At 45.1% G+C, this 121,896-nt stretch overlaps 2 protein-coding genes across 2 annotated transcripts; both read right to left on the minus strand.

Moving 5' to 3' along the window:
• Window positions 1–32,587: 32,587 nt before the first annotated feature.
• LOC142564906 (uncharacterized) lies at window positions 32,588–74,669 on the minus strand. The gene is made up of 7 exons (XM_075676107.1): window positions 74,617–74,669; window positions 73,878–74,026; window positions 62,281–62,393; window positions 52,541–52,609; window positions 50,559–50,594; window positions 38,825–38,890; window positions 32,588–32,762 (listed from the first exon to the last, which is right to left on the minus strand). The coding sequence occupies exons 2-7, from the start codon at window positions 73,975–73,977 to the stop codon at window positions 32,658–32,660; spliced, it is 489 nt and encodes a 162-aa protein (XP_075532222.1). The 5' UTR covers window positions 73,978–74,026; window positions 74,617–74,669; the 3' UTR covers window positions 32,588–32,657.
• Window positions 74,670–80,011: 5,342 nt separating this feature from the next.
• LOC142564907 (uncharacterized) lies at window positions 80,012–120,956 on the minus strand. Its single transcript, XM_075676108.1, has 6 exons — window positions 120,813–120,956; window positions 113,906–114,018; window positions 95,309–95,377; window positions 93,285–93,320; window positions 91,487–91,552; window positions 80,012–80,230 (listed from the first exon to the last, which is right to left on the minus strand). Exons 1-6 carry the CDS (start codon window positions 120,910–120,912, stop codon window positions 80,126–80,128), a joined length of 489 nt encoding a protein of 162 aa, XP_075532223.1. The 5' UTR covers window positions 120,913–120,956; the 3' UTR covers window positions 80,012–80,125.
• Window positions 120,957–121,896: the final 940 nt, after the last annotated feature.

The raw sequence follows: 121,896 nt of genomic DNA on the forward strand, positions 1-121,896 counted from the left end.
TAGGACATGCACTCCCGACATTGCAAGTTGCCGTTGCCGCAGCTGCTTGTGCAACAGTAATTTGTACGGTGAAATGTATGATCTGTATCTGAAATGATCTGATATGAAATGTATGAAATGTATCTGTGTGTGTAATTTAGAGGTTGGAACAAGCTATACGGTAGTGGGCAATGATTACATTTTGTGCCTGTCATAGAAATGATTCTCGACAAGGTGGCGGTGCGTTCTCGTGGAATTATTTGAAGTGATAGTTATTAACTAACATCGGCGGCACAAAGGAGGTTTACATAACAACGATAGCGAGAAACTTCAACATATCACATACCGACAATAGCGCTTCGGCCGAGAATAAGGTCGCTGGTGGAAAGCAACGTCGAAATCATTGAAAACATCAGTGCCGACATCAACGTCACAGCGACAACTCCACTCAGTTTACACAGTAGCTCCCAATATACAGAGGCGCTAAACGCCATTATTACTAGTATTGCAAAGGTATAAAAAAAATGAAATCCCTGCAAACCGACTGCTAGCCCAGCCTCATTTTGCTCGACAAATTGGTTGTAGCAAATCTTTTGGCCTCAGAGCCTATTGAAAGTACCAAGTGGGACCAGCAAAACGAAGCATCCAGCCTTAAAACCATGAAGCCTTTAACACAGTAACCGCCTCCTCACTTGCGGCTAAAATATTCATTTACCGAAAAAAAACGATTTATATGATGTTGTAAGGAGACATAACACGCGATGGTCCACTCGAATGACATGCTGCGGTCACGTCGGCCGGATATGTTACTGGACGATCTCGTACTGAGCGATCGGAAACAAATCGTTAAGGCTGTTTGACACAAAACAAAAAAGCAAACACGATGCGTCAAGAACATTTGAATGGAATCTAATGCAGTCATAAAATATTGAAACACTGGAAATAAAAAGAAACCACGGACATAAATATCCCTTTGGCCAAGCAACTGAGCGTAAAAGGTCGTATTATGCTTTGCATGTTACCTAAATAAAACCTATTTAGACTGGGTGCGCCTGAGGGAGATAAAATGTGTGCCACGTATGATGTTCGAATTCCACAAGAGGCACTGCATGTTATAAAAAAGAAAGTAGCGTACATCACAACGAAACAGATGACGATTTACCAAAACACACTACCTTTCGTGCACTATGACGCAACCTTGTTTTCAGCAAATAAGTTATTATTTTAATGCCGACTGCAAAATAGGTTTTTATAGAAAGCACGCTTTCCCGTTAAAGATCGCTCTATAACAGCGGCGTTCTTGGCCTAAGTTTCCTATTGTAGCTGAACACAACCAATTTAGCAAAAAGTGGGCAACCAACGAACAAACAATAAAATGCCGCTTTTTACTTCAGTAGATCAAACAAGGAAATAAAGAACATACGCACACACAATCACAATGAAGTTCACTTTGGGCCAGCGCGCTTATATTGATGAGCATGTCCTTGCGCTTCTGATGTTCTATGTTTGCACGTACTCCTTCCATCATTGAAACAAGTGAAGGTGTATCAACAGGACTCTTCGTGGACACCGAAAAGAACGCAGATAAAGGAAATAATGAGCCCTGGCAGCTATATGCACGCTATATTTGAGATAAATGAACTGCAACTTGTATGAAACAGAAGTGACCTGCAGCGAATAATAATATTTCATCCGACTTTTTTTTTTTTTGCCGGCACGGGGCAATTCTTTGGTTACTTGACTCAGTCTGCAGCATCTTTGTCTGTATCTAACCTCATTCAGGCACCTTCAGTCGCTGCGTATATGCCACTAAGTATAAGTCGCAATTCAATGAAGCTTTTTCACAACGACTTGCCTAACTGGTTATGTGCCGCTCTTGAATGTAGACTAAATTCCTCAACATTTCTCTGGTGCTGGGCACCACAGAACCCGCACTCTTGAGTAACAGCATCGCCATGATTTAGCGAGCAGCAGCACGAAGGCTTTTATGCGCATGTGCCGATGCGCCGTCGGTGAAATCGACGAAATTATGTTTGTCGCCGCGAGAGAACCGAACGTCGCAGCAGGAAGGCGTGTCGACGTGGAGACAAGAATAGCCGTGGTGGCGTCCTTTGCGATTGTGCTAGGATGTCGCGGTGCTCGCTGTGCATGCTCGCAGGGTCTCTTCTTTGTATGTGTAGCAATATTCGCATTTCACCTGGCCCACCATGCGCGGCACCATAGAGATCAATGTAGTGACCACGTTCACGCCTTTTCCATTTGCGCGTTCTTTCTTTCTTTCTTTCTTTCTTTCTTTCTTTCTTTCTTTCTTTCTTTCTTTCTTTCTTTCTTTCTTTCTTTCTTTCTTCCTTTCTTTCTTTAGTTGTTTCCATTGCGAGGTGCATACTCTGCATGTCCACGGCAACTATACGTTTTCGCATAACCAGGTTTCATGGAGTGAAACATCACTGCAGCTTTTTAGAGCCCTGCTCTTAGGCGCTAGTTCCTGCGTAGAGCGTTGGCCTCGGCGCATTTGTAACTGGCAGAACTATCGAGCGGAGCGCAGCGGAGCGCAGCGGTGGATGAAAGACAGCGATAGCGCATAAAGCGCGAGGAGGAAAGCAGAGGATGAGGGAACAGCAGAAGCATGCAGAGGAAAGCAGAGTCCCGCACGAGATGTGCTCCACGGAGGCGACCCGCTACGAGATGAAGCTGCAGTAGCGCGTGCCGAAAACTGATAAATCAAAGGGTAGCTCACTACTTTTCGAAGCGAGATCACGATGCCTTAGAACTTGCACTTAAAAGAAAGATACAACAAGGAAGGAGAACCATGTGCTTGCTGCGGCTAACCTACGAAAGCGATGGAACATGTTTTATTAGAGTATGAAGATATCAGACCAAAAGTTGGCTTAGGCAACTCTGGCTTCCTTGAAACCCTTGGGTTCAACAAGAGCAGGAGGAAAGTCAACATGCCAGCATTGGAGATTAGTAAGAAGTCTTCGCATGATTGGTGGAAGAAATGTAGGCAAACGGAAACAACGGAAGCGTACAAAAAGAAAGTTCCCAATAGATGTTGAAAAAGTTTGGTGATTGTAATTAATGTCTTTTGTTCGCTTTCGTTTTTTTTCTCTTTTTCTAACATAGATATGATATGATGCAACATAAAAATAAGAGCTTGGTGGCAAAAGCCACCGCCTCCTTGCAAAGGGGACGCTCATAGCACCCACCGTCACCCGGTCGCCTATATATCTTTACTAAGGCTTTCGGCAAGCACGTTCACCGATGCCATATATGGAAGCAAAGCGCTGGCGTTTGCTTCGGGCCTACTTCACATGCGTTATTTACGCTGTGCCACCGGGGCTACAGAATGCACTCCGCACGAGCCACGAGTTCCGGCGCCCCCGCTTTCTTGATGAGCACTGAACGGCACAACCGGTGTATTCAGAAAACCTAGAGCTGCCCTCGAATTTCGCATGAGGGAGCGTCGTAATCGTTAGTGCCATGTTTATTTTTCACTGCAGCTCACTGCAAGCCATGCCGGATTACGTAAGCACATTGTTAATACTTCGGGAAGCCCATGCATGCGCGTAACAAAACCATTCATTCGGGCAGAGCCCTCTTATGCCGCGTACACACTTCATACATAGGCCAGTGCCCCCCCCCCCCCCCCCCCCCGTAAAGCAATTTTGTTAATCGTCGGTTTAGAGATACCTATTGAACATCCTGCTTTCCCAGACTCTACATAGGACAATTAGAACGAACATGTCATGTGGGCAATGTTTGAAATTTTTGAAAGGCAGTAACAGAGGTGAGACATCAACATACGTTTTCACAGTTCTTTCTAGAACGTTCCAGAAAAAGATACGATCCTGCGGTCTATGAAACAATATTTTGCAGTATCACGTGGAGATAAGCCTCACTTTCTTGGCCTTCGTCCATACAAACTTTTAGCGTGCAACCATCTCCTAACTAGTAAAGTGGATACATGTAATTTAAAAAGAAATGTCACTTGATTGCAAGTACTATAAGCGTATGCGTTTGAACACGCGTTCGTTAGCCAATTTGAAGCAGTCAACGCAATGAAGGTGTGCGGGGCACTGCGCATTGACTATTGCGGTAGAGTGTGCTTTTCTAGAAACCTGAAAAAATACCCCGTGCCTAAGCGAACATATTTAAAAGGAATTTCTGAGCAACCTCTTTATCAAAACCTCAGGTGGTATCCGTGCGCGCAAAGGTAGATATCACATGTTCGAAGAGAAAGCATTGGACAAAACGAAGCTGAAACATCTGCCCCAATAACGGACACCCAACATTGAGCAGGCAAAATAAAGCAGCCACCCGACAAAAATATGAGCACACTTTTGCCACCTTGCAGAAAAAAATTCAAATTTCCAGTGAAGCTTTATCGTTCAAGCAGTTTTAAGAGGAACCTACGTAGCCTCTAATTAGAACACATAGATTAAATTGTTGCACGTACATGAATGCTTCGCTTGAAACTACGTGAGAAATTTTGCGGCGATCGTTAAGCAGAATCTTGTACCCTCGGGCGCGCTTGAATAAGTGATTCATTGAAGAGGCCATAATTAACGCAAACGGATTAAATTTTGCCGGCCACATCACATTGCACATCGTCCCTTTTCTTTGCCGTCAAGGATGTACCTAATGTAACGTATAATTCTTTCGGAATACTGGCTAACACAGCGTAAATTTCTATATTGCGATCTGATCTGCATCAAATTCCGAAAACACCCGTGTACTTACATATAGGTGCACGTTAAAGAACCCTAGGTGATCAAAATTTCCGGATTCCTCCACTGCGGCGTGCCTCATAATCAGAAAATGGTTCTGGCACGTAAAACCCCTTAATTAAATTTTTTAACGATCTGAAGCACTTGGTAAAGAACTTTTGTGTCGAAAGCTGTATTTGATCCAAGTGCAATTAGGTTTGCTCATGTACTGGCAATATGCATCTCTATTATTTTGCCAAATTTGTTCGTGGCGTCATTTTTTGTTCTGCCAGGGAAACAGGGTAAACTATGCCTACACCTTAGTACACCGTGAGTAATTTTGGTGTTGTCATGTATAGTTACACCATTTCATTGAAGGCGATAATCACTTTCTTTGTACGCTCGGTGAACGGCATCATCAGGTTGCAGTGGTAAATTGTCACATCGATTCGCTTACCAGGAGTGCTCAACAAGTAATTGTTGCCGAATAGCTTACGCCTAACCCTTACAGGGCCATGCCATGCTACCTACTTCAAGCTTATTCAACTTTGAAGCCTTAAAATGAGAGTTAGTCTCCCTTTAGCCTCCGCGTGTGTGCTGTCTTCGTGTGGTAAGTTTCCGTCTGCTTCATCACGTTTACATAAAAATCCGTGCTATGTCCTGCGATTCCCGTAGGGTGTTCAAGAACTTCTTTCTTCAAGAAGGAAAAATATACCCGACAACACTTTTGTGTGCAATTGTTCTTCCAGTTTGGGGCACTGATCGAGATCGCAGTGTCCTTCTATGACATAGTTCCGCCGCATTAAACCTTGACCGTGTTTTGTATTGTTGGAAGTATTGTTGGAAGCGCCAAGTCCTTGTCTTTGCCTTCGTAAAAGAGCGTGCGCTCAACTCGGTCAATGACTAAGAGTTCCTTCTCAACCGAATTATACACCCTGGGGTGGCTTAGTGGATACGGTTTTGTGCTACTAAGCACGAGGTCGCGGGATCTATTCGTGGCCGCGGCCGCCACATTTTGTGCGAGCCAGATGCAAAGTGTCCTTGTCCCTGGTGCATTGTGGGCTTGTTAAAGATCGCCTGGTGGTCAAAATTAATCCGGGGTCCCCCAGTACGGCGTGCATCATGATAAAATCGTGGTTTTGGCACCCTAAACCTCCGGATTAAACTCAAAATTTTCAACTGAATTACTCGGTCGGTGATACACAGAGCTGTCATGAATAGCTTTACCGCATTTTTATTAGAATGTTAGTGTGGTAGCACCAGATAAGACAGAGCATGAACACGTTTTATTTCACAAAAAATTCATAATATGTTAAAAAGACATTGAGGCACTGCTTTTAGTGGAAGGGAACCCACCCCGTCTACAACTCTACTTCGCAAACGTTCTCCAATGATGGACACAGAAACTTTAGCGCCGCATTCACTTTCCTAATTTTGTCCCCTTTTCCTGGGGAAACGATGCAAGATTGCGAAAGTGCATGAATTTCCAGCCCATTGTCCAGTTGTAGTCGCTCAGTGACCTACTTTTTGTTGGATTGATGGCGGGATATGGTCAGCGCAGCTCTTGCTATGAACCGGAAATAAAAGGGTTCTGCAATACTTTTGTGGCACTGCGAGATGCTCAATTGACAGGCCTTTTTTCTTTCAAAGTTCTCTCTAAAGGAGTTCATTTTTTAGCATAATGAATGATGGTTGGGCGATGTAACAAGCTGCTTCTTTGTCTCGCTAGACTTTTGCAGCTGTTGCCGTTTAAGGTAAATTGCAGTTTTAATGCAGCCTTAAATTGCGTTCCTGTGTTAGCTCATCAACATATTCAGTTATTTGCCTGCATACTATCGCCATATTGCCACGGTGCTATAATCCGAAAAAGATGAGCAGTAATTTCTCTTAAAACTTGGATACATTCGGCTCGGCTTTATTTACCGTTGTTGCCTACGCCACAACATTTTATGCTTTCATCTTATCTTTTTCGAGCATTTCTGGAAACTTTCTGAACGGCCAGTGAGGTTTCTTTCCTAATGTTTAGAAACTTACAAGCCTATGCTCGCAGTACGCGCCAGCTAAAGTGGTTACCTGTTGAAACGTCTGTAAAATCCCTTTGTCCGGAATCCATAGGCGTATTTCATCCCGAATTCATTTGTAGAAGTGCTCTAGCAAGATTTGATCCTTGTCGCTTTCCTTGTAATCGCACGCGTAAGCGCTCTTTAGCCATTCTTCCGAGTAGCATTCTTCCGAGTACTCCGAGTACCAATCGACGTATTTACGCTTCGTTTTTTCTAAACTTCAACAGTAAGTCCTCTGTAAACAATCCTTGCCCCTGAGCTGATGTTTCACCTTCTCGTAGACACGGCCATCCTCAGTAGTTATACACATGGCCATGTCGTATAGCTCGTGCAGTACAATGTCTAGGTGCGCTGGGACCAGGGGACAAATAACGTAAAACTATTCTAGTCTGCTGATGTATACACTGTTTTGCTGCAAGGGTAAAATAATTAGGTGGTTTTACGTGCCAAAAATACGATTTCATTATGAAGCATGCCGTAGTGGGAGACTCTGGCATATCTTGGAGAGCCAGGAGCTCTTTAACGTGCGCCTAAATCTGAGTACGCGACTGTTTTGCATATCGCCCACACCAAAGAGCGCCCGCCCTGGCCGAGATTAACTCCCGCGATCTCATCGCATACTGACGCCCTGGCTGAAGAAAAAAACAGAAAGACGCTGGTGCCCGGTGTCCAAAAATTATGTATTTAGCCGAGCCCACTCTATCAGGTGGACGCCTGACTCTGACGATTCCACGGCTCGCGCACCGTCAGCGCACTGGTCGCATCGTGGTCATTTTTTGTGACCAGTCGGTTGTGGCACGTAGTAGTGCGCAGCAGGGTCGTGCGAAAGTCTTGAGCTGGACGAATTGCGAAGCGGGGATGGCGGAGGTGGGAAATGCACGCGGCGAGAAGGAGTGACCCGGCAGGGAGGGAATGTGACAGCGTCAGCGTCCAAGTAGGCAGGCTGCAGACGGTCCACCGAGACCGCATCTTCGCGGCCCTTAATGAGAAATAGCAAGACTTAAGGTGCGCAGCCCGAGTACTTGGAACGCAGCATCATAAGGGGAGGAGGCACAGTGCCGTGGCGTACAAAAAATGTGCGTACAGTTCTCAAGGCCAGGGTTGACCTATACACGCAGGGAAGCACGTCGTTGTCGGAAGGGGGGGGGGGAGACGACAGTAAGCATAACGATGCGATATGGTAGGCGTAGACGGAAACGTCAGCAGATACGGTGGAAAAGTCGTCGAAGAATTCGGCAGATACTCGTAGAGTGGTGCCAAATGCAAGCTCGGCGGCCCCGCTGGAAGAGTCACTGCGAAGAACGGTGCGAATGCAGAGCATACGGAAAGAAAGGCACTTGATCTATGATGAAGGAAAAGTCGAAGCTATGAATACCTTCAGTTGGCAGTGAAAACGTTGAATGATCCTATGGGATATCGGGTGGTAACAGGTAATCTTGATGGAATCGATACCGAGTAACCAAGATAGATGGGTTAATAGTGTTGTGTAAGGAACGAACATGGTCAGTCGTAATGGTGGAAGGACACCCTAGCTGCTTAGCCAATGTATGATGAGTGCTTGAGCGATCGACTCCGCCATTATATCTCGGAAAGACATCGCTTCAGGCCATCTAGTGAACCTGCCAATGCAGGTTAACAGAGAGACATCGTTGGCGCAGGAAGGAAGAGACCCAACAATATCGACGTGTAGATGGTTGAAACGGGCGCCTGGGGGCGGGAATGTGCCTAAAACCCCTCAATTTTCTAAAAGTAGCGCCATTATTAGATCTTTCCGCCACCCCGCTCTCCTCGGCGTTTCCTCCTCCATGCCTTCTGTCACCCCAACCTCCTCAGCTTCCCCATTAGCCAATCTGTGTGACGTGGAAGCAGGTGACGCGCTTTCGTATATTTTTTCTATGCAGCGCGCTCCGACCGCCATTGTTGGCCTTGTGCGACGAAAGCACGCGCAAACGGAGGGGCCGAGTGCGTTAGCGGAAAAAATCGAGTGTGTTAGGGACGAGAACTTCGTTGTGATGTGAACCTACGATGCCACGTACACATACTTTCAAGCTGCCAAAACCTGAAATTGGTAATTACGCGCGTGTTTGAGCACACTGCGTGCATGTGTCGTGTTTAAGCAACACGAACTCTGAACGTGCGCGTGCTTTACGCTTTAAATAATTGTCCTTTTCTCTATTTTTCCGCGATTCCAACACGACATTCTTAAGGCCATTTACCGACTGACGAATCAAGATCTTGATTGAAGGAACTACTCCGCTGGGCTCGAACAAACTTTTCCGCGGATTTACCACGCTAGCGTATTAGCCGTCGTCTGCTGCGGCAGGGCCAGCATCGGCGGCGCCACCGTCGAGGCCGCGCCGAGTGGAAGAAAAGGGAAGTGGTTGGCACTCCTTTTGGAGATTGGGGCGCTTTAGAATATGCCAAGAGGAGTCGAAATTTGGGCATGCACTTTAAACTAGACTGTAGACGAACGTCTACGCTGACACTGTGCCAGTGTCAACGTTCAGTGTCAGTGCGAGAGTGCCACAGTGACAGTGTGCCAGTGTCAGTGCCAGTGTCAAGTGGCGATCTCACTGTGTTGCGCGAACACCAGGATGTGTCAAAGAATGGAGGGCATCAAAGACGGCCCGGTGGTATGGGCGAAGCAGATAAGGTCGCGGATGTCCAGTCGACGCATCACAAATCAGCGCCATGTCGCACCGAAGAAGCATGATATCATCAGACGCCAGAGAGGTACAGCGTGTGCGAAGCAGTAGCAGCTTTCATCGACACTCTGGGCGGTAGCCATAGCGGTGAAGTCGATGACCAGTGAGCCGCGGTCCGTTGCATGGATGGCGACGCGAGAAAGGGTGTCGGAAACGGCGTTGGATTTTCCGCTGGCATGACTAATGTCGCTGGTGAATTGGGAAATGTAGGCGAGCTGTCTGATTTCGCGGGCAGCGCAGGTGGTGCCGCTGGACGGTAGGCTGGAAGTCAGGGGTCTATGGTCAGTAAAGAGATAAAAGGAGTGTCCATCGAGAATATGTCGAAATCACTTCTCAGCCAAATACATGGCGAGTAGCTCTCGGCCGACCATACTGACCAAACAAACCTCAGGGGCGTAAGCTTCTTGGAAAACCAGCAACTACCTGCCGCAAGACTACGCCGACAGCTGTGTCCGATGCTTCAATCATGATGGATATTGGGCGTCACATTTGGGGTAGACGAGGGGCGCCGTGCTGTAATGGTTTCTTTGATGCTTATAAAGGCGCGGTCAGCGGTGTCATAACAGGCCACAGGAGTATTCGGTCCCTTGAGACACGAGAGAAGGTCGTGTAGAGGCTGCAGTAGAATGGCACAGCAAGGAATGAAGCGACTGTAATAGTTTGCGAGACCGATAAATTCGCGCAGTTGTCTGGTGGCGGATGGCTGAGGAACCTCACGGATGGTTGCGATAACGGTCGAATGGGGCCGAATACAGCGTCCGTTGACGCGGTAACTCTCTCTTCTGACCGTTAACAAGACGAAACTTGCAAAGTCTTGGGAACAGTTGACATAGATGGAGATTGTGAGCTTCGGCGGTGGCACTGTGAACGAGGAAAAATGTTGAAGGCTATGAAAATGCCATTGGTCAACGTCACAAATTGGCATTGAAAGCACATTGCGGCTGAATCATTGAGGAATTTGTTGACAATTGTTGATAGTTGGCCCGCGATATTATGTCGAAACATCATTGGGGTTTTCAAATGAAAGATCATTGGCATATTGTTGAAACTACGATGCATTTCAGTATTGATAGCATGTTGAAGCATTGTTAAATACGTGTTGAATCTCAGAATTGAAAGCCCAGTGAAGTATGCTTGAAAGGTGGTGTTTGCCAATATTGAAAGTCATTTGAAGAATGGTTGCAGATGTTTTGAGTTTCAGCATTGAACGTGCATTGAAATATTTTTGAAACATGTTGGATGTCAGTATTGAATTCGTATTGAAAAATGTTTGAGCTCTGTTGAACGTCAAAGCAAATTATGTTGAAAGAACTTTGTGCCGCCAGTGCATATTTAGCAGTGTTTAGAAGTGCACTTTTTCCAATGCTGCCAAGCTATGTTTTGTTGCGAATAATTATCTTTGATGTCACGCTAACATGTTTGACGTGAGTGGATAGGGGCAAATTTCAATACAGGCGCTTCTGTGTTGCAGGCCTTGGTCAGCCTAGGCTGAAAAGCGTGCTCCTAGATTACCGGCAATAAACCATATTGTAACACTGCTAGCAGTACCGTTATTACAATATTGGCAAATTGGCAAATCAACAGCCCTTCGAAATCAAGAGTGCTGAACCGATGAAGCCAAAAAACAATTTTTCTTGGTGAAGTGTTTATTTTTAAACAAACATTTGTGTAAGTGTACAACTATTTGTAGCTTAAAAACATCAGAAACTTTTTAAAAACTATTACAAAGTAGAAACTTCCTACAGCTTGACACAATAACAAAATTCAATACTGACAGATGTGGTCTGTGTGGCCCAGAAATAAAACATTTTACCCAAAAGAAACAAATCTTTAAAAATAAATAAATGAACAAGCATAATGACATGACAGAAAATAAGAACACTCCAACATGATACTTGATTTCTTGATCAGCTAGCCAGTGGGACTATAACCGTTGCACGACTCGCTTAAGCCAACAGTAGACACCGAGACACTGATATGTAGGGTGGGAATTTATTAAAGAATGTCTGTTGCAGCTAATATTATTCTAGACAGAGTGGCAGATATACCTTCCATACGAAATCAAGACACATATTCAGCTAATTCACAAAAACTCACTTGACTTCCTGAATAATAATTTACGAATTGTGGCCAGTAATTATACAAAGTGTATGCACTTAGAATGAATTACCAGAATGACACCAGTGATGCGATACCTGCCACAAAATGCATTGTTGTTCCACTTACTTTTTTAACAAAGCACACTGTTACGCATTGAAGCGCAAAAGCAACTTGAATGCCCATGTATTTCGTGCTATATTTACGGAAAAATTTCGAAACTGGTGTCATCCTGGAAATTAATTTCAAGTGAATATATCTTTGAAACTCGCTGGCTACAATTTGTCGAATGCAATATGTGCCACAATGTTATCAGTGAATTAGTAAATTTCTGGTAATCATTCGAATGTGTTTCCATTTCTTGTGTTAGTGATGTCCACCTCTGAATAATCCAGATCACGAACAAGAATTTTGCTACCTGGCCCAGGCAATTAAAAATTAAACTGAACAAGGATCACTGTGTACAATCCTTATTTGTTGGTTGAATGGTGCGTGCCAATTTAACCAAATATTATCCACTTTTCAAACACGGCAATAGCAATAGGTGGTGCCGTGGGAGCAGTTTGTGTTGCATTATTTGTTGCATGATCCAGTTGTGCTTCCGGCAATAACAAGATTCCTGCGCAGGTCATTCCATATCAAGCTACTTATTCATAGTGACTACTTCAGATTTTTATATCAAATATAAGCTATAAGTGACGTGCTGGAAGACATTAAAAAATTATTCTTCGTGCGAGTTCCATTTCAATTTTGTTCAGTGCCACAAAAAATAACGAAAGAATTCACAAATTATTCTGGTTCACTGTAAACATGAAAGGCACATGATTACCATCATAGCAGAGCTATTGTTACACTTTACATTTAAGCCAAGCTATACGTATAATTCTTACTCATGTATTTTAGATAGCAAAATAAACCATTTTTGCGAACCTATGTCAAAAGCAGTTTTTACTGAACAGAACCACTCAGACAATCGCACAGATGCACTTGCAAGGTGTGTCATTCCATGCAGAATTGATTAGCGTTTTTTTCGGCACCACAGATATAGCTGAAATCAATGCTACATTTTACTGGAGTTCAAAACTCCTTCCCCACTTTTATTCACTTTTGCGAAAAATTTTATAGCATTTTTGTGACCCTTTTTGGCACAGCTGAGCTAGAGGACGTATATCAACATAATATTTACGCGCCAACACCTTCCCTAATCCATTCGGTCTGAAACGTATAGTCCCAGATAAGCATGAGGACGACGCGTGCAAATTGTGCCAGGAAGGGTCAGCAACAATCAAACACATGCTGTGGGAGTGCAATGTAGTTATAGGAGGGATGGCTGTTACTCCGGAGACCCTGTAGTCGAGGTTGGCCGCCACTCCGCGCAGCTCAGACCTCGGAATCCAGACGTGGGCAGTCCAGCAAGCCCCTGAGGCGGCGTTGAGGCCGGGCCCTGACGTTCCCCCGTGGGAGACCTGAGGCCGCGTCGCATTAAACCTTGCCGGACGTACAAAAAAGTTGTATCCATCCATCCATCTATCCATCCATAGCTCTTCATGTCTGCTATGCATGTGTGAAGCTAAACAAGAAAGCTATATTTTATGAATTTTTAATTATTTTTCAGCAGTGGATTTTTCTCCGACGTACGCAGAAGCTTGCCGGCCGGGAATGAAGACGAAATAGCTGGCTTTGTCTGCAACACAGTTGAGAGAGAAGAAATGTTGGGGTCTCCGTTTTATTGCCAAGAGAGGCACGGTCTAACGCAACGAGGCTTGTGCTTTGTGTGGGCCGGGTAAACCATACAGCCATTGCACGCAAAATATAAACACGTGTTAAATTGGTGAAGGAGTCCTTCAGTGCTAAATGATAGGTTTCATGCAGCTGGCAAAAAGAAATATTTGCTGTTCGTAGCCAAAAAAACATGCTGAATGAGCTCTCATATTGTTCACACAAAGCATATTATAGGACATGTCGTAGTGCAATGGAAAAAGAAATATGATTTGGCCTGTATTATAGAAAGAGCAGACATTAAAACGCATTAACACGCAAGGTGAAGGACATGTGAGCCAGAAATAATTGGCATTGTTGAAATTGAAAATAAATTTTCTACGGGAGTATTAGGTTCGTTAGTTTTGTGAAGCTGTATCCATTAGGAGTTCATCTTTTACGACTGAAGATGACGACGTCGCTGTGATGTGTGTGCGGAACGTATATGTACGCTCTGTTCCAGCCATCTCTCTTTGATGTAAATTAGCGCTGTGCGTTTTTGTCTTGTCCTTCTCTGCCTCCATGTATGAATGAATGAATGTTTATTTTGACAGAAATAAAATACAAAGAATCTCTGTCAAAGAGGCTGACAAAAAGGCACGAATGCCTGAATAAGTGTCAGTCCCCTTCCCCGACCCATTCCCAGTGCACAAAACACTCAAGCATACAGGGCAAGCATGGTACATAAAGTGGATACATACACAAAAAATCAAAAGTACATGAAATACCTAAACGAAATACTGAATTTGATTTGTGTACAAAAGAATGAACAGTCATACCTGAAGCGACAGCAAATACATGATCACTTTTTTGAAATTGTTTAGGGACGGTGATTCAATTATTATAGTGAGTAAGCCAGGGGGATGATTAAAAAATCTGCAACTATGAATGCCTGCTTTTCCATGCCGTAATTGGTATGTATCTTGCCCTTGTTGTAAGTTAATTGCCTTGTGTTGTATCTATGTTCATTCAGGTGGTATGCTTTAAAAAAGGCGCTTTCGTTGAGTCTTACCTGTTTAAATATTGCAATGGCTGTTTTTTGTTAATAAGGTTTTCTAATGTTAAAATACAATTCTTCGTGAAAAGCGGACGGAGTGGCTTCTATAAGGCGCATTCTCAATTACCCGAATCATGCGTTTCTGCAAGGATAGTAAACTATGGATGTTGGTTTACGTCGTGGTACACCACACAGATAAACAATATTGCAGGCGCGAATGCACTAGGCTATATACTAATGGTTTTTTTTAATATAGAAGGTAATACCCGTTTTAATTTATTAATAATACCGATGGATCTTGCAATGCTGGTTTTAACGTTGCCGACATGACTGGACCAGTTTAAGTTTTCTTCAAACGTAACACCAAGGAACCTCTAGTACGTAGAGCGTATAATGACTTCATGACGGAATTGTAATGCTAAGCTATCATAATACCTTTGTTACGAGGCCGAAAAATAATGTATTTTGTCTTTTTAGTGATTAATTCCAATTTATTTGCTCTAAGCCAGTCTGAAAGATTGCTGAGCCAAATATTTGCTTCCTCGAGAGTAAGCAAGTTACCACCAGAAAAGAAGATATTAGTGTGATCAGCGTACATGATTATGTCAGGTGTTAGAGGCACGTTTGTGATGTGATTAATGTATAATACAAAAAGAAGTGGCCCTGGGATGGACCCCTGCGGAACACCGTATTTGATTTCACCCATTGCTGATTTGGAATGACAAATGTATGTGTACTGTAGTCGGTTGGTTAAATAATTTTAATTAGGTTAAGAGCAGTTTCCCTAATGCCGTACTCACTTTACTTTTGTAACGAGATATCGTGTTTAATGGAATCGAATGCCTTTTTAAAGTCAAGAAATATTCCTCTTGTGTACAGCTTGTCCTCAAAGTTACTTATTTTTTCTTTGATCTTTAGCAGCGCTACTTCAGTACATTGGTGTTTTCGGAAACCGTATTGCTTTTCTGTTATAATATTATTTTGAGTACAGAAATTTAAAATTCTTTCGTTAATGACCTGCTCTACCATTTTGGAAAAGATTGGGAGAACTGAAATCGGTCTGTAGTTGTTCACGTCATTCCTGTCTCCCCCTTTAAAAATTGCCGATACCCGTGCAAACTTTAATTCATCGGGGATTGCGCCAGTGCACAAAATTAAATTGCATATGTGTGACATCAATTTACAAATATGCAACGCCACAGCTTTTATTGGTTCTGTCTTTATGTCATCCACACCCCCCCCCCCCCATGCTGTGGAATTATTTAACTTTAGAAATAAGCTACTTATTTCAGCCTCATCTGTTGGCGCAAGAAATAGCGATGTGCTCATACTACATGAATATAGGACCTGTAACTTGGGCTATCAGCATCAAACGCATCAGACGCGCCACATTGTAAGAAATGCTGGTTAAACTTATCGGCCAGCGCAGTCCCTGTGAAAGATACGCCTTTGTCCATAACTTCAAAAACAGGATTACGGTCACTGTTCGGAAGCAGATCATTCAATGTTTGCCAAACTTTTTTTTGGATCACTAAGAATGTGAGTCAACTTATTCTCATAGTACCTCTCTCCTGCCAGCTTTATATCACGGCCCAGTTTATTCCTGATCTTTTTGTAGTTCATTAAGTACTCTGGTTGCCTTGTCTTTATAAAAGTAGCGAATAGTCTATCACGTTCCTTTATACGTTTTAGAAGGGCGGTGTCAACCCCCGGTTTCCTGCATATTTTGCTTCTTGTAGCTTCTCTTAGAGGGAAAGCTTTGTGATAAAGGTCTTTGATTACGCCGAGAGAGTGAATGCCTTGACAGGATCCGTCAATGCGTATATTTCGGACCATTCCACTTTGCTGACTGACTCTGCAAAATCAGCAATCGTGTTCTTGGTTATCCATCTGTACTTTGAGCGTGTGTCATTTTTGCGCTGTCGGTACACTTTCGTCTCACGTGTAAAAAACAGGAAAATAGGCATGTGATCGCTTACATCAGAGATTATGACACCCGACACTAACCCAATTAATCGCGTTGTAAAACATAAGTCAAGTAGGCTTTCGGAATTGTTCGTCACCCTGGTTGGAACATTAATAACATTTTCGTAACCAAACGAAAAAAAAAAACACCCAGAAACGCTTGTTTGGATCGGTCCATTGGCAGCACGTTAATATTAAAATCACCCGTTACAATGAGGGGAGTGCCAAGCTGTGTAAGAAAATCCAAAATACATTCAATGAAATCTAATAACATGGATACAACACCGGCTGGAGGCCTGTAAATAACCACAAATATAGTATTCGCACACTTGATCATGAGGGATTCATAGTGCTCGTGTATTACAGAAAACTCAGAAATTACATCAAAGCATAGATCGTGTTGTACATAAATAGCGACACAACCCCCTTTCTTGTGTTTTCGGGACAGCGAAGAGCACTTATAGCCTGAGCCGTGCAGCGTCGTATTCGTCGCGGAACCAAGTCTCAGAGAACGCTAAAGTATCAAATTCATGCTGTATTTCATGTAGAAGCATGCAGACAAATTCGTGTTTGCTTTTTAAGCTTTGTGCGTTCAAATGAAACAAAGACATGTGTTTTCTATCACGTAACTCTCTGCTCTATCTGAAGGAAAGCTTGTCGTAGTACTTGCTTTCCTGAAAAGGGATTGCCATCTTGAAGAATGCGCATAAAAAGCCATACTTCTAGATTATCTTATTCTGTCAAGGCCATCCATTGTGATAACCCTAATGACTCGATCACGAGGACCACGACGCACGAAGAATTTTCCATTCTTGTGCCAGGCGAACTTGTACTCTTTTTCAGCCGCCCGCGTCTTCATATGCCAGAAAAGCTTTTTGTTTCGTGCTGTGAGGTTCTTATTCAGGTAAATTTTTTGTTTTGATTTTCTCAGTTGCGTTTTTTTCCCGAGCCAAGCATCTCTGGTCGCGCAAGTTGTGAAGCGAACCAGTATAGGTGCGACTTTTTCTGGTTTTTCTGTACCGATTGTTTCATTTTCATCGTCAATTGAGTCAGCCCTGACTTTCAACGGAATGCGGTGGACGGCTTCAATGTCCTGTTTCGAAAGCTTTGGAAGCTCGAGATCATCCGCTAAGCAGTTCAACTTTTCTAGCAAGTTTTCATTGACATGATGCGGCAGACCATCTACTTCCAAATTCAGGCGTCTCCCTTACTGATCGATGTCATTGAAGTCTTTCCTAAGTTTGTCGATTTCTTGCTCTTTTACCGTGATCTCAAGTTTTTCCACACGCTTTCGAAGGCCTGCAATGTCTGAACTTTGCTGCTTCATCTCAAGGATGACCTCATCGTATTTTGTAGCCATTTCCTGTATTACTTGTTCAACGCTTGTCACAGTTTCTTTTATTTCTTCCAAGCGTCTATCTTGACTTTCATTTCAAGCAGCACAGCAAGCTTGCTGCTTATTTCTCACATTTCGTTTTTTAGGTTCAATTCTGGTCCTTCGTCGTCATTTGCTGTGCTCGGACTGCTTCAGGTCCTGCCTGTTTTGCAAGTAACGCATTTCCAAGATTTCAAGGCGGTTTCAGATTTTTTTCGGTACACGCTTAATGTTACTCCCGAGCATGTGCCCGCATGATAATTAAAATCACATTCACGGCATGATAAGTATAGCTCATCGTCGTGAAGCGGTTTGTAGCAAATAAGACACTCCGACATGATTTAGTTGTCACGTCGAAAAACACGATCACTCTGCAGCAGTGGTAGCATCAGACCGTACGAGTACAAGTTGAAAAACAACCAAGCTGTGAAGAAAGATGATGCTTGCTCAGAATCAGAGCAGCAAGACCGAGTGAAGCCACTGCTGCCGAGTGTGTGCGGGCGCCTGCAGGATGTCAGCGTCCTTTTGTAGAGGCCTACGCTGACGTAAGGAGCTGGTTCTTTCTTGGAGCCAATGGCAGTCTTCTAGGTCACGTGATGCGCCGGGCTCTTACCTGGTATGTGACGCGTCAGTTCCCGCGAAGAAAGATGAAGCTTGCTCAGAATCAGAGGAGCAAGACCGAGTGAAGCCACTGCTGCCGAGTGTGTGCGGGTGCCTGCAGGATGTCAGCGTCCTATTGTAGAAGCTCGCGCTGACGTAAGGAGCTGGTTCTTTCTTAGAGTCAATGGAAGTCTTCTAGGTCACGGGATGCGCCGGGCTCTTGCCTGGTATGTGACGCGTCAGTTCCTGTGAACAAAGATGATGCTTGCTCAGAATCAGAGCAGCAAGACCGAGTGAAGCCACTGCTGCCGAGTGTGTGCATATCATAATAGTTGGGCTACAGCAAAAAGCATTCAAAATGACACAAAAAGTTCAAAACTTCACACTCAACTCTTAGGACGCTTGAATAATACATGGGTGGTCATACAAGACAAATAAAATTTGACTCGTCCTCCCGACCCTGTGAAAGCGGATGTCCAGCGAAGCTGGTGAAAACGACCACATACAGATGCTGTGGGGGATACGCAATCCCTTAATGCTTTAATGTAATGGTAACGTAAATGACTGATTGAAAACAATAAAGTGTGGCTGCTCTTGCTAATGGCAGGGCGAGATCGTCAATTTGTTTTTAATTCCTCTACTTACTTTAAAAATTATTTATGCTCATCTACTTAACTGTTGTGGCCGCATCTCAAAGGCAGCTTCTTCATATAAAACCACAGTGTTGCATTTCCTTACTTACTGTCTACCTGCTGCTAATGAAGTTTTGCTTACTTTCAAAGAAAGTGTTTCATAGAACTGCTCCACCGACAAGCATTGTTCTAAGGTTGTGGCAAAGCGTCATTTAGTTCTCAAGGATGCACCGACAAAGCTTTGTTCCAAGCTTGTGGCATAGAGTCCTATAGATCACAAGGATGCGCTCCCCTCTCAATCTGTTCTCTTTGTAGTGCTAGAATTCAAAGCAAAAATACCTTTTTTCATAACTAGCTAATTCTATGGTCACAAGAAAATTTGCTAATTTTGATGTTTATGTTGTCAATAACGCGTGCGTGCCACTTCAAAGCACAGTGGGACGTCACGGCAGACATGCCCAGGCACCTCGTTCCTTTATTGATTTTGGGACTCTCGTAAATCAATCAATTACTGAAGTGCGATAAGCTGAAATTCCACGCTATTACATTGTTTTGAAAGTTCTATAGCAGTAAAATAGGACCTAGACTGCCATGGAATCTGCATTTTCTGCGGATGCAAAGAGCGCCTACGCGAAGCACTCGATGGCGTCGAGCCGAGAACATGAAAAAATAAAGATGAATGCAAGCGAACTGGTGGAAAAGGTTTGAAGGTTTGAAGGTTTATTTCCGCAACTGGTGTTGCGAGGACAGCCAGGGAAAAAGCTGTATAGACAGCTTGAGAGGTCCTGGCTTCCTCTTACAGTGCAGCATTGACGGCGGCGGAGTACAACAACAAACAAAACGTGAGGAGAAAACAAAAAAAACAAAAAAAAAACACGTACGTTCGGTACAGAGAATGAGACATGCACGTTCAGTACGCAGTACATTGTACTTGTACAGTACAAAACTGCACGAACATTTGGGGCAATTCTTTCAGAGAAATATTAGATAAATCAATATTCTCGTAGCAGTACAAATGGTTCAGAAGTGTCGGTAAGGTATGCTGCAACATTTGTTTGCCATAGTTTGTGCGGCATTTCTTAACATTCCAAGGTTCTGCTGTGCAGGTATCATACACAGTTCTGCTCTGCTCTAACCCAGCAAGTCTAAGCAAGGAGTCATCATTTTTCATCATGGCGAGTTTATATTTATAGCACAGTCTGTAGTTATACATGCACTTCATCTGTATAATGTTGTGTTGATGGAAAAGGCCGGCAGTGTGGAAGAAATACGGCACTTTACATGCAATGCGTATAATACGTTTTTGTAAGACAGTGAGTTTGTTAATGTTTCCAGCTGTTGTTGTTGCCCACACCATACATCCGTAGTTGGCTATGGAAGAGAACAAAGAGTGGTAAAGTAACAAGTTAACTGATGTAGGAAAATTAAAGCAATTGCGGCGCATGATACCAACTGTTCTGGAAAGTTTCTGAACTACGTAATTAATATGATCATTCCACGACATATCTGCTGCAAAGTAAACGCCCAGAGTTTTCACAGACTGCACAAATTCTATTCTGGTAATGTTTAATTCAATTAGAGGAGGTTCAAAGTGTTTGTGACGTGGGTGAAACATGACTGCTGCAGTTTTGCTAACGTTAATTCTTAAGTGATTATCAACCGCCCAAGTATTTATTTCTTTTAAGGTTTTATTAGCTCGATTTGCGAGATCAGCAGTTGAAGTACCCGAAAAAAACAAGCTGGTGTCATCTGCGTAAATTATGTACTTAGCAGTGCTGTCGATGTGGACAATATCATTGACATAAAGAACAAAATGAAACGGACCCAAAATGCTCCCTTGCGGAACGCCGGAAGCTACCGCTTTCAATTGGGAGCATTCACCGGCAATACTAACAAACTGAGACCTATGTCGCAAGTATGAGGCAATCAGCATATGGGCTATGCCTCTAATACCGTAATGATCCAATTTTTTAAGCAGCACAGAGGGATTAACAAGGTCGAACGCCTTTGAAAAATCTAGAAATAATCCTAGTACCATGTTTCTTGATTCAAAATTTTTTAGTATGAATTCTTTTTGAGCAAGGAGAGCTAACTCAGTAGATCTGTTTTTACGAAAGCCATATTGAGCTGTAGTGATAATGTTATATCTTTCAATAAAACAAGATAGCCGTTTAAGAACACCTTTTTCGAGGCCTTTTGAAAACACAGGTAAGATGGATATCGGGCGATAGTTTCCCACTACATTTTTGTTCCCTTTTTTATATATTGCTATAACTTTTACCCTTTGCATAAGACGCGGGAAAACGCCGGAAACAAAAGATAAGTTGAAGATATGGGCAAGGCAAGGTGCAAGAATGTCGATAGTAAATTTTATGGGCTGTATCTGGAAACCTGACGCATCTGTAGCTTTACTATTATTGAGTGATAAAAATTCTGTAATTACTTCATTTACTGTAACCGGCATTAGAAATATTGTTTCGCTATTTCGGGCACTCATATTAGACAGATTTACATCGCTGTTTGATGTGTCCGCAAAAGAAAGAAAGTAGTCATTAAAGGCATCTGCTAGGTCAGCACCTTTTAATTCAATCCCTTCATGAATAATTTTTGCGGTCAGTTCGGAAGAATTACCAAAGATAGATTTTAAAACCTTCCAAACTTTTTCGGACTGTCCACCAGTTGAATTGAATCGCTTATAAATATATTGCTTTTTAGCGATGCGAAGTTTCTTTGTAACGAAGTTCCTAAATTTTTTGAACGTTTTCAGCGCTTCAGGACACCTACTTTTTAAAAACGGTCTGTAAAGTTTATCTGGTTTTCTTATCAATTGCAACATATCTTTGTCGACCCATGGTTTTCTACTTTTCTTTGATTGGGAGAATTTCTTCAGTCGAAAGGAAGCATTATAAATGTCAGTAAATATCTCTAAAAATTTTTCGTATGCTTCATCAGGGTCGGTTTCCTCAAAAACATGTTCCCAGTTAAGAATAGATAAGCGTTCCTTGAACTCGCATAACGTCTGATCATTTATAACTCGATAAAATGACGTTTGGTCCGGTTGTCGTTGGGAATTCGGAGTGAGATTGACAGATATGAAAATTGGCATGTGATCACTCAGAGCATAAGCGATGGTGCCAGATTTCAAGCTATCTGTTTTGAAATTTGTTATGAAGAGATCTAAAAGTGTTTCTGATTCTGTCGTATTCCGTGTAGGTGACATGACATTTTCACAGGAGTGAACGTTAAGTAAAGTATTGAACTCGATTGTTGTGTTATTATTGGCCAGCATGTCAATGTTAAAATCGCCACCTAAAATTAACTGATATTGGTTCGTGTTAACAAACTCTAGGAATGAATCAAGGAATAAAAAAGCTCAGCAGAACTGCTACCCGGTGGACGATAGCAGACGCAAAATATCCTTGTGCCAGACTTGACTGCCAAGACTTCGTAATGGGGCGTGATACAAGAAAATTCAGGCAGCATTTCCGATTCCATAAGATTCGAAACCAACATTGCAACACCACCTCCCCTTCTTATGGATCGGTTCATATAGAAACACTTATACGTCGTTACAACATAAACGTCACCTTCACAAGTAAACCACGTTTCCGAAAACATAACATTGAAACGAGTTTCCACTTCGCCGAAAAAACAGTCGAGTTCTTCTTGCTTATTTTGGCCAGATCTGAGATTAACGTGAATACAAGAGCAGCAATGAGGATCATCAAGCTTAATGGAACTATGGAGGTCAGAAAGAGGAACTAATTCAGTAAAAAGAGACATTGAAGAAAGAGTGCCGCGTACTACCGCACATTACTGGCCTCACAACTGGTCTAAATCTGCTGCACAACGAATGACAATCGCAGGATCGTATTGTTTCCTTCTAATGAACACTTTTCCATTCCGGCGCCAAGCATACTGGTACTCATTCTCACCTGCCCAAGCCTTTGCATAGCGCAACAGCTCACGACTTTGACGCGTCATGTTTTCAGTGACTGAAACATCCGATTGAGCATCTCTTAAGGCTGTCCGCTTTTGAAACCACACGTCACGAGTTAAGAGCTTCCAAAACCGTACAATATTCCCGGGCACCTTTCCTGGCTTTGAAGGAAGTCTGTGCACAACATCGACGTCGTTCGAAGTGAGCTCTGGTAAATTCACAGATTTTGCTACATCATTTATCTTTTCCATCAGATTCTCGTCATTGGTCACAGGTATGCCATGCACCTCAAGATTCAGCTTCCTATTTCGCCACTCGAGGTCGTTCACAGTCATTTTCAACGACTCCACATCGTCAGCGTCGACTCTGGTCTCAAGGGCACTGACACGTTTCTTTAAGGAACAAATTTCTTTATCATGTTTCACTTGTTGCTCAAGTATATCATCGTATTTTTTGACATTAGTTCGATGGATTTCTTCACTTCATTGACTTGGTCAGGCAGGCCAGCAAGAGCATCAAGTTTTTGAACTATGCCGGCTAAACAGCTAGCTAGGTCAGGCTGCGTACTGGGTGCGTCAGAACTTCCTGCATTTGCTTTACGACAGTCTGGACATCGCCACGCTTTGCGACCTTTCTCGCCTTTTCCCTTATATGTTGACAGAGAGACACCAGAGCAATTGACGAGATGGTAGGTGTACTCACATTCGATGCACTTGATGGCGAGTCCGTCACTTGGCAGACATTCTTTGCAGGCAGGGCATGTCTCCGGCATATTAGCCTTGGTATAGCTTATGCAACATACAGGTTTAAAATGGGAAATCTTTCTCCTAACACTACAACTGAGAGCACGGTAAAAAACAAGGCAGCAGCGAGCAACACGGCAGCAGCAGCGGTGGTGAAAGAAAATGGCAAGTAGGAAAGTAGGTTTTTCACCAACCTGTAAGGCGAAAACAAAGCAGATAAGGGGGCGTACGATCACCACCGTCGCTGCTACTCGTGTGACCCGCTTACAGCTCGGCCGACAGAAGAGCGGTGGCGCAAAAGTCTGTGACGTCACACTTGGAGCTGTCCTGAGGCCGGGGCAGCAGGGTTCGTCGTTGAAATCTGCAGATGCAAGTAATTCACGGAAGCTGAGCGTCGGTAGGCACTGGAATGTCCGCCTTCAGGACAGATCAAGGCAGCGTACTATGGCAGCAGGCAGTCAGGGGTAACCAACCTGTAAGGCGAAAACAAAGCAGATAAGGGGGCGTCCGATCACCACCGTCGCTGCTACTCGTGTGACCCGCTTACAGCTCGGCCGGCAGAAGACCGGTGGCGCAAAGGTCTGTGACGTCACACTTGGAGCTGTCCTGAGGCCGGGGCAGCAGGGTTCGTCGTGGAAATCTGTAAGGCGAAAACAAAGCAGATAAGGGGGCGTCCGATCACCACCGTCGCTGCTACTCGTGTCAAAACAAAACATACACCGTTGACAAGGCGCATAACTCGATGATTTCGCACCATTCTTAGGCTCCACTGGCTCCACCCCTATCTTATTTCAGATAACACATGTAATCGCATGCACACCCTTAAAATTCTTTATTATTATCGCGCCAAAGGCTCCTATATGATTTCAGATAGCGCAAATGACGGCCTCATGGCGTATCAGCGGCCTTGCAGCAGCGCGGCGTCACTCGATCCTGAAGAGAACACCACAGCAGAATACATTATCGCCGATCCCACCGCCCCTCGTTGCTACAAGCTCGCTCACACGCCATGTACTAAGCGGCGTGGCGGAAACCAAATATCTTTGAATACAGTACAGCTAGAATGGTTTCACGTGACATAATTTTGCGCTCAGTAATAAGGCTAACTCAATCGGTTCTCGAACACAATACCAAAACTCGTGGCGTACCACATGGCCTCTTTTAGCTAGCACCACATAGCTGCCTTAGGTAACCAAAAGCGGGCTGTGAAATTAAACCAGGACAAAACTGGTTTAGTACCACAAAGTTCAGTACCACAATTGTAATGCTGTACAACAGATTATCGTAACGGAAGGACTGTAGAACGAATCAAAACTAGAAAAGAGGCGCGCGGAAGTAACGTACAGGCGCTGTACGCATTTCCGCGCTTTTGTTCACCGCGTCGCAATGGACGAACAAGGGGAATTTGAAACACTCATTCAACTTTTATGTCGTTGAGCAGGAGGCGATCATTGCGATGTTCGAGGCAACAAGCCCATAAAAAGCGAGAAAAACTGAAGAATATTCCAAAGATGTCGCAGCGAAGCACACAAGCAATGCAGCAAACGCAGGAACCTCCAAAGCAAACCGCGTGCACAAACTCCCGGAATGTGCCGAAGCGTCAACAACGCAAACGCGCATCCATACAAATACATCCATACAAATAGACGCATGTATCATCATGAATTGTAATACTTAATAGGAATGTTCTAATAATATGTGAACGCTTAACAATTGCTGCAATTTCCAGGAGTTTGAAAATTTTCTTCTTGTCTTCTTTGATGAACTACTTTCTTTATCGTAGTTACGCCGTGCACCAGCTGGAGCTAACGGAGCGCGCAGGAAATGACGCCAAATTCAATAATAATAATATTTGGGGTTTTACGTGCCAAAACCACTTTCTGATTATGAGGCACGCCGTAGTGGAGGACTCCGGAAACTTTGACCACCTGGGGTTCTTTAACGTGCACCTAAATCTAAGCACACGGGTGTTTTCGCATTTCGCCCCCATCGAAATGCGGCCGCCGTGGCCGGGATTCGATCCCGCGACCTTGTGCTCAGCAGCCCAACACCATAGCCACTGAGCAACCACGGCGGGTGCCAAATTCAAGCGTCGCAAACACCGCGTCATGAGTGCGCGCACGGTTTTCATCGTTTGGATAAAGAAAAAATAAGTAATGCGTAAAGAAACCACGCGAACTGAACGATTGACCTGAAAAGCGCAGAATTGTTGCTCTTTGGTGTTGTTAGTTGGGCATCATGGCAAACCACAGACGGCCTGTCGTCCCGTTCTTTAAACATCTGTGAGAGTGCTTCTCCACTGTACGATTTGTCACCGGTAAAGTATGGCAGCGCAGATTGTGCTTGGCGGCCGAGCAGATTCCCCGAAAATTGGCTAGCACCTCGTCTATGTCACAGAATAGACTTCGGCCACCATGTAAAATATGAGAACAATGTCGTAAATATCGGCCGAACTTTCCGTTTCATTCAATTGTGCGCTAAGCTGTAACATTTAGGTAAAACGCACCCTTTAAAAACCTTGTTCACTACTTCCTCCGCCGCACCCGCCGTGGAGGCGTAGTGCCAGCGGCGTCGCGCCACTAAACCTAGTGCACGGGATCTAATGTCGTCTGCGGCGGCTGCATTTCGATCGGGGTGACATGCAAAATAGCCCCTGTAGTGTGCGTTCCGGGCAGGTCGGAGAACCCCAGGTGGTCAAAATAAATCCACACTCCCTTACTACGGCAGGGCTCATAAACATGACATGTAAAACCGCCGACTTGAATTTTGTTAATTTGCTCCGCCTTCTTGCCCATATTTAACTCGGAGCCAAAGCTGTTTTCTGACACACAGCCAGGGTGCTGGCCACTTACACTGGGCGCCGTTGGGAATTCAGGATGTGTCCATTCATCGGTGGTTGGTTACTGCTTGTAGGGATGTCTGTATTTTCAAACTGCATATATATCTATATGTAAGAAGAGTGCGCGTATGTCTATATATACATATATATATATATATATATATATATATATATATATATATATATATATATATATATATATATATATATATATATATATATATATATGTATATGTATGTATATATATATATTTATATATACACATGTATATATATATATGTGTGTGTGTGTGTGTCTTTGTGTGCACGTGTGTGAGAGCGCGAAGGGTGTTTTATGTAACTTCAAGTATCAATGAGAAAATTGTAGAGCGTCAAGAGAAACGCCCGATACAGCTTCCTGTTGCTCAATTCGCGATAATTAAAGGTTTTTCCGAGGGTGAAAAAAGCCCGGGAATACACGCAAAGTGCCTCGTGTGGCCAGTCTCACGGCATTTTTGCGTGAATTTGCGGGCTACATTCACGCTCGGAAAAACGCATTTCTCATGTTGCAATTTATTGATTGTAACTGGTGTCATCGAAAGTCACATCAGCTTAGAGAGCATTCTAAAGATGACGCCAATTATGAGGTATGCGTTTCCAAAGTGTACGACAAAACGAATGTTGCACTTATTTTTGAGCCTCAATGCATAAAGTGGATTGTTGAAGTAAGTGGAGCAACAGCGCATTATGATTGCAATTTTTGCTGCGGACATCTCAAAACTGGCGCTGGTTGAAAAATACGTTCCAGGTAACGTAATTCGTTGCGTAAAATTATTGCTGGTGTTTAGCCATTGACAGTGCTTCAATAAGCACAATTTGAATGCGGGGACTATCCGGTGCTCTATTTGGGGCTCTACAAAAGCGCTCCTCACCACGTAGCTTGGCCGTATTGTACCCCGTGAGCGGGAATGCCGCTCTCCAGCCATGCCTTGCAAATAGGAAGCGTAGCGCTTTGATGCAGTTTAATATGACTGCGTCTGCTGCGTAACATAGATGACGCGGCCGTCTGAAGGGGCCGTGAAAAGCCAGCTCTTGTTGCAGCCTACTGTGCACTACCGCATGCCCTAAAGTGGTCATGGCGCGTGCCTCTATGAAAATGGTCATGACCTTCATGTTTCCTGTATGTTTCCTTCTTGCGCCGTGTGTGACCTTTATGTTTCCTTGTCCTTTATGTGAACTTGAGGAAACATACTTTGTGTTTACGGCATGTTTACTGATCCTTTCTTAGAAGTCGAGGAAACGAACTTTATCTTTCCTGTAGGATGTGTCCTTTGTGTTTACGGCGGGATGTTACTTGTGTGTGCATTCTATGTTACCTGGCTGTGTACTCCCTCTGTGTTTACGGCAGGATGTTACCTGTGTGTGTGTGCACTCTATTTTACCTGGCTGTGTACTCCCTCGAGTGCACATCCAGATAACATATAGTGCTCCCAGTGATTACCTTTTAACAAATCCTAGAGATAGATCATCTACATAAAAGATGTATTTACTTTTGGCGTATCCAAGTAAAAAAAATGGGGGGGGGGCATGCGCCTGCCTCCCCTTCCCTATTTATCTTGGCCGCATCCGATGCATTGACGGCCACGCGCCATCAACAGTACATACGTACATCAAATCCTCATGCAGTGAATTATCTCTCACGTCGAATAACGATTGCGCGGCGGCTGGAGACGCGGTGGCACGACGGCCAGTTTTCGATGGCTTGCGTTACATGACCAGAAAAAGAGGCGGACGCCTCCGGGGCCAATCCGCCGCTTTGCTATGAGCGTATATGAATATACAACCTACCGTTTAAGTAGCTGTTCGTGGTGTTATATTGGTTTCATGATAGCGTCATTACACGTAAATATAATACGTCCGTTACGATTGTCTCTGTATTACGTTCGTTAAAATTTCTTAACCGTGCTTTTGAAAACTGCACTCCCAGAAGCAAATGCGGGTCTCGGAGGCTAAATTCTCATGTAAACCGCAGGGCGGCGCTGCCGCAGTGTGATGTTTATGCCCGGTTAAATTACTGGATGATATATTGAGCTGGGCCACACGGGGGGGGGGGGGGGGGTGTTGGTGTGGGCGGTGCGAATGCTCGTTGCAGTTGGACGGTAATTAATTGGTATTTTAGAAGTGCATAAACAAAATGTGATCAGCATCGTGTGCATTAACCATCAGGAAACTTCTGGACTCTTGTAACGCTGTTAGTTGGCGTTATGTTTCCTGTGATAAGCCAGTGTCTTCCGTGTACGACAGCACCCGTCCGAGCTGCCTTTGTTCTAACCTGTCCGCGTTCGCTCTTGAAATATCTGGTACTGTGGCTTCGAATTATGGTGCGTGGAAGAATTTGTTGAAAGTTGTGCTTTCGTGTGCTGGTGTTCATCGACAATTCGAAACTGTTCGCGCTGGAGACATCGTCGTCGCGTGGTGCCTGCGAGACGAAGGAGCGTTCGCTGACCACATGTTCAAGGTAAGCAAGTCCGACGCTTGCGCGCATTCTCGCAGCTTATGGTTCATGCAATAAGCTTTGTGCACTGACAACAGAGAACTTTCGGAGCGTATGTTCTCCATGTTGCTGTGTACATTTAGCAAACCGTTTCACGATGGGAGTTTCCATGAAATGTATTATTTCTGACCGCTTACTTGCTTTCTGCAGTGATGCGCTACCACCGCTGATTGTTGGGACTGGATGGGCAAACATTTACGTAAATGCTGAAAGCTACTGTTTCCCCAGTAGTTTCCTGGCAAGAAATTCTTCCGTGAATATGCATTTCCGCAAGTTACATGTGCAATGTATGTCTATGTGCCGTGGGCATTGCGAGTTGGCTCACAACTACGGTGTTTGACACTTGAACAGATATTAGCTTGTGTGTAGATTATTTTATTGATAGTGTTCAGTTTGAAGTCCACCTTCACGAGAACTTGTCTGCATTGTTTGTGTTCTTCCACGTGCTCGCGTATTTCTCTTTTATATTGTAGGGCAGATATAGACCGACACAACAACAGCGAAATTTCTTTTTAATCGAGGCATGTCAATCAGACTCTCGTTTTCATTAATATTTTCATCCGAAGAACAGGATGTCAGCTCCTGCGATTGTTAAAGACAGTGGCTTGTAGCACTGCCTAATAAGGGCTGCGATTTTCTTGCGATGCTTTCCGCTCGATGTTTGCCACTCTTGTAATCCACCTTCCACGGCTGTCTGTTCTAGTTAATAACGATAGCGGAATGTCGGTCAGATCAATGAAGAAAAGGAGTGGCATTGGAAAAGGGATCGCTAGAAAATCGCGGCCTAGGTTTTAGACCGTTCATAATCGATTCTTCGTTTGATTTACTAGACATTTCAGCTTTGGTGATAATTTCCCAGTTAGTCTGATGTTTGCTGCTGGTTTTATTCCCGCCTGAATTTTACCATATAACAGTGTAACTACTTGAGATATAACTACGAGGCATGTGTACAAGCAGGCACACAAAGGTAGCACACAAAAATTTATTGGCCAGTTGCCTACTCCTAAAGGTCATGTAGCTGTCGCAATAATGTTTAAAGGAATTTGTGAGCAGTTTAATACCTGAGTGGATTGGCAGCGCAGTCTGTTTCAAACAACAATTGGTTAAAAGCTTCTGTGTTGGCCTGGTGTTTTATGAGCTATTTTTGACTGCTCCACGTTTCTTAGCTGTGTGCATACAGGTCAAGCTGTTCTTGCTTATATGAATATTTTTGAATAAGTGAAAAAGATTGGCTTTTGTTTTGCTTTTCAGGTGCCTTGTGAGCACTGTGAGTACCCAAGCACCACATTCCAGAGGTCTGCTGTGAACAGACGTGGCAAATTGAAGTAACATCCAGATAGTCCAATAAAATGTTCGTAGTTTTAGACAAACCTTTGCAAAGTATAGTCAAAACATTCTTCTAAAAGTGCAAGCACTCATCCAACCTGATCTTTCCATCCTAACATTACATTTTATATTAGTGACAAAGACATAACTAGAACAACAGCAGCACTGCAGTGAGGAAAGTACAGTGGTGCTCCAAATGTTATACTGAAATAATCTGTGAAGTCTAATTAGTTTGTAATTTTATAACAAATTGGCATGAATTTCTGTGCCATAGGAGAGTTCCAATCTGTATGCTGCATCATGTAGGGAACAGTAACCTTACAATGAAAACCAATGCAAAACGTTTAAACTCAGGAAAAGTTTATCAAATATAATATGTGTACACGGAACTCTTCATCTATGCATGCATACGTAAAATACAGGATTTAATCACTGCGGCCACATAAAGGATGCATAAAGGTAGGACACACGAAGGAAACATAAAAGCAGTGGCCAAATTTCAACATGGAGGAAACACAAAGAACGGTAACACAAGGGATACATAAAAGGAGGACACATGAAGGAAACATAAAAGCAGTGGCCAAATTACAGCATGGAAGGAACATAAAGAACATTTCCTCATGTGAACTGTGGGAAACATACAGTAAACATAAAGGACATAATCATTTTCATAAGGGTGGTCATGGAATAAAGTGGTCTAGGTGCGTACCGAGCAGGTCTATGCACCAGCATCCCAGTTGAACAGGTTGCTGCTTCCAGAGTTGCACACCTTCCAGATGTGTCGCCATCATGTTCGAAGCAGAATATGTTAGAATCCTTTCTATGCGAGTCCGCAGTGCAGCCATCATCGCCCACGCGATTTGGATGCTGCTGACGGTCTAGCATGGGAGAACTTAAAAATGACGGTATGTTTGACCTTCTGGAATTGTGAGCTTGCCCTAGAATGAGTGCGAAATAAAATGTGCTACTTATCACGCGGTGCAAGAAAACAGATTCGTGCGTAGTTATCTAGTGGACAGTAGCACACCAAAGGAATGAAGACACCCTGAACTGAACCCTAAATTTAGCAATAGCCTCCAAGTTTGGCTGAGTTTCGCTTGTCGTAGGCGCCAAAAGAGGAAATAGTGGCGTCAGCGTCGATATCCAGCTAAAGTTGGACTGTTCACCAAGGTGATGTTCAATAGGCGGAGCGTTGTGAGCACGCCCCATTGCACTGTAACCTTCGCCGTGAAAACCATTGAAGAAGCAGCACCACGAAGAAGATCAAAGGAATCTCTGACTGTCAATAGCTCTGCTTATAATGAACGCAATGAAATATATTTTTCGCCGCAAAGACTTCATAAAGTATTAAACTTAACTTCATCTGAGTCGCTGGACTTCGTTAAAAAGTGTGTAGGGGACCCTTTAAATCACCATAGTGTCAGAATACTTATAGAAACTTTACTATAGCCGCAAGGAAATTCGGAAATGAAAGAAAGAGAAGATGGGAGACGTTGCAAAAAGAAGAAAAGTGAGAGGGTGAAGCGGTGAATAGGCAAAGGCGACTAACGATTTTTTTCCCGGCAGGTCAGTGGAGGGGGCGCAGGTGCTGTCTACGTGAGACGTGTGCCAGTGTGATGTGTTCCGTCAGCTTAACCAGCGAGATCCCACGCACGGCCAACCACAGGAGGGTCATACCTCCATGTGCTCGGGTCAGTGGTATCGCAACACACCAAAAGCCTCCTGACGCAGATGCCCCCTGTGCTGCTCTGATTATGACTACCTATTCGGGGTGTAAATAACAGGAAATGTTTTGTTCCTGTCAGTAGTACGCAGCCCGTCTGTGATGCAATTTAGTATTCAATGCTACACATCAGTTTGGCGTGGGCAACTTGTGAATGCATCAGAAGCTATGCCGGTACTGCAGTAAACAATGCCAAATTTCCTCTTCAGAAGGCCAATATACGCACTTCTTTGTAAATTGTTGACACATCTGTTTTATGCGCAGCTGTGATGTAATCTCTACAATTTATATTCATAATGTCCTGACAGTTGTGACTGATAAATTTCTTTCTGTGTATAATGTCTTAATCGCCCGCGACCGGGCGCCTAAATAAAACTCTTTGTGGAATTGAATATTTTCTTGTAATTAATTTTCAATTTCGTGCTCCTTTGGTGGTAAGATTCGTGTTTGGTGCACTTGAAACGTTCCACCCATTACATATTGAGTGACGTGCAACAAATTTCAGCGGTAAGGTATACAAGCTCTCAAGAGTTTACTTTATTGGAATACAATTATTCACCAGAGATGAATACTCCCATGGCTGATTTTCAATAATAAAGCGTTCGAAGTAGTTGGTTTAGAATTGCAATGTTGAAAATTTATTGATTGCTGGCGCTTGTATGGAAATATTCTTCATTCAGTTCCATCCATACGTTAAGGCTACATTTCGCATTATAGTGAAGGCGTCGTCAAAGCCTTGTAGACTGGCACGCCGTTCTTGGGCAACTTTCACCATGCACATCTAGGAAATAAAGATATACAGACGTCAGGAACAGAAAAATACTCAAGTGTCCGGCATGTCCTTGACTAGCAGCCTTAAATTCACATCTTAACTTGCGCGCATGTGAGCTCAGGAAAAACACTCCTGCAGCTTTCTATTGCTTTCTTTTGCGCATTAGTACTGTCACGGTTGTGACATGTGAAGAACACAGTATAAGAAATATTTATCACCACCCTAACTTTTAATGGACAAACCTGTTTCACACATGAATATGACACCCGACGCACAACGGTTGCGGCGAGTACAGTCAGTGATCGTCGAAATGTGATCCGCAGGTCAAGTGCGTTGGCTTTTATACATGACTCGTCGAACGTTTAAGCGTAATCGCTTGTGACTGCTTGCCTTGCAGAAAATACTAAACGATTCGCGTTTTGCGTAGAATCAGGTTGCTCAAAGTTCGGTGACAACAGACAACGGATAGAATCCGCGATAACTTTCGAGAAATGCCCGATGCATGTAGGCGCAGCCTGTGCCAAGCGATAACGTTGAACATTTCTAAGCCGGTGAACAGCAAGTACTGGAGAAAGATGTACAAGTTCACGTGTCAGCATCACTAATTTATTTATTGTAATAATGTTCATTGCACATAAGGTCACACTAGACGAATAAGAGTGAAAATTCTGAAACATTCAGTTGGTACAGTCAAACTTTTTCAATTTTGTCCATGCACCAATGTCGGAAATAAAGTATTTCAATTGCTACGCCGGCCGGCACAGAAGGTTAGACGCTCCCATACAGCAAACACTGGCACGGCAACTCAGGCAGTCTAGCAGAGAGAGAGTGAAGTCAGAAGGGAAAGACAGGGCGGTTAAGCAGGCTGAGCCCGGTAGACTAAGCTGTAGTGGGGAAGAGGGAAAGGGGATATAAAGAGTAGAAGGAAGAAATGAGTTAGCAGTTTACGCTGTTACACAGACAAGCGTTCATCGCTGAGCCACTCACAAGCGCTCATTCAGACTGTTGCAGCTAAAAAAATTCTCTAGGGCCTTTGTGGCCTTGCACCTGCTAGATGCGCGTGGCCACGGGACCAAGATCTCCTTTGTGAAGTGCCTGTCGTGTAAGTGCTCCAAAGCTGTCCGAGGGGCAGTCCTCTCATCTACGTATGTGTGAAACGTCTACTCCCATGCGGCACAGTAACGTTTCTTCCAGTTTGTTATGACCAAGTAAATGTTCTAATTTATTATTCTGGTCCACGGCATATAGGCGCTGGTTCATGAACTGTGGTGCGACCATTTTCGTAGTTTCCTTAGAATGAACATAGGTGGCGGGAGTGCCAGTAGAAGTCGCCCATACTTGTTTGCCAGCGCCATGTACGCCATCTCGTCGTTCCAAATTTCAAGCCATATCTCAACACACAAGATGTAATTCACGTTTCACTCCTCGTGAAGAGTCTGTTCTTGGCAGCAGATTTCCGGATGGATTGACCAAAGAGTGATGTCATCTGCATACATAATGTATTGTGTGTTATGCATCGTTGCTACCTTCTAATGCAGCGAAAAGAGGGTGATGTTGAGACTGTTGAAAAGGCCCAGTGCGAGTACAGATCCTTGTGGGACACCTCATGGGCCACGAACTGACCTGCTGCTTGGCCAGTCAGGTAAACGGAAAAAGTACGAGCGTGCTGGAAGGCTTTGAAGAATGTGCACACATGGTCGGGGACCTGAAGCAAATGGAGAATTGCAACTATTGCTTCGTGGCTCACATGGTCGCTCGCTTTGCATTGTGTACATTGTGAAAATGGAGCTAAATCTTCGGGAGTTGCCAAGGATGAGAAAGATAGCAGAAAGTTACGCAAGACCATCCTCAGTGTCCAGATGGGGACGGAACCCGACGTGGGCAGGTTAATAAATAGAGTATCGCTCAAGCCATCATGTAATACGCGTCACGAACATGTGCTCCATCAGCTTGCCTAACAACTAGGTTAGCGCTATTAAGTGGATGTGAGCGATATTCTCCAAGAGCTTACCGGGTATGGGAATGGGGACCATTTCTGCATGCCGCCAAGAATCACGAATGGGTCCTGTAGCCCAGGCTTCGTTTATGTCCCCCAGCAACATATCTAGAACCTTACAATCCGTGTCTTATACGGTGCGCCGTCTGGTCCTGGTGCTCTGCATGGCTTCGACGGGTATATTGGTGCTAAGAATTCCCCGTTGGGCAAGGCAGCTTTTATACCCTCGATGTTTGCGAGCGTAGGCGGCGTGCATGCGTCCGTTCGAAGGCAGTATTGAACAACAAAAGGAGGCTGTGCCATGTCCAAAACAGGAAAAAAAGGTGTGGGCGACATCTTAGCCAAACACTGCTGGTGCCTAGCCAAATGCTAAGAGGGCGCAGGCTGTGAGGTCCGGAGAAAGCCGATAACGCTACATTACTAGGGAGTTGCGCCAAATGTACGCAGTAGACGAGGAAGGGTCGAGAGAATAGCATCAGTCGTTCCAGCAGCCACGTTCTAAGTGTTGCTCAAGGCTTCGAGCTACAGCTGCAAGGCGTCGCGACTCCAACCGAAGGGTATTTGATGCAGGGTTGCTTTAGGCCGCAAGTTCGGCTTGCCGGCTCGACACCCAGAGAACAAGAAGTAGCAAATCTGGAACAGTGGGACGTTGCCATCGGGAGTTGGATACAGTACTCTGTGGACGCAATAACGTAAAGTTATTCCAATCTCTTCTGTTCGAATTCTGCAATAAACCCTCCGAGTCTGGTCAAAAACTTTTTTGGACCACCTTCACTTCGTCTGTCTGTCACGCGGCGTAACGAAATCCGCAATAGCTCCCCGTCTGATGTGACATGTACATATTGATTATGCATGATTGGACTGAACAAAAGAAAAATAGTTCTTTCTGATTCGACGCCTTTTCGCCATTAGAACTCGATGATTGGTCAAAATATTTAGGGCTGCAACCACTTCTCCTGTCTGTCACGCGACGTCACAAAATCACGAAAATTCACAGCGTCAAAGTGACGTCTCCGCTTTAAAGATGTATTAATATGCTGAACGAAAGTGATTTTTTTTTCTATATAGCCGCAGGCTGCGTCGTTCCGAAAGAAATAAATGATGGCTGCCGCCGATCGCTCAGGCACTGGCTTCTCGCACCTGTTGGGGAGCATGGGTTTATTTGCGTACAATAAAACTTATTGCTTGGCTGTGTAACGTTTTCGAGCCCTTTCCGTACGTTTACGACCTCACTCTGCCTATTACTTTCTGCTGAGGATCCGTTTTAGCAGCATTCTTAAACTCCTATTTCATGCCGCCGTGATTTTCGACTAGCAACCGCAAGCTAAGTAAGGCAAAGCGGACAAATCGCAGACGCCGGCACCACCGTTTACATTCAGTCATCGATTGTCATTAATGCACTGGCTCGGCCCCACCTAATCCTTCTCCACTTGAGCGTGCTCCTCAACTCTTGTCAGCCAATTAGTTAAGACAAGCCGCTCAGTGTAGGCAATGTTATTCGTTTTCCTAGTAAAGAAAAGTGACCTCCTATGAACGAGGAGAGCGTTTTATTGGTCTCTTCAGACTCCCGTACGGGCCACCGCCCGATGCTTGCGTCGGCAGTTACACAAGTTTGACGTCAGGAGATCGAAATAAAAATGTATTGGAATTGTTTTAGGTTATAGGGCCCTCTGATACCTCCCGTTGTCGATCCGAATCCACCATTCGATACAACCGGGGAAGGCGGCCTGTTCCTCCCGAAAATAAGCCAAGGTGAATCCGATAGTAGATGGCACCTCAGTAGTCGCGTTGACATAACTGCGACAGGGTGCTCCTTACTAGCCGTAAAGATAAGCCCAGTGAGTGTGGCGGTGCGCGAGAATGAGCACTTCGACGGGTAGGCACTGACATATTATTAAGTAGCATAAACTGGGCGCCTCACAAATGTGTCCGGCGCGCTCGTACCACGCGCAGTGGAAATGCCGTAACCCCATTTACTGGGAGGCACGTTAAAATTACCTGCTGCAATAATACAGTAACCAGTATATTTTTGCCTTAGATGCGCCAACAACAACTGCTTGCCATAAACTGCACGACCATGAAAGACCACGGGTCTGAAGAAGAGTGGATCGAACATAAGCTCTAGCCTTTCTTGCAGGGACATCAGGCGTAGCAGTCCTACGGTCCAACAATGAAGACGATGAGTATGCCACAAAACCTGAAATGGGTGGGAGGCGGATGGGTTCTTGAAGCAGTAGAGCCCAAACACGCAGCTTGCCATATTTGAGACGCTGGCCCAGCTCTCCGACCTTCCCGTTGATGTCGTGACAGTTCCACTGTAAAATGCTTTCTGGTGCAGTTTAAGACGTGGGAGCTTTCAAAGGTTTAGGATATCGATTACAACCGATATGAGATGCTTGAGTTGTCTCTCAACGAAGTGCAAGGGTTCATGGGGGGAAATAAAGTTCCACATAGATGCACCGTGAGCGATATAAGCAGGAACGGAGGTCGACGAAAATGCGATGACCACGTTCCGTGATGATGTTGCTGGAGCACTGTGCGGAGTTTCTTGAGACATTGAATTGCTTTTTCAAGGGTGGGCAGGTAATCGTCGATCTCGAACTCTTCGTTGGCGAAAGGAAGCGGCGTGTCTTCCATTTATTGAGACGCCCGTTGTTGTCCCGAAGTGGACGACCCAACAGCTGCACTATGTGTAGGTATGCCAGAATCACGTGTCGTACTTGCTGTTGTCACCTGACCAGCGTCCTCTTCCACCGACGCCGTATCGGCGTAACGGTTGTACACACGGGTCTACTTCATCCGTGGATCTTGATGGTACCTTGCGTGTTGCTGGCCGAGCTTTCTTAGCGGCCTTCAAGTTTTTTGGGATGTCTCGGATGTGATGTCATGATCGTTTGTTTGGCACAGGCCGCATCGTAACGATGATGATAAGTGAGGCCCGATTGTGTCGTCTTTGGGTGTGTAGGGGAAGGATAACTTAATGTGTCTCTCTTTGTAGCAGGAGTACCAGTACACAACTGAAGGCTTGAACGGACGCGGGCGCAGTACGCAGCCCTAATACGGGATACGTTCAAATGGGAAATTAGGACCTTGAAGCGTGATTAGGCCCGTACGACAGCCGCCCATGTAGCCAGCATGATCATTCCTGTATGCGCATTTCATGTCCTTTGTTGTGGTCAACGCCATTAACTACATAACGCCTGAATTGAGCACCACTGGCGAGGTACGCTTGTACTCGATGGACACATTCTTTTGAGAGTCGTATCTCTTCCAGTTGTTGCACCTTATAACCTAGTCCCAGAGAGTACACCCATACTGAGCCAGTACAGGTAGGTTTGTGTGGAGAGAAACCTGGAAATCTGGAAATCTCGAGGCAGGCGTCGAGAGTCGCTTGAATGATACGGTTGGGCACAGCGGATATATTGCATCTGGAACGAGGCTGGATAATCACTTCGTACCACGTTGTTGTTGGAGACACCGAAGGCGCGTGTGTCGGTAATGCGGGAAGGCGTTGTGGTTATCGAGGTATTTTGGCGGCGCTAAAGCTACATTCACATGTGATCGAAGGCCACTATAGCTTCCGTTTTGCTCTAGGCCGAGGTGTGCGCCGTGGTTGCAGGGCTGCAGGACTCCATGCTGGCGGTATGCATCCTCAGGGTACAATCACGGCATGTTGCCCTCCTACTCTAGACGGAGAGGCTACTGGCATGTAAGGCAGTTGCATCGCTAATGTTGCACGGCCTTGACTCAGCGGATGGCAGCACAATGAATGAAAGCAGCACAAGTCGGGATGAATGCCGCAGCAGGAGGGTGTAGATCGTGAAAAACCTACTAAATGGGGGCCAGTAGCAATTAGGAACCGCCAAAGTGGTCCCCAAACAACATGTCTTCAACAGAGGCAAAAACAACAACAAACGGGGCGAAATCCGGAGCAGCGGAAAAAACACGTCAGAGTCGAGCGAGCGCTGGCGTGGCATGGAGTTAGTATCAAAAATGAGCTTCCGACCAAGGTTTCGCTGTCAAGTACCGCAATGTGCCGGTTGCTTACTGTTTCGTAATTGCTTGTAACACTTACCAAGGTGTTTACTCCAACTTGTTGGTACGTATCAGGCAATTTCATTTTTGTGTATAATGGCGCGCTCTGTGGACAGAAAATACACAAGACACCAAATTAAACTTTCTAAAAGGCGTATTTTGTTGCAGAGAAAGCAAAAGTCTCCCGAAAGAAACTCTTATACGCAACAAGATAACGTCGGCCTCTGCCGTCGCAATCTTTGGCGTGTGTAATGAGGAAGCTTTCACACATGAGGTCCTCTCTAGAAAAATGGGAATAGACAAATTTTTATTGACGACTGTAATGATATTTATAAACATTGTTAGATTAAAAATAAATCAATCACTACAAACTGTGCAAAGCAATTCTGTTTTGTTCAAGCTTAAAAAACTTCATTATTCTGTCTACAAATATATAAATAAGCCATAAACACAATATTACAGCTCTGCTAACCTTGCTAATGTTGATACATGCATATTGCATGTTTCTTGTGGCCGATGCACGCGGGCGCCCCGACGAGGCTCACCAACGCTCTGGTTCTCGAACAGGCGGCTGAACTAGCCAGCGCTGAGGTTATCCTTTATATACATTGTAAATACTCTCCAGTTTTATTACTTCGTTCGCCTAACATTTTGGTGGAGGGTGCCGTTCTCCGTCCTCGCCAGGGAGCCCCGCTGCGGCTGCACTGTTCAGCTTTCCGCTATGGCTCCCGCTGACAACACCTCGTCTCCTTCTACTCCTGAGACACCGACACCAACGTACGTTACGGTTGCCAATCCCCGCAATCCAGGCAAATTCTGCGGCCAAGATAATCTCGACGTTCAGGAATGGCTCAGCCCGTATCTACGTGTTAGCCGAAACAACCACTGGGGCCCTAATATTATGCTAGCGAATGTCCTATTCTACTTGGGCGGAACTCCTCGTGTCTGGTACCGTCCACACGAGGACGAGATCTCTAGAGATCTCGTCCAGCTAGCTAAATCATACCAGCTAGCTAGCTAGTATGATTTCAAGGATAAGCTCGGCGAGCTCTTTGAAAATCCCACCTGTTGGCAGCTGGCTGCTAGTAAAGTGCTTGCTGCCCCAGTTCGGTCTTCTACAGAATCTTATGTCTCTTACATACATGACGTGCTCGCTCTTTGCCGGAAAGTAAACGAACAAATAGGCAAGGTTGACAAAGTCGGCCACATACTCAAAGGGGTCGTGGACGGCGCGTTCAACTTCTTGGTCTTCAACAATGTGTCCACCATCGACGTGATGGTCAAGGAATGCCGTCGTTTTGAGCTCGCCAAATATCGCCACGTCATTCCTCAGTTCTCCCGGCTCCCTAACATGGCTGCGACGTCACCTTGCGTCGACCTTCCCGCTTCCACACGCTTGAATGAGCACGTCGTACGTATTGTTCGACGCGAGCTCGAGGCTACAAGTCCTGCGCCATTCCATCTCCTCCCACTTGACCACACCATTGACCAACCAGCCCAAGCGGTCTCTCTTATTCAGGTAGTTGTGCGGCAAGAACTTGCAAACCTATGTTTTCCTGGTGCCTGCTCCGTTTCCCTACCTGACACCCGACCGGTGCGACTGCTACGCCTCACGGCAATCTGTATTCCCCTCCCAGATACCGCAAGCCTACCGAGTGGAGAACTCCGGACGACAAGCCCATATTCTTCCGTTGCCTGTGCATTGGCGACGCCGCTCATCACTGCCGCTCCTGTCGGACGTGGACGTATTCGCGCTCCTTCTCCCCGTATCATCGCCCATATGCCCACCCGCGCTGTTACTCGCCCCGCCGTATGCCTTCTACCTCTGACGTATCCGTCGATGCCAGTGGTCCTACTCACTCGCCGTCACCTCAGGGCCGTCGTTCCCCGCCGACCAAGCCATGCCGCTATTCGTCGCCGACCTACTATGGATCCTACCGGACGGACAGTTAGACCACGCAGCTCCTGGACGTAGTGCTGCATTAACTTCGTCATGTCCAAATCGTCTGTTGACGCTCCCACCGAACCAGAACCTACTAGATGTTCACGCCGACGGTGTCCTTTTGATGGCGTTAATAGATATTGGAGCCGAGGTCTCCGTAATGAGTTGTAACCTCCGTCATCTACTGGGGAAGATCCTCACGCGGGCTACTACACGAGCCGTATGCGTGGCCGATGGCAGCACAGTGACTGTTGACGTCACTGGAATGTGTACTTCCCGTACAAGTATCAAGGACTGTCACGTTCCTCGACTTTTTTTACTGTGCTGACTAATTGTCTCCATGTGCTAATCTGCGGACTCGACATTCTTCCGGCACATTCAGCTTTGATCGACTGTTTTGCCGGTACCTTTTCCCTCGAACTTCCTTTACTTGCGCATATTCCTACCGAACTGCCGAACAATTTTAGTACGACCACCTTCGTCCGCCTGCCGCCTAAAGCCTTCAATTTCGTTCATTTCCTATCATCTTTTCCTGTGCCCGATGGTGATTACGTCGCCACACTTGTTCCTGATGTCCTTTTGATGCGCAATATCACTGTGCCCCACTCCGTCGTCACCGTCTCCGATAACTGGACATGCCTGCTCGTCGTCAATTTTGGCCTGACAAAGGATGTTCTACCCCAAGGCATATCCGTGGCAACGCTGCGTGCTGTCGGAGACGACCACGTCTAGATGTTTTCCGTAGATATCTGGTCAGATTTTTCACCATGTCCACAGGATGCTATTTGCCCTGGCGCAACATTTCGTCCCATGATTGCTGCGGACATGTTGCCTGAACAAGTAACAGCTCTGTGCCGCCTTTTAGTTTCCTACCGCGACATCTTCGACCTCAGCAATTGCCAATTGGGCCAAACTTCGATTGTTAAGCATTACACAAATACTGGAATGTTAGTCCTATTCATCGCCGGCCATATTGAGTTTCGGCTTGAGAGCGTAATTTTACTCAAGATGAAGTAAACAATATGCTTGCCAACGGCATTGTTAAACCTTCGTCGAGCCCTTGGGCGTCGTCCGTGGTGCTTGTTAAAAAGAAAGATGGCGCATGGCGTGGTCAGTAGATTATCATCATCTAAACCGTATTACCAAGAAAGACATCTACCCCTTGCCTCCCATTGAACTGTCTCCCATCGACTGTCTCCACGGTGCCAACTACTTTTCATCAATACACCTGCGGTCTGGTTATCGGTAGATTTCTGTGGATGAAAAGTACCAAGAGAATACCGCATTGGTCACTCCTTATGGTCTATATGAATTCAAGGTTATGCATCCGGTATATGCAACGCCCCAGCAACGTTCATACGTATGATGGACTCTTTGCTTCAAGGATTCAAATGTTCAACATGCCTCTGCTACCTAGATGACCTTCTCGTATTTTCAGCTACGTTTGTGACGCACCTTGAGCGCTTATCAGCTGTTCTGCAAGCCTTCCGGGAGACTGGGCTCCAACTAATTTCCTCGAAGTGCCACATGAGTCGTCGGCAAATTACCTTACTGGGCTGTCTCGTCGATGCTTCCGGTAATCAGCCAGGCCTGGAGAAAATTTGTGCTGTCACGTCTTTTCCTGTACCTCAGTCTGTCAAATACGTCCGAAGTTTTGTAGGACTCTGCTCCTACTTCCGATGCTTCGTTAAAGACTTCGCAACGATTGCCTGACTCTCTTACTGACCTTCTGAAGAAGGACGTGCCATTTACGTGGGGCCCCACTCTAACTGCCCCGTTTCCACATCTCACCAACATTCTCACCATGACCCATATATTTATTTATTTTTTTATTTATTTATTATACCCTCAGGACCAAAGGCATTACAGACGGGAGTGGGTAATATAGGTTACAAAGACAATAAATACACTTTGACCCCTCCTCTCCTACAGGTACCGATGCCAGTGGTCATGGTATCGGAGCCGTCTTAGCCCAGCGCCTACAGGGTCAAGATCGTGTTATCGCATACGCTAGCCGCCTCCTCACAGCAGCGGAGCGCAACTATTCGAATAGAGATCCTGAATGCCTCACTCTTGTCTGGGCTGTTTCCAAATTTCGCTCTTACTTGAATGGCACGCACTTCTCTGTAATTCCCTACGCGCCACTTCACCACTTCACCACGCGCTCTGCTGGCTTTCCTCACTCAATCATCCTACCCGATGGCTTGGTCACTGGTTTCTGCGGCTGCAAGAATATTCCTATGCAGTAGTGAACACGTCGGGCCGATTACATCAAAACGCAGACTGTTTATCACGCTATCCAGTAGACGAATCGCCAGCCGACCCCGACCACGCTATTTAGTGAACGAACCACCCGCCGACCCTGACCCCGATACCGGCCGCTTGCGTTTTATCCGTTACTCAGCTGCTACACATTGCTGACGAGCAACGCCGTGATGCCACTTTGCGCGCCATCATTAATAGCTTGGACTGTTGGCGTCCTGATTTCTTTCTTCCCCTGTTTGTTCTCCAGGATGGTGTATTATACCGCCACAATGTAGGCCCCGACGGTCCTGCCCTCTGGTCAGCTGGTCTTCAAGAACTTGACGATTTACCAACGCCAGGTCACCTTGGCGTGTCCCGCCCCTACTACCGGATTCGCCGACTCTTCTGTTGGCCAGGCCTTGGCCGCTTGGTCCGGAAATCCGTTGCGGCGTGTAAAAAATGCCAGTGCGTAAAGCCACCATCGACGCTCCCTGCCGGGTTCAAATTCCTTCGGAGCCATTCTTTCGCGTTGTCTTGGACTTACTTGGCTCTTTGGCTTTTTCCCTCTATCCACATTTGGCACCAAGTGGGTCGCTGTGGCGACAGATTGCGCCACGCGCTACGCCATCACGAAAGCGCTTCCAACAGGCTGCGCCACAAATGGTGCCGATTTTCTTTTACGCTACGTGACTCTGCAGCATGGTGCTTCACACCATTTGCTCAAATATCGTGGTCGGAGATTTCTTTCTCAAATCATTGCCGACATCCAGCAATCCTGCTTCACCAAGAAATAGCTGACTGCGTCTTACCATCCACAGACTAATGGTCTGACTGAGCGTCTCAATCGCACTCTAACAGACATGCTTGCAAAGTACCTCTCGTCCGACCATACTGCTTGGGACCTTGCCCTAGCCTATGTCACTCTTGCTTATAATTCTTCGCGCGACGACACTGCCGGTTCTTCGCCGTTATTTCTGCTGTTTGGCCGAGAACCCCCATTGCCACTGGACGCATCCCTGCCCTCCAACGAAGCAGAGACCACCGAGTATGCACTTATATCCATCATCCGGGCAGCCCAAGCATGCGAAAGTGCGCGCGCTCGCCTCCTGACCTCTCAAGAGAAGCAACGGCGGGTGTAGGATCGCCAACACAGAAACATCTACTTTTCGCCTGGATCTCTGGTACTCCTGCGGTCCCCGACTCGTTGCGTTGGCCTGTCAGAAAAGCTCTTGTCTCAGTACACAGGCCCGTAGTGAGTGCTGCGGCCCGTGACTCCGGTTACCTACGAAATCGCCCCAGTCAGTACCAGTGCCTCACCTGCCCCAAATTCTGGCATTGGGCAAGTCGCACGCCTCAAGCCCATATTTGCGATATCACCGACATTTAGACGCCCCAGGACGGTGCTTTTTCCGCCGGGTGTTATGATGCATGCATATTGCGTGTTTCTTGTATCCGAAGCATGCGGGCGCCAAGACGAAGACGACGAACGCTTTGGCTCTCGAGCTGTCGGCTGAACTGGCCAGCGCTGCAGTTATCCTCTGTAAATATACTTTCTAAATAGTATCCGGTCTTATTCCTTTGTTCGCGTAACAATGTTGTACATCTCAATAGACAACATTGTTTGCCTTACACTGCCATGAAAGGTGCGAGTACATTGCGATAAGCTAGTTCTGAACATATTTAAACATTGCGCTAATTTCGCATAACGTGTACGTTGGTACATCGCTTTTATGTGCCTAGTGTTCTTCATTAGACGCAATTTACAAAGTTGTAATATGTGTTTAGCATGAGGTGAAATATCTGAGAACCTCGTCCTTCTATATTTTAGAGAGTGATTTCGGCAGTCTGTGTAAAAAAATATGGTGTTCAATATCAACAATTCGCTTCCTGAAAGCGAAGTTGGAAGGTGCCGTTTTCTCTGAAATACTACAATTTACGAATTATTGCTGCAGTGAACTAAGCAATGCATTTTTATGTTTTACAATACTTGAAAAAATTACTGCAGAAACGCCCTAGTAGGACTTCTCAGATTATGGGCAAGCATTATTTCCAATCGCTCGTTTTGCGCTCATGCAACCAATGGTTAATTGAGTGGCCGAGTTGCTCACACTGCGGATATCTCTGTCAAGGCGGACGCCATGTGCTGCAAATCTTGCAATGGCCTGTTGCAATTACCTAAGCGTTGAACGCAATTCGTAACAAATATTAGTATTCCGCGAAATTATTGTAACCATAATTAATTTTAAATATTCTGAAGCGATATTAATTCCCCTAATTACCTCTGATATTCCTGACTAAATTTGTTGTTTATTATACGACATCTTGTTGAATTCGTTCGACTTAGTCCAAAGAATTACGATTAGCTTTAATAATTGAAATTTCAATCAATGGAAATATTGTCTAAGTAATCCTAATTCTCCTAGAAATTATTGTGTAGGCCTTAATATTGTAACCCTAATTACTCTTGACTAGGCCAACTACTTATTGTACATTAGGCTTACTTACCATTCATAAGCCCTCAATATTAATATTTAGGCTTAACTATGTCCTCTGCATTAGGCTTATTGGTATTGTGTTAGCCTCAATTACCCTTAATATGTCCTCGATACTTCGTATATTGTCTCCCTATATCATTCGTATTCGTAATCATAAATCTAAGCACTCATACGTAGTCATGAGGCATTCTCATATGAATCCGTGTAGCTCCGCATGCATATCAATGGAGCGCATTGTTTCACGTTTTGATACAGGCCAACCGGGAGGTTCCAGAGGAAAGTAGTCTTACAGTTTGTACACATTAAGATGGTGGCTCATAGCTAAAGCGTCAGAAAAAAAAAACGATGAAAGCCCATCGTGTCTGAACCATTACGCTTCTAAGCGTCAATCCAATAAATTCCTTCCCGATCACGGCGGCCGCGTTACTGTGTTTTTGAAGCACCAAATCACTCGTGTACTGTCCACTTGGAGCACGTTAAAATAAAGAAGGTACAGTGGCGTAGCTAGGTCGTCCGGCACCTGGGGCCCATAGGTGTTCTGTCACCCCCCACCCCGGGTGTGGCCGGCGGAAAGAGGGGTGTCTTCAGACGTATATGACACCCCCCCAATGGCCCCTTGCACCCGGGGCCCACGGCCCCCCTCACCGTTGCTACGCCACTGAGAAGGTAGCAAAATTATTCCAATGTATCCCACAATGGCCTGGCTTATAATTAGGGAAGAGCTTTAGGAAGTGTTTCTGAACTTAAAATTACAGCGCAAGCACCTAGGATGATCCACAAAAAGAAAGAGACGACACACACTGGCGCTGAATAACAACTTATTTTTTTTCCTTTCGTCGTCGATGCATATATATACCTAGGCCAGACAACCGCGCAGGCGCAGAGAATACACTACTGACATCTGCCAACTTATCGTATACGCAAATGTAGGAATTAAAATTCCGATGGGTGCAGGGACAAAGATGTGTCAAAAATGCAATTATTGGCTTGTGTTTTAGGTGGTAGGCCTCTAAGGCAAGTCGCGCATGTTCATTCTTGCTTTTTCCAAGAATTAACGTCTGATCAAGTCGCGCCTCACAATTACTGAAATAGTTTATATGGGCAACAAGGTGCGCTGCTGTATCTACATTTTTGTTTAATTTTTGTGCATGTTCCCTGAGTCGCTCATTGACGCAACGCCCTGTCTGTCCCTCGTATGTCTTACCACATGAGAGTGGAATGCCATAAACCATGCCGACAGCGTACGACACGTATGAGGCACCATGCCTAATTTGGCATCCTCCTGTGCTCTCTCCGCAGGTGCGGGAGCATAGCTTTGAAAACTTGTTTGGCACAGAAATTGCCAAAGGAACACCATGCCTGCAAGCAACTTTCTTGAGTTCATGGGTCACCTTATGCATATAAGGGACCACCGCAGGCCTTCGCGTTTCACGTTTGGCGGCCGGCATTTTTGTGGTTTTTCTTCTCTGGATCAGAGCATCAACCACGGCAGTCAAAAGCGACATAGGGAACCCAGCTGCCAAAAGTCGGCTGATCTGATTATCAAAACTTGCTTGCATCTTGTGCACACACGAACTCTTAAGAGCCAGTTCTATACATGACTACGCAATACCTCTTTTCACAATCTTCGAGTGCGCAGACCTGAAGGACAACAGTTGCTTTTTCGCATGGGGTTGATACGCCCAACGCGCATGGCGTTCACAGACTTCAAACTTCAGTTCTAAGAACTGCAATACATTGTTTTGTGGACTCTCGTGGGTAAACACAAGGCCCTGTCCATGTACCTTAAAATCCTCTAAAACCTTATTGATCGTATCCTGGTATGACGAGTCAAGCGATAAGAATACCAAAAAATCATCGACATACCTGAAAGCTTTTAAAACTTTCTGCTCAATAAAAGCATGGTCCACACTAGACAAAAAATATCCACAAGGACGGGAGCAACACATGATCCAATACAAATACCATTCCGTTGTAAATACGGTTGGTCATTAAAAAATAAAACTAGCTCGAAGGTAATATTCTAAAAGACTTAAAAAATTACCCACTGAAAGTCCGGCATGATTCTGGAAAGAGATCGTACAACTATACTCAATACATTCATGTACCGAAGACAGGAGTTCACGCTGAGGAACTGAATAAAATAACGTTAAGTGAATGTAACGTTAAGTTCAAAATTATATACCAACTAGGCCCAAATAAAGTGTTGCTTTAGGACGTGAATTGCCAGAAATATGAAAAATAACAAAACAATACCCATTTTTACATGCAATAAAACGTAGACTAGAAATGCATATTAGATACCAAAGATAACGTAGATACAAAACATAAAAAATTCTCCAAACAATACGATACTCCCTAATGAGCAATTCTAGCGCAGATCTAATCATGTTTTCATTTCAATATATATTGGCTAGTGCGGACAATCTGGCTCCTGTGGCACGTTGGGAACGGAGCGAAGTGTTCCACGACTGCCTCGCTAATCTGGAGATCACGAGAGGGAGTGATCTGCACAGCAGCCGCCGCAGACAGATCTCAGCTAATGCAGTGCTTTGTTTCATAGATGGTATCGGTGGACGCCCTCGCCGCATTCCATTAGTAATTAGCATTCCGGCGTTAATCACCGCCGAGCCGATCTTGCGCAGCACTACGTTTTAAAGCGAATCTTCCTTGCCTCTTCATTCGACTTCCCCACTTCTGCAGCTTCCGTCTGGCACACCGCATCAAGAGGTGGCTCATAGAGCCTGTGTACATGACAGGAGCACGGCAGAGAAGAAAGGCGACGAGAAAACTCATTCGGAGCTTTGCGCCTTGTCGAATGAGCACAATGCACTCTGGAGCTCCCTGGGTGCCGCAATGTTAACCTCTTCACAGCTGTAGTCATCAGTGAGGCCCCTCAAAAGCAATGCAGAAATTCAGCGCCTACTTTTTACTAACGTGCAAGTTCCGATGGAAGCTAGACAGAATCGTAGAGATGCGGGTTGAGAGGAAGCAAAGAATGGGTAGAACTGACGCAGTCGCGTAACGAGTCAATAACATGTTTACCACCCTTCCCTCGCCGTTCTCGTACAAGGGGAGAGGGAAGTGGCGTGAGAAGGCAAGGACACGCTACTTTTATAAACACCAGAGTGTTTTTGGGCAAATTTTATAAATATATGTTCAATGTACGGTACCGTGCGTTTCTCATATTTAATAAAAGTGAACACAATGCAAATTTGAGAAGCAGAAAACTTCCTCAGGGCGTGCAGAAGCCGAGCCGCATTAGAGTGCATTGTAAGGCCTCAACACTTCTGTGCCCGCCGCGATAGCTTTGGGGCTATGGCATTGCTCGAAGTCGCGGGTTTGATCCCGTCTGGGACAGTATCATTTCGGAGGGGACGGAAAAAAAACGTTCGCGCAGTTAGACTTAACGACACGATGGCACTTTATACTGTGTGTCTATGGACTGCAGGAGTCCCAGAAAAGAGGAAGAATGCACACGTTATACTAATCCACAAAGAGGGACACGTTAAAGAATCGAAAAATTACAGGGCCATTAGCTTACTCGCAGTATTACATAAAACATTTACCAAAACATTATCCGATAGAATAAGGGAAACACTGGATTTCATTCACCCAAGGGAGCAGGCTGGCTTCAGGAAGGAACACTCTACAATGGATCAGATCCATGTGATTCGCCAGGTTAACGAAAAACCCGCAGAGTACAATCAGCTCCTCTATATAGCTTTCCTAGATTGTGAAAATGCATTTGATTCAGTACAGATACAAGCAGTACACAACAATTACCTTGGAAAATATCTACAGAAGTTCTACAGCTACCTTAATTATACACAAGAAAAGGAGGAAAATACCTACTAAGAAGTGGGTTAGACAGGGAGACACAATGTCCCCAATGCTATTCACTGCGTGCTTGGATGAAGTATTCAAGCTATAAAACTGGGAATGTTTAGGAGTAAGGATCCACGCCGAATATCTCAGCAACTATCAGTTTGCCAATGACATTGTTCTATTCATAAACCATGCGGAGCAGTTGCAAGAAATGATTGAGGACCTTAAGAGAGATTTTAAGAGTGTGGTTGAAGATTAATATGCAGAACACAAAGATAATGATGAATAGCCTGGCAAAGGAACAAGAGTTCAGGATCGCCAGTCAGCCTCTAAAGTAGGTCAAAGACTACGTTTACCTAGGTCAATGAATCACAGGGCATCTTGATCATGAGAAGAAAAAAATTATAGAATATTAAAAATAATTTCGATCGCATACTGTAGACATTGTCAGTTCCTGAGTGCAAGCTTACCATTACCATTGAAGAGTAAGGTTTTCAATCAGTACATTTTGCAGTGCTGATATGTGGGGCAGAGACTTGGAGACTGACAAAGAAGCTTGAGAACAAGTTAACGACCGCGCAAAGAGCGATGGAACGATGATTTCAAGGCATAACGTTAAGAGAAAGAAAGAGTGCGGTTTCGATCCCAGAGCAAACGGGTATAGACGATATTTTAATTTACATGAAGAGAAAAAAAGGGAGCTGGACAAGTCATTTATTACGCCGGTTAGATAACCATTGGACCATGAGGGTTTCGGAATGGGTACTAAGAGAAGGGAAACGCAGTCGAAGACAGGATAAGATTAGGTTGAGCGATGAAATTATGAAATTCACGGGCGCTAGACTCAGCAGCATCACAATAAATGTACAGCTTTCAGTGATCGCGATTTACACTTCGCCGCCTGGTGTGCCACGCAGGACGGAGCCCTGGTTGGGTGTTTGGGCAATAATTCCAGGATGTTATTGGCGTTCACATTTTGTCAGCCTTGACGACATATCATAATATGGTAAACCGTGCAGGCTGACAGTTGGTCAAAAATATATCACCCTTATCGCTATATGGAATAGATGGATTACTCCATCTATCATTACAGCTAAATACCTGCGTGTCCATTGTCGCTATGTCAGCCGTACAAAGCGAGTACACAAAACTAAAATACAGAAATATAGAAGGCCCATTTTATAAACTACATCAATCGCAACTTTACTTTAAGATGGACTAAAAATATTTATGATGATACCAACACATGAACTGTTCCTGCTTACCTTGTTTCTTATTGCTGTTATGCAACAATCGATAACCTGTGGACAAAGAAATCTTGCTGTAACTGCGCACATTTCTTTCATAATGGTCGCAATTGCCCTTCAGCTAACACTGAATATTTTAATAACTGTACATTTATGTATACACTGTAATGTGCAGGTGGAAACGAACACGTAAACCACAAGGAAAGAAAGAAGAAAACAAAAAGTTCAAGATGCGTGATCTAAATTACATCTATGCATTTTAGCTCTTATTTCATATTCATCGCAGCTTGCTATGCGGGCGAAGTAACCTTTGTAATAATAGTGCATAGGCAGGCGACAATAAAAGCCTACTAGCTTGATGGCAAAACCTAGTGCGGTTTGAGGAATCGGCAACCTCGTTGGAGATGCTTGAGATCGACATTCAGGAGAATCATCTCAGAGAAACGGCCCCATCGAGAAAGGCATAATAGTTATTCGTGCTTCTATATCCCAATTACTGAGTGCAAAAAGATGGTGAAGCTCGCCAAGCCCTTAAAAGCATTTGGTCAATCCCTGTTTTTCTCTCACTAGCTGGTGACTTCAGCGCGTTCATTAATGGCCATGCTGCAAAGAGTTTGTGGCTTGCTAAGCTGACGCAGACCTATGTATTCTTTGTACTGAGTGACAAGTGCAGGAAGGCGGACCACCACATCGTTGACTTTGTATCATCAGTTGCCGTGCTGGTGCTGCCTGGCTTATTGAAGGCTTTAAAAACGATGTACGGACGCTTCACAAAACGCTATAGGGGGTCATGTTTTATGAGCAAGAAAAAATGAAGAGCAAAAAAGGCAACACAACTTGTTTTTATGATAATATTCTTCATTCTCGAAAACTCAATAATAATATTTGACAAAAAAGAATCAAGTAAAAGCGTTCGTTCGGGGTATTTTGTAATCCAAACATTATAAAGATTAGCTCCGAATTTAGAAAACCACAAGCAGCACTGGCTGTTTTGATGGCGCTCCGCTATTCCTGAAGTTACCCAGAGGGCTCCGCTTTCGTCTCTCTACTTTCAACCAGGCGTCCACCTCTTGAGAATATCTCAACTGATGGCCAGAGCGGCACATTGGATACGTCAAATAGACCAGTTTACTTTCTATGTAAACGATGCTCGTGGGGGACAACCTTCTTGACTCGCACAGCCTCTCCAGTCTCCGCATCACACAAGTGCATGCATCTGCTCATGGACATGTTTACGGATTGTGGGACGGCACCAAAGACATGATCTAGAACAATAAATTTCCGCGTGCCAGCTAGCTTGGAGCCGAAAGTTTTATAGGTTTATCGTGATAGTCTGGAAAACTCATACGAAGATAAACCGTCGATGTATATGCAAAAATGGGGGTGACGACATGAAGAACTAGATGTTAACACGCCACAAGTGCCACATAAATAAAGACAACTGTCCCCCACTTTTGGGTTAGAGGGAGCTGCATTTTTGCTCCCACAGCCTGCCTCGCACTTTCTGCAACACCTAAAATTCCTTCATACATACAAGTAAGAATAACCCGCGGTGCCTTCTCACAGGAATACTTTGTCTTGAAATCAAACATATTACTAAATAAACTTTAAATTTGCAGTTTGATTGTGAAGAGGCGATACTTATGCATTATTTGGATCTGCCTGCGCGGGATGCATTAATTTCAGCTCGCACCGCTTTCCACCTTAGCGCAAGTGTTGCTTTGTATGTAATAGGACCTTCTCAATAAGAATGAATTCTATTGAATTGAATCCAACTGTAAAAGTCAGACAAGCATGAAAGAACGTTCTCGAAACACAATTGCGACGACTAAATGCGGAATGTAGAATAGAAAATGTTACGTTTATTGTTGAAATGTCTGACAGTTTCCCAAAACTACTTTCTCACTCGGAAAGTTGGCAACAAAAAGCGACAAATTATTGTGATAAAAAAGCTTTGAAATGGGCGTTATTTAATAGCATTAATAAAAAACTTTTCCTACCGGTTCAAACTCGCTGTCTTGATACATCTCTTTGCATTCATCGTACATACAACATGCAGTGGATAATACCTGCGAAAGCAATACAAAATCATCGACATGTGTACCTCTGTGATCTGCGTGTATGACAAGTTCATATGTATTCAGCACAAACATTATATATATATATATATATATATATATATATAGAGAGAGAGAGAGAGAGAGACAGAGAGAGATATATATACAGGGTGCTCCAGATAACTTGAGCCAAAAATTTAACAATGAAAGGCGCGTCTGACGCGAAATGAATCGAACGCATAATATTCGCAATATCCTATAGTAACTCAGTTTTTCTCCATAAATCAGTAATTAAATAAGTTGATTTACTCAACTTTTCAATTATTGGCAGAGGACGCAAAGTATGATAGGCACATTTTTAGACAACCTTCAGAAACCACCGATCGAGTAGTTTCCTTAGGATAGGTCTCATGCAGTCCTTTTTTCTGGGTTGCAAAGAAAGCCCGCGAAATATGTAAAAAACCACGGGATGGAGCGTTTCCACAGTGGCATTGTGATGCTCTCAAGCGTGCGTTCGGTGAACAAGGCCGGCTGCATCGTGACAGGCGACGAGGAAGCGGCAGGACGTTCTTTTTCTCGTCGGCAGCGCTCGGCCAGCAGCATGCATTTTCAATGTCACTTTACGTGAACCGACCTTGTTCACCGAACGTACACTTGAGAGCACCACGGTACCACTCTGCAAGTGCTCAGTCACGTGGCTTTTTGCATATTTCGCGGGCTTTATTCGCAACCTGCAAAAAAAGGACTACGTGAGAGGTATCGTAAAGAAACCACTCGATAGGTAGTTTCTGAAGGTGCTTTACAAATCTGCGTATCATACTATGTGTTCCCAGCCAATAATGAAAAAGTTAGTTAATTAAATTAAATTACTGATTTATTGAGAAAACAAACAATTGTCGGACTTACTATACGCTAATGCGAATAGTATGCGTTCAGTTCAATTCGCTTTCGACGTGCCTTTAATTCTTAAATTTTTGGCTCAGTTGACGTGGGACAACCTGTATATTCGATATTGGTTGAGCATTGCAAGGGTAATGCAAAGACGTGCGATCGTTCCCCATCTGCGGCAAGATTTTTTTTATCCACTATCATTTACAAGAAGTTATCATTTACTTTATTCATTTAGTAAGTACAAATAATGTTACCTATGTTGCCCTTGGTGCCAATGTTTGTTGGCTGCTTATTACATGAATAATAATAATCGTGCCCCTCGGTTAACTCCCTTTCTTCTCTTATATACATATATATATATATATATATATATATATATATATATATATAGACAGCCTTTGACAAAAATATCCGATCGCTTTTCAACATTGGAGCATCCAGTGGCAAGCCCTGTTGCTTAAGTTTAGGATGCCATGAAACGCCATTTTCATTACAGTATATTTTGTGACAAAGATGGAAATATTTTAAATACCTGACCAACTATAAAGGCGTAATCATACTTTGCTTTGGTTCTGCCTTGAGCGGTATCTTTCCCTCAGGGTTTCTAGAGTGTGTAGTTCAACATAAACTATAACTCCTCTTGCGACGCTATCAGAGCAACGCATTAGTTCAATCTAGTTGGTAATCCTTACTTATTATTCTTTTAGTGCGGAATCTACAAAAAGGCTCAGAAGGACAAGAACAGGAGAGACATTCACTTCCAACTAATTTTTAATGCCAGATGTGTTGAATGTATACAGAAAGACCGACAAAAATGATTGACTTCATTTGAATTGCTTTTATTCCCATAAACATGCAATTTATGGCAGATTTAAGGAAGAAGTTGTAAACGGCAACTTGACTAGAAAACTTGAGTAGCAACTAGACTAGAACTAGAAAAGACAAGAAAGAACATAACTATTTCCTTGGTCGTCCTAAGATGTGTGCGTTAATATGCAGGACAGAGTAGGGGTTAGTGGTAGGCCGTATTCGGTACAGATACGGTTCTGTGCGGTACGGTTCGTGTATGCCACGTTCAGTCGAACATGATGGTACAATGTCTCTAAGTGCCGAGGAAGGGGCCGTGGAATTTTTGGTCTCATTTCTGGATCAATGCAACGCAGGAAGTTGACTTGGTGAAGCGGCAGATTTTAGATGCGGTCTTTTTCTTGAGAGGCATATTTTTTGCCATGTTTGAAATATCGGCTTTTGTAAAAAAATGTTCTTTTGAAATTGCGGTATTGGAGTCCATTTCGGGCAGCACAAGCCGCTTTTTCATTTTCGGAAATACTGGCATGGCCAGGTATCCACTGGAACTTGATGCAATGCCCAGCAATCCTAGCATTTTTGCCAAGATAGCCATATCGAAGGCTTGAGGTTGATTATTAAAACGCGTGTACCTGTTCCACATATCTTGTAGGGCGGTTTTTGCATCCGTGAAAATCACCCATGTCTTTGCCGGCTGCTGTGGAAGTACATAAACAAGGGTCTCCTTAACGCCATATACCTCTGCTGAAGTAGATAATGTCGCTCACTCAAGACGAAACGACAATTGTTGCCCTGTAGAGTGAACAAAAAGTCCGCTCGATGAGCTATGTGGAGTTGTAGAGCCATGTGTGAAAATGTGCCTTGCGGTTGCGTATTCTTTGTGCATATATTCCAAAGCTATCTGATAAGTCGCTCCTTGAGGCATTTTCTTTTTCGCACTGATTCTAGGGATACATGGCACGATTTTCAGTGGGGACAAAGGCCGAAGCTTCAGGTCGCACACGCCCAGTTACACAAGTAAAATGTATGCCTATTCTGAGAAAATGATTCATCGTTTCAATGCGTGAACCACAACTGCACTAACAGCAAATGTTTTCTGGGCCATCATTCGGGAAAGATAGCCCAGGCGGGAAACATAACTAACATACTAAACACCAACAGGATAAAGCAAAGCGACTGGTTTCACTTATATATCGCCCAAGTATAGAACGAGAAGTTGCGAAATTTAAGTGCATGCCAAATGTGACGAAAATATCTGAACAGGGGCTTCAAAAGACTGCTATGCGTAGGTAAGCGCTCAGTCTACTACAACGGTGAGGTAAGAATACGCGCGAAGGCGACACTGCTCATCGCAGCCCCAAAGATAACTGTTGTGGCGAAGTACTAACAGTACCCTGGAAGATACCTGGCTTGTGAATGGAACGGCACCCGCGGTGTTGCAGGCGTTGCATCATAATTTGCCGCGAGATGAGCTAGACAGTAATATTAAGTTTTCATTGTTGGCGAACGCAATAACTAGATTTATTGAGTTTTGCGTTTACTGCTGGCTCCGCTAAGACCAGTTTTTGCTGCCCGGTGTGGTATACGCAAAGTTTCTCAGGAGGAAAGCTAAATCGTAGTGCTGTGGCGAAGGATGCGAGGTCTTTGAGGGCTAGAGAGAAGGCAGCGCAGCCATCTTGGTTGACAAGGTAACAACAGCCATAAGACTTGATGCGATACCGAATAGGAAAATGGAACACGTCATAGTAGAAGTCGTCACGAAACGGAAGAAACGCGCAGTCAAAAGCAGCGTGTACGTACTAAACATCAACAGCCTGCTCAAGCATAAGGGACCGAAGTCCGCCGACGTCCCCAGGCGAGCGTGCGAACTCGCCAAAACCAACCCCGTAGTAGTTCAAGGAGCCTTCAATGCACGGAACCCCGGATTGGGCTACACAAGACAGGATCCTAGAGGACGCATAATTAGAAGAGAAACATATCTGGATCCCGAGTTACTAACAGACCCAGCATCCCCCAATAGGCGGCAAGCATAAGCTGGCTTACACGTCCAGACGTCACATACAACAAAGGGGTATCGACACTCATGGCAAAATCTTCAGGAAGCACTAGGAAGCTACCACCACATACTACACCACCGAGTATGAGCAGGGGTAGTCTGGAAAACAATTGGACAAGCCAAAATCACAGACTCCAATGCCTTCAGGACAGAAAGTGAAAACCAGCTGGAAGGATAACGCCGCTGTCAGCCTGGTGCATCGCTCTTGACAATTTTCACCATAATGCACATTTTGGGGCTATGGTAAGCCAGAGGAGGTCTTGTCAGGTGGTGCAGAAGACAAAATAACCATAGGAAATTGAAGCTTAAAATTGCTGAGGCAACAGCTAAAGCCGAGACATATGGAGCCCACCTAGCAAGAGTCAACTGGGAACAATTAAGCGATTATCCGAGAGGAACACTAGGTACACCCTGAGCCTGTAACTTTCTCAGAACATTTATCGACCCAACCAAATCCAAGACAGAAATGAATAAAGCACTACTGAGAATCGTACACACAATCGTAGGCACAGAATCTGAACTATTCGACAAAGCCTCCAAAAAAGGGCTTCGGAAATCAACACCCACCAACTACGATGAGCTCTACAAAGGTCGCAACACACGCAAAGAACCACAAAGAACGCAACACACGCAACGAGCTGCATAAGAAGCGCCAGCATTCGATATTCAGGGACGAGGCAGTACAGGAGCTCGCAACTTTTATAAAGACTCACTCGCAAGTAGCGACAGTCCCGGAGGATTGTAAATACGCCGAAGTCATGTTAATTCCCAAAGATGGGAAGAAACTACATATCGGAAATTTGCAGCCCATCTGGCTCACATCATGCCTCGGCAAGCTGCACGGGCGAATGTTAACACAACGACTGTAAATCTACATGGAAGACAATGACCTTATCGCCCACGCCATGTTTTGCTTCCGGGCTGAGCTCTTCACACAAGACGTGCTCTCACAACTCAAACAAGATGATTATAATCACCCTTGATATCTAAGGGGCTTTTGATAATGTTAGCCACGAGGTAATACAGCGCTGAACATTTAAACTCCGGAAGAAGAATTAATGGCTACGTGAAAGCTTTTCTTTCTAAGCGAACGCCCACAATTGGAATAAGCAATGCACGCAAGGACACATTCACAATTGCCGACAAAGGAACACTGCAAGGCCCAGTTATATAACCTGTACTATTTACCGTAGTGATGACAGGACTCGAAAGCAAATAAGAGAACATCCCGGACATCAGGCATGCTATGTCCGCGGATGGCATCACAACATATATAACTAAGGGCTCCTTGGGGGGAAAATAAGCCAGAATACAGGGTGTAGACTCGTGTGATAAGCAACAGGTCCAAGTTTGCGGCCTAGTATTTTCCGCCGGAGCATCAGAACTACTGAGGGTATGAAGAAGCAAGATTAATAGAACAGTTTCTACGGAACCACATCTCCACCTCACGGTGTATAATGAAGGCAAGCAAATCCCGGAGAAGACCATATTTCGGATCCTGGGGATGTGGATACAATCCAACCAAAGGCGCAGTCGCACCCTATTCCTACTAAAACAACGCAGGTTGGTTGGATGACCAATGAAATCTCAATTGGAAGAGCAGGGATGCGTGAAGAAGACACCCTGAAGTAATTACGGAGCTTGGTAGTGAGCAGGATCACTTACAGTCTGCCATAGAAAAGCACGAATCTGTATGAAGAATAAACAGAAATAATTATATGCAAGGCGTATCAAGATCAAGCTACAGCGCTCAAGCTGCCATTCAGCACGTCGACAGGCAAGCTCCTAGCTTTGGACATCCACAACACCTTCCAAGAACACAGAGATGCCTAACTCAAAGCACAGAATGGCTAAAACAAATCCGACAGCCAGAGCGCTCCTCCGAAAACTTGGGCATACCGAACAGATAAGAAAAATGTCTTAAGCAACGGACATACCATTCAAACTTCGCTGGATGCTCCAAGTGTAACAAATTCCCCAAAACAGGGACACGAACGTCCATCAAGGCAGACGACAAGCATGGCCAGACTATATACAGCAAACCTATACCAACAAGTACAACACAGTTTACGTGTATGCGGCCACGCAAGACCCTAAGAAAGGAAGAATGGTAGCTAAAGTGATAGGCAAGGAGCCCCAGGAAATCACTAGTGGTTCACTACAACACAATACTATAACTGAAGCCGAGGCTAGGCGTAATTAAAGCCTCCACCAATGCTAGAGCGAAAGCCCAAAAGCGGAGGAGGGTTTCAGGACCGGACGATTGCTCAACATAATCTCTGATTCACAAGCGGCCTGCTAAAATTTTCTGAATGATATTGTAAGTTTCCCATGCTCCGTACACTCCTCGACGCGGAAGGTGGCACAACACAATCTACAAAACACTAAACTGCAGTCCAACACACGATCATATGGGCGCCGGGACACGCGGGGATAGAAGGGAACACAGAGCCGGACAGGGTAGCTCGAGGCTCTATTACAACCCGAACTCCCAGCGAACCCGACCTCGAAGATCCCTGACAATCTCAAGGACTACTCGGCCATCCTAGCACATTACATAGGGAGTAGAAAGATATACCCGCCCCCACATAACTAGGGCAGAGACACTGGACTGGAGACAACTTCAATCAGGCACCTTTCCAAACCTATATATAATAAACAAAATGCAACATATACAATACGCAGACAAATGACCTTGGTGCAACATGAAATCTACCTTCTATCACGCTGCATGGGAATGCCAGAAAGGAAATGCGATTCTAATAATTACAAACCTTATTGCAGAGCAATGGGAGGCACAGCTGGCCAGCGACCGCCGCGTAGACGAAATCGGCCTACTGCAGCGAGCAAAAATGCGGCTGAGGCGAGCGGAGACGTGGACTGAGGAACTGACCCTGCTGAGCCGAGCTGGGAACAAAATTATCAAGAGTGAATATCCCGGCGGGCGGGTGCACAACACCGCGGTAACTAGAGCCAAATGATGTTTTACAAGACAGATACAACGCGTGCGCAGGTTCGCCACGCGATGACGCAGGCATGCGGAACTGCAGCACACCTGTTCATTATAGCATGACTGCGCCTGGTGCAAGTGCGTTATTAAACTAATGCAATTTTACAAAGGAAAATGCCTCAAAAATGTGTAAAGTATGACTTACGCACAGCCTACAGACGTGATAGCATCGGATTGCAGTTTGGCTATACGAGAAAGCGTAAATATGTTGCACTGAAGCTCCTACAAAAGCCTTCGAGCTACCACTTGTTCTTGTGTGAACAAAACTTCCCACGCGGGCATGAGCAATCGCGACCAACTATACTCGCGCACAACCTTCTGTGGCAATGAAGGGAAAGCTATGGAGGCAAAGCGCGCACAAGTGAGAGCACTTCTCTAAAGAGTCTAGCGTTTTATTCCACGTTAGTTGAGGCTTCGGAATAGAAAATAAACACCTTCTTAGTAACAGTTAAATAAGACAGAACACACCTCAGAGCGTAAAATTTTACTTATTTTGCGGCTTTACCGGTCTGCGTCTGGACAAACGCGAAACAGTTGCACGTGGAAGCTGCGTCGCTTGAGCGTTTGTTCCGAGCAACTAAAAGCAATGCGAACGCTGCCGGACTACTTGGCGCCGCAACACAAGTTCACCAGCCACATACCATAGAAAGTTGTTCGCGAGTGTAAAGGCTGGCAGCTTCGCAGAAAAAAAAAGCTTCCTTTCTGCGAGATGTAAAGAATGGGACCAGTCTTACAAATTTAGTGGGCTTGTACGTCGACGTAACTTCTCGTTCATTCTTTTGTGAACGGAGGGGGGCTGCTGGAAAGTGGGATTCCCCTGACAACGCAAGTAAAATAGGAAACGAGGTTTTGGGCAACCAATCTGCGTTGCTTGGAGACGAGTAATTATAAAGCTATAGCAGTAATATTTCTTCTGAACACCCTGCTAGTAAAGCTAACAAGTCAATAAATGACCAATGAATATGTGAATATTATCACGAAGTTGCGATCTAAGCACTTGTTTTCCTTATGTAGTGTCATTAGTCAGACGTCTTCGGCAGAGCTCCTCGGACGACAGAGCATAAATTACGAAAATCAGCTTTTGGGTATAAACTACATGCAACGATCTTGCGCGCAACAGCAACAAACGACGGGATTGAGATTGCTGTCTCGTTCGCTTGTAGCCTACAAGTGATATCCCACGCGAGCAACGACTTTGAGCGATGCCTCATCGGTTTTGCCGGTTGTTACGTTTCGCCTCCGACGTGCGGTATAGCAGGCGCGGATGCGACGGACGCCGGGGCTTCGTTCAAAGCGGCGGACATTTTGGCCAGTTCAGCGCTGCCGCAACTCCTACTGCCAAGCGCGTCCAGGCATGTTTCAATGCCACGTGTCTTCGTGTGTGCGTGTGTGTGTGTGTGCATGTTTGTGCCCGCGCTTGTCAAAGCGCGGCAGCCGGGCAGAGGAGCTCCCCAACGGTGAAACGAGGAGGTCTGATCGGCGCCGGCCCGGCGGATACGTCACTCCTTGTCACAACGTGTCCGTACGCCGCCGTCACGTGTGCCTCATCCGAGCCGTTCCTTCTTGCCCTCGACTCCGAGAGTATAAAAGCAGCTACCCCCGGATGCCAAGAGAGACGCTTCGATTTATTCAGTCGAGTAACGTGGTCTCCCGTTTCTCCACTTCGGTTGACCTGACCGGCCGCTCTTTTGCGATGCTAGAATAAACAAGTTGTTCTGTTAGCAGTCGACTCATCCTTTGCCAGGACCTTCGGATGCTTGCAGCTGTGCCCCAGGCCGCCAGGCCAACGCTACCCTTGGGGCTTGCGACCCATTTGCAACACGTTATGAGGGCAGCAAATACACGCCTAAACTGACATGACACCAACTTTAATAATCTAAATTGTATTTTACTGTAAAGAGCAGCATAAAATATTCGGAGGTAATGTAGTAGGTCACTATCTTTGCACTTATCAAAATTTATTCACTTACTCGTTCATTGCCATAGTCGGTAGTACTTGACTGATCCAGTCCTGTACATCGAAGCCAGTACATCCAGTCCTGGCTTCGCACAATTGGTTAGGCGCTCATAGCACTTCCGGGAGATGTGGGCCAAATTTTACATTTTTGTAACCGAGAGATCCAACGGCAAGAACGAGTGATCTGTTCCACCGTTTCGTCATTCGAAGACGCCGATCGTTGCCATCGCGTACAAAATCACTGTCGTTGGTGTTGGCGTTTTAATAACTATAAACAAAGCAAACGGCTATACTGCTGCACGGCTCGACTTGATAAGTAGAAGAATGGAAGTGAAAAAAAGTGACAAAATAACAAAAGTAAATCAAATATGTGGGAATTCGTCTGGCTCACTCCTTCGCAAGTCTTGTTTGTGTATCGGTTACGTGCTTTCGGCGGTACCTCACGCAGGTGAACGCGCAGCCTATTTTGAAATAAGCAGCCTTTCGCCAGTTTATTCGTGCCGTTGTTCCAGACGCAATTTCCCTAGTTGGTTACGTTTACCGCGCATTCAATCTCGCGCAAAGTTTCGCCTGCGTTCTATCTGCGCAACGTTGAGGCCAAATCGAAGTGTGGCAAGCGTTCCCGTCTCGACACGCAAGCTGGGCATGGAAGTTGCGGTTTTTAGTGGCGAGAGGCCCATCAAAGAATGTCGCCACCCTGTACGCTGGCGAAGGCGAGCAGGAAATTGAGGCATCCCAAGCGTGTGTGTCGCATAGCGTCCCCAGTATGGAATATGGGCGCACTTGAAACGAGCTTTTACGAAGGGTAAAAGTCTCCTGCTAGCTCTTGGTATGTTAACTCTGAGGCTATCTCTTCTCTAAAGCCAGAACAATTTAATTCAGGCATTTGAATAGATCGTGACGAAAATATTTAAGAGCTACAAATATAAAAGTATGTGGTTTTGAAAGGGCGGTGTACTTACCTTTCTTAGCAGGTGAGGCGGTACAATTTTGAGGCTTGCGAGTATTTCCCCCTTACATCGTCGCACTGTGTCACCAAAAAGAGCTTTCGCTTGAAATAAACGGGGTCCCACAGCTGCAAGCGAAATTCTCAACTGAGAAGTTAAAGTGCGCCGAGGACGAGCTTTTAATGACATTCAAACAAAATGCGTGCGATAAGATGATTATTTCATGTATGTTTTTATATCAGGATTTCCGAATGTTTTTAATTCTCCTGCCAATAGGAAAATTAGAGGTGACGCTTGTCGAGAAGGTAAACACTTTTTAAATTTTGCGTGCCCGCTGCATGAGTTTGTTAGCAAGCCCTCTGCCCGATCGCTTTTCTCCATGACTTGGCTCGCATCATTTAAACAATGTTATTTAGAAAGTTGCATCAACCAATCCGGTTGAACACGCTGTGTTGTGTTTTTGGGAGTTGCACAATGGTTGGTCTGGGACTGGTAGTGGCGGAAGCTTGGGAAGTCTGGGTGCTCTGGTGGAACTGCAGGTTAATTGTAGCCCTGTGCAAATACGGTAGAACCGGCGTAAGATAGAACAAACTTCGTTGGGTATAGGCGACAGTGCATAGGTGATAATCTTCGGTAGGGAGAAGCGTTTGAAAAGTTTCTGGTGGAGCGAATGATCCGTATGCAGCAAAATATTACCATTGCTCTCTCACCATCCCCTCCACGTTTCTGACATTATTGTCTGCCAAAATGTCTGCCATTCTGTCTGCCACTACGCCAGTCTCTGTTGTATCATCAGGAATTTTCGCTGTAGTAATAAAAGCAACAGAGCAATTCCACGCGCTGCTCTTATCCTTGACTAAACTTCACAAAATCAGTTTTTCCCTGTGCCGCAAATTTGCTAGTGGAACTGGATTACACTCAGATGTCGGCATTATTCACTCAGCCAATGAAAATGAATGTTTTATCAAGAGATCTAAAGCAATGAATTTTGAAACTACTCATTTTACGAGAGGTATTGGAATTTGAAAATTTAGCTGGCTGAGTGGAAAGTGGCATGAACCTTGAACAAATTCTTGGGGGTGACAGCAGTTTCAGGATAAGTGTCGCCAAAATTTAAGCCTAAATAAATTTGCCTTTAGTCATTTTTCAGCATGAACACAAAAAATTATGAAAAACAGCTACAATAGCTGTGCAATTTTAGAAAAATGTGTCTGACAAAGCTTGTCTAAAATATAATGTTAGTTTATAAATTGACTCCAAGTGCATCTGCCTTGTGAAATCCCTGGATTCAATTCGTTCATAGCAATATGTACGCTACACTAATTAGTTAAAAAGCTGAGTAGTAAACTTTTTGTTAAATGCACAATTGTACATTTTCATTTCCCCTTTATGGAATGTACGCTTGATGGAGTTTTCTTGCTCCATGAGAAGATTTGTACTATGCGCCAAAGGCGATTTAAAAAATACAGGATCTGCCAAAGTTGAAGTAAAATAAGAACACCCGCTGTACGGAAATGTACAGTAACTGAGCCATTAAGGGACGTGTTGTGGAACGCGATACATAAGCTAAGCGTCTAACTAGCGATGAGGAAAGACGTGCTTTCAAAGCTATGTCCTGACAAAGAAGCGTCAGGAGAGAATAGAATCTGTCGATTTGATCAAAGATTGTGGGTTTGCTGTACTACAAATCATGCGACGCCTTATCTGACGATCCCGACCGGAGCGACCGCATTTGGATGGGGGGTGAATTGCAAAAACGCTCGTGCACATAGATTAGCTGCATAATATAGAACCCCTCGTGGTCTTAACTATCCAGGCGTACCCCACGACAGCGTGCCTCAATAAATTCAGAGTGTAGGCTCATCCAACCTCGTAATTTAGGTGCTTGTATTAACAAAAAATAAGGACTTGAAGCCTACGAGGAACGTGAAAGAATGTGAAAATCACAATCGTCCATCAAAGAGGCAGCGGTAAAGAACTGGCCCCATATTTAGAAAACATTCCTACGCTAAAGCGTCCTTACCAGCGAATAGTCATATAGGACATATCAATTTAGAAGACAATCAGCGAATGAAAAACAGCACTTACGAATTGAGAGCTTCGTGAATTCATCCCTGGTCCCATATTTGCAGAAAGGTATTTACGCTAGGAGTGTTCGCAGAACCTCACGTGAGCCAATTGAAACGACCGATTACCGACCTCGATTGGTCAATGACAACGGCACTGACGATTCTAAGCGTATGTAAATCTGGCCCCTGAACAATATTTTGCCCAAAAACAGGCCTTTGTATTAGACAATATATTGCGCAAGGTAGTATGCGTCTGATTGAGTGCATCGCTTGGCTTTACCGAACCTGAACGAACCAGCTTGTCCCAAGACGGCATGTACCTCACATTATGCATTTGACATTTCGCGGTACGGCGGTCGATTAAGTAGAAGTATCAGCAGCCAGAGCAGCATTACCTAGTATATTCATCCAGGAAAATAGGAATATGTGCAAATCTTAAGAAATATTACTGAAGATTTTACATCTTCCCTGATTTTTAACTGTAAAAGCAGGCATACACTAATAAAAGGAGGGTGGAAGTGTATAAAAGGCGAGAGACAGAAACGTCAGTGACACAAAGACACGCTGGCTTTCCCGCTGGGAGGCCTTTGCAGTGCTTGGAGCCGGCAGTCGAGAAACCAATGAGCCGTAGCCCCATGGTGAGCAATCCTGACCACATGAAAGTGGGCTCCAAAGTGGTCACTAGGCAGCGGAGCTTCCCTTTATTGTGCTGTTCGTGTTTCGTTGCAGTGTAGATTTTGATGAATGACATGCCCATGTGGCATGCTAAAGCATGCCCGGTTCGTTGCAGCATGGACCAATGTGTAGACATCGCGTAATGTTGCGTGCGGCGTGGGAATGTGTAATTGCCTGCAAAACATTGTCTCTTCGCGCGTGAATTATGCGTTGGACTGAGGAATTTCCGTCTCTAATGGCTGAAGTGTTGCAAGATGATGTGAATCCCTTTCTGATGGGTATTGGGCTTTCACCGTCACGATGGTATTGCTGAGAGGCTCTGTGGAATTGTGTGGAAGTCGAGGTGTGCGCTTTCATATTTCCACTAGCGTTTCTTGACCCGAGGTCCACATCGTCGTTGTTGTTTCCGGCAGGGTAGGCTTTCAAAAAGCTCTAATTATGAGATACTACCATTAGGGGTTGCTCCTGCAAGCAGCTTGTGAATCGGTGTAGATAGTGACCTGACCTCTTACCGCTATTTGTGCCAATGATGAACGCAATAACCGTCTTCAGCGACGTCAATGTCTGTGTGCAACACTGTCATCGCACTCGATCTGTCCTTGTCTCCAATGAACCTCTTTCACTCCAATTTGGTGACCGGTACTGGATGATGCGGGACTGGGTAAGTACCGCTGTTCGAAGAAACACTTGGAAGCCAACTTATAGAACCGCGTATGTGACACTCGATCGGTCCTGGTCTGCAATGAATCTCTCTGACGCCAATTTGGTGACCGGGTTCGGGTGATGCGGGACTGGGTAAGTACAGCTGTTCGAAGAAACAGTTAGAAAGACACTTATAGCATGGCTTATGTGGCTCTCGATCGTCCTGGTCTCCAATGAACCTCTTTCACACCAACTTGGGTGACCGGGTGTGTGCAAGTATGTATGTGGACATATTCAATGAGTGTCTAACACGCCAACTTCGGTAACTAAGTTTGGGTTACTGGGAATGTACCGCTTTAGTGCTAGTGTTGCATTCCTTTAGTGCTGAGTGAAATCAATGTCAGTGGTCACTCAAGGACAACAACCCAACGCAGTAGCAGATGTGTCACAAATGCTCTCGGTATCTGTCTATTTTGAATGAACTGCTTTCATAGCAACATTTAACGAGCAGTGCCATAAATGAACTAGGCATGTGTCATTCTTCAAAGAACCTCGTGCGAACTTAACTCACTGAGCACGGGCCACTGAAAATTGGGCAACCGGGGGAGCAATTATCAGCCTTCATAGGCACCGGCGCGCCCTGCTTCTGGTCTCGGAGGGCATGAGCAGACTAGTTGGCTGTGCCACAAGTTGTCGCAGCGCATCCAGAAACAGCCGGGAGAAAGGAGTCCTCTTGCCGCATGACGCGTTTCTCATTGTTCACATTCACCAGAGCGCCCTACATTTCTTAGAAACCTACAGGCTTCGTGGTGGCCGCGCTAGTTGACCCGAACGTTCTTAGGGAAACGGGAAGAGGACTCCCACTGTAGTATATGCCTGCCACTTCCCTCGCTTCGATGGTGGTAGTACGTTGTGTTTCTATAGTGTTTGAATGCTGGTGCAATACTATCGAACAACATCGTGCGATGGGTTTTACCACAATTTTTATTCTGAAGGCTTCCGCTCCTGCCTGTCGCTTATTCCTACGGCGGACCGAATGCATGCTTCTTGGTATGGTTGTCACATGGAGGCCTTCAGGGATAGCAGGCGGGACGCGCTCCTTTTGCGCTCCCATGTTGCTAGTAGCTGGGTAGCCGAGCCATCATAAAGGGTACCGGCCTGGTACTATGAGCGTACGTCACTCCTTCTGAATCACAGCGTGCGACTCTGTTATCTTTTCTGGGGTGTTGCACATGCTGAACGTTTTTCATAGTTTAGTATAGGTTCGCAGTGGGAGCCCGATCGCTTGCTTGTATGCTTTTCAGGTGAGCACGTTAAGCTTCCATGTGTCGGTGCGTGTGAGGGTAAAATGCGTCTTGGTGTAAGTGGGCATGTGGTGATGAGGGCTAAAATCTAGGGATCACGTCTATTCTCATTAGTCTTTGCTAGCTGCTAGTATTGGGGTGTATGAGGACTGAACTTCGTACTGTCAGTCGGTGCAGTTGCTGGAGGGTTGTGGTAGTCCCGGCGTCAATGTCTAGTTAGATACCTAAGAGGAGCATATACGTGACCTTGGGAACGGACGCACTTTTCACGAGGATGTTCCCCTTGTGTGGAGTTTTTCACTGTGGTATTCGTGCTTTCGACCGTAGCGTGATGCTCGCCAATTTCTCAGGGATACACTAGAGGATGCACTCTTTGACACATCTGCTAATGGAATGTGGTGCGGCTTATAAGACACTATGCTGTAGCCGCCAGGAGCCTTCGCCTGCTCGTACTGTAATGTCGTCCTCGTACATGACATTACATACACCCTGTGTGACTTCCTGACGTTCTGGGAGTACGAACTTAGTCAGAGTAACGCCTACCGCCGAGACGGTCGCGCCCTGCGTCGTGTCTTTCTTTGACACATTCAGCCTTTGTGAGTTTGTGTGGCCTAGACCTGCGATGGCGTCCGCAATGTGTGCCACCGAGGCGGTCTAGAACTGCTACTTGTGACATGCGGTTGGAAGCTCTCTTTACGTCGAGCACCAGAATAGTGCCCACTCCGTTGGGGGTGATGCTAATCAGTGAATCGTCCTTTCACTGAAGCAGTAGGTATTGAGCAGAAGAGGGGGTGTGGAAACCATATATGCTCATTGGTAACGTCTGTCCCCTTTTTGATGTGCTCAGAACGACAAAAAGCTGAGCTAGTTGGTAAGGATTCATTATGCAAAAAAGAAGTGAGGCGTGCAGACAGGACACAAGAGTAGAGAGGTGGACAACACGAACGCCGACTATCAACTGAAGGGAGTCAGCTTGGTACAGCGTTCTTGTAGAGTTTCCCTAAGAACGACGTCAGCGAAGCGGGTCGCAGCCTGTCTCATTGCAGTGGCTTGCCGGTTTTCACATCAGTGTAAGGTTCGCGTATTTTCACTCTGCAGGCAATTGTTCAGCCTTCAAACTCTTTTCGAATAACTGCAACATGGCAGCTAGAGAATGTTCCTCTAGGTTATAGATGACCTTGTTTCTAATTTTGTCTTTGCCTGGATTGCTGTCCTGGCTGGACCTTGAAGTACACTAAGGAGGAATGAAATGGACAGTTTGACGAAATGTCGTCTGACTGGGATATAACGGCATAATACGAAGAAGGAAAGATAGCCGACCAAAGAGAGTTGTCTAAAAATTCTTAAACACTTTTCTTCCTATTATGGCGTAACTTCCAGACCAGACAATATTTCGACAAACTCTCGATTTCGTTCAGCTACGGCAGGCGCATGACCAACCAAAGTCAGCGAACAAGGCTGCCGTGTGGAAGCCGAAACATTTAAGAATTTTGGGACAACTCCATTTTTGTCGGGGTTCTGTTTTTTTTTCTTCCTAATATATCCTGAGAAGCACGGACATCCCTAGGTGACAATTAAACTCTTCATTTTAGGTATTCCTACGTACTCTGCGTTAGCAGCGGAACGACCAACCTCGTCTACCACATATCGCTTTCAGAGCTGCTCCAGTATATCCGCATCCGTTTCAGTGTGCCTCTACAAAAATGTCTGAATGTGATGTCCCGTTTTTAATCATGCTGGGTTCGATCACCAGTAATCGCATTGACCACGTTCGACGGGTGCTCACAGTACCGCGCAATTCTTCGCAGCTGTGATTCCAGTGCTGACGAGGGAGCTGTGATGCACATGTCTCGGGTTTTTTCGTTACGACACCTGTACAAAGTATTAGTTTTCTATCTCATGTTGCAATGCTTACTGCAGCCACGGTCCTGCGCTCCTTCCATACTTCGTTCCAGTCTATTAATCTGGCTTGCCCTAGCTTCTTGCTGAGGGTCGGCGCCTATGCTTTCGCTTTCGGATGTTTTCAGCAATACCCATTTCTACAATATCCACACGTATTACTAAACGGGCACCGTATGATTCTGCGGTGGTATAAAAGCGAGCACTTGCGTGAAATGGATAAAATGCTCGACTTGTACCACGTGCTGGCTTATACTACTTCTTTGTTTTATTTCCGCTGGCTGTCTTGCAGCACCTGATCTCGTTATTCCTACACGAAAAAAAGAAGCACTGTCTCGATGTTCGCAAAGCTGGGTATAGGATAGAAAGAGAGAAAAAGGCAAATCCAAAGTTCGTGCACTCGATGCTGCGGACAACGATCCCTGTTCTTGGTAATGGAAAGCTGCAATAAAGAAACTCTTTATGCCGGAAAGCCGTGACATTACTGCATGAGAGGCGACTTCTAGTAAGACCCTTAGGAGCTCGGTTTAGAGGAAGCAAAGCACATCTTGACGGATTGAGAACGGAGAATCTCCTTGCTTTATTTCACACTAAAATCAGGTTTCCCGAGTGACTCTGGTGGCGCCCCTGTGGGGCAGCCACCACACTTCCAAGAAAGGGCAGCGGGCACCCCCACGTGGAAGCCAGGCGAAGAAACTGAATTTTACAGAAGCCGGGTTCTACGTACAGTGAAGTACGATCGCTACAAGACAAAGTTCACTATGTCTGAGCGGTGCTCGATAGCGTAGTTTATAGCGCTGTGCATCAGTGCTCTTATTACGCGTGATGTCTGGGCCCGTCACTTCAGGAGCTTCCTCACCGCGTTAGCTACGGTTCTTGGCGTCACACAAGGGTTCACATCTTCAATGTGCGGAAGCATAGCAACCAGCATGTTTTTAACCTTGCGCTCTTATCGGAGACTGAACAGCACAAATCGTGTTGGTTTCACGCATGGCAGTGCTGTACGAAAATGCAATGTACAGAAACATTTTTAACCTAGGTCTGTGAAGATGGGTACCGAATTTCGCCACACGACAAGGACAACATATATTTTTGCTTTGAAACGCACGAGGAATACACGTGATAATCTGGCAAATTCTGAATCTTTAAGGACACAAACAAGACGCATTATTTTAATGCAGGAACGTAATGGCACCACGAAGAATGAGACGGATACAAGCGTTTATTTAGAACTGCGTTTGATTAAAACTATGGGTAAATATGTATATAAGCTATTAAGAAGCAGGCGGGAAAAGTATTCCTCGGCGTTGTGAAGCACAATGCAGCTCAATATAATAATAATAATAATAATAACGGACCAGCAGTTACAAGTACACAAAACATTATTTTTTTTCTTTGAGGAATGAGCCGTTAGCAATTTCATGAAGCGGTGTTGGCCCAAGATTTACGCTGCGGCTTTCCTTGCTGCTGCACAAAGCGATTGGGCACGCTACGCCGATCATTTCGTTTAAGAAACAAGGAATACCTCACTACCATAGCAACAGTGCTGAGTAGAGGCAACAGGAGTGACGTGATTCCACTCTAGCGAGGGCAGGGTTTGGGCAAAGGACAGAACGCCGAAACGCACCTCCAAATCAGCAGTCGAAACAAGATTTATGCGACCCAATAGAGTCGGCGAAGACGCAAGGCGACACCTTAATGAGCATGGTCAGACACAAGCTATGGAGAAAAAAGAGGACCATGATAACATTGTACATATGTTGAATAATGCGTAATAAGTGACGACAAACAAAGAAAAAGAAGATCACCAGAGAAAGAAACTTTCTCCAGAGGGCAATTGAAAGTTTGCGGGATTTCTCCCGCACCAAATTAGGCAGCTGAATTGATAGCGTGGTAATAGTGATGCATGACACTTGGAATGCGCCAGCGCTGCTGAGTCAGCACACTTGTCTTATTGCCACTAAGCGCCAAGTAGTGATCCAAGGAGAAACCACCGTTTCCACACATGCGCACATTGAAGAACATACGCCTAATCAAGATTTCTGGTCTTGACAGCACGAGAGAGTTAAAAAAACTGAGATTACCAAGCCGAAATATTTTGCGAAAATTTCGACTGACTGCAAGCAATCTTGATAAATGTGTAGTAATTGTGCCGATTTTTGCGGAGGTGGTTATATTATTTACCTGACGCATATTTTTTCGAGGGCCTGCTTTTAAACAATACCTTCTTTCTTACATACTCTCATAATTATCCGCCGAGTGCTTATGTACGTACAAGACAGGGTCCAAAGCCTGCATTCATGAGCGGAAGATACGCAGTTTTGTTCTAAAAATCAGCTGACCATAGCTAACGTGAAAAAGAAATGTACGTTCATACCTTGAAAATCTCAGAATGGCAGTGTGATCTTGAACTCTTTGATTGAATATACCTGTATGTACCAACCTCTTCCATTAAAGTTATTGCAGAGATGTGAGTAGTCAAACATTTATTGTATGTCTAGTCATATACGAACGAGATTAGGAACCAAAGGACCCCGTTCATGTTAGTTCCTATCGTTTTAATCATTGCCTTATAGTGAATGAGGGTCTAGTTTACCTTGTTTATTATATATAGTAGCATTGCGTTTATGTTCGCAATTTTATTAGTGAAGTTATTTACCAAAACTTTTTTTTTTACTAAATGACACGTGAACCCGTTTATCTTTCACGGGTGAGAGCTTTACCGTCTAAGAAATGTTATCACTTGCGGCTGAGGCTGCGGCAATCCAGGGGCTACTCCGAGTTGTTGGCGCTCCTCACGGATGGCGTCGGCAATTGAAACCATTTGAGTCTGTGCTGAAGGGAACAGCTTCTGTAGCTCCTCCCGCAGTCTCGCGCAGATTGTGGGTGGCAAGTGGCTGAACTCTTGAGTAGTTCGTCGTGTTCGTGCGGCGGTTGAATTGCCGGTTCCGCATTCCCAGTGTCTTCTCAATGCTGTTGGCCTCGCGAAGAAACTCGTCGACGGTCTTCGGTGGGCTCCACACCATTCCGGCGAAAAGTTCCTCCTTTATACCACGCATCAGTAGGCGGACTTCTGTAAAGATAGCGGTGGTCTCATTAAATAGCTGCACTCGGGTTTCTAGTAGTTCTTGGGCTTGTTCGCGGTGTACGACGCTTGTGAATGTCTGCAGGAAGCCGCTTCGGAACAGGTCCCACGTCGTTAAGGCGGCTTCTTGGTTCTCGAACCACGTCCTGGCGGCGTCTTCCAATGCGAAAAAAACATGTCAGAGTTTGTAGTCGCTGTTCTAACTGCTAAATTCAGCGACCCTCTCATACGTCTGAAGCCAGGTTTACGGCTCCTCGAATGTTGAACCACGGAACGTGAGAGGCTCCCTGGGCTGCTCCAGCACAATGGGGAAAGCTAGGGCTGCCATTTGGGTTGACTGGGCGGCGATCTTTCTGGTCGTCTCAGGCAAAGTTCCGTGCTCCGGGGGCAGTCCTTGCAGCCTTCGGCTACCTCGCTGGTTCCTGGCAACGTTGTTATTGTTTTCCGTGTTCGGGCTTGCGTCACGGCTTCGTGGGGGCGTCTTGTACATGAACGCAAAGCACCTCCACCAGATGTCATGTGGTAGTGACGGTTGGGGACACAGCGAGAAAACTGTGAATGGCGAAACTAATTTTATTGGGCGAACCTGCGCCCAGAAAAACAGGCTACGCTCAATGCTCAACGAAAACGGCGAACCTAATGGGCGATCGTCAAAAATTTGATCAACGAGTCAAGCGCGTCGGCTTTTATAGATCAGCCGTCGAATCTTCCAGAGTAATCGCTTGGACCCACGTGCCTTCCGCAAAGTTCTACGCCATTCACGTCGCGCATGCATGCAATCAGATTACACAAGGTTCCGTGACAACACACAGCGGATAGAAGCATCGATAACGTTCTAGAAACTTCCGATACATGTAGACTCGTCCTGCACTGAGCGATAACATTTCTTAGAAGGTAAAAACGCTCACCGTAAAAGATAAACGAGTTCACGTGTCAATAGGCACAGACTTTTTATATTCCTTTAAATACTACATATAATCTAAAATAATGTATTATGTCTGATTTTACTTTCAATGAAATAATGTTTAGATAATGTGAATTGCCCTCGAGTCAGTCTAGCTTACTTCGGCAAGCGCTTTTGGGACCCCATGTTTCTCTCGGCGTGAATTTCTGGAGATTTTATGGTGCAGTCCATTCCGTGTTTTGCGTAAAATAGGGTTTGAGTTCGACGATCTGCCGCATCGTTAGGAGTATCTGATTTTTGAGAATGCTGTTCAGCATTCCGTACTTTTTTGGTACAACTTTTTCTAAACTAATTGTGGTCTTTCGTACAACATTATCACCATTGAAGCAGACGATATGATATGGTTTATCATCTTAAATGAACTCTGAGGTTATCAAAGTCACCGTAGTGGAGAGCTGATGTATAACTTCTACCACCTAGAGCTCTCTAGCGCACACATCAAGCTAAGTACAGGAGCGTTTCCCGCATTTCATTACCATCGAAATGCGGCCGCAGAGGCTAGTAGTCTAAGCCGCGATGTTGCCCTCAGCATTAAAGCGGTATAACAACCCAGCTATCGCGACTGGTTGACCACACATGTATCTGGAACAATCGGGCACAATGTCTTTTTTTTGTCATTTGCTTGGCACTCCCTACGAAATTTGCTGAAAGTCAGCAAAAGCTAAAAAGCTGAGAAAGAGCGACAGAGAGTAAAGATAAATGACAGGAAATAAACAGAGGTTGGCATTTGGTCGACTCCTCTAGCCAGTTATCTGAACTAAGGAAGTGGAGGAGAGAAGGAAAGAGGGAAGAAAAGGAGCATGTAGGATTTAGAAATTAGGTCTACTGAAGGCCTACAGCACAGACCCGTACTTTATAAGAAAGCAAACAAGGCCGGAATTGCTCGCAAATTCGATTTAATGTGTGGATAAGTGCCGTAAAGCTGTTTGGCAGATCATTGCTAGCGCAGAGGCGAAAACAGAAGGAATTCTCACGTGCACGTCCTGCTGCACATGATGCTCCAGCATGAACAATATAGTGTGTAACGGTGCAGACGATGGTCAAGAATATGTAGCCTTTGGATGGTGATTGCATTGCGGAGAAGCCTAATACCTTGGAGTTGACGCTGCAGCTTGCCAGAAAACTGCGTATAAAGGCGACATGTAGAACATTCGCGTCTGTCTAGGGATAATCTTTACTATGTCGTACTCTCTAAAGGCTTGAAGATGTGAGCGACCTCCGCATGCTGAAAACTTGTTGCATTAATTTTCCTCTACTTCATGGAATAACTGTTTCATAAAACAACTTCTTTTTTTCCTTACAGAGAAGTGAGGGCTGTTTTGTGGTAAACGAGAGTCCTGATTCTAATGTAGTATAAATAACTGTACGTCAAGATAAAGAGCTTTGAATAAACATGATAAATACTTTTATTCTAATACAATGATTTGAAAGACCCATTTCAACGAAAGAATGTACGTTTTTATGGAGAATTCCAAGTGCCATGAAAAGTAATGAAGCTGTCGATTCAACTTCTTCAAGATTAAAAAATTCTCTATCTCTATCGTTTGGCTTCGTATGTAATTTCTTTTTCTAGCTTTCACAGCTCTTCTAGCCCAATTATACATCTCAACTGGAACGTTTCAGCAATAGAGCCCACCATTCTCATAACCCTGCTGAGAAGCTGTAGTATTCCATGAAGCTTTGACAACAGTTAGAACAGGATCCATTACATACCCGAAGTGCAGTACCTTCTCTACTAGCGTAGAATGAAAGGTTCCTAGTCTCTGACTTTGATCTACCATTTTATTGTATCGGCACATGCCTTTATCCCTTGGAATGTAGTGCTTTGCAAATTCTGGACTCCCCGAATTGTAGCTTGCAGGTTTACGACTTTACGACATCCCTTCACCTGCTGTGTAGGTAAGCTTCGTTTAGCTGCGTTCAGCGCGCCTATCATTATGAAGTCTTCGAAGCGCTCATTCATGAACAATCCTGCTCAGGTCACAAATTAGCTCCTGAAGCACCTGTTATCCTACAAACTAGATTGTCTGCTCAAATAATAGAGTCATTAGGTCTTTGTTTTTTCGCTAGAATATGCATTCTTGTTTGTTATAATCGCTTTTTCCTAAATTGAAGCATACAGTGCGCATACATATTCTGTCAGGAGAATACCATTTCAAATTCCGCACCCACCCATCTTTTCCTTATCCGGTGGCTGTTCTTGGAAATGTCCAGACTGCACCAGGGAATGTGAATTTACAGTTATATAAATATAGGCGGAACTTTCTAGCTCATTATAAAATAATAAAAAATAATCACGACTTTCACGGGGCAAAAATCAAAATAAACAGGCGGACTGGACTCCCGTTCACATCTAAGCCAAGCAAAGCGTCTTTTCGTCATTGTCTCATAAGGCAAGTGCGTGTGATATGAAGTGTGGTATAAAATATTATAAAATATATAGAAGCATGTTATACGAAGAAATTAATTTCTTTGCATTATACATATATAGGCGGCCTATTATGTACGCAATTACGTGCAGGTACATCACATATATAATAGTTGTTTGAATTTTCAGTGGTATATCTATAGTGCCGTGTTGCACTCGTGGTGTGTCTGATGTGTCTGTACCTTCGAGTGCGACTGCGGATCACTACGCGCCAAGCCTCAACGAGCTAGCTTGCCTGCGAGAAAGGGTTTTCTGTGTCGCTTGTCAGAGCAAGGGTGTCCTTGGCGTTCAGCGGACTTTACTAGTCAAACTTACGAACAAATTTTGACGCAAGTAAAACGTTACGATAAGTGAATAGTCCAAGTTGAAACTGATCCTAAGACAGAAAGCTTGCGAGGCCTGCCGCTGTAAGACCAGCGCTATAGATGAAAAAAAAATAGGCGAGTATATAATGGTAGCACAATCGCGAACTTCAGTACGTGCGCCAAACGTAAGCGTAAGTTGATTCACAACTTACGCTTACGGGCGGGGATTGGCGCATTGTCAGGCAATCAGTTGCCTTTTCGCCACCCCTTCCCGCTGTACCACAGGATATGTATGCTGAACTGATGATGAAATAAACCATTCATTCATTCATTCATTAATTCATTCATTCATTCAACAAATCTTAAACAGCCGACACAGCTGCGGACGCAAGAAGGAATATCTATGACAAGGGGGTAGCAGTCTTACATGCACAAGTTTCTCTGTTTGTGACGCTGCAGCTGACGTGGGTAAGCGCCGGAACGCGCTGTTGCAGCCGATTGTCCAGAGGCCACAACTGATAGTGAAGATGACGCTTGCTCATATCTTTGTGGCGAGCTCTCATTTGTCATTTCAGAGTGCATCGAGTAGCTTTAGTGCATAATTCTATTGAAAGGATGCTGCTGTGATAGGCAGTGACATTAATTATGCGATGTGAACTTCTGCCCAATGTCTAATAGACTATGTTTTTCTTTGAGTCCAATAGCTTCTTCTTTCATGCTCGCCACGACACTCTATTGGATGGTAGCAAATAAGGGTTTGTTTGCGTCCGGAATCAACGTCAAGATTGCCATTCATGTGCTTTGAGCACATGTATAATCTTTTTGAAACGAACCTTTCATTGCTTCTTTTTTCAACTTTACGCTGCTGCTGCTGCTGCTACGACAGACGACGTGGTCGAGACTGGGCCACGGCAGAAAAGCATAAAAGGCACACGCTGTCGGTGTTTTGCTTCTTGACATTTGTTTGTGAGCTGTCATTCACAAAATTCCGAAGGAAGGCTTTGTAAGAGAGAGAGAATGTATTTGAACGAAGGCAGAGAGGTTGGCATGGACCTAACGCGCTCTGGCCTGGTAGCCATTGTTGTAAAGTGCGCATACATACGTTCTAAACACTATAAGAAAAGGTATGCGCCACGTGGAGGGCCTGCACGGTTGTCGTTCAGAGTTATTCGTCGAGAGACGCTCGCGTCGTACACACCGTATTTTCAGCGATACAGGGCAATTAACACTATCGTGTTAGTACATCACAGGAGTGCGGCACAAAGACGACCCCCAAGTTGTTGGCAACATTTACGCCACGTGGCATGTGCACAATGTTCGCTGGACGCCGTAACAATGCGTGACCCCCACAAATGGAGTGCAGGATCTGTCGCGCTAGTCTCCGCGCTCATCCGCTACAACAAGGACAGTAGAGGGAAGAGGTGGGCAGAATGTTAACGAAGAAAAAGAGAGAGAAAGAGGCAGTTTTGTGAGCTAAAATGCTACAACCCGGAATGGCGCCGAAGCGTTTACTTAGTGCCGAGGAGACGAACGCTCGCATAAACCGTCGAGCGGTTTTTCTGCCGGGAACATTACTTAGGCTCATATAGTCTGCGCTGTTGTGGTGGAGGGAATTTTTCATGTTTTAAAGTTCACTGCTACAACTGGCACATAATTCTAATTTTTTTCTACTCCTGCTCGACTTAACAGCATTTGAAATTATGTAATGTCTTTCGAACGACACTACAGGGTTCATGTTAGGTTACCTCTAGTTTGCCGTACTAATACAGCCCAAAAACGCCAATGTTAAATGGCATTATACTCGTAACGCTTCCTCTGCGGACATGGAGGGCCCCCTGGCATCACATGGGCTGTTATACTTCTTGCGTTTTGGTGGAAAAACCTCAGTTGCGGTATTATCGATGATAAGTTCGCTTTTCCACGTAAAGGTGCTGCTCGGGGAGAATGAAAAAAACAACATCGAGGGTAATAGCAATGACAAATGGTTTCACTAGCGGATAGGACGCTCACTCTATGTTTTGCTTTCTAGCCACGTTTACAGTGGACACATTTATTGATCCGTGAAACAGTTACTCGAAAACGGCTATGGAAAAACGCTACCTGACGCGCTAAGACACTAAAGCATCACTCTAATTCCAAAGATGCAATCTTTAGTTACTGGTACGAAACGGTATTCAAACTAATGGCAACAATTAAGTGTTACCAAGATTGCTGTAGTCTCTTAAATTGCATGTGTGTGGCAATGCGATGTATGTCACAACTATAAAGTCATGCAATGTCATTGCTAATACTGTTCACAAGCTATGTCGAAATTCTAACGTTATTTCACGAAGGCGCAAAATGCTGCACGTTAAGAAACAGTTTCACAGAGGCCAGGCAATGTTTAGTGTTTGACGCCTGAAAAATGGTGCGAAGTGGAGCGCGCAATGAAGTTTATGACACAGTCTTATTAGATTTTGTTACACTACATCCACAGTGTCAAGGGCGCACCGAACCATCTTGGCAAGAATGGGATAAGAACCGAGCTGAATATAACTAGTACACAAATTAGCACAATATTACACAACAATATTAAGCGAATTTCTCACGGGGCAGTTGTGTTTTGCAAGCTGATTCAGGATCCATGATATGTACTGGCAAAGGCGACTATAGAACATGTGAACCATATGCAAGAAACCACCATTTCTTGCGGGCAACAATATCTTGAACTAGATGGCGCACGGACTTGAACAAACTGCATGAAAATATGAGAATGAAGAAACTTCCCGTTCAAAGAAAACTTATCGATCTTACTGTATCAAGCATTATAGGTGCAGGAATAAGTTAAATTTGCAAAAAGGCACACAAATTTTATCAAGACAGGCACTACTGAAGATTATAGTGGCTGTTATCTACTACAAACATCAATAGAGTTTATTGTGTAAATCCACAGTACACCTGCGAAGGTGGGAAGGAATGATGGTGGTTCATAAAAAGATGTGCCAACCTTCAGCGAAATAACCTGAATGTGTTTTTTACTTCATAAAACCGCGACACATATTTAAACGTATTACCACTTTTATACCAGGTCTGTTCTGTAAAGCACCTAAGAGGCAACTTTCGCATGGAACACTTCCAGTGCAGTTTCAATATTATCGAAGGCAATTTTCTACCACACAATGTATAGGTGCACAAAATAAATTCATTTATATTTGTTTTCAGAGATGCTGGAGAAGACTATTATTGTACAGTGTTGATATGTCTCATACTCATCGCAATCACCTATAAAGTTACACTTACCTAAACGTAATAATATTGTACTAATATGATTAGCTATATATAATGAATACCAACAAGAGATAAGCAAAATCTTGTCAAGATTATCACAGCAGTGCAACACTGTAGGAAACTGGAAGTATCGCTTCGGAGCGATTACGGCTCCTCACGCATACAGCATACCTCTATTGCAGAATTTACTCGGATAACATGTAAAGCACTTAGAGTTCGCGCCTACGCCTTATTTGATGGTTCTACATCTACGCTTATCTCTTGCTGTTCAGCAGTAGTAGTACTCGAGTTCTCAATTTCTCTGCTAATTATGAGATTTTAGACATTTGCCTACAGTTCACCTTCACTGAAAAAAAGAGACAGCAGAACTTGTATATAGAACTAAAGTTGAGGATGATTTTCTACCGGGTGGGTTGATGTTGTGGGGCCGTCTACGTGAAGCATATGCCAAAGTGATGTGTTGCCTCCGCTCAACCGGCAGGTTCTCACGTATGGCAAAGAACAGGAGGGTCAGGCTCCCACGTGCTCGGGTCGATGGTTTCGCAACACACCAAACGCCTTCAGCCGGAGGCGCTTCTGTAGTGCTCTGATTCTGGCTGCTTAGCCGTGGTCTAAATACCAGGGAGTGTTTCGTTCCTGTCCGTAGTATGCAGTGTGTGTGGGGTAGTTTAGCAATAAATGCAACTCATCGGCTTGTCGTGGCAACTTGTACACGCGTGAAAATGCATGCATGTCCGTACTACAGTGAAACAAAGCGAAAGTCCCTGCTTAGAAAATGAATATAAGTGCTTGTTTGTAATTTGGTGGCACGTTAGTTTTATGCGAGAGTGTGATGCAATTTTTATAATTTTTATCAATACCATTCAGCCAATTGGGGCTGAATGACAAAATTTACATTTCCTGGCGGCCTAAATACAAACTTTATTGTGAAATTGAATATTTTATTGCCACGAATTTCCGTTTTCTTCCTTCTTTGATGTTGAGATTCGTGTTCTGTGCATGTGACACGTTCCGATCATTGCGAATGGGGTGACATACAACAAATTTCACCGGCACGCTTTAGCAGTTCTCAATAGTGCCTTTTATTCGAATTCTGAAGTACCACCGATGACTACTTCTCCAGGTTATTTTTATTAATAGAGCTTGCGGAGTTGCTCGGTGTTGAAGAGCAATCTAGTCAACTTGATGTTTGTGCCAGCTCTTGTAAGCAAATATTTTTCACTCAGGTCCATCCAAATGATAGCGCTGCTTTTCGCATAAATCCGATTTCGTCGTCAAGGGCTTGTAGATCGGCACCGCGTTCTCGGGCCACTTTCAAGGTGCATGCCTAGAAGAAATAAACGGACCCCAGCAAAAGAAAAACACTGTAAATTTACTGGCATCTCTTAAGCTAATAGCACTAAATTTACATTTTAGCGTGCTGAATCTGAGCTCGGGAAAATACTTCAGGCGCGTTCGGTTAGTTTCTTTTTCGCGTTATTACTGTCAGGCTGTAGTGATGTTCGAGAACACAATAGCAGATCTATTTATCACCATGCTTAATTTATATTGGGCTAACCTGTTTCACGAGTGCATGTGATACCCGGAACACAACGATATTGGCAAGCACAGCCGTCTATCGTTAAAATCTGATTTCCACGTCAAGCGCTTCTGCTTTTATACAGGACTCGTCCAATGGTTTACCGTAATCGCTTGTGCCCGCGTGCATTCCAGAATGTACTAAACAATTCACATTTTGGATACATTCAGGTCACACAAATTTTGATGTCAACAGACAACGAATAGAATCACGGATAACATTCGAGAAACTTCTGTTGACGCCAGGCGCATCCTGTTCGAAGCGATAGCGTTTAAAATATGTAAGCCGCAGGAAAGCGAACACGGGAGAAAGATAAACAAGTTCACATGTGAGTATTAAAAATTATGGGGTTTTACGTGCCGAAACCACTTTCTAATTAGGAGACACGCTGTAGTGGAGGACTCCGGAAATTTAGACCACCTGGGGTTCTTTATCGTGCACCTAAATATAAGCACACGGCTGTTTTCACATTTCGTCCCCATCGAAATGCAACATGTGATTATCATAAACTTGTTTATTGTAATAATTTCCATTGCAAATCACGTCGCTCAAGGCGACTAAACATAGAGTGAACATCCGGATACTACTGTGTTGGCACAGTCCAACTTGTTAAACTTTGTCCGCGCACCAATGTCGCATACGGAGTATTTCATTTGCTACGTAGGCAGACATGAATGATTAGACGGTCTCGCACAGCAGACACTTGCGCGGTGACTGACGCCATCTGGTAGGCTTAGCCATTAGCTATGTGATGACTTCTGTCTTGCTGAGCAGACAGGAGATCCTGGGTATTTGGCCGAATCAACATTTTTCTGCTGTCCGCAGTCCGGCCTAGTGCACAATGAGGTCACTGTGTCTATGACAGAGTGCATGTGCTCGAATCAAGAACTTGGGTATCGCGCATGTAATCACATTGAGGAGCACCGACTGGAGCACTGCACAATGTGTTTGTTTTGCACCGTTAACAATGCAGCGAATCCTCTCGCCCTCGAATACTCTCGCTCTCGCAAAGAGGCCTCCGCTGGGGCTTCTTTTCTACTTCTCACCTCTAGACACCTAGCATTTGTTGAAAATTTCATGTGATAACGAAATTCGTTAACGAACAGCCCGGCTAAGGAGCAGCTCTCACAGGATCGAAAATGCCTGCTTACAAAGGCTGTCGTAAATGTGTGTGAGTGATAAAAAAATACACCCGATTCATTGCTCGTTTGTTTGATGTCTTATTACCCTAAATCGGCTGTTTTCATTTGATACCGTCATACCATGCCACTCAGTTCTTTTAGTATGCGATATTGTTTCAGTCATGCGCTGGGTCCTCTTCTGGCGCACGTGAAATTTTGTGTCATTATTCGACCAGAGAAAAGTACTTCATTTGACACATGTTATGGTTTTAAGTTTCCTGCTCGCTTGATGGCGGATTAGCAATGTTATTTTCCTGAATGTAAAAAAGCGATAGTTCCCACTGCAAGAGTATGTTAGCGGGCTGATCAAACTTCGCTTAGTTACATAGCAACACAGATTACAAGTCCGCTGAACACGCTGTGAATTACAGTAAAAATATAGAAATTTCACTGGCTCCTCTCTTGGTATGTTCAGGTGCCTGGGCAGCACTACTCCAACAAACACCGTCATATTCTTACGAAGAACTTACTAGCGGTACACTCGGCGCAAAAAAACTACCACTCTGAGAATCACTGAGTGCTTAAAGCATTGCATGAATTGCTGAGCGTGAATCTTGTGCAATCGCGAAAGAGAAATCACAATCCTCGTAGAAAGGGAAGCACTGCGAGGTAGCGAAACGAACGCACAACACAGAAAAAATAATACATTGTTGTCATACACTTAAAATTATGAATTACTACGTTATCTAGTGGCACGTGCTTCATCGTAGTTTGTTCATAATAAATTTGCTGATCACATGAGCCAAAAAAATGTTTGAGGCCAACCACTCAACCTAAAACCCCACTTCAATGTATATTCATTTACCTGTACTATTATATATATATATATATATATATATATATATATATATGTGTGTGTATACCGTTTTTAAACATATGTACTAACGTTAGCAATATAAACAGGAACACGTAAACGCGGATTAGATAGCCTCGAAACCGAGTTAGAGCGATGCGCTGATGGGGCCGTCAAAAACTCTGTGGAAAGGGGGGCGCTCTTCCGCTAGCTTTTGGCACTTCCAGCACCTCTGCGTTTGTCAATAATGACAGCTTAGGGCATTTCAGTAGCCGCCAACAGTGGCCAGTGTCGGATATGTGTCGCAGTGACTTACAGCGAGTCATGTTTATTTCTTTCATGCTTTTTCATTCATTTTCCATGTGCAACCGTTTGAATGCACTTTTAGATGTTTCTCAAATTTTAAACCGATTGTGTTATTGACCCGAGGAGTTGTCCGTGGCACAATGAACAGCGGCGCGGAGACATTGGAACCCAAGACGATGGACAAATAGAATAACGATGAAAAAAAATGATGGGTGAGAAGTCGCTTGTGTGAATTTGTCTTGTTCAGGCCTGATTCACTGTTTTCTCGGAACCACTTATGTAGAACACTACAGTCACCAACGCAAAACAGTGAAATGTGATCCGGCAGCCATTCCGATGTCTCGAGTTCCCCTTAAACATCGTGAGGATTGCATAGAAATCTCTAAAAGAGGTCTTGCGCAGTGTAATATTGCTCTCGTGATAAGGGGTCCATTAAACACCGTCAACAGCATTGACCAGGCTTGCCAAAACGAAGGAGGCATAAGCGATGCGCCGCACCAGAGACGTCATCATTCAAGTTCGGCTGACCGTGATTTTTGCAATGTTGCTGCAGTGAACGAGAAGCCATTTGAAATTGCAAAGACAATGTGAAATGCTCACGGCCGGGAATATTTGAGTGATAGCGAAGTACTGCGAAGGCTCAGTGAAGCAGGATTACGAAGTCACTAGACTTCGCAATCCTGCTCAGGCCTGCTCAGGCAAACCTCAGGCAGGTCACCTGAGGTTTGCTAGCGAACACTTTAGCTGGAACAAGGAGGAGTGGAAATATGTGGATTTCTCAGATGAGTCTGCATTTTGAAGCCGCAGGGATCAACAAAAGAGAATGTGGCGGAGAGAGAGCACACGCTTTAGTCTAGGCAGAAAGCACCGGTGGATGTCCGTCTGTGAACGTTTTGGTGGGGGCGAATTCACATGATGGCCTAGGTCACTGGCAAGAATTGATCGGATGTTTATCTGTGTTGATTATTTGCACATTGTTCGAGCACGTGATTGCGTACGTGTTGAATCACCGCATCCAGATGGGTAATACATTGCCGGGACGCCAGCTGTGCCCAACAACGTTGACAGCGAAGACGACGACCTCGTGTGTGCAAGCGAGGGTGCTAGAGAAGAAGAAGCCTAAACTGAATGCTTGTTCTAATTCTGTAGATTAAATACTGCTGCCGCCTTTGTCTCAAGTGAGCCGTGACACTGGTGGAGGTGCTGGATATCGCACCGTCGCATAATGATAGGGAGGACTACTGCGAGTAGCCCTTCATCCAGCCCTTCAAGACACCATCCACGCGTCGAGACACCTGTGCACCGCGCAAGCCGCCGACTGCAACGTCTGTGCCCGGAATTCGGTCTCTTGCAACGAACTTCGTCAGCGACCTCACCGACTCAGGAAATGACGCTTGCAAGTCCAACACAGGTGACTGTCCAAAACAATCTATTCCCCACAAGCTTCCACGGTGACACGTACGAAGACGCCGAAGACTGGCTGGACCAGTACGAATGCGTAGCTGAAGTCAATCAGTGGCGTCCGGACCAGAAGCTTGCCAATGTGTCCTCGCGCAAGGACGTGGTTCCAAAAGTGCGAGGCACATTTGACAACCTTGGACGAATTTTGCCGTCGGCTACTTGACACCTTCGGAAGCACTGATCGCCGAGGGAATGCACAACGCCTTCTCGAGTTGCGCATTCAGAAGCCCAACGAAAGTGTCTCCATGTCTGCTGTGGACATGTCTCGTTTGTTTCGCCGCGCGGATCCCAACATGCCGAATTTGAAGAAGCTGAGCCCTCTCATGTGCGACATCAAAGAACACCTATTCGCTCGCGCGTAACCCGCCTACAACAGTGAAATAGTTCATTCAGGAAGCCACAGCAATCGAGCGGGCGCTCCAGCAGCTTTGTCGGCAATACAAACGCCTGACTAATGATGCACCTGCACGAGCCGCAGTACTCACAGTGACAGACGAGACCTCGCTGCGTCAACTAATAAGAGACATTGTGCGCTGGGAGATTGCGAAGCAAACTGTGACACCGAAGGAGTTTACTGTTGCTCCGGTCGCTGAAGCTGTTCGCCAAGAAATTCGGCAAGCATTAGCATCTCCTGAGCCACTTCTTGAACTGTGCTCCGAACCGCGCTTCGAGCCACGCGCATGTAGCTACACAGACGCTGTCCGTCGCCCGCTTTCTACCGTGCCGGTACAGCAGTACCACCAGCGGCCACCTATAGCTGCCTGGATAAAGAGGGAGCATTTCAGGCGACCCCAGCTTCGCAGGACCGAGGCCTGCGAAGAGCTACAGACAAAAGGCAGCCCTACCGACTGCCTTTTGCCTTTTCAGACTACAGGCTGCCTTTTCAAGGCCTACAAACAAAGGGCAGTCAGACGCTTCCTGGGCATATGCGCATATTACCGGCGATTTATTGCGGGTTTTGCACGCATCGCCTCACCGCTCACCTGCTTAACCATAGAAGATCTCACGTTTGTGTGGGGCGAGGAGCAGGAGGCGGCATTTAACGAGTTGCAGCATCGTCTACAAACTCCGCCTGTTCTTGCCCACTTTGACGTGGATGCACCGACAATGATCCACACCGATGCCAGCAACGTAGGTCGTGGCGCGGCCCTTGTTCAGCCGCAAGACGGAGCTGAGCGAGTCATCGCTTACGCGAGTAGAACTTTGTCACGTGGCGAGTCGAACTACTCCGCCACAGAGAAGGAATGCTTGGCTGTAGTACGGGCAGTTACCAAGTTCCGCCCGTGCATATACGGCCGCCCATTTCAAGTTATAAGTGACCACCATTCTCTCTGCTGGTCGACCAACATGAAAGATCCATCTGCACGTTTGGCACGCTGGAGCCTTCGGCTTCAAGAGTACGACATTACAGTGGTCTATGAATCGGTAAGGCAGCACTTAGACGCTGACTGCCTTTCCGGATCGCCGATAGAGTCGTCAGGCGGAGATGATGACGAATCCGCAGGCTTTTAAGAGTTCTTGATGCGGCCACCTTCTCTCAACAACAGCAAGATGACCAGGAGTTCGCGTCACTATTTAATTTCTTGGAAGGCCGCACCAAAAACAAGCCCAGATTGTTCTCAAGGCACCTGTCATCATTCCGCCTATGCAACAGTGTTCGTTTCAGGAGGAACTTCTCATCAACAGGGAATAGATACCTACTAGCCGTCCCTAAAACTCTGCGCAATAAAATTTTGCAGGCCTGTTAAGATGCTACCTCAGGTCACTTAGGCTACACAAGAACATTAGCACGCATAAAAGAAAAGTATTATTGGGCACGGCTCGCAGCACAGGTGAAGCACTACGTTCGAACGTGCCTTGACTGTCCGCGACGAAAAGTGCTACCTACGAAACCTGCTGGACTATTACATCCCGTTCCAGTGCCGGAAACACCGTTTGCACAAATTGGGATGGATCTTTTGAGCCCATTCCAAATATCTACTGCCGGAAATAAGTGAATCATAGTCGCGACAGAGTACCTCACGCGATATGCTGAAACCAAGGCACTTCCTAGCAGCGCAGCAGCCGAGGCCGCACAGTTCTTCATCGAAAACGTCGTCCTGAGGCACGGTGATCCAGCGGTCATCGTAATCGACAGGGGAACCGCGTTCACCGCTGAACTTTTGCGAACTGTACTCACCCTTAGCGGCACGGCACGCAAAAGGATAACAGCCTATCACCCGCAAAGCAATGGACTTACGGAGCGCCTCAACAAGATTTTCACAGACATGCTGTGCATGTATGTTGATGTGGAACACAAGAACTGGGCCCAAATATTACCCTACGTAACGTTTGCTTATAATACGGCTCGGCAAGAAACAACAAGCATGACGCCATTCAGCCTCCTACACGGTCGAGAAGTGACTACAATGCTGGATGCTATGCTTCCTCATGATTCCAGCGATTCCGAGACTGACGCCGCAGATATTACAGAGCGCGCCGAAGAAGCAAGACAGCTCGCGCGCGTTCGCATAGCTAGCCAGCAAGACCGTGATGGCCGACGTTACAGTCAACACCATCGATGTGTCTCTACCAGCATGGCCAAAGAGTCTGGGTTTGGGCTCCAATACGCCACCGAAGCCTCGCGGAGAAACTTCTGGGCCGATCCTTTGGACCATACAACGTTCTACGACGTCTTAGCGACGTCAACTATGAAGTCGTTCCTGACAGCCCATCCTGCTCGAGAAGCCGTCAGGACCTGCCTGAGGCTGTGCACGTGGTGCGCATGAAACCTTATTTTTCTGAATGACATGGACACTCTCTGGTTTGCTGGACACCTGATGCTACCCGCCGAGCATCGGGACGATGCTCCTTCTGGAGGGGGGCAAATGCCGCGACGCCATCTGCGCCCAACAACGTTGAAGATGAAGACGACGACCTCGTGTGTGCAAGCGAGGGTCCTAGGGAAGAAGCCCAAACTGAACGCTTCTTCTAATTGTCTAGATTACATACGTAAATACGTAAATAATACACTGCTCTCCGCCTTTGCCTCAAGTGAACCGTGACAATATTCTTCCAACATGACTTGTCTCCCGTTACCACTGCGAAAGACGTGGTATGCCTTTGGATCAGTCAAGGTTAATGCAAATACAATGGTGTGCGAAGGCTGCTGATACTAAAATTATAGAGCACGTTCAGCGATATATAAAAGTAAACATTTCCAAGTTATCTCTGGACTTGACAACCTCCGACCAATTGTGGCAAGCTGTGTAACAATAGTGTAAGTTCCTTAAGCGTGATACTGCCTTTATCAAGGCCCTCTACAGGTGATTACATTATATAATGGAGACAGTCATTCATGGTGGCGGCAGTGTGACGCATTGGTAGGTCTCTGAAAGCAAAAGTACAGAAAAAGGAAGATATGGTAGGGCTACACTGGTCCCCTATTTTCGAGTGGTTTTCATTTTTTCACCTTCTTCCGTATTTATTTCACACCTAAATGTGCGTATTTTCATCGAATACATTTCCAAAATAAATTTTTAAAAGCAGCAAAAATTTTTTTGCGGGTCACCCTTGTGGGCTACATTTCCCGCTTTTACAACATTTACGATAGAGCAACCTTGGACAATTCGATTGTGAGGTAATATGTAAGCATTATTTGTGGTCGCTCATCTTGTAATCATGCAACGAATGATTGACTGAGGAGCCGCGTTGGCACACCATGGCTCATTGCGTCGGGTATCACGCAGTGTGCTCACAATATGGCAGTGACGTGTTGCAATGCTCTAATTGATGAACCTAATTACATGTAATTGTTCTTATCGGGCGGAATAATGTAATCGTAATTATTCTCCATTTGGGTAAAGTAATGCACTGTGAAATAATTTTCATTAGCCTTATTGCTTCGTGGCTCAAATGATGGCACACTTTTCGTATGTCCATTGCCAGAATGGTGCGAATTCTTCGGGAGGGGCCAAGAATGAGAACCATACCAGAAAGCTACGCAAGGTCATCCTCTGTGCCCAGATGGGGACGGAATCCGATTTGACCACGTTAATACAAGGAATATTGCTCGAGCCCCTATGTAGTACGTGTCGCGAGCATATGCATTGGGCGCATATGAGCGATATCTTCTGAGTGGTTTCTGTCTATGGGAACAGGAAGAAATTATGCATGCCGTCAGGAATCAGGAAGGGATTCTGTAGACCAAGCTTCGTTTATGGCGCACAGCAACACATTGAGAACCTTGCCTTCGGTGTGTTATACGGTATACCATTCGATCTTGGTGCATTTCATGGCTTCGACAGGTATATTGCTGCTAAAAAATTCCCTATAGCGAACGCAGCTTGTATACCCTCATGTCAGCAAGCGTAGGCCCCTTGCCTGCATTCATTGGAAGGCCATCTTGAAGAACAGAGGAGGCGGTTCTGTGCCCAAAGCAAGTTAAAAACGTTCAGACCACAGTTTCAGCGAATACCACTGGTGGCAGGCAAGATGCTAACAAGGCGCAGCTTACGGGACCTGGAGGGTACCAAGCGCGCTACATTGCTTTGAAGGCGCGCCAAATAGATGCATTGGGGAGTAACAGCCGAGAGAAGAGCATCAGTCTGTCCAGCAGCCAAGTTCAATGTGGTGTTCATGGCACCGAGCTACTGCTAAGGCGTCGGACCTCCAACCGAATGGTAGTTGATGTAGTGTCGTGTGCGGATGCAAGTTCTGCTTGCCGAAGGGACGCGTAGAGAAGTAGAAGTTGCAAATGTGGAGTGGTTCGCGATTCTTCAACCCATGACGTACCTGTTGCTTGAACTAGTGTCGCACTAACACAATGGGACGGCTCCCGCAGAAACTTGGAAACAGTGTTTTCTGATACCGCCCGGTATCGATCCCAATCCACCACTTGATGCAGCAGGCGGAGGCGGCGTGGTCCGACCTAAGTTGAGCCAAGGTGAATAGGACGGTGGCTTCTACCCCAGATGTGGGGTTCACAGGGCCACGACACGGTCATCTTTTCTTGCTAGCAAGACAAGCATGGTGAGTTTTTTGCGTGCGCGAGGGTGGACACTTCAGCGGGTAGGCGCTGATACAATATTATGCAGCGTAAACTGGGCGTTCCCAAATGTACCCAGCACACGCATACCGCGCGCAGTGAAAATGGCGTAACACCATATGGTGGGGAGCGCGTCATATTCTCGTGCTACAATAATGGGGTAGCCAGGATGATTCTGTCTTAGAGGCACCCATCACAACTTCTTCCCATAAAGGGTACAACCATGAAAGCCCAACGGGGCTCTGATGAAGAGTGGATGGTACAAATACTGTCTTTCCTAGAGGTATATTAAGCTTCGCCCTTCTATGGTCCAACAAAGAAGACAATGAGAATGCCACAAATCCGAAAATGGGTGACAGGCCGTTCGATTCTTGAAGCATTAGAGCCCAAACAAGCAGCTTCCGATATTTTAGAAGCTGGCGCAGCTCTCCGAACTTCTAAGTCATGTCGCGATAGTTCCACTGTAAAATGCCTTCTGATGCACTTGAAGATGTAGCAACCATCAGAGGTTGAGGTTAGAAATTAGAACCGAGGCGAGTTGCTGGAGTTGTTGCACAATGAAAGGCAAGAATTTATTGTTTCAAAGCAATTTCCACGTAGATGCCTGGTAAGCCACAAGAGAAGGAACGCTGGTCGACGAAAAATGACATGACCGCGTTCCGTCACGACGAAGCTGGAGCACTGTGCGAAGTTCCTTGGGACACTGCATTTCCTTTTCAAGGGAGGTCCGGCAAGCGTCGATCTCGAACTTTTCCTTCGCCAAGGGTAGCGGCGTGCCTTCCATCGATTGTGACGCCCCTTGTGATCGTGAAATGGACGACCTAACAGCTTTGTTATATATATAGGTACTTGCTGCTGTCACCTGGCTAGCCTCCTCTTCTACTATAACCAGAATGACCTAACGGTTGTACACACGGACTTGCTTCATCGGCGGATCTTGAGGGGCTGGTGGCTGGCCGAGCTTTCTTAGTGACCTTCAATTTGGTGTGGCACGTCGTGGATGGGATGTCATGATTGTTTGTTTAGCACAGACCGCATCAAAACGATGATGATGTTTGAGGCTCATGGTGTCCTCCTTGGTTGGGTAGGGGCAGGATGACGTCATGTGTCCCTCTTCGTAGCGAGAGTAGCAGTACACAATGGAAGGCTTGACCGGAGGCGCGGGCAGTACGCAGCCGTAATATAGGAGACGTTCAGATGCGGAATTGGGACCTTCAAGCGTTTTTAGGAACGCACGATCGCGCCCATGCAGCGAGCAGTCGGGACCTTGTGCCTGGAACACGACAGTTCCTGCAGGAGCATTTCAGGCCCTTCGTCGTGAACAACGACATTAACTAGATATTGCCTTAATTCACTACCATTCGCGAGGTGCGCCGGTACTAGAAGGACACATTCTTCTAAGACTGTATCTGTTTCAGTTCTTAGAGCCTATAAACTAGCGCCAGAGGTGACACCCATGCTGAGCCCGTACATGTAGGTTTGTGTAGAGCGAAATCTTTGGGGGGGGGGGACGAAATCTGGAAATCTCGAGGCAGGCGTTCAGAGCCGCTTGAATGATACGCTTGGGCAGAGAGGATACGTCATATTTACAACGAGGCTTGTCAACCGCTTTATACTATGTTGTCGCTCGAGACACTGAAGACGCATGTGTCGGTCGTGCGTGCAGGTCTTCTGGAGAGCGAGGTCTTATTGGCGCCGTTGAAGCTACATTTACATCCAACTGAAAGCCAGTAGCTTCCGTTGTTCTCTTGGCCGAGGTGTGCTCTGCGACTGCAGGGCTGCTGTGCTCCATGTTGGTGGTATCCATCGTCAGGGTACCCTTTTCGCATGTTTCCTTCTCACGCGAGAAGGAGACGGTCCTGGTAACGATGGCAGTTGCATCGGTAATGCTGCGCTCCCTCGACATAGCGGATTGCAACACACCGGGCGGAAGCAGCACAAAAAGACTGGATGGTGCGGCCGCAGGAGGTGGTAGAAGGCGATGAACTAACTAAATATGCGCCAGTAGCAGTTACGAAGCACCAATGTGGTTACCAAACAAGAGGGTTCCAGCAGCGGCACAAACACAACAAACTGGACGAAAATCCGGAGCTATGGAAGAACACGTACGAGCAGAATTAAAGAGCGCTGGCCTGGCGTGGAGTTAGTATCGAAAATCAGCGTTCAGATGATGTTTAGCTGTCAAGTACCGCTAGGTGCCGGTAGCAGAGCGTTTCGGAATTGCTTCAAACACTTACCAAGCCCCCTTCTGCACCGTTTCCGTAGGCGTCTGACAAGTTCAACTTGGTGTACAATGGCATGCTCTGTGGGAAGAAATACACAAGACATCTCAATACATCTTCTAAGTGGCTCATTTTGTCGCAGAGAATGCAGAAGTTGCAGCAAAGAAACTTTTCTCAGAATCACCAACACTGCGACGACTTCTGTCATTCTAATCTATGGCTTCCGTATTGAGGAAGCTTTCACACGTGAGCTCCTATTTCGAAACAAAGGAACGAATCGATACTTTTTGTTGACATCGACTTCAATGATTTTGACAACTGTTGTTGGAATTAAAATAACTCAACATCTAGGAACCATGGCGAAAATTTGATTTGGTTCTGGCTTAACAAACCCTGACTAACATGCCTACGAAGAAAAAAATCAGCAATAAAAATGGTCTCAAAATTAAGCTGAATATATATATTTGTACATCTGAAATAGTCAACATACTGTTTACCTAACACTGCCATGTAATGTGTGAGTATATTCCGATAAGCTATTTGTAATACAGTTATAAACTAAGCAATAACGTCACATGTTTTGGAAGTTGGTATATCATTTTTATCTGCTTAATGTTCTGCCGAACGGGGTGCCTCACAATTAACGGATGGGCTATAGGGCGTTCAATTGCACATATAATTAAATACTAACCAAACGGTATGCCACTTCACATGCAATAAAACGTAGACAGAAATACATAATAAATACAAAATTTATTGTAGATACGAAAGCTAAAAAAATTCACTGGAGAATACAATACTCCAGAAAGCAAAATTTGAGCACAGCTCTATACGTGATTTCATTTCGCGGTATATTGAATGGCGCGGACAATCTGTCTCGTGCAGCACGCAGAAAGCGGAGCGAAGCGTGGGGACACTGCTTCGCTAATCGGGAGATCGCGAGGGGCCACGCGTGAGTGACGCGTGGCCACAATACACAGCATCCGCCACAGACAGTCCTCCGCTCTAGCAGCGCTTCGTTTCCATATAAGGTATCGGTGAACGCACTCGCGGCATACCATGGTTGAACAGACGACGGCGCGCTACTCGAGCGCCATTTCGTAGCGCTCGTCGCGACAGAGCCCGTCTTGCGCAGCGCTACGTTTTTTTCCCTCACGCTTTCCCCATACCCTCCTCCGCCTTCGGATTCATGGTTCGACTGCACGCTCCTCTTCCCCTTTCCTCCTTAGGTTCTCGTCCCTATCGCTGTCTTTCATCCTGCGCTGCTATCCAAGTTTGCTGTTTCATCGTTCTCTGTGCTGGCTGCAACGCTCAACGCAGGAACGGAGGCCTCAGAGATGCGCTCTAAAAGGAAAGTTACTCAGCCGCATAGCATTGCTGCCGGCAAAATATCAGTTGTCTCAGCATCATCACAATAAATGTACAGCTTTCTGTGATGGTCATTCGCACTTACTTCGCCGCCTGGAGTGCCACCCAGAACAGAGCTGTGGTTGGTATTTTAACCGATATTTTAGCGATATTATTGGCGGACACATCTTTTTAGCCTTGAAGACATTTCAGGAGACGCTGAAGCGTGCGGGCGGGCGGTTGTTGTATCATCCTCACCGCTACTTATAAAATATAAACAATTTCCGCAGTCATTAGTGTTTGATACCTGTGTTCCGCTGTCATTGTGTCAGTCCTACAAAGCGCTACAAAAATCTACGGCTCATGAATCGTTAAAAGTCAATTTCATAAACCGACCTCGAACGAATCTATAAAAGGATGTGATAAGTTTGATAAGAATATAAACAACTGATGTGGTCTTACCTACCTTGTTTTTGAATGCTGATATGCAACAGTTGACCACCTGTGGGCCAAGAAAACTCGCTGTAAGTGCGCGCCTTAGCATCACAATAGTCGCAATTGCTCTTCAGCTAACAAAAAAATTTTATTAACCGTACATTTAGTTATACACTGTAATGTGCCGGTGGACAAGAAGATGGAATATACAAGAGGGAGAGAAATAATTAAAGAGGACGGTCAAGATGGACAATTTTAATTAAATACATGCATTTATTACGCATATAAAGTGGTCGTAGCCGGCTATGGGGATCATGGGGATGGTTTTTTGTCGTGCAATATCATTTAAGCAATCAACGTAACGTTCGTAAAAATAACGTATGGGCCGCTGACAGCAAAAGCTAATAGCTTGATGGCAGACTCAGTGCTGCTTCAGGAATCAGCGACCTCATGGGAGCTGCTTCGGCTCAACATTGAGAAGCATCAACTGAGAGAAAAGGCCCTCAACGAGAAAGGTGCGATGCGTATCCGTGCTTTTAATTCCAATTTCTGAGCCAAAAAAAGATGGCGAAGCTCTGATAGCCCTTCGAGGCGTTCGCTGAATCCGCGTTTTTCTCAAGCTCGCTAGTTACCTCAGCGTGCTCATTAATGATCACACTGTAAAGATCTTGTGATTTGCTATGCTGACGTAGAAATACGTATTCATTGTGTTGAGTTACGTCTGCAGGAAGCCGGACCGCCACAATATTGACCCTATATTGTCGGTTACCATGTTTGTGCTTTATGTATTCAAGAAGCCTTTAAAACTATGCACGGACGCTTAACAACACGGTATTACACCTACGTTTTATCAACGACAAGGAAGGCAACTGAAATTGATTTTATATTAATATTAATAATTCTGAAATGCTCAAGAATACTATTTGACAACAGAGAAAGAACGCAAAGTGTTCCTTCGGGGTAGTTCGTAATCCATACTTCTTTATTGTTTTAGGGCTGAATTTACAAAATTCACAAGAGGCACTAGCTGGTGTGATGCTGCTCCGGACCTTCTAAAATTGGATAGAGGGCCTCGCTTTCGTTTTGCTTGCGACCAAGCGTTCACCTTTTATGAATAGCTCAGCCGAAGGTCAGAATGGCGTACTGCATACGTCAATTACTGTAGTTTACTTTCTATGTAGGCGCTGCTCATGGGCGACAACCTTTCGGACTCGCATAGTCTCTCCAGTTTCCACATCAAAGAAGCGCGCGCCTCTGATCATGCACACGTTTATAGGATGTAGGACGGCAGCGAAAACATGGTTTACAGCAACGGTAATTTCTGCATGCCAGGTTGCTTGGTGCGTCAGCTTTCATAGCTGCATAATGAGAGTCCGGAATCAGGAGGGCACCATGGAGTCTGGGGCACTCATTTGAAAATAAAAGTCGATCCACATGAAAAAAATATGGAAGACGATATCAAGAACTTCTGGTGAGCATGACAACTAGTGCCAGATGTATAAAGACAAGTATGCACCCAATTCTAAGGTGAGGGGAGGGGGGACTATTTTTAACTCTGACAATGCAATAACCTGCCTCAGGCTTTCATTAGCGCCTATCATCATTTCAAACGCACAGATAAAGTACCGCGTGGTGCCTTATCACTAAACTGCACTTAATAATGTCTAAATGTTCAGTTTTATTGTGAAGCAGTGCTACTTAGGCATATTTTGGATCAGCGCGCAATGCGTAAATTTCAGCTCGCATCGTTTTTACCTTACTGCAAATGTTACTTTGTATGAAATATGAACTTGTGAATGACAATGTATTTTATTGAACTGAATACAACTGTGAAAATGAGGCAAATAGGAAATAATGTTGTCAAAACACAAGTGCGAAAGCTAAATGCAGAATGTACACTATGAAATGGCATGTTTATTCTCAAAATGCATCAGGCTTTCACAAGGCTAGTTTTTCACGCTGGAAGTTTCCAACATGAAACGTCAAATCGTTCTGATGAAAAAATGCTTTGAAATGGGCATTATTGAAAAGGAAGGATCAAAATTTTTTTGTTACCGGTTCAAGCTCGTTGCCCTGATGTATCCGCTTGCATTCATGGTAGACACCACACGAAATGGGTATAATCTGAGCAAAAAATTAAAATCAATGAGATGGTTATGTCGTTGATCTATAAGTACGTCAATATTAGGTGTATCTAGCATAAGCGATATCTATTTAGCCAGCCTTTGAAAAAGAATACCTCATCGATTATTAAAACTGGAGTGTCTAGTGGCAATACTTGATGCCTAAATTCAGGGTTTCGTGAGACGGAATGTTGATTACAGTTCATTTGTTACACAGTAGCAATCTTTTCAAACTGTAACCAAAACCATCGAAGTAAATCTACTTCCCCGTGGTTCTATGTTCAGTTATATATTTCCCTCATAGTTTCTAGTGTGTGTAGTTCGATATACACTACAGCTCCTCTAGCGATGATATTAGAGCAAACCATCGGTTCAGGCTAGTTGTAATCCATACTTTTTGTTTCAGCGCATAAACTACAACAATGTCAACAGGTGCAAAAACAGGAGAAGCGCCAACTGCAAGATATCCTGTTTTGTAAAGCACACATGTTAGTACGATCAAGTGAATAGTTGTGTTCCTTCTTGTCTTTTTGTTTCTTTTTGCCGGTTTTTCCCTATATATTCTGGACATCTGGCATTAAACGTTAGCCGGAAGTTAGTGCCTTTGACGTTCTTGTCCGTTAGTGCTTTTTCGTAGATTCTGCGCTAAAGCAGAAACAAAGGAGGGTATACATAAAGAGGGGTACGCAGTTGACAAATTAGTACACAGCGTCGCTGCTCCAACTTTTGGTATACATTAGGGAGTTTGCTGTCATCCACTAAGATGTAGTGAAAAGAAATAATAATAATAATAATAATAATAATAATAATAATAATAATAATAATAATAATAATAATAATAATAATAATAATAATAATAATAATAATAATAATAATAATCCTATTTTATGTGCACTGCAAGAGGAAGGCCTCTCCCTGCAATCTACAATTCTTCCTGTCCTGCGCCAACCCATACCAACTAGCACCCGCGAATTTCCTCATTTCATCGCACCACCTAGCCTTTTGCCGCCCTCTACTGCTCTTCCCTTGTCTTGGGACCATTTCTTTTTTGCTAATTGCCCAACGGCTATCTAACCTGCGCGTTATATTACCTGCGCATCGCCTCTTTTTTCTCCTAATGTCAATTACAATATCAGCTATACCTGTTTGATCTCTGATCCAAACTGCTTTCCTTCTACTAACGGTACTATTTAATTAATTATTTCTTTATTATATTTATTTTTAGAGGTGTCTTACAGGCCGCTAGAGGCCTTGGGTAAGGGGGGAGAGTACATTCAAAGATTATACAATGATTAGAATACCATATGTGACAGCGTATGGTATTCTAATGTGCAAGAAATGCGCTAACATACAGTAATGTGGTGTTAAAATTGTACGAAGGACCAACCGGATAGTCTTTAACGCGAGCGGTTAGTGAACAATACACTTTCACAAACTAAAATATAATCAATAGAATTACAAAGGGAGCTGGATATAGTTGACTATAACAAAACAGTTTTTAAAGGATAGTAACACAATAATAATAGGAAACTAAAGAAAACATAACGCGTTAGGTACTGTAGAGTTTGAAACATGCGTTGTTAGAAGATGCCGTAAATTGTTTTGGCCACTCTCATAAGCAATGGTGATAGGAATACTGTTACAAAGGCGAATGATTCTTGAAAGAGCGGAGTAGGTAAATGTGTTAGTCTATCCGTAGATGCCCATAAAATTGAACTGATTGTATAGCCGGTGTGGCCTGTAGCGAGCAGCTTCAAGAGGCAGAACTGATGGCGCTGTAAATTGGACAAATTGATGAACTAATGACAGCAGGGCGATATCATGACGATCGTGAACGGGCTTTAATGAGAGGTTCAGTCTAATTTGTGTTGTTTTGCTATAGACATAACAATGTGAAATAAAAGGCGCATCGATATACTGAATAGATTCAAGATTGTTGATCAAGTATTTCTGATAGGGAGACCAGACGGATGATGTCTATACAAGCTGAAGTGGAACAAATGTTAGATGAGCTTGTTTACAATTGTCTTTAGTAGAATTATGCAACTTGCCTCTTATGGTACCCTAATGATATCGAAGCATTGGCGCATATGAATGCAATGTGCGTTGACGATGAAAGAATGCCTAGCATTCTTTGTTGAATCGCTCTTTGCGCGGTCCTAAACTTGTTCTCAAGCGTCTTTGTCAGTCCCCAAAGTCTCTGCTCCATATGTCAGCAGCGGTAAGATGCACTCATTATTTACCTTCCTCTTCAATCATAATAGTAAGCTTCCCGTCAGGAGCTGGAATTGTCTGCCGTAGGCGATCCAACCCATTTTTATTCTTCTATGAATTTCGTTCTCATGGTCAGGGTTCCCTGTGATTAATTGACCTAGGTAAACATCACAGACTCTAGAGGCTGACGACAGGACGACGACGAAGTTCGAAGGAGGCTTGTGGGCTTTTATGGGTCCGTCTTTTTCGAAGCTTCCTAGCCTTTTTTGGTCACCTAGTGGTGTAAATTTGATATCATCGGATCCGTGAAGAAGAGAAGATTCAGCGGATACCTGATTTTGAGGTGGGCCACCCCTTTTTTGGACTTCATTGGAACTTTTGTGCTCACGCCACGCTGGCCGAGAGCTAGCGTCTGGTAGACCTAGCGCGGCATGGCAGCAATGCACGTTGAAGGGGAAGTGCTCCCGGCGGAGGACTTTACTGAAGACCTGAGATGACGGACAGTGTCCAACCGAAAATCTAGAATTACGACGAGGCATGGATTAGGTGATGGCGGTTCGCCAAGTGAGATGCCTGAACGACGGGGCGCAGGTGAACGGCGCGGAGGCTCGGCAATCAAGAATCGCATTGTGAAGGCGTCGCGCATGCCACCGATGCCACAAGAACACATCAAAATAGTCATTCGCCCACGGGGTGGACTGAATTTGGAGAAAGTTAGCTCTACAGCGGTGGGCAAGGCAATCGTAGAGGCGGCAGGCCTCGGTATTGAACAGATTCGGGAAGATGTTATTTGCCCGAACTTTATGGAAAATATCTTGGTGGCTAGTACGCCAGAAAGGAGCAACGCTGAACGATATGTGAGATTCAGGTCAATCAGATTGGCAGACAAGGATTTTGAAGTCAGTGCGTACGAGACGGCCCCACACACTACGTGTAAGGGGGTCATTCGCAATGTAGACATTATGGATGGCCCCGCGACACTTGAGCGGAACATTGTTAACGATCGCAATCCGCTGGCTATGGCGGCCAAACGCATCAAAAACACAGGATCAGTCATCATTGTTTTCGATGGGTTAAAGGTGCCCAATTTCGTCAGATATGGGCCAACTCTGGTACGGTGCTTCCTGTATCGAAAGCAGTTGGATGTATGTTATGTGTGTGGCAAGCTTGGACATCAGGCGGACGTCTGCCCAGCCCCCGATTGTTTTGAATGCCGAGGATGCGGGGCTCGGAACCCTGAAGAGGATCACAACTGTGTGCCTTGTTGCAAGCTTTGTGGCGGACGACACCTGACCGCGGATAAACAATGCAGACAACGATACCAGCTTCCCTACGTCGTGCGTGTTCGACGACAGGAGAGAGCCAGGGCGGAGCTAACGGCGGAACAAGAGGCAGCCTAGATGGTGCAGCTGGTGAGCGCCCGCCAACGCTCTAAGGGACGCTCGCGCTCTAGGAGCCGCTCCAGGTCGAGGCAGCGGCCATCTTCTGGGACTCGTACGACCAGGAGCCGATCCGTTTCTATGGAGGCGCGGGTGCGCTTTCCTGCAGCTGGTGGCGGCGGCGGCGCAGCTGGGAGCCAGACCACCTGGGCTGACAAGGTCAAGGGTGGCATCAGCGCCGGCCGAGCGCCCGAGCAGCGCCAGGAGCATGTGGATGGTAATAAGGATAGGGATAGGATTGCGCAATTGGAGAGAGAGAATCGTAGTTTAAAAGCAGCCATTGACGGGCATATCAAAGAGATAGCTGAACTTAGGAACGGCTTACCTTCCGGTAACAACGATAGCTTAAGACAGACTGGGAAACATGATGACTCGGTTGAGGTACCAAGGTCTGTGGAGGTCGCAGAACAGAACATGGCGGACGAAGAGACGCCTGCTCCGAAAAAGAGGGCCTTATCCTCGACCGTACGGATTCAGGGTAAAGTCGGTTCCGAGCTTAAAGCAATGATGGCGACATTGCAAGAAAGTGTAAATCAGATCATTAGTAGACTGGAGCGGATAGAAGAACGGGAAAATATCACGGATCAGAGATTAGGCAAAATTGAAATATATCTAAACGAGACAGTGGTCCCTGTAATGGAGCGGGAGTGCACTCGGCCGCTAGCCCAGCAGGGTAAATCGCCGAGTGGACTTGAGCTCAAAACTAGTTCACCAAATTTCCGTGGTCAAGATGGCTCTATTAAATAGTTCATTTAGTATTTGGCAGTGGAATTGTAGGGGGTTCAATCATAAGAAGGCGTCTCTGCAGCAGTTTGTTAGAACGCATGGTGTCAAGCCTCAAGTTATGTTACAGGAAACACTGACGTCTAACGTGACCTTAACGAATTTCAAAGCGGAAGTTAAGGATAATGAACAGGGCAGAGGACTCGCTACTCTCATTAATAGGAGGTTGGCGTATATTAGACATGATCTTCACATGGCAGATTGCAAGATTGAATATATTATGGTGGAAGTAATCTTTGGTCGGCAAAGGTCATGTCAGAGGAGCATTTACCTGCTTAACCTGTACAGTAGCCCCCGGGACACGAAGCAGAGTTTCAAATCTCTCTTGACCAAGGCAACCAATCTGGCTAAGGATGCACCGTTGCTTATTGGAGGGGACTTCAATGCACCATATCATGTGTGGAAGTATGTTTATAGCACTATTAAGGGGGAGAGACTATGGCAGCAGGCACTAGACTTGAATTTACCTCTGATTACAGACCCCTCGTATCCCACCAGATGTGGCACGTCGACATGTAGAGATTCGACACCTGATCTCACTTTTGTTCGGGGGGTGGTGGATTCGTCCCGGTCCAATTCAAATAAAGATTTTGGTAGCGATCATTACATACTTATGATTACTTTGGCAGTGGCTAATAAAAAGGAGCGCACATTCAGGATGGTTGACTGGGATGCATTTAGGAAAAGAAGAGCGCAGAGAATCGATGACGAAGGAAATGAGTTGACCTTGGAACAGTGGACTAGTCAGCTTAAAAGTGACGTTGAGGCGTCCACTAAAGAGGTTCAGACCGATATTGACACGGAACACATGGATAGTCGCCTGGCACATTTGTTGGAAGCAAAGCAGTCGATGTTAGCGAGATGGAAGGGTCAGAGATTAAATAGAAGGCTTAGAAAGCGTATAGCAGTGGTTAATCAGGAAATTGAAGACCATTGTCGGGTACTGTGCAAGCAGCAATGGGATGAAGTGTGCAATTCTATTGATGGTCGCATTAAGAGGGGAGGCGCATGGAGTTTGCTCAGACATTTACTAGATGAGACAAACACTAAGTCTAATCAGAGGACTGTGATAGGTAAGCTGGTCCATCAGGCGTGTCGGGACTCCACGGAGCAGGAGTTGCTAAAGGATTTGGCTCAGAGATACCTTCCTTTGGAGACCTGGCACGATACACCTGATGTGGTTTTGGAATATAGTGGAGACGAAAATGCAGCTATGGACGCGGAATTTACTGAAAGTGATATCAGGATGGCGCTGCAGAATCTTAATGGTCGATTGGCATCAGGGCCGGATGGCATTACGAATAAAATGCTACGGAATTTAGACGATGGGTCAATTGAGTTCCTTACGCGGCAGATCAATTGCCTATGGAAGGAAGGCTCTTTCCCAGAAGAGTGGAAACTGGCAACTACTGTTCTGATACCCAAACCGGGCAAGGCCATAGGGCTTGAAAATCTCAGACCCATTTCCCTAACGTCGTGTTTGGGAAAAGTCGCTGAGCATGCCATTTTAAATAGGCTAACGCGTTATGTTGAGGGCAATGGGGTCTTTCCGCATTCGATGATAGGATTTCGGCCCGGCCTCTCGACTCAGGATGCTATGATCAGGATTAAGCATCAGATCCTTGACCGGCGAACAAAGGATACTAAGGCACTAATTGGACTTGATATGGAAAAAGGTTTCGATAAAATCCGACATTCTTTCATTCTACGGGTGCTATCGAACTTGAATATGGGGCAGCGGCTTTTCAATTTTGTCAAGGCTTTCCTTACGGACAGAAAGACATGTCTCAGGTTTGGGGAGATAAAATCGGAAGTCGTTAAATTGGGTTGCTGTGGTACTCCGCAGGGATCCGTACTCTCGCCTATGTTATTCAATCTGGCGATGTCGAAGTTGGCTAATGGACTGGACACTGTCCAGGATATTGGCTATTCTATCTACGCAGATGACATTACTATATGGAGTGTCGGTGGTAGTGATGGAGAGCTTGAGGCTAGGCTGCAGCAGGTGGTAACGCTTACGGAGGAGTACCTGGGTCTCATGGGGCTCAAGTGCTCCACTAAAAAGTCGGAGTTGTTGATCTTCAAATCTAAGAAGCTAGGTCGTAGGCCGAGGGGTTGGGTACCGGAAGTTGAGCCTTGAATTAGAATTCATACTAGGGAAGGGTCGGTGATACCCAAAGTTGAAGCAATCAGGGTCCTGGGTTTTGTACTTGAAGCGAACGGATCGAACATTAGAACCATTCAGCGTATTACCAAGAAAACGGAGGAGGTCATAAGACTTATAAGAAGGATCTCTAATAGGCATAGGGGTTTAGGAGAAGAAGGTGCGATGCGCTTTGTTCACGCATTTATTATGTGTCATTTCTCGTATGTGGCAGCTATGCTAAATTGGAATAGGGGGGAGAAAAATAAATTGGAAGCATTAATCAGAAAAGCCATCAAGGCTGCGCTTGGTCTGCGTATGACTACGTCAAACGATATGTTGTTACGGCTGGGTTTGCATAATACTTTAGATGAAATTGCTGAGGCTCAACGTACCGTACAGAGGGAGCGGTTGCTAGGTACACCAGCGGGTAGGTATATATTACAGTCAATTGAAGAATCGGTGGCTGTGTCGCACGATAGGGCGCCCCTACACGAGTTGAACGTGAACCTTAGGGCAAATATCATGGTTCGTCCATTTCCGCGGACTCTGCACCCCGTGCACAATGTAGGGAGGCGGGTCGCGAGAGCTAGGGCTTTGTTGCGAGAGGCAAAGGATCAGGAGGAGGAGTCTGCGTTTGTTGACGCCGCATGGATTAATGGTAAAAATGCTTATTCGGTGGTGGTAGTAGATGGCAAAGGGAGCGTTAGAAATGCTGCTTCCATTTATACCAACGACCCGGGGGTTGCTGAACAGGTGGCTATTGCTCTAGCACTAATTGATTCTAGAAGAGTTTTGGTGTTTAGCGACTCGCGATCTGCGATTACAGCCTTCTCGAGAGGACTTGTTGCGGAACCGGCTAACAGACTGCTGCAGGGTAGGGATATCACTTCGCATACCGTTACTTGGTTCCCGGCGCACATGGGGACAGTGGAGGGAGCCCCGCGTAACCTCAACGAGGTGGCGCACAGGGAGGCACGAGGATTAGTGTGCCGTGTACTCCCTGAAGGGGCTGGATCTCCCGCTCCTGAGTACAGGGACCAACTGTTAACCTACAACGAAATCACCAAGCACTATTACTTAGGGCGCAGGGTATTCCCGTTGCCACATCCTAAATTAAGTATGCCGCAGGCGGTTACATTAAGGCTTCTGCAGACACGGACGTACCCTAACCCGGTCATCATGAATAAAATTAATCCGGACTGCGGGGTTTCAGTCTATTGTAGTAAGTGTGGGGGTTTGCTCGATTTACAACACATGCTGTGGCGCTGCTTGCCGTTGGCCGGCGATGGTTCTCGAGGTGAACAGTGGTCGCAGCGAATGCTGCACAGTGAAGTGCTGGCGGCCCAACTCAGGGCTGTCCAGAGGGCCCGTGTGATGGCAGAGGGGCTCGGCCTCTCTGTACCGACGTGGGAGCGGCCCGCATCAGTCCCAGACTGATCCCTCAGGACCTAAATAAAGTTCTTCATACCATACCATAGAGGCTGACCTGCGATCCTGAACTCTTGTATCGTTGTCCAGTTATTCATCATTATCTTTGTCTTCTTCATATTAATGCTCAACTCCACTCTTACACTGTCTCTGTTGAAGACCTCAATCATTTGTTGAAACTCGTCTGCAGTGTCGCTGAATAGAACAATGTCATCGGCAAACCGATGGTTGCTGAGGCATTCGCTGTCGATCCTGAGCTTTCCCAAGATCCTACTCCTTATACTTCCCAGTTTGTTATCTTCAATATTTGTTCCAAGCAAGCAGTGAATAGCATTGGAGAGATTGTTTCTCTTTGACTGATCCCTATCTTTATAGGTATCTTCCTACTTTCTTGTGGAGAAATGAGGTAGCTGTGGAACCTCTGTACATACTTCCCAAGATATTGATGTATGTTGTCGGTACTCTTTATTGACGTTATGGCTCTATGACTTCTGATATCTATACTGATTGAAATGCCTCTTCGCAATCTATGAAAGCCATATAGTGAGGCTTATTATACTCTGCGGATTTCTCGATAACCTGATTCATGACATGGATGTGATTCATTGTGGAGCTCGCCTGTTGCCCTATTTGACTAAAGTGCAGTGTTGCTCTTATTCTATTAGATATTATTTTGCTAAATATTTTATATAATACCGGGCGTAAGCTAATGGGCTAATATTTTTCAATTATTTAACCTCTACCTTTTTGTGCATTAGTATAATATTTGCACTGTTCCAGTTTTCAGAGACCCTTGGAATCGACAGACAGTTCGTATAGAGTGCCGCCAGTTTTCCAAGCAATATGCCTCCTCCATCATTCAATATGTCCTCTATTATTCCATCTTCTACTGTGGCTCTTCCCCGTTTCATGTCTTGCATGCCTTTCTGACCTCATCGCTTGTTACAGAGGAGTTACGGTATCCTGTTCATTAGTGTTTCGAATGGAGTTATCCTGAGTCCTGTCGGTACTGTACATGTCAGCAACGAATTTTTCCGCTGCTTTTACTATAACTCCTAAATTGCTGATGACATTACCCTGCTTATATTTCATTGCATACATCTTGATTTGCCCTATGCCATGTTTCCTTCTCACTCATTTGAGGCTGCGTCCATTTCTTACGGCTTCTTCACTTTGTCTCACGTTATAAGTTCGGATATCACTTATTTTCTGCTTACTTGATGAGTTTTCTGTTGACATATCTCTTGAGTTGGACACTTTCAATCTTTGTTGTTTCTTTATTAGGCCCTTTATTACTTGGGGGCGCTTGCATACTGGTTGCCTTGGTGCCTTGCCTCCCACTTCAATTGCTGCCTCTGAATCCAGCCTAGTTGCGGTTTCATTCATTATCTATATGTCATGTTCATGTCTCTGTTCTAAGGCTGCATATTTGTTTGCAAGCTCCAGCCTGAGTTTTTCTGCTTTTACCCTTACCGCCTCTAGGTTATCTTCTTACTTCTCGGCTAATTTCAGTCTTTCTCTCTTTAAACTGAGAGGAATACTAGCCCTCACTAAGCTATGATCATTACACTTTACCCCATCTGTCACCTCTACATCCTGCACTATGCTTGGATCAGCCGAAATTACGTAATCAATTTCATTTATTGTTTCACCATTAGGGCTTTTGCAGATCCACTTTCTGTTGCCACGCTTCCTGAAAAAGGTGTTAAATGTTCTCAGCTTATTCCTTTCTGCGAAATCTATGAGCATCTCTCCTCTAGTGTTCCTAGAATCGAGGTCGTAGTTGTCAATTTCTTGTTCAGCAGCCAGAAATTTCTTGCCAATAAACTGCGATTTGCGACATGCCAGTAACTTGCGATTCGCTGATGATATTGCCTTGCTTAGTAACTCAGGGGACCAACTGCAATGCATGCTCACTGACCTGGAGAGGCAAAGCCAAATGGTAGGTCTAAAAATTAATCTGCAGAAAACTAAAGTAATGTTTAACAGTCTCGGAAGAGAACAGCAGTTTACAATAGGTAGTGAGGCACTGGAAGAGGTAAGGGAATACATCAACTTATGACAGGTAGTGACTGCGGATCCGAATCATGAGACTGAAATAATCAAAAGAATAAGAATGGGCTGGGGTGCCCATTTCATTTTTCTTGAAATCAAGAAAAAGAAATGGGCATGGCCAGGACACGTAATGAGGAGGGAATATAACCGATGGTCATTAAGAGTTACGGAATCGATCCCAAGGGAAGGGAAGCATAGCAGAGGGCGGCAGAAAGTTAGGTGGGCGGATGAGATTAAGAAGTTTGCCGGGACAACATGACCATAATTAGTACAGGACCGGGGTAGTTGGGGAAGTATGGGAGAGGCCTTTGCCCCGTAGTGGGCATAACCAGGCTGATGCCTGATGATGATGATGATGATGATGATGATGATGATGATGATGAAACCAAACAGGAAGAAGACAACCAGATAGAATAGATGTAAACAAACCAGCATACTATCTGTCTTCTATTTCTCAATGCGCGAGATTCTTATTCATGTTGATCTAAGAAGCGCGTCGTCTACTTCTCAGCAAGCGACAAAATGGTGCATTGCTGTGTTTGCACTGTCATGGCACGCATAACAGTAAACACCAAGTATGTTTCTACAGCCGCTTTCTCTTTTTCGCGCTGTTTTTCGGCGGCATCGCGGTGATTTTTGAACTACAAGGAACATTTTAAACGTGCCCCGTAATGGGAAACCCGTTTCACTTCATGGCTGAACATGAATCTACTAGGTCTCGGCGCAGCCCCCAGCTATGTTGGGGGTTCTGAATCGGAATCGCAAAGTGAACTACCAGTTAGAACACAATTCATAGCAATCATCTGCAAGAAGCCGTCAAGTGTCTTGAGTGACAGCAACAACTGGTTAGGATAAAAGCTTTGCAAGGATTCTAGCAGCCAAGAATATGAATACATCAACGTCTTCATTGGCACTACCAAAGCAAGAAGGAATATATAAGCTGTCGGCCGACTATCGAATCATGAAGTGTCACACAAAGGAAAAATACTGATTTTTTAAATAGATGGCTAGCGCTAGCTTTCTCCAATCGAAAAACGGAAAGGCTGTAATCAGTTACTTTTCTATTAAATATAAAAGAAAAATGCAGCTTTTGTAACGGCCTTAGTAATTTATGAATTTAAAAGCTAAACATATTGCTGGAATATTTCAAGCGTCTGGTTACGGAAAATGTTGAAGAGTGATGAACACTTATAACTGCATTGTAAATTTTGATCATATCTTAGTTTTCTCCTACACAGTACACAAAAATTAAAAAAAACACATGCTACAAGTATTGGACGCTTTGAGCAAACTTAAATTTCATATAAACCCAACAAAGCGCAATTTCTTTAAAACGTCAGCTGTCTTTTTAGCATACGGCTTTGACAGGCAACCATAAAACGTTAAAGAAGAGCCAATACCAATAGTGTCTAGTTGAAATCGTTCACATCGGATGATTTACTTTATTGCTATTTGCATTATCGAAGATTAGAGCTTCTATCAGACACTTTACGAAGAAAAGGAGGTCACTAACTAAAATTATCACAATATATATATGATATATTGTGGCTCAGTGGCCTTCCAGTCTGCCAAGTGGGATGACCAGGGAAGCAGTTTAGGTGGGTCCCTTACAGGTGAACTGCACCTCAGCCGCGGCTCGGCCGGGTATTACCCTATCTTCGGGATCGGACCACGTATAGGGAGCGCCTAAAGCCTCCTTCACCTTCGCCATGGGTCGGCCCGGCATTGCACAAGCTTCAGGATTGGCCTACGTATGGGGAATGCTTAACGCCTGTTTTACCTCTGAGGCGGGTCGGGCCGGTACTGCACTATATTCGGAATTAGTAGACCCACGTAAGACAAATTGTTGATCCACATGTGGACGCGGCCTGCCGGATCCTACCCAGAGAAGGGTTCACTAAAAATACGCTCCCATTCCACCTTGTGGAAGTGGATGTGCGGCGAAGCTGTAGACGAAATGCAGCGTCCGCGACCGCGGTCACGCCACTTCCGTTTGCGCTTCGGCGTCACGTGGTCTCTGTACATGTTCACGGTGTCTCGTCTTTGTTGTGTATCCATATGCACTGTCCCGGTGGCCCACTAGGCGTCGCACCGTCGAACCTAATGTAGCATCCTCCAACGCTATCGTACTCCTTACGTTTGTACTTCCATACCGCGGCGTATATTCGCGGTGTCCATATGCTTGCTCGTGACCAGCGTTCACGAAGTCAAACGCGGCTGTAACTTTTTGAGCAGTGTCTGGCGCCATGTCGATTACAGTCATAACACAGGCTGTACAAAGATGCAACGAGCACAGCACCCACGCATGAAGGAATGATACATTGCGTGCGGACATTCATTATGCGGGCAAGCAAGTGTGCGGAACTCCAGCATACATGCCCGGCGCAAGTGTGTAATTGGTTAATGGAATTTCTCAAAGTAAAATGCCTCACAAAATGTGCAAAGTACAGCTCACACACAACCTGCAGACGTTAATCGTGTTGTAATTTTAATATACGGGAGAACATATTACTGTTAGGCTGAAACTCAAACTTAAAACCTTCCAGCCACCGTTTGTTTTTCTGTGGGCACTACTTCACACGAGAACATGAGATATCCCGACCAACTAGAGGTAAACAACTTCACGGTAAAGGAAGCTTCCTCTTTCAGGGATGTAAAGAATGGGAACAGTCTTCCAAATTTAGTCCCACGGCGCATCTTCTCGTTCATGCTTTTTCAAAGGAGGGGGGAGGGGTGCGCTTCGGGAAGGTAGGATTCCGCGGACAACGCAAGTCAAAAGAAAACGACGTAGCGCGCTGATAGAAGGGAGAACAATACATCACAAAGTAATGAGTCTAGCGATAATTTCAGCAAAAACGCAGTTTGGATACCCTTTAAATGGACATAGCGTCCGATGAACTTGTGTATTTCACAGGACGGGCTCGGGAACGAGCGAACTGTACCGCACTTGAAAACTGTCAAAACGCCTCAATCAAAGTGAATATAAACTGTGAGACAGACGCTGCGAGACACACGCCAATATTTAATGTTTTCGGGAGCGCCTCAAGCCCAGTAGTCCGTGTCATGCAGTCATTGTGCCTACAGTGCGCAGTTCAGATTAAAATGTTCGATTACCCTCACCATCAGACAAAAGAAGAAAACAACCGACTGCCAGAATTCTACGACGACCCTCACGTAGCAGCCTTTGCGTACATTTGAAGAGCAAGTGAAAGCCAAAAAAATCTTGCAGTTTCAGCCGAATGGCGAACCATCGATTGCGATTGCAAATCAGTAGAAAGCAATGCGAGGTGAGGGTGGTGATTTTATCGGCCGTACAGACATGGAATCATAAGACTGCTACCTCAATTAGCAAGCACGGTGCCAGCGCACACAGGCAAAATGAACACTTCACACTCGATATCCGCAGACAGTCGCTGTAAAATCGCTGGCATGAGGAAGTGACCTTCGTGCTGCCTATCGCTTTAACACGAACTGAGAGGCAAGTATAAAGCATACGGAAAGCTACGCGACATCGGTCCGCCTAGCCTTTGCCACAAAAGCCGGTCGGTGTCAAAATCAAGCCCGCGTGTTGCTGCCGATGTTCAACGCCCCCTATGTCCCCCCCGCCTCCCCTCCGCCCGGTACCTTGTGCCCAAGGAAGACGGTGTGCTTCCTCTCCGCTTTCCGCCCTCTCTTAACCGCGCAAGATGGAGACGCAATCGCCGGGTACCTCTTACGCGCGTTCGCGACAACGCATTTGTTGCCGGAAGACAACCTTGCGCACTTTCCCTTGTTCCTGTCATCCTTCGGCCTTCAGCGCGAAAGGCTTAGCCATGATCTTCGGCTCCCACGCGCGCTTTCACTCGTACATACAGCGTACGGCGACGTCTTTAAGGCCCTGCGAAGTGATGCGCGGAACCTCGGACGTGTTGAAACATTCTGTTGATGACTGCAACACATTCCCTGTATGAAACAAGGAACAGCGCAGAAAAAGAGAATAACAGACAGGTGGCAGAAAGCTGAAGAGGAAGAAGGAAGAAGCGGGAGGCACGAGGCGGGAGAGCGTGTGCTGCGGTAGCTAGGAAGACTGGCGACAAGGAGGCGGCGCTGGTTCGTGGAGCGGAAAAAGAAAAGCGTGTCTAGGCAGAACCAGGAGGCAGCCCAAAGGACCGGACTCTTCCGACCATGTCCTCGGACGACGGTTCACGGTCGAGCTGAGCCTGGTGGATGGAGCCGCTGGCCGCCTGGCGAGAGGACCCGGGCCTGCTGCATAATTTGAGCCCTGCTGACCGTTGCTGAGCGTGGTTCCTGCGCCGACGCTTCCCGAGGAGCGCGGCTACGGACCGTGCGCGAACCGTTCCTAAGGGCTGATCCCGCACCCGGTCCTACTGACGTCTCCCGGAGAACGCAGCTGGGACCCGTTCATCGATCGTGCTCGTCCCGAATACGAAGCGTCACCTAGACGCCAGTGTTGACGAGGTACCGTGAAGTTCATCCACGGCTGCACCTTCGGCAACGACCCCGACATCAGGGCCGATGCAATTGTACTCGTTGAACCCGCCTTTATACGATCATTATGACTCGGACTTATCGCGTCGTTAATGGGCGAATTGGTTGAACGTGCAGAGCAACTCTATATCTGTGATCTTGCCTCGCTTGTTGATTTTTGCCAGCTATAACAGCGTTTATTTTTAATTCCTACATCTGCTGTAAATATAGCTGATTCAGTGTTATGGGAACGCAGTAAGAAAAAAATCGCATTTCTTCCGCATACGGCTCTGTGTAATATTCGCACCAAGGTAACCCTTGCATGCACGCTATTCTGCCAAGAGCCTAACATTACAAGCCCTTGGACTTTACACAGAACATCAAGCCGACGCCAACGCTGACTGCAAAGATGTTCCTGGAGTGACCATATAATTCTTATTGTAATAAAAAGAAAACATTGCACTATGGCGTCACAGAAAGATGATTCGTTTTATTTGGGGAATATACATTACGAATAGTGAATACACGACGAAAAAAAAGCAGTTCCAAACTCGCATGACAAAATTTATTCGCGCCTTCAGGACAACTGAGTGAGAGCAATATACGTACTTCAATTGTTTGCTGTTTAAATTTGTGATTGCCTAAAATTATGATGGAATTCAGAAACCTTGCCAGTCATATTCAGTATCTATCCGCCATGATCACTCATCGTAATCATAAGCACAGAAAACCAAGGATGAAGACCATATTCATTAAATAATTAGAATATTTGTGACAAGTGTATTGAGCCTAATAGTTAACAGGCGCATCAAGCGCTGCCAGAGCCGACTGATTTTGAGAAATTGGACTTAGGAAGGGCGGAAAACTCTCAAGCTAAGCAGCTTCGTTTCTGACTGATAAACGAGGGAAAGTTTACTTCCTCGATTATGTAAATTGTTGTTGTTATCGTGTGTTACGTATCGTTTTCTTCGAAATAGTAAACAATACTGTGAAAAATAGAATGTGCTTTCATCTTCGCGGGCGCACAACTGTTGAATGACAGAATTTCAAGAATCCATTGCAAAACGGTCACCTGTACTTTGAATGTCAAAGCGTAACTAGGGTGTCTCGATATACTCCTCGCCCACCGCTTCATACACGGTGTGGACAACCACGGCGTCTTCCTCTAACGTGTGTGTGTAGTAAAACACTGGAGCACATAGTATACAGTGCCATAATAAAACAACTAGAAAACAATAATTTTTTAGCGAATATCAGCATAGATTTAGGTCTCGTCGTTCTTGTTCGACACATCTCCTAGAATTCAGCCACGACCTTTTTCATTCATTCAATCTCGGTGTACAGACTGACTCTATATTTCGAGATTTTAAAAAGGCATTTGATTCTGTTGGCGATGTTTTACTGTTGCATAAGCTACCATTCCTCGGTATCTCTTTTTCATTGCTTGATTGGATTAAGTGTCATCCACAAGAACACATTCAACGTGTTGCAATTAACGGTTCACAATCTGTTTATATTGCTGTTACTTAGGGAGTACCCCATGGATCTGTTTTGGGGCCATGTATGTTTTTGGTCTACATCAATGACATTGCTCAGGTTTGTACATGCAAAGTGCGTCTGTATGCGGATGATTGTGTGATTCATCACTGCATTAGGTCTGTCACTGACCACAAGTACTTTCCACGCAAATTGAACTGTATAACCCGCTGGTGTGATAGGTGGCAAATGTCTTTGAACCCCAGTAGGTGTCAATACGTCTCCTTTACAGGTAAACAAAATCCAGATTTGTTTCATCATGCATTAGGCAATGTCCAACTATCGCGAGTAACTGAATATAAGTACCTTGGTGTTTTTTCTCATCGAATTGAATTTGCGCTAAGCACGTTGAATATGTTACAGCGAAAGCCTGTAAAATGTTAAATTTTGTTGAACGCAACTTCCAGTTAGCTCCTTCCAAAATAAAGAGCTACTTTATTTTTCTTACGTAAGACCCATATTAGAGTATGCCTGTATGACCTGGGACTCGCAAACCAAAACTCTGTCTAATATGCTCGAGCGTGTACAAAACCGCGCAGCCCGTTTTGTCTGTAATAACTATGACTTTACTTCTAGTAATAGTGCACTTAAGGATAAATCGGGGTGGGAACTATTAAGCACACGCTGAGAAAACATGAAATTTTAAATGCCTTTTAAAGTTTATTTCGGTATGGTTAAAATAGATAAAGAAACTTACCTTTTACCTCCTCATTTCTTATCTCACAGAAGTGACCACTCTTTAAAAGTAAGGGAACTCATTCGTAGAACAAGCGACTTCAAGCATTCGTTTTTTCCACACACAATATCACAGTGGAATCAGCTACCGCAGGGAATTGCTGACTCTCACACTGAAGAGTTTTTCAGAGCATTTCTGTTGAATTTTTAGAGGCGTGAACTTTTCTATTGCTGTGGGATTTTTGGTTGACCAGTTCTGTATTTTGTCGAGCTTATGTGCATTGTGTATTATTTAGGCGGGTGCTGTAGCTACTTGCAATAAATAAATGAATAAATAGTGCTGCACCCGCCTTTCGCTTGCCCACCCCCAGGGACGCTTTGCCAACGCGCCTGTGTATGAGCAATTTGTATGCAGCACGGTGCATTTAGGTAGACAAAAATACTATGGAAAGGCGCAATTAAATTTTGATAGTTAAACACGTAATATCATTGAGGGCATAAAGTGAAGACTCACTATTTAACAAGCTGCCTGACGCAGTGATGTAATGCGGTGATGGTTATGTAGCCCGAAATTGTTTTGAAAGACCTTGCGAACGCTTGCTGGTGTCTTACATTGTGTGCCGTCGAACGGGAACTAGGTTGCATGACACCCGATGTTTTGTTCTACAGATGAAAAATAGCGCGTTTACTAAAGCATTCGTATAGAAATGACGATCGAATGTAGAATGACCATATTACTATTACAGGCATTCCTGTTCTACAGGAAGCTTTCCGCAACGAATCTGCGTTTGTTGGAAACCAATAGTTATGCATCGATAGCAATAAAATTCCTTTAGAACATCCTGACAGTTATGCTGACGGGCCAATAAATGACACATTGTCGTGAAATTCCATACTAAGAACATGTTTTCATTGGGTACTGTCATCTGTCACACGTTTTCGGCATAGCTCCTCGGACAACAGATGCAGAAGCTAGGAAAATGAACTTTTAACTATAAACCCCATGCCAACGTTCTTCCGCAAAAAAGCGACAAGGTACCCGCTTGAGATGGCTGTTGCGTTCTCTCATCGCCTACAGATGGCATCGCACTCGAGCGACGACTTCGACCGTAGTCGCCCCGCTGTTCCCGATTGAGTGCAGGAAATACGCACCGAAACTGAAGTGAAGCGTGCTTTATTGTTTAAGCTGTCTTTTACTTTATAAGAAAGCTTAAGATATGTCTGAATGTCTTTTAGTTGGTTATAATCCTTGTAGCTATAAAAAATTGATAGTTGGCTCGTTACAATCGGCAGTACTTTTCCAATGTCGATGCATCCAGTCCCGGCTTCGCGCTATTGGCTGGGCGCTAATATCACTTTTGGCCGGTGGGTGATGAATTCTTGACCTCTACAAGTGACCGAGCGAGTGACAAGAAAGAGCGATCGGTTGGACTGTCTCAGCGATCAAAGTCGTCGGTCGTTGCCGTCACGCAGAAAATCAGTGTCATTTGGTTTGGCAAAATTACAGTGCGGCTCCACTGTGTGCGGAGCTGCGGGCGAGGAAGACATCGAGGCACCCTAAACATAACTGACACATAGCGCCTCTAGTATTGAAGATGTTCAAGCTTGAAGTTAGCTTTTACGCCGGGTAAGTACTGCCTGATAGTTTTTGGTGTGCTAATTCTGAAACTACCTGTTCGCCACAAAGACAGAATCATTTCATTTGAGCATTCGATTAGATCGCGAGCAAAATATTTAACACCTAGAGCAATAAAAGTATGTGGTTTCGAAAATGCCATGCGCTTACCTTGCCTAGCAGGTGAGGTGGTACAGTTTTTAGGTATACGAATATTTCCTTCTTACACTGTCGCATTATTTCACCAAACAGAGCTTTTGCTTGCAGTAAACGGGGTCCAACAGCTGCAAGTAAAATTCCCAAATGAGAATTTAAAGTGCGCCCAGCACGAGTTTTGATAGCATTCAAACAAAATTCATGTGATGAAATGTTTTCGATTTCCAGGACGTTTTTATTTGTCTTGCCAATAGCGAAATGGGAAAGGCAGGTGACGATTCTCGGTAAGACAAACCATTAGTAAACTTCGAGTCGGGGCTGCCTCAGGTTATTAGCAACCCCATTGCCCTGTTATTTTTCTCCATGTCCTGTGTCACATTAGTTAGGCTGTGTTATTTGGAAAGATGCACCAACCAGTCCAGATGAACACGCAGTTTTAGTAGTTTTAGGGAGTTCCGCAACGGCTGTTCGTGGGCTTGTGGCGGCAGAAGTTCGGGACGATGTGGATGCTGTGAAGGAACTGCAGGTGAGTTGCAGAGCTCAGTAAGCTCGGTAGAGTCACCTTACGATAGAGGAAAATTCGTTGGGCATAGGGAACACTGTATAAATAGCTTCATTAGGGAGAAGCGATTCAAAATTTTCTGATGTTGCGAACGATCTGTATGCAGCGAAATATAAGCATTGCTCTGTCACCATACTCTCCACCTTCTGGCCATTAAGACGTTTCTTTCGGTATATTTGTATCACCAGAAGTGTTGCATAGAGTAATAAAAGCAGCAGAGCAATTTCATGGGGTGGTCTTGTTGTTCACTAAATTCACATGATGAGTTTTGCCACGTACCACGAATTTGCTAGTTGACCTGGATTACTCTCGCATATCGTCATTATCTGCACAGTCAATGAAACTCAATGTTTTGTCAACAGACCTCAACGAATTAAAATTGAAAGTCATTATGTTACGAGAGATATTGCAATCTACAAATTTGAACGGCTCTTTCAGATATTGAGGATGAAAGCAGTGTCACGATAAGTGTTCCCCAACGTTTGCGACCAGATACACTGGTTTTTCAGATATTTCTGAGCCACAGCGCATAAAAAGACGTTCTGTAAAAAAATATAGCTGAAAACCTGTAAAATCTTACGGAAAAAATTTACCGAGCTCATTGAAAATTTCATGTTTATAAACTCTCCAAATCGATGTGCCGTGCGAAATCAGTGGCTTTAATTTGTTTAAAACAATATGTAGGTACACTAATGCCTTGAAAAGTTGATTATTGAAATTTTTGTGAAATGTACAAATGCAGATTCTGATTTTCCCTGTGTGGAATGTACTGTACGCGCAGTTGCCTAGCTCTATGAAGAGGTTTGTGGTAAAGGCTGAAGGCGCTTTTAAGAAAAAAAACAAGATTACCTGGAAAAGTTCCAATGAAAAAAAGCACTCGGTATACTGAAAGTTACGGTCACTGAGCCATTAAGAGATGTATAGCCAAACGTGATACAGAAGTTAAGCGCCTATGAGGAACGAGGTGCCTTGGAATATTTGTCGAGCCAATGGAGTGTTGGAGACGATAGACTCAGTCACCTTGAAAAAACATAGTGGGCTTACTGTGCTAGAAATCTTGCGATGCTTTATATTACAATCCTGGCTGCAGCATTCGCTATTCGAGGAGGGCGAAATGCAAAGAAATAACGCTCGTCTACGTAGATTTCACTACATGTTATAGATTTCCTGATGGTCAGAATTATCCCGACGTCCCCCACGACAGCGTGCCGCAGAATAAATTAATGGTGTTGTCGCGCCGAACCTCGTTATTTACGTGTTTTTATTTGCAACAAGCAAGGACTTGAAGCCTAGGATGAAGTTGTAAGAATCTTGAAATCGCAGCTGCACATCAAAAAGGGAGAAACTCGTCCCGTATTCGCAAAAAGGTTCTCAGGCTAGAATTGTTTGCAAAACCTCACTACAGCCCATCGGGACGACGGACATAGGATTACCGACCGTGGCCAGTCACTGACAACGGCACCGGTGGTTGCAAACATATGCGAATCTGGCCGCTGAACAATACCTTGCCCAACATCGAGACTTGATCAATTCAATATATTCCGGAACGTAATATGCGTCAGACTGAGTACATCCCTTGACCTTACTGTACGTGAAAGAACCGGCTCGTCTAAAGACGGAACATACCGCAATTTGTGGATTTGATAGGTTCCGGATAGGCGTTCGTATCCGTACGAATACCTGCAGGCAGATTATTATTGGAAAGTCAAGGAATATATGAAGCATATGTGCTAATCTTAAGTAATACCTCTCTGGATTTTACTTCTGCCCTAATTCTTAACGCTCAAATTGGGGGAGGGGCGTGTTAGTGAAGAGAGAGAAACGTCATTGGCACAAAATCGCACTGGGATGCTTCCTGTGTGGAGGCCTCGGTTGTGAGTGGAGCCTTGAGTCCAGGAACCAATCAGTCGTAGTCGCACGGCTCGGACTCCTTACCAGATGAAGTTGGAGTCGAGGCTAGACAGCGGAACTTCCGCCTTCTGTACTGTTGGAGTTTTGTTGCAGAGCTGTGAACGTGTAATGTGTAAATACGTGTAAATATTGTGTCGGATACAGCGCAAGATGTAGCGTGCGATGTCAGAATGTGTTATAATAGCCTCGACAACACTGCCCCTTCGCGCGTGAGTGATGCATGGGACGGGATAATTTCTGTCTTTAATGCCTGAAGTGTTGCAGATTGGCGTGAAGTTCTTTGGTGATGGGTACTAGTTTTTCACCGACACGATCGTCTCACTAAGAGGCTGGCTGGACGCGCACGCAAGCCAAGGCGTGCGATTTCATATTACCAGGAGAGATTTTTTTCAGCTGGGGGTCCAGATCATAGTGGCTGTTTGCCATAGGTAGCGCGTCCGTAGGATTGAAAGGTTTAATTGTGAGATGCTACGTTTAAGGTAGCTCCTGCAAGCAGCTTGTGAGTCGCTGAAGACGGTGACTTGATCTCTTACCACTAATTGTACCAATGCCAATGCAATAGCCGCCTTCATCACATTCAGTGTCAGTACGCAACACTGTCTTCGCGGTTAACTGCAGAACATTTTGTTCCGTACGCTGATAATGTGTGCGTCGCTTTCTGGCTATCTGACTGCATCCGTGAATCTTATGTTGGTGGAACTGGTGTGCTTCTGTTCTTTATAGCATTCTTTGCATACTTCACGCACTTTTCAGGGGCTGTGTTTGCATCTCTCTTTCACTTTTACCCTTTTACCTTCAACCTGGGTCACGGGGTAGTTCGTGCTTGAGTGGGGTAGCCATCGGTTTGGTATACTGAAATTGTTCGAAACAAACCCTAGGAACAATTTGGGTCACTGAATGTGTGGAAATGTGGGCATACGTGCCACCCTCCAACGCACTTCTTTCACGCCGACATAGGTCACTGTAGATGTGGGACAGAGTGGATACCGCTCTACGGAGAAACTCATAGGTGCCGACTTGGAGCAATGCATATGTACCACTCGGTCGCGGCCAGTTTCTAATGAACCTTTTTCGTTACAACTTGGGTGACTGTGTATGTGCCAGTATGTGTGGGCCTATCTTCAATGAGCGCCTATGACGCCAACTTGGGCAACTAAGTTTGTGCGTCTGGGAATGTGCCGCCTTACAAATGCGAAAAATGCCTCCCGAAATTCTTCGGTGCTGAGCGAGATCAACGTGAAACAGTCCCTCAAGGATAACAACTTGACGCAGTAGCAGACTGCACCGCAAACGTGCTCTGCATTTGTCGATTTTGCATGAACGCAGTCCACGCCAACGATTTAGCGACCTGTGCCATAAATGCACTGCGCATATGTAACTCTTCAATGAAACTTTCGCCATCTTGAGTCATTGAGTACGGGTCACTGAATATAGGGCAATCGCGGGAACAATTATTAGCCTTTAGAGGCACCGGTGCGCCATGCTGCTCGTCTCAGAGGCCACGAGTACATTTTTTGGCAGTGCCATTAGATATCATAGCTTGTCCAAGAAGTACTACAAGATGACGCGTTGTCAAAGTTCACGCTAACCATACATCCATTTCTCAGGGCACGTGCTAGCTGTCACCAAGTGTTCCACATTCCACATATCCCGCACAATGCCTGATAGTTCCTTAAATAGTCCTGCTAAGCAAGCTTCACTCGAGAGGGACCATGTGTTCAACTTTGCAAGGCTCAGTTTCCAGTGGCGGCGTGTTCGATTTAGAAATTCTTAGCACCCTCTGCTGCCTCGCAGGTGTGACATCCGCCTTCGTCAGGTGCTATACAGCTGCTAGGACTGAGGGCCATTGATTGATTAAAGGTGTCATGAGGGAGCTAGTGGCCGAATACGGCCGCAGGGAGGCGAATTACTGTTCTGTTGAGGATGTATCTTTTGTTGAAGCTTAGTGGGCCTTCCTAATTTGGTTGTACTTGGATTTAGCCCCACTGGCCCTCGGCATTTCAGCCGGTGTCAGGCGTCACTCCAAACCTGGAGGTAAAATGTGCTGGAGGTGAATTAAAGCTTACTACCATCAGGTAAGAAGTTCGAAGTCCTTTAGAAAAACCAAGCATTTGTCCTCGTAACTATAGCAGCCGAGCAATCGAGATACCTGAGGGGGATAAACCTGTAGGCGACTAGGAGACCTTACTGCGGAGAAGACCAGCCCAGAGCATCTTACGTGTCTAAAAGCTCACTTGAATTATCCTCGAATGATTAGTTTTGCTCATCAGGCTAGGTAAGTTGATGTTATTTATATACCTTTCACAGCCTCTGCTTCCGTCAACTGGCACGAGAGAGAAAAATATATAAATGAAATGGAAGAGAAGAATAGGGTAGAAACGATTTACGAGTGCCTCCTATATCGTGGTCCGTAGCAACGCGTAAATGAGCAACCTCGGAAACAGCTAAGTGTCCTAGACATTCCAACAGGTTTCGACAGCGCTTACACGAGAGCGAAAGAATAAAAATTGTTGGTACTGACCCCCTTGCTTACCCGAAAAGTCACGAGACACGAACGCACAGAGACACATTCATCTGCTTTCTCGCGCTCCTAGCTGCCACAGGACTCCAAGAAGATTAGGCATAATGAGCGACCACAAAGCAAACCAATATTCATTCCAGAAGAATACTTTGTCTATAGGGCAAGTGATGGTTTGGGGGATTCCTACAGTGGAAATCAGGCAGCCGGTTTATTTATATGGAGATATTGTGATGCATGACAATAACTTGAAATGCCCCAGCTCTGCAAAGTGACTGTACTTGTTTTGTTGTCACTAAGCGACAACTGGACATTTAAAGAGATACACCCTTTTCCACGAAGAATTCCAATCAAGAATTTGGTGTTGAAACCACGAGAGAGTTACGACACTAAAATTACAAAAGTTAAATAATTTGCCAATATTTTCTATGAGTGCATACAATCTAGGTAAATGCGTACTAATTGTGTGAGAATATGCGAAATTGGTTATTTTGTTTTATGTTGCTGACGCATGTTTTGTGGAGGGATATTTTTTAAGCAAGCAATACCTTCTTTCTTACCTGATGTCATTATTAAATCTCAGAGGGATTTTGCGAGTGGAAGACGAGGTGTAGGATTTGAATTGATGATTGAAAGATAACCGATCTTATTTTAAACGACGACTTCACATTACATAACGTGAATTAAGTCCATTCCTTCTACAGCGGAAGAAAAATTTTGCCTTCAACTCTCTGCAGTATCGCTGGGCGTAAGTGTAATTTCTAACAATGGAGTCCAGCCTTCCGCGCTTTTACAGTGAAGCTGTTAAGGGCTACTTTCCCCACTATCGTGTCCGCATGTAGCATAAATTCCCGATAATAGTGCAATGCCGGAAAAACCAGCGGCGGAGGTTAAGTAGCCATTACGCACTGCGTATTGTGGGTCGATCCCGTAGATATTACAATGCCGAGCCGATCCGCGGCGGAGGTGAAACAGCTGTTAACCACTCCTCATACTTGGGCCGATCCCAAAGATAGTTCAATGCCGGGCCGACGCACGGATGAGGTGAATCAGGCGTTAAGCACTTCCCATACATGGGCCTATCTCGAACATTGTCTGTTGCCGGGCCAATCCGCGGTGGAGGTGCAATTCACCATTAAGGAGCCCACATACACAGCTCTGCTAGTCATCCGTCTTCGCAGAGTGAAAGGGCACTGAACTTTTCTTATGCACCGTTTTTTACATCAATTGACCTGTTTGGCATAACATTCACACCATAGAAGCAGATAAAATACCCTGCTTTATCGTCTCAAACTCCGGTAATGTCTGAGTCGCCGTGGCGAAAACATCATGTATAAATTCTGCCACCTGGAGTTCTCTAACGCGCATCGTAATCTGAACTACACGAGCATTTTCTGCATTTCATTCCCACTGAAATGCGCTAGCAGCAGCAGCCAGTCCAATCTGTCACCTTGTCCTCACCAGTACAGCCCCATAACAACTTAGTAGTCACAACTGGTCGACCATACACTCGAACACAATATTTATTTTTATTTTCATTTGCATGCCACTGCCTACGCAATTGGCTGAAACGTCAGCAACAACTGAAAAGCTGAGACATAGCGAGAGGGGGTTAAGTTTAATGATGCGAAATGCAGAGAGGTCGCCTTAGGTTCATTTCTTTAGCTTGTTACTCTGCGCGGGGGGGGGAGGAGAGAAGGAAAAAGAAGAGACAAGGAGGAGGAGCATGGAGGGTGTCGTTGACGACACGAGGATGTAAAACACATAACAACAAATTAGGTATACTAAACACCTACAGTGCAGTTGTGTACTTTTTAAAAAGTGAAACAAGGACTGGCTGGCCTGAAAAAGTAATTTGAACTGTGCCAAGTGTCATAAAACTTGTCGGCAGAACATTCTTGGCACAGAGGCAAAAAATAGGGAACTCTTACGTGGCATTTCCGCTTTGCATGAGGATCCAGGATCGACAATATATTGTGTAACAGTACAGACGAGGGCCAGCAATATGTAGCCTGCGGGTGGGGATTGCATTTCCCAGGAGCCTAATACTTTGGAGTTGACGCAGCAACTTTGCAGAAATCTGCGGAAGAATGCGGCAGTTAAAGCATTGGCATCTTTCTAAGGAAAATCGTTGTAAGGAAAATCGTCGTACTCTATAAACGCTTTATGATGGAAGCGACCTATCCGTGTTGCAAACCGTTCACATTAATCTTTTTTTTTACTTCACTGAATAACTGTTTTATAGCATGTCTTTTTCCTTTTTAATAAATAATGCGTTTGTATGTAAAGTTGAACACTTCATTCCAATGTAGACTAAATAAGTACAGGTAAAGGCAATATTAAAGCTTATTCCGTATTGCAATACAAACCACTTAGTGCGTTTTTGCCTTGCGTACGAGAAACAATTTTCGCATCGCCTCCAATTACCTATATTCGCGTACAGTGGCTTGAAAGAGCCATTTAGACGAAAACATGTACTTCTTCAGGAGGAATTGCAAGTGCCATGAAAAGCATTCGGACTGGCAAATCAACTTGTTCAAGATTAGAACAAAGATATGTATTGTTCGGTATTGTTCGTAATTTCACTTGCTCGCATTCTAGAATTTTCTAGCCAAACAAAATCTATTAATCCGAACATTTCAGTATTCAAGGCGATGATGATCACTGGTCTGATTATAAGCAAGGATGTTCTGCCATGCTTCGACAACTGTTCGAACAGTGCGCATTACGTACCCGAAGTGAAGTAGTTTCTCTACCAGCGTAGAATGCAGCTTTCTCAATCTCCAACTTCATTCCGCTCTTTTACTGTTCCTGCAGATGCATTTATCCCTTCCCATGTAAAGCTTTGCAAATTCTACATTCCACGAATGGTAGCTTGCAGATTTATGACTTCACGACATTACGACATCCATTCACCTGCTGCGTAGGCAAGCCTCACAAAGCTGCGTTCAGCGTACCTACCTTTCTGAAGATTCCGATGCAGTCATTCATTACAACTTTTGCTCAGGTAGCAAA

The sequence above is a fragment of the Dermacentor variabilis genome, chromosome 11, assembly GCF_050947875.1.
Source record: "Dermacentor variabilis isolate Ectoservices chromosome 11, ASM5094787v1, whole genome shotgun sequence".
Classification (NCBI taxonomy): domain Eukaryota; kingdom Metazoa; phylum Arthropoda; class Arachnida; order Ixodida; family Ixodidae; genus Dermacentor; species Dermacentor variabilis.

Excerpts from the sequence above, each read along its gene's own strand:
- LOC142564907 (XM_075676108.1), bottom strand. The coding sequence starts at position 120,912 with ATGCAATCCCCACCCGCAGGCTACATATTGCTGGCCCTCGTCTGTACT. Across the intron at positions 95,378-113,905 it reads CACCTCACCTGCTAGGCAAG|ATTATACCCATTTCGTGTGG; the intron begins GTAAGCGCATGG and ends TTTTTTGCTCAG. Across the intron at positions 91,553-93,284 it reads TATCAGCATTCAAAAACAAG|AGCATGCCATTGTACACCAA; the intron begins GTAGGTAAGACC and ends TTCTTCCCACAG.
- LOC142564906 (XM_075676107.1), bottom strand. The coding sequence starts at position 73,977 with ATGCAATCACCATCCAAAGGCTACATATTCTTGACCATCGTCTGCACC. Across the intron at positions 62,394-73,877 it reads ATGTGCAGCAGGACGTGCAC|CTGTGGGACCCCGTTTATTT; the intron begins GTGAGAATTCCT and ends TTTCGCTTGCAG. Across the intron at positions 50,595-52,540 it reads AAGACAGCGAGTTTGAACCG|GTTATCGATTGTTGCATAAC; the intron begins GTAGGAAAAGTT and ends CTTTGTCCACAG.